This window comes from Carassius gibelio, chromosome A24 (assembly GCF_023724105.1).
Source record: "Carassius gibelio isolate Cgi1373 ecotype wild population from Czech Republic chromosome A24, carGib1.2-hapl.c, whole genome shotgun sequence".
Lineage (NCBI taxonomy): Eukaryota > Metazoa > Chordata > Actinopteri > Cypriniformes > Cyprinidae > Carassius > Carassius gibelio.
In genome coordinates, this window is record NC_068394.1 from 21,379,570 (window position 1) to 21,523,748 (window position 144,179).

At 36.3% G+C, this 144,179-nt stretch overlaps 3 protein-coding genes and 2 long non-coding RNA genes across 18 annotated transcripts; 1 reads left to right on the top strand and 4 right to left on the bottom strand.

Moving 5' to 3' along the window:
- Nucleotides 1-6,445: 6,445 nt before the first annotated feature.
- Nucleotides 6,446-15,101, bottom strand: LOC127946070 (transcription factor AP-2-alpha-like). Of its 3 annotated transcripts, none has more exons than XM_052542380.1 (7): nt 14,975-15,101; nt 12,562-12,981; nt 11,590-11,641; nt 10,009-10,237; nt 9,723-9,841; nt 8,352-8,493; nt 6,446-7,812 (listed from the first exon to the last, which is right to left on the bottom strand). In XM_052542380.1, the coding sequence occupies exons 1-7, from the start codon at nt 15,023-15,025 to the stop codon at nt 7,524-7,526; spliced, it is 1,302 nt and encodes a 433-aa protein (XP_052398340.1). In that variant the 5' UTR covers nt 15,026-15,101; the 3' UTR covers nt 6,446-7,523. The 3 variants fall into 3 exon arrangements, with proteins under 3 accessions (XP_052398340.1, XP_052398339.1, XP_052398341.1); XM_052542379.1 differs by lacking the exon at nt 14,975-15,101 and adding an exon at nt 14,116-14,287; XM_052542381.1 differs by lacking the exon at nt 14,975-15,101 and adding an exon at nt 13,469-13,933.
- Nucleotides 15,102-20,003: 4,902 nt separating this feature from the next.
- LOC127946080 (uncharacterized) lies at nt 20,004-21,402 on the bottom strand. The gene is made up of 3 exons (XR_008151014.1): nt 21,346-21,402; nt 20,708-21,213; nt 20,004-20,577 (listed from the first exon to the last, which is right to left on the bottom strand). It is a non-coding gene; the product is annotated as an uncharacterized LOC127946080 (long non-coding RNA).
- A 2,058-nt stretch (nt 21,403-23,460) lies between these two features.
- Nucleotides 23,461-26,487, top strand: LOC127946078 (transmembrane protein 14C-like). 3 transcript variants are annotated; one of them, XM_052542393.1, is made up of 6 exons: nt 23,524-23,599; nt 23,962-24,032; nt 24,118-24,202; nt 25,397-25,498; nt 25,651-25,738; nt 26,305-26,487. In XM_052542393.1, the coding sequence occupies exons 3-6, from the start codon at nt 24,124-24,126 to the stop codon at nt 26,360-26,362; spliced, it is 327 nt and encodes a 108-aa protein (XP_052398353.1). In that variant the 5' UTR covers nt 23,524-23,599; nt 23,962-24,032; nt 24,118-24,123; the 3' UTR covers nt 26,363-26,487. The 3 variants fall into 3 exon arrangements, with proteins under 3 accessions (XP_052398352.1, XP_052398353.1, XP_052398354.1); XM_052542392.1 differs by lacking the exon at nt 23,962-24,032 and having other exon boundaries at nt 23,461-23,599; XM_052542394.1 differs by lacking the exon at nt 23,524-23,599 and having other exon boundaries at nt 23,964-24,022.
- A 20-nt stretch (nt 26,488-26,507) lies between these two features.
- mak (male germ cell-associated kinase) lies at nt 26,508-78,686 on the bottom strand. Of its 10 annotated transcripts, none has more exons than XM_052542368.1 (15): nt 78,510-78,684; nt 56,535-56,766; nt 43,625-43,679; nt 43,069-43,190; nt 40,491-40,573; nt 39,919-40,051; nt 39,215-39,386; nt 35,943-36,110; nt 34,057-34,305; nt 33,108-33,277; nt 31,981-32,123; nt 31,412-31,540; nt 28,224-28,343; nt 27,504-27,599; nt 26,508-27,135 (listed from the first exon to the last, which is right to left on the bottom strand). In XM_052542368.1, the coding sequence occupies exons 2-15, from the start codon at nt 56,633-56,635 to the stop codon at nt 26,975-26,977; spliced, it is 1,902 nt and encodes a 633-aa protein (XP_052398328.1). In that variant the 5' UTR covers nt 56,636-56,766; nt 78,510-78,684; the 3' UTR covers nt 26,508-26,974. The 10 variants fall into 10 exon arrangements, 9 of the variants coding, with proteins under 9 accessions (XP_052398328.1, XP_052398330.1, XP_052398332.1 ...); XM_052542370.1 differs by lacking the exon at nt 40,491-40,573 and adding an exon at nt 42,721-42,800; XM_052542372.1 differs by lacking the exon at nt 56,535-56,766 and having other exon boundaries at nt 78,510-78,685.
- Nucleotides 78,687-120,267: 41,581 nt separating this feature from the next.
- LOC127946293 (uncharacterized) lies at nt 120,268-126,868 on the bottom strand. Its single transcript, XR_008151061.1, has 2 exons — nt 126,529-126,868; nt 120,268-121,036 (listed from the first exon to the last, which is right to left on the bottom strand). It is a non-coding gene; the product is annotated as an uncharacterized LOC127946293 (long non-coding RNA).
- Nucleotides 126,869-144,179: the final 17,311 nt, after the last annotated feature.

Below are 144,179 nucleotides of genomic sequence, written 5' to 3' on the forward strand. Positions count from 1 at the left end.
ACGGTATGTTGCATCTGCTACATGACAATAGGGTACACCAGCAGGAATACAAAAAAAACACCAGCGGGAATACTTGAAACATGTCAACTCATTTACGCCGACATCACCTTATTGTGTCAGTATCTGGGAAAAGACGAAAAAAAGGAGAAACATACACGCAACAAACTATCCCCGCAGCATTTAGACACCGGTACACCATTATAGTTAACAGGGAATCCAAAGTGCACCCACACACCAGACCTGTTGGTTATTGGAGGATCTTCTATTTCTGGTCTGTTAAATGCATTAGACATTAGAAAATGCTAGTCGCGCCGCTTTCTACTCCTTTCCAAAGCGCTCGGGCAGAAGCGCTCATGAGGCGTCTCTCTTTGCTAAGCAACAATGACATGCTCTCTCCATGAGACGCGGAAATTTCAGCAAAGGATAAATGGATTTGCAGCTCTAAAAATCGCTTGCAGTAGCTCTGCTACTAAATTTATTTCAAAATTGCAATCCATATACAACTATGATCAGCTGTTCCTTCATCTTGGCTGAGCTTTCAACGTTGTTACGGGAAAGGATGAAGCTGATTGGTTAGTTCTTGTCACATGACCCGCGGTGCGCTTGCGGCATTCTGAAAAGTTGAGATGTTTTTACATTTTGGTGCATCTAAAACGTACCGAACCGAACCGAACCGTGACATCAGTGTATCGTATCGAACCGATCCGTGAATTTTGTAAACCGTTACACCCCTAATATATATATATATATATATATATATATATATATATATATATATAGACACACACACACTGGCCACTTTATTAGGTACACCTGTTGCTTGGTAACACAAATTACTAGTTAGCCAATCACATGGCAGCAACTCAATGCATTTAGGCATCTAGATGTCTGTGGCGTTTCCACCGAAATTACCCGAACATTTGTACCAGGAACTTTTTTTCCCGGGAACTATATTTTCCCTCCAGACCTGCTGCTCTCTGCGTTTCCACCGCGGTCTAAAGTACCGGGAAGTTTAGGGAAATAGACTGGTGACGTAGGTCCGTGCGCGTTTTGGACTTGCATCCTTGGTAATTCGGACTTTGCGCATTCAACTCAGGAGTGTGATGTCCTGCGAATCTGGTAATTCTGCAGACAGCAGCATACTTGATAAGGTCAGGCAGCTCGCCTTGACTACTGCAATTTTTCTCACTGTACATTAACAATAAAACGAAATATGATATCAGATACCACTGCCTCCTTTCGTTTTCATTTACACATAATAACAGCTGAAATGTTCTTAGTTCAGAGATATGTGTATATATACAGCCACTGAAATTAAAAATTATATAAATTTGCCTTTTTTTATTTTCATTTTAACATATAGATAAAATGAATACAGACCAAAGATTACCTGTTAGATTTACCCAAAACATAATTATATTTTATGTTTAACCACTAAAGAGACATCAGAGCCAGCAGCACATATCAGAAGGTCTAGTCAAGTTGAGAGTGCTCTAGGCGGATACATGAGGACTGAGCTCCCTCTGATCACGTGGAGCTCACGTCTCTGAGATCGGCAAAACACATTTTTAAATAGGCTCTGTCTTTATAAATAAACCACAGATTTGAGTTTTAAACAACTACATTCTCGTCTTAAATAATTGTAAAATTACATTTCATGACACAATAACAGTAATATTTAGAAATTTTTGATCCAAATAAATGGTGGTTGAACTCAACCAATCAGGATGTTTAGCATCCGCAGAAAGTTACGGAACTTTAAAAAAGTACTACTTTGCCAGCAGGGACTTTCTGAGGGGCATTTTTAAGGCATTAAGGCAGTTCAGAAAACAAAAGGGGGTCCAACCCGGTACAAGCAAGGTGTACCTAATAAAGTGGCCAGTGACTGTGCATATATATATACAAGTAGTACTAGTAATTTGTAGTAGTAATTACATGCAGGTAAATGAAAGTACAATGTAACAACACACATTTAACTAGCCAGTTAAGACACCTAACATAAAGTACCTTTAATAATTATTATTATTATCATAAGAATAATAAAACATAAAAATATAAATAAAAAATCAACAAACTTGTGGATCAGACTTAATGCAGGGCTACAAATGTTATATAAGTCGAAATAAACTGTGTAGAATGTGAAGCAACCAGATCATATTTTTAATTCTGACCTTTCAACGTTAATGCTTCTTGTCTGAAAGTTGTCTTTTGTTTATTTGGTACAGTTACTGGACATTTTAGTTAGTTAGTTAGTTAGTTAGTTAGTTAGTTAGTTAGTTAGTTAGTTAGTTAATTAGTTTATTTTGTTTTGTTTTGTCAGAGATGTATCTTATTTATGTCCATTGACTGTCCACATTTCGAATTCTGAAGAGCAATTTTGCCTGTCGGATGCCAGTTTGAAGTCAAGTATTTATTTATTTATTTATTTATTTATTTATTTATTTATTTATTTATTTATTTATTTATTTTTCGGAGCGTAAAATGATTTGTTTATAATATGTTAAATATTCAGTTTTAATAACTAAATATGTTGTTATATAACATTTAAGTGTCAGATCAAGTAGCCAATGATCAAGGTGCGGATAGAAGTTGGAAATATCACAAGATTTGTTTTTTATATATAATTTCACTGTAATCGACGCAATGAGGCATCACTTCGAGAAGGGTTATAAATTGGGATAAGCAACGCTATGAATAAAATTCTAACCAACAAGGAAATTACCAAAACAAACATACATAGACTGTAGGTCCCTTCATACGCAGAGAAGCGTGAAGAGGTTTGTTAAATGTTCACATTACTGGCGAGGTTCTGAGGTTTGATAAAAAGAGACAGCCCTCAAAAGCAGTTGATTGAAATGGCGTGTGCCTGGCTGACGGGAGCCAGAGTGGGACAAAGCCCAGCAAAAGCACGGCCACTCCAGCAATTATTCCTGCACTCTGAATTTGGATTAGTGCAATGGAAAGAAGCATATGTTTGGCCCGCGGCGACACTCCCCCCGGCTAGCTTCAGAGAATGAGGAGAGAGAGGGAGGCAGAAACTAGAATATCAACTATTTGGAGGAAAAGGGCGAAACATAACACAGTAGTGGACTCTTTATTTTGGGGTGCACACGAATGTGTGAAGAACTCGGATGTACGAGGTCAGGGTATAGTTTTATTAAGATTTTAATGCCAGAAAAACTGAATTAAATAGACACTGAATTGATGAGTTTAGATACACGGTTAGCATAATCAAACATTCAACTTGTTCCGTCGTTATAGCTATCTGTTTTTTTTTCTCCGTTTGTGCTTTTCATTTTTCCATTCATTTTACGTACTTTCATATTCAATTTTCCAAAGAAAATGTATTTTCTAGTTTCTCTTTTTGTTCTAGTGTTTTTTTTTTTTTGTTTTTTTAGAAAGTCCAGGAATTAAAAGAATCTTGGTATATCAAATAAAAAGAAGCACATAGTCAATTGAGTGAACGCAACCCATATTTTTAAAGATATTTTATATTTCTGTTCTGTAAGTAGTGCTGTACGCCCCTTGGTAAACGTGTAAAGTGTTAACAATCAAGCAACTTAGCTCTGACTGAGTGTGTGTGTGTGTGTGTGTGTGAGAGAGAGAGAGAGAGAGAAAGATTCATAAAATAAATTGTATTATTATTATCGTTATTATATTATTATTATTTTATCTTTTGTACGTGTATACTAAGATTTGGCTATATTATATCATTTACTGTCAACGCAATTCTGAATTGAATTTACTTGAGAAAGAGAGAGAGAGATACTTCATTCTATATCCAAATGCAAAATCCCTGTACTCATAAAAGAGTCCACTTATTTAGATTAATTTGTTTATTCAAAGGCACTTAATGTTGTCTATTCGATTACCTTATATTTAAGTAATCATGATTCGAGGGAGTTTCTGACCTATTTTGACATTAAGGGGGCCCGCTCTATTTAGTCAGGAGGGTTTGAGTTGAGTGGGTGATGAAGTTACGAGTCCAACACAATTAACTATTTTACGCTCCACTGAAAGCTTCATTGAAAAAGAATCAGTTCATTCTATTGGGGATGTGTGTCACTTGTCCCGAACTATGCGGTTTTTCCTTCCTACAACATTCCTAAGCGTCAGGATTTAGATAAGCAGTAAATGACAATATAGGCTATATAATAATAATAATAATAATAATAATAATAATAATAATAATAATAATAATAATAAAACTTAGCCTAACCGCAATCAAATAAACATTTTGGAACTAGCGCTATTTGTTTCCATTTGATTCATCATTCATCATACTTCCATAAGAGGTAACAATTTTATATGTCGCTTTGCAACCTCCAATTAATAAATGTTTATTAAAACAAAGAAAACATATTACTATAGTTTATTATTCCTTAAAATATGTCAATATATTCAGATATATTACATTTCAACTTTCGCTTTATAAGTTGTTTCCTCTCAACAACAGAGGATATGATGATATCTGAATAAATGTTTACCGATTGGCTTTCAAATCATGCTCTTAAGAACAATCTAAATTGCTTCCTACCGGTTTTTTTTTTTCTTTTCTTTTTTTAGGAAGATGCAGAGAACCAATCTAGCATTTGCACTGATCAGTACGCAATACTTCTTTACGGGAGCTGTCAAGTGCATAGGTCAAAGGCCAAAATATTTTCCAGTATCAATACTGCCAAACAAAATGTAAGTTGTGATAACTAAAAAAGCTATCAATAAATATGGCAAATTAAATCTAATCAAGGCTTTTCTGTAAGTTATAAATAAACAATTACATACATATTTAAAAAGTAGCCCAAGGTGAACTCATGTAGGCTTATGAGATTGCCCGCTATGTGTCAATATATGGAGCTCCTCATATACCATTTAACTCTGATTTTTAGATATTTTAATTTTGCTGCAATTCTGTTAAACAATTTCAACATTGATGTGAATAAAAGTGATATGATGTTTTTATTTTATTTTTTATTTTTTTATAAAATGGCATAACGCTAATGCTCGTGTGTTATAGCCTACATAAATGCTTTCATGCGTTAAAAAAATCGTTTGGCCTCTAATATGTTTAATCAATGACATTATCGTTAATGACATATGCACGTGAAGGAATTCCTAATTCCGATGAATACGATTTAACATGATTGTGATTTCCCTTAAAATTCATAATTATGCCCGTTTTTTCTGCGCCTGAACAGAAGGAACAGCCGGGTACCCTTTCTGAGAGAGCTATTGTGCCCGAGGTTAGAATCCCACACAGAATCTGAGACGCAGCCTACAAAAACAGTCCTGACAGTCAATGCCACGCTTCACCTGCTGCTGCACTGTTCATTGCAATTATTCCAAGGACATGTCGTTAGGATCCATTCAAGGTTTTTTTTTTTTTTGTGTGTTTTTTTTTTTTTTTACAATTGCATCTGAGTCCAACAAACTAAGCACTGAAAGAAGAAGAAGAAAAAAAGATGATGATTATTATATATTTTTTTATTTTTTATTTTTTTTAATACATGGCCAATATTGTGCAGGCATCTCTTTTGCAGCGCCATGACAGACGTCTGCTGGCTGCTGTACCATAATTCAGCAAATCAAGCAAGCTCCAATGGAGATTGATTTCCAGGCGAATGTTATTAATAAACAATCAAACTCTGTTTGAATCCGAGTTATGCAATGTATAAAATAACCATACGTGTTCCTGCATGACATTATCTGCAGGGGTACCCAATGAATAGACGAAATTGGAACAGTAATATTACGACATGCATGATGCTTTTCGTTTTAACGCTTAAGTGCCATGCCCACAATTTCGTTCAAACGAACCGTAAACTTATTTCAGCGAACTATGGATCTGCATTTTAATGACGGAAATATTTAGCATATAAATAGTAGTGTTTAGAAGTAATGTGACGTCTACAAATAAAGGCATGAAAATCTATATCTGACTGATTTAAAGAGCGCTCTTGCTCCAGGGATAAAACTACACACATTCACTTCAAACACAAAAGAGAATTAATTGTTTTCTGAGTCATTTGACTTGGCAAAAAGCTCCTTGCCATATTTCAGCGGACCTATACTTCGACCTAAGAGTTTATTATTATTATTATTACACTTGAGAGAAACAATGGTTTCAGTTGCGTATTGCATAGATCAATCGTCAAGGGAGAGTTAAACTCAATTACAGTAACTGCCAACTGCTGAATAAAAAAGGGGGGGGGGGGGGGGCGAGCGAGCGAGCGAGCGAAAGAGGAATACATCGCAACAAGCAGTGAATAAAAAAGGAACGAATAAAATGTTTATTTTATTTTATTTTATTTTATTTTATTTTATTTTATTTTATTGGCAACAAAGAACTACAATAGGCTACATTAACAGGCATGGGAGCTATTGCCAGTCCAGGTTTATATAATAAATATGAAACCGCCTCCAATTTAGACAGTGGCCACACAAGATATCAGATGGTCCCAAGTGTTGAATTTATTTAAAAAGGGGAAGAAAAAGAAGAAGAATTCGTAACACAATATCCATTTATTGCTCTTGTGGTGCGTTGAGGGAAGAACAAGAGGTGATTAGCACAACACATAAAAAGCTTGTATAAAAACAAGAAGATAGAAACACAAAAGCATCGCCGGGTCTTTGCAATGACATTTTCGATCTAAAACTGAATGGCATAAGGATAATATAAATAAATTGATGTTTGTTTCTTTTAAATTTGTTCATTTCCTTCAATGTGTCGCCTCGACATGCTACAAAAGGGCTAAATTGAAATATCCCAGAGAAGAATATGCCAAACTTCTGTTTTCTAAGAACCATAAAATCACATGAAGAACTAAGCGAATATTCAAACCCACTAAAACTGGAGGCACCAGATAAATAATAAAAAAAGACGTAGTTTGAACAGACGTACCATATTTACAATTCCCATTAAATTACACATAAATAAATATGTACATAGGTACATGAACACAGATTCCCTCATATAACCGTGAATCTTGTTGAATTTCAAGTTTCTCACTTGGTCAAGTGAAAAGTCAGTTCTTGAAGTCATGGCATGGAGCTGTAGATTTATTTCAAGTTCATTATTCACAATACTGATAAAAATAAAATAAAATCATCTTCCTTTTTCAGCTTCTTGTCACATGGATACAATCGTAAATGATTGTAAGATCATTTCGTACAATCGATTACAATCGTACCGAGGGGATGAACCACTGAATTCATACAAAGAGAGTTCATGAAAAGTCCTTCTGTGGCAGATCTATAATCCTTTCATTGGCATACTGCTTTATTTTTAAAGAAATGCCTTGTCCACGAATCCCAAATTGAACTGTATATAGCCTATATATATATAGCTATATATATATATATATATATATATATATATATATATATATATATATATATATATATATATATATATATATAGTTTCAAAATGTCAAGCTCTGGAGGTGCTGCGTTCACTGTTTCATCTTGATCACTAGTGTTTGCTATATATGTATTTTGTCATCAATTGGGATGTGGTAGTCGGACATCACTTTCTGTGCTTTTCGTCTTTGTCACCCCCCTTCGACCCCGTCTCATTGTGGCTGTTAGGATTGTTGTTCAGGTAGATTTTGTCCATGGCTTTAATGCCCTCCGTCAAATAGTTCTGCAGCGCCGTAAGGGCCGCGCACATGGCTGGAGTCCCGAATCCGTGAGAAATAAGACTGAAGTGGGTCAAGCAGCTCTGAATCCCAGGCTCAAGAATTGGCTGTGGACGTGAATTCCCCAGAGGTGAGCGGTCTTGAGAGAGCAGGTCCATGAACTCTTTGCAGATTTGTCTAGAAGGAGACAAAATACAGGATGTGTGTCAGGATAAAGCTAATTACACTTGAAGGTATTAAGGCAGAATTAAGACTGTGCTTCATTAACACAGTATTAAGACTGCTCCTTATGTCCCTTAATCAATGGCAGTGTCTATCAGAGTTACGAACATCTCAGTTGTATGTCAGTAATACGTCAAATGGAGACGTAGAATTTAATAAGAGTGATTATGATAGAATAATATATTTTAATTAAGAGTGGTGCATATGTTTCTAGTTTTTTTTTTCTTCATTCATTCATTCATTCACATTCATTCTTCAGTAAAAATACTTATTCGTTACTGGTTGCGAATAATGCACATATTGTATTTTACGAAGCCACTTATTTCCAAAATACAGACATTGACTACAGCCATATGGCACCTGTGTATCTAGAGGAAAGCAATTTTCAATGTGGTGTTAAATAGCCTATAACACGACAATTATCGAAAAACAAATTATGCTGTCATAAACAATTAAATTAGCGTTGACATCTCAATAAAATTTTTAGCACTTACTTCGTTGCCAATAACATGTTTTTTCTTTGGACTTGTTCATTTGGGTCGGAATGCTGTCGGTTCATGTATTCAGCTGCCGCCTTGGCTGGAAACTCAGTCTCGCATACATAACCAAAATCTCTGGCCAGATGCACAGCTTCACCTAGAAGAAAATGAGAGTCAGTATGTGTAGCATGTTACTGCAATATAATGTAGAGTAATCTACAATTTACCATTTTTCATAAGTGTTTTCTAATTAATGCCTCGGCCCTTGAGCAGGACATCAATTCTGACATCGTTCATGCATCAAAATGTGCCTCACCTTACTATAAATGACACATTGTCATTGATTTGTGATCCTTTTATCAATATTAGAAGGATGCTATGTATATAAATCTAAAAAGTAAACCTTCTTATAGGCTACGTTAGCCATGTAAAGTATTTTAGCTACTAGATATGTGTGTTTGCCTTTCTTCTTCTTCCTCTTTCTTCTTCTTCTCCTCCTCCTTTCTTTCTTTCTTTCTTTCTTTGTTTATTTCTTTTTTTCTGTCTTTGGTTTTAATTTCCTGAAACAGTTGGATTTTTACTGCGAGCCTTCCTTTCATAAACCCAGAATCCAGAAGAACGTATGCGCCTATCACCATCAAAGCTCAACGCTACTAAACTGCTTTCCATAAAATGGAGTAGGTCATAAAAAATAACAGCACTTCAGAAGCCAGTGTCCTCCGACTAAATCAGCGCATGCTTGCTTGTCCACCACCCCGCCCCCTCACCCTTATCTCGCAGGAATCATACATTTCTTCATGCTCATTACCATACAAGACTAAATTTCAATGAAGCGCGATGAATATTACATTCAGTCTTCAGCGGCAATGATTAACAGGAACCAATGAACCGTCTCCAGCTTTCACCTTTAAAATCCATGGCACACCAAATACCACTGCACGAAATAATCACCTTCAACTTTGCAAGTAAAATGGATTTATTCAACAGCAATGGTATCTTCGCTGTGCAAGATAATTAACTAATTTATATTTTATAATAGCCTTTCATCCTGCAGGTCAACTGCCTCAAGCAGGCAAGGATAAAATCCACACATAATAATAATAATAATAATAATAATAATAATAATAATAATAATAATAATAATAATAATAATAACTTGTCATACTGATTACGGTTGTTGTGCCATATATCCAGCGATTGTACAGTTTGTTTTCAAAATTGTGTCTCTGGAATCCGTTCTCTTTTATTTTATCCTTCAGCTTTGTTGCTTGTAAGACAAACTTTCTCCTTTTCACGGATGAATGTAATCTGATTTAGAATGGCTCTCATGTGACGGCGAATAAACACCTGTTTTATTAAAAAAAAAATATTTATCAGGAAACTTACCTTCGACCAGTGATGTCAAGAGTGTAACATTAGCAGCTTTGCGCCTTCCTGCTGGTAGATTTAATCCGATTTTATCTAGTTTTTCTCTTAAAGATCTTCCGCCATTCTTAGATTTGGCCCTTTGAAGTAAATTACAAAAATTGTATTAAATGTTATTACACGTGCTGTAATTATGTTATAATTTATTATCTTACTGCTATTTATGATATATGCTATACATGCTATATATTTACATATCACTTGATAATATATAACTACTTATGCATGCAATAGATGTCCTGCTCACCTTCTCAAGACCCCGCCAAGCAGGGAAGCATTAAGGCACTCAGGCGGAGAAAGCCTTCTCTGCACCTCCGCTACTGTGACTTTGTATTTTGACGTTGAGCTAAGAAGAGACAGACGACCCGGAACCGAACAGAATACTTCGTTTGGGTTTATCACACCTCCAAAAAGCCCATCTTTATTTATTGGTATGGCAGATATATTGCTGTTGTTCTTGGATATTGAAACAGGACCTTAAAAAAGAAAAAAGAAAAAAATTATTTGCTATGCAGCAGGCAACTTTTGAGTAAGATTATGCGTTTATATGCACATCATCTCGCACGCCTATGTGGAATCAAAGGTAGATACCACAGCAATAGGTTTTCATTCAGCTCATGAATGTACTGCTGCAATATGCCCCAAGTAATGAAGTGGCCCAGGCATCAGAATATTTCATATTATCGAAATGGTGACTCCACACTAAGCTCGGAGAATATTACAGCTCAACAAGCATGGCATAGCCTCAAATTTTCCACTAAACTGTTCAGTGTATCTGTTATTTGTTGGAATTCATAAAACAGAAACTGATAAACGGAGAGAGAGAGAGAGAGAGAGAGAGAGAGAGAGAGAGGCATAATCCACGGAAATTTTGTAAACATATGTATTTTTACTATTGCATTTTTACAATTATTTAAATTGTAGCCTAATAATAATAATAATAATAATAATAATAATAATAATAATAGGCCTAATGCATTTTACTTCAATACTTCCGGAAAATAAAACTGCGCATTATTTCTTATTATTACAAGCTAGTTCTAATCTCTAAACAGTCGGTAATAGCCACACAACCACATGAATTACACCCACAAATCCTAAATCATCAGACTCACACAAGAGCGCTTACAAATAAGTGTTCAGGCCTATCTGGCAGCAGCACCCGTTGTTTCTTTATGTGCTAACCGGAAACAAAAGCACAGGCATTAGCCTACTGGATGGATCGCTAGTGACATTAATTGCTCAGGGGAGACTAATAGAGACAAGAAGAGTTAAACGAACTGTATGCGCAACGTGCATTTTTATGGATTTATACATGGTGCATGAAATTTAACGTCAAAGCTGTGAAGAAAATCAAATCTAACCACAGCGCACGTAAATATGAGAAAATAATTCGATCTCAACACACTCATTCTCATGCAGCCTTGACCATCTGCGGTTCGAAACGAAACAAAGAGACACGTAATTGCAAAATAATGACATATACTGAAATGTACACAGTAGGCATATGTTTAATTTACTTCAACAAATGTTTTTCATAGTAAACTAAGTCTCTACGCGCCTTTCTCATATCATCTTTGAATGAAACATTCAGCATATTTTAAATTTAGTCACAGACTAAGCTAAGTCATGTACCGTCACACATATAATACACAAATAGGCTAACATACATATAATATACGAACGTTTGGTTAAAATGATTTGTTGGTGCAGGCTTTCTTAAGGCCTAAAAATTAACCTGATCTGTCTCATAGCAAGCACGGATAGACTTTACGAGCGGAGAGCTGCTAGTGGAAGCACGTACGGTATTTGGGAGGAAATTGCTTACCTTTCTTGATTACAGTTTGGTCTGGGATGTGAATTCCTTGATCTTCAACATGCTGTAAAGATCAAAAAGCATATTAATAATGATCAAAGAGAAAAAAAAATCTTAATTTTTGGAAGCGAAATTAAATGCAATTCAAAGAGAAAATGCACAAAACTTTAAATAGTGGGCTATTTTTATTCATCAATGACCCATATTAATTACGTCTGTACTGTTTAAACTATCTGTTTAAAATAACAAAAGCTTAAATTATATTTTTATATCATAAAATATAATAATAGTAAATATGTTTATTTGAGTTGTATCTACACAGAAAATAAACAAGGGGAACGTATAAAGCATGCAGTTATGGTGGGACAGAGAATTTTGTCCAGACTCGATTCGTCAGATCCCTTCAGCAGGCACAATGCATCGAATCACTGATGAAAAAGGGGTCAGCCAAGAATCACATCCTAAAATGACAGATATTTCGGAGGGGGGTGGTGGGGGGGGGGGGGGGGGGGGGGGTTCTTTATATTATTGTTTAATTATTATTGTTAGTACTCGTCTGTCGTTTAAAACAGAATTTTACATAAAATAGGCTTCATGGTCCCCCTAAATTGTTTTACTTACAAAACATGCTACGTTTATCATAAGCCATCAAGGCAAAAAATATCGAACATAACTGATATTTGCATGCAAATAGGCCTATACGTGTAAATAGTAGGCTATATTTACGCACGGCAATTTAAAAACTTCCACATTTTTACTAACTTTACCAATGTATCAATTCATTCTGTTGTGTATTAATATAATATATTAAATAAAATAATAACTTAAAGAAGAATGATATAATTCTTATAGCCTAATTTTTAAATATATGACACGATATTGGACTGTCCGAGATTCTTCCAAGAACAGTGCCAGCAGTAAATCCGAATAATGGCGTTGGAGTATGACGGTTATATGTTATAAGATTTAAGCTTTTCTCTTTACCTGAACATCTTCTAAAGAGTGAGGTATTCCGTGGATAGGGATTGAATCAGTGAGTCCAGTCTCAATGCCGTGACCAGAAGGAAGTAGCACTTCTCTGCGGTACTCTCTGCACAACTGATGGGGTAACCCGCGGTGCTGGTGCAGCAGGCTGTTCTCCTGACTCTGCCGCTGGCCTGGCCAGCCCGGGTGCTGTGTCTGAGGCTGGGCGTGCAGAGAATTGATGGAGTACGGGTCATTAACGTGAGAGTAAGGGTCTTGAGACTGCGGGTAGATGGGCTGGTAGGGTGGCGGAAAGTATGGAGGCTGGAAGTCTGAGTTAGGCGTGTGAGAGAGCGGAGGAGCGCTGGTGTACGGAGACTGGCCCACGCTGCCTAGTTGGGGTAAACGGGTTGTGCCATTGCTGGTCCCGTCATGGCGATCCTTGGGAGAAAGAAAGATACAGTGCTTTTTTAGTCCTGTTATATACATACACAAACACATATTTATACACACACATTATATATATTTCATTTCTTTTTGCATTATTATTATTATTATTTTATTTTATACCGAACATACCTTTGATTTGGTCAAGAACAAAAATATTTAAAAAACGACAACACTACATTGAAATTAGAATAATAGCAATAGCCTATAGAATAAGCGAATGTTTTATACTATATTTAAATGTACATCGATTGTTTGGTATTCATTCAGCAATTAAAGATCCTACCAAGAGTCAGATAAAAATAATCAGAGCTCACATTAAGTAAGAAGTCTTTGTAGTAGCATTTGATGCTAACCGCTTGCATGATTGAACAAACAAAACGACTAGATAAAAAAAAATAATGATACTAAATAAAAAACAAACAATCGGAGAGTAAATGTGGAGCGCAGTCTTCAAATTTTACTCCCGACAGTCACTCACCATCGCGGAAAAACTGTGCACTAACATCATAGAGAATTTCCGAGGGCTTCAAAAGACAAGAATTTCAGAGGGACAAGACGAAAATGAACGTGCAAATTAAATAAAGCCAATGATAAATTGAAGGGCGAGGTGGCGGTGGCCCAGCGTTCAAATAAATTATTAATCCATCAGAATCTGGGTAAATTCCCACTGTTCTTCATCTGCTCTTTAGATGCAAAGATTTTCTCAAAAGTTTCTTAGATCCCCATGGCGTCTCCAGGCTCTGTCAGTGAAATGTTCCCTCGCTTGAGCTCATGTTAGCACAGATCTTCCTCTTCCTCTGCACTCTTAAAAGTTTAGATATTCATGACTTAATATTACACGAATACTTAATAAGAGAAGAATGGTCGTAAATCGAGCGTGAAGGGAGGAAGCAACTCAAGGCAGACTGCACTAAATGACGTCCATTGAATGGGGAATCAGTATATCTAATCAGAGATGAGGAGAGAGTGAGTGGGTGAGAGAGGGAGAGAGAGACAAAAGAGGGACATTCTTCTGCGTCTGACGAATCAGAGAGGGGTGTACATTTTAAAAAAGGTTCGAGGGTAAGCAAAAGTGAAAGAAAACAGAACGAGGGGGGAGAACACAAGGAAGGAAACAATGTGCACCTTTGATTCTGGTGAAAATCCAGCAAACGCTGAGGGCATCTGGGCTGGCACATCTTTACTGTTCACTGGATGCCCGTCTACCTCATTGTTTTTCACATTAGTCTTCGTCTGTTCCTGCTTCATGGCCCACTAACCATCCCTCACCACGAATTTAACCGCGGTCAAGACACAGCAACACACGCCGATGCAACTTAACTCACCATCAGAACAAATATTCAACCAACTTTACGTGTGTATACTCATCCTACACACTTCCCTCTAAGCTTTCATATCATGCGCGATTATTATGGAACGGAAAGTAATTACGTATTACAATTAATGCAAGTTTGTGCGTAGAGAATAATGAACTGGCGTATGATTCTCCGGAAACGAGCGAAAACACGTTTTACTGGCTTCACCACTATTTAAATATATTACTGCATTCACCAAACAAATCATGTCAAATATGAGGGGAGAGACAAGTAGCTAAGAACTTAAAAAATAATTTGACAAATAGGCCTACGTTTATTTTAAAAACAAATTATCCACTCTAATTAATGTGTTTGATTATTACCTTTATTACATTTCGATACCAACTGTTGAAGCTTATTTTTTTGTTGTTTTTTTCGTAGGCCTACATAAATTCTACATGCATTTAATACGTGATACGTGTTTTTATTATTAATGTGTTGAAAATTACATGTTTTCTGGATCATGCAGTATTGTAGTATGTTATTTATCACTTGTTCCTGTGTTAAATGAAATGGTAGGCTACACACAGCAAGAAAAAAATAAATACAAATAAAAGCTTAAATGCCGTTCAGAATTATGGTAAATATCATGCAATAATTTGTATTAAAAGCCTGGTTAACCCGCTTACCTCGCAGTCTTCATATTTAATATTATCAGTTAATTTCCAAAGCATTTTCATTGGTTGTGGATAGAGTGATGTTTGCCTTCGCTTGAGTTTGACACAGTGCACAAAGCTCGAGCTGCGCGCGCTCAGATCTCCCTCTAATGGTGGGAGAGAAAGACTCGAGCTCTACTGTAAAAACCTCATTAGCATATCAAGAGACCAAAGCCAATGAATATACACAGGTAGAAACTGTAACAGGAATTCCTTTGCTGAGTTTCATTTTTATTTCAAAAGGGAACTGTAAATACAGGGGTTAATATCAGAGGTGAAGAAGGACTTCACCTTTTCATTTGAATTATTCATCCAATTGTTCCATTCAGAGCGGAATTAATAGGCCAAGAATAGTATGAACAATTAAAAATATTTCTCTTTTTTATATTTCTTTATATATATAAACCACATTGATTCCAGTCTTACAGCTTTAAACTGTTGTTTTAGTCCTATAGTGAGACTGGGCCTGTGAAATACTCTCAATAGTGTTATGCAAAAAAAGTCGATTCTTCAGTAGGTATACATCTATTTAGTGTCTGTATCGGCACAATTTGATAAATGTAAATAATTAACACAACAACATGGCTTGTTAAATGTGAATGAGGGCAGGAGACAGGTCGCCGAGTCTACAGTAAGGCGTTGTCTCTCCCTTATCTTCATTACCATTTTTGGTGGGGTGAGTCCAGTTGTCATTAATGAGAAGCCTAAAGAAACTAAGACACAATGACGATTAAGACAGGCAGTGAAACGCGCAATAGAAATGGATGGGTGTGCTGCATTGTTGTTCGCTGCTTATTGATTGGGGGTCCGCATCATTGAAATCGCACGAAAGAAAGGCAGAACTAGTCTTCATTCTTAGCACTATTTGTCAATTTTCCATGTGGGAAAATTGTCCATTCACAATAGTCGTATCTAAATGAACACTGTCTGTCAGTTTAGGCTACGGTTTTGTATTCGAAAAAAATAAATAATTGATGATTTTCATATTTTCTTTTTTGTTCAGTTTATTGTTTTATAATGCCATAATGGGCCAAATCGAATTGACAAAAATTACACATTGTGTCTTATTGTTGCATTATTGCAAAGTATATAGAGAAAATAATAAATAAAGTATTTCCCGTTTATGTTACTATAGGACAAAGTGTTATGTAGGCATGTACAAAATAGCCAAATTGGAAAAATGTCGGAAATGAATGTAAAAAAATAAAAAAAAACATAAAAGATAAATAAATTCCACCAGTGAGCAAAATTAAATAAACTGTCTGCGTATCCAATATCTAACAATATATTTGTACTTTCTCACCAGCCACCCAGAGAGTGCTTTATTTAAAATAAAATTGATCATGAGATTTATTGTTATTATTATTATTATTATTGGTGTTGTATTTCACCGCGGTCTCGCCTTTGCATAGCCTACTCTTACCGTCTCAAACTCAAAACTACCTTCGTGAACTACAGGTTTTGTGTGAAGCATTTTATTTGCATTGGTTAACGACTAATACTGTCCGGAAAAAAGTTCTCAACAGCAACCGAGTATAAGATTACTCACTAAAATACAAAAGTAAAAACGTGCACATTCATCACCCTAATTTGCCTTATAAAGAACTTACCTGCCAGTCTCCCATTTTGCCCATTAATGCCATTCTTGTGTCTTCTTTCTGAATGTGGTAAAAAAAAAAAAAAAAAAAAAAAAAAAAATCCATTTACCTGAACAAAATCTACTCACCTGCCAAAAAAAGAGCCTCACTGGGCATGCGCTCTACTATATTGGCACGAGTAAGGAAACAATAAAAGATAAAAGCAGTCCTGAGATTCCTGCTGCACATTAGCATGAGAAGAAAGCAGCTTTTTTTTAACCTCCTGTTTTAAGTGTCAACATGTTAAAACTGAATATTATGCAGTCAACATGCACAAAAAGTACAACAAGTGTGTTTGCACCTTGTGTTTTTGGATAATAGACCTACTGCACAGTTACATTCGTTGTCCTTAAAATAAAAGGTGTTTTATCATTTTAAACTTATAAAAGGTAGCACTGTAGTAATATATTTTTACTGTAGATTTTATTTTACTCATTCAAGACATCGGTTAGTTCTTGATTAATATCAGTGTTGACAAGTCTACTGACTAATTTAATAATTGTATTATTTATTTTTTTTTTTACACCAAGCATTACATGTGAGTGACAATTTCTAGGTTAGAAAATAGTGTTATGTATAGTCACTTCTTCTGAATCACCTGAAGTTCTCCGGCGCCCTCTTTTGGAAAACAGTAGATAGGCCACCCACTTGTAGGCTAGTAAGTCAGCAGGAGTCAGACCTTAGTATGCAACGTTTCAACCTGTCGCTTTAATATTTTAATAAAAGGCCAGTTATCGGCATTTTTCTCTTATGTTTACAAGGGAGCCTCAAAATAGCTCTAATTTGATATAAATTAATTATTATGAACCCACTTTTAACTGGGATTTAAAGGTATTGGAAACACAATTCAATAAAACATTAAACTTCATATTTACAGTATGTTTCTCGTTTGGTCATCTGGCGCCATCTAATGGTATTTTTTTAAACTGCAACTGCATTACGATTTACTTTATTAATGTGGATTGCAGTTGTGGTACTGTATGAGGAAGGACCTTAGCCCTTTTATGTTTGTTATGGTGATTGACAGGCTAACTATGATGTTCGTGGATGATATTGTGATTTGAAGTGAGAGTAGAGAACAAGAGGTGAAGGTACAAGACAGAGGACAAATGGAAGAGATGGCAGCATAGTGGCAAAGTTACAAGGAGCTGAAGTGGTGAAGGTGAATAAATTTAAATACTTGGGATCAGATCTCTAATTTAAATACTTGGGATCAGATCTCTAAAAGTAATGGAGAGTGCGGTAGAGAAGTAAACAAGAAGGGTTAAGTTAAGTGTAAGTGAAGGGGAAAATTTGCAAGATGGTACTGAAACCAGTTGTTGTGTGTTTGGAGATGGTGGATGTAGCACAGATAAAGATGCTGCAATTTTCTTTGGGGGAGACAAGAATGGACAGGATCAGAAATGAACATATTAAAGGGACAGTGAAGGTAGGACAGTTTGTAGACAAAGTTATAGAGAAAAGATTAAGATGTTTTGGGCATGTGCATAGTATGATATATGATACATAGATGCAGGGTATTTTGGAAGAAGAGTGTTGAAGATGGAGCCACCGGGCAGGAGGAGAAGAGGAAGACCAAAGAGGAGATTTTTGGATGTGGTGATGGAGGACATTGGGGTGGTTGGTGTGACTGAGGAAGACAGAGAAAAATGAAGACAGATGATCCGTTGTAAGATGACCTCTTATCAGGAGAGGCTGAAAGAAGAAGAATTTGGATTAAAAAAGACAAAACAAGAATAGGTCATGTTTATTTACTTTTATTTTTAAAGTACCTTGTTGGATACTTGTTTAAAACTATATATATATATATATATATATATATATATATATATATATATATATATATATATATATATATATATATAATGAATATGATTTGAAATATTAATTTAGATTTGTTTGTATAAAAACCTAATATAATATTAAAATATAAATATCATGTATTTTATATTCAATAAAATGATTGAATATTTACACATTTCTGAACAATAACATTTTCTTTTCTTTTTTTTTTTTCTTATTAGCTAGTAAAACTACACTCTAAAAACTGATGGGTTGAAAACAACCCAATTTGGGTTATTTTGGGAACCCAGCGCTGGGTCAAAAAGGGACGAACCCAATTATATTGGGTATAATATGTCACAGTTTGCCTAATTTTGCTATACTCACATAAATGTATTCTAGTGTCCTGTACCTACTAGTAAAATTACACCTGGTGTCTGGATAGTTTTTGGTCTGACTGTGCATTATTCATGTTAAAACTACATTCAGTCAAGAGCAGTGAGTGTTTTTTCTTTCATTTTCTTGGATTAACATGACAGCAGCTATAGCTAAATTAGACATAACTGTGCATTAATTCATGTTAAAACTACATTCAGTCAAGAGCAGTGAGTGTTTTTTCTTTCATTTTCTTGGATTAACATGACAGTAGCTATAGCTAAATTAGACATAACTGTGCAATAATTCATGTTAAAACTACATTCAGTCAAGAGCAGTGAGTGTTTTTTCTTTCATTTTCTTGGATTAACATGACAGCAGCTATAGCTAAATTAGACGTAACTGTGCAATAATTCATGTTAAAACTACATTCAGTCAAGAGCAGTGAGTGTTTTTTCTTTCATTTTCTTGGATTAACAATGCAGCAGCTGTAACTAAATTAGGCGCGGTCACTTTAAGAGACAATGAACGCATCCAAAATATATATTTTTTTCCTCAACTGTTTACTAGCATACTTTCCAAGGCGGGTATTTTGACATATTTTGTATGTATGTCGGCACAAAAGCAAAAAGAAGCAAATTTGGTGTGCAAGCGTTTTGAGAGACGCCTCTCTCTGCGTGAGCCCTGAACACCAAAACACCGCGTTACAGAACTTTTTGTTTGTTCAAATTGCGATTTGTATTTGTCCGTTCAGGTGCAGGAGGGACTTCGAGGAGAACTCAGAAGAGAGCTCGGTTCAATTCTTACGCCGTGATACGCAGCTCTCTCTCTTGCGCTCAGAACACATAATGCGAGTAACCAGCTACTGTTAAGCTTTTCCGCGTCTTGTGTTTGGATACTTTAATGTTCATGTAATGCTTGAGGAGGCAGCGTTTGTGAGCTCAGCATCACTTTGCCGCCGTTACTGGAGAAACCTTTACCTCTTCCGCTCTTAGCACCTCCTGCTGGCAGAAAATGAACTTGCGGAGTGCCGCCATGAATTGAATGTAAAGCTGTGGGAAAATGAATCCAAATTGAGCTAGGCATTAAACCTACAAATCTTGTTCATTTTAAAAATCACTTTTACACACAAATAACAACTATCAAAAGGTAAATATTTATTAAAAACGAGAAAAGTCAAAAAGTAACATGCATGTAAGAAGAAATGCAGAAAAGTATGGCATTAATAGCTACAGATTTCATAAATAAAGCATTGAACATTTGTTGAATATAACTTTTAAAATCAAATTGGACTTTGTTCAATTTTATATATTGTATAAAAATATACGAAAACACTATTATACAATAAATGTACAATTAGTTAAGTTCTTTACCAAATATTCTGGCATGACAGTACACAAATAAACCACAACATTAACATTGATATTATAACATTTAACAGACATTTGAGTGTGAAAGAATGTGAGCATGTGTATAAATGGCAGCGTGTAAACTCTTCTACTAAACAACACAGAACACGCATTTAACATTGTTTTTACAAATTATACACTTACAATTGGTTTTATAGTCCATGAATACAGATCATGCATCACTGTCAACTTTCATGATCTCTTTAGCATAACTGATGTAGCCATGAAGAAGCCCCATCAGCACATGTGATATCATCTACATCATTCAGGGCAGCATCCTCCTTTAAAACCACTGTTGCATCAGTTTAGGGGAAAGGACGTATTTTCTTTGAACAGCATTCATCCCAGTCACCACCTGTTCTTCATCAGTGGCCTAAAAAGAGAAAAACATTTGAAAAACTTGGCAGCACTAGTGTGAGGGCAGGTGAAATTGTTTGAATAAATGTATAGCTTTCAGAAAGCTACTTTACTGAAACATTAAAACAGTCATGACATTCACATACCTCACAAATGTTCATGTACGTGGAGGGCTGCACTTCTAAGGATTAGTTTCTAAGTTCTAAGGAAAAAAAATGGTCATAATTTACTCTCTCCATGTTGTTCAAGACTCAACACAAATACAAACACAAATAAATATTTAATATTCTCTTAATTTTTGTCCTCCATTGCTAGTTTGGGAGACCAATATTTTATTTTGAAAACCAATATTTTATTTTGCTATCATATAATTTCAGATTTATTCATATATAAATATCAGAATGAATTACTTCTACAATAACTCTGTATTTATGAGGCTTGAAAATACTGATTATCTAGACTATAAATGGATTAACAAAATTATGAGAAAATGAAAAAATGTATTATTTTTTGTTGTAAGTCTTAATAAGTCTCATAGGTTTGAAATGACATGAGGGCAAATAAATAATTTTTTGTGTGAACTTTTCCTTTAAGAGGGAAGACCAAGAATGATGACTCTCCAAATCAGACAACTCCAAAGTTGGTTTGAGTTCTGCAATGAAAAACACAGACATCAATGGTTTTAATGAAATGAGCACGTAATCACACTGTTGTTGCATCAAAGTGTGAAGTAAATAGGCAGGAGACAAAAGAAATTGATTTGATTTTTCTAATGATAACTTACATCTCAAAAGAGTGATGCTCTCCTATGTCTCTGACTTTCAACATCTACAAAAAAAAAAAAAAACCTTATTTTACTCTTAGCAAAAAAAAAAAGAACTGATAACATGATATTATGAAGTTTACTTGCCTTAAACTATCTTTCCCTCTCTTCCAAAGAAGCTGAGAAAATCGCCTCCTCACACAAGCAGACTTCTGTGTCCTTAACTCCAAAGTAAGTTTGAGTTCTGCAAAGAAAAAAGGGACATCAATAGTTAAAATATGAACATGTAATCATACTGTTGTTGCATCAAAATGTGAAGTAAACAGTCAGGGAACAATAGAAACATTAATTTTCTAAAAGATAACTCACATTAGTCTAAAAAATATTAAGTTATGTTGTCTCTGGATTTCAATATCTACAAAATACTTGCCTTAAACCTGTCTGTCCCTCTCTTTGGACTTGTTTTTCTGTAAAGTCGCTTACAAATATTGGTAGTCGTGGGTAGCGTTTTTTTGGGCTTGTTTCTAAAGTGTAGTTGCTTATTTGGGCTTATTCCCAGCTCCATAATAATTTATCAAGCAGATATTTTCTATATGTTATTTAAACGTAGGAGTTTTTCTCCACCCACATCCTGCTTCTAACTGGCTCTGATCCAGACAAGTAGAGAGAAAACATCCCTGGGGGGTGCCAGTACTGATAGTGAGGGTTCTGGATGTTAGTTTCCCCAACCTCACTAGCTGTTGCCTGTCTGTCAGGAAGTTGGTAATCCACTGACAGAAGGTGGGCACAGAGACCTGGGTCAGTTTGTCTGAGAGAAGATCGGGCATGATGGTATTGAAGGCCCAACTGAAGTCCAAAAATAAAATCCTTGTGATCCAGTGATTTAGTTTTTTTGGGTGGTGGACCAGGATGATGGCCATAAAAGATCTAACCTCAAATAAATGTTTTATATGTATTATAATTGATTATTTATATTTAACAACATAACTTTTTATATAAAGCATTATGCATTCATTATAATGCCTTAAGAATACCCTTATAAAGTGTTATAAAAATTGGCTCATAGAAGGTGTTATCCATTATTCATTTAAATTAAATGTATTAATTTAACAAACACTTTTATTCAAAGAGAAGAAGAGGAATACAACAAGCAATTCATCATAAAGAGGCAAATAAACACAGGAACTGCTCGTAATGCAATAACATGGGCCCCTTCGGGACTGGCATGCTGCTGCATTCTGAATCATTTGATGAAGTTTGATTGCACATGATAGAAGTCCAGCCAGAAGAGCATTGCAATATAGTCTAGCCTAGAAATGATAATGGCCAAGAAGTTGTGCAGTATGTTCAAGTAAAATCTGAGCCAGGAGACTTTTCTGAAGGGCATTTGAATGTCTGTGTGGGTTTCCTCCATGTACTCTAGTCCCCCCACAATCCAGAGATGCATTATAGGTTGAATTGGAGACACTAAATTGTCAGCAGGTGTAAATGTGTGTACGTCTGTGTGTGAGCTCTGTGAATGACTGGCCATCTGTCTAGTGTGTTTTTCCCTCTTGCGCCAGGGGAAGTCACTGGGATAGCCTTCAGCATCCCCATGATGCTGCAGACTGCAGAGGATAAGGAGTTTGTAGAATGGATGGATAGTTAACAAATAGGCCTAAACTGAGTTAACTTTTTAAGTTTTTGAATGGCAAATCTATGTTAAAAACGACTTCAAATCTAGACAAAGTGTCTTGAAGTTAAACTATTTGCAATGCAAAACAAAATAATTAACAGCAGGGTCACACACACACACACACACACGCACACACACACACGCACACACACACACACACACACATATATAATATATATATATATATATATTTTTTTTTTTCAAAAAGCAATTAAATAAAAAGTTAAATTCTTCCAAAAATCGGTTTGCACTTATAAAAATGTATTTAAAAAATGTATTCTTACAGAAAAAGAAACATCCTCAAATCCTCAAAACTGCCATAAGTTTTTGTAATATATATATATATATATATATATATATATATATATATATATATATATATATATATATATATATATATATATATCACACACACACGCCAGTCATTCAGAAGAGTTAAAGTAAACTTCATTTCCCATAAGTCAACTAGAAACATTTCGAAACGATTAGGCTACGTCAGGTGCGTAAGCTAGCGTTCATTTCACGATTAAGCAGTACACAAGTCGACCGTTTTTGGATCACGAGAACTTCACCTCAGCGAAAACAGATTCTCAGGCAGCGGTATTATTTAATATTTTTATTGCAACAATGTGATGAATGTAGAATATACTTTTGAGAGTAACACCAGTCTATGTTTTTTTATACAGCAGAAATGCAATTTATGACCCGAGTTATGCAAAGATCTGATAACAGCTAGAGTTTCAACAGCGCATTTTGTGTGTGTTTGAAAATATGGTTTATGGAGACACAATGTCTATTGCAAAATGTGTTTAATGGCATTGGTATAACAACGTAAACATTGTTTATGAGGAGGACACACAAACAAACATGCTAAACGGTGTTTGCCAGTAGGTTTGTGTAAGGTTACTTATGTTTGTATGTCATCCTCATAAACAATATCCTAATATTATGCTGTCACACAGTTCGTACGAAATAAAAACCATCGCACCTCTGGAGAGTCCCCGTATACCAGAAACATTATGTGTATGTTTGTGTAAGTTTCATTCAGACTGTCTGTTCCTGTCTGCAAACTTTGAAGCTGTGAATGTTTGACATTTTTATGTAACTTGTGTGTTGAGGTGTTGATGATGGCAGTGGACTGGGCTGGATATGGATACGCAGCACTAGTAGCATCTGGAGGAGTCATAGGATATGTCAAAGCAGGTAATAACAAAGCTCAAGAGATTATAATTTATAGAGTTTACATTATTAAGAGCCCAGGCTTGTTTGCTGGCCATTGCTTGTCAAACTGGGAAATTAGATAAAACATTTATCAGCTAAACCAGTTGGATCTCATCCCACAGTCGACTGGGAGAGGGTGTGGTCTATGGGTCTAACCTCAGTTTAACCTCAAAAAATTCGGTTCATCGTTTTATACGTGTCTATGTTGTTCACAGAGCATATGCAACTCCTCACAAAAGATTCAAAATTAAACTACAACCAAATTACAATTGCCATATCTGTAATACTGCATCATCAGATACTTTTCTTCATACGTTTTGGGAGTGTCCTGTTGTCAATAATCTGTGGACACATGTAAACTTTGTTTTATCGTCTTTACTACAAACTGATTACATGGCTAAGCCTAGTTTATGTCTTCTTGATGATTCTGGCTTCTGTATAAGCTCAATACAAAAAAAAAAAAAAAAAAAAGAATGCTGCTTGCTGGTTTTACAGCAGTAAAAAAAAGATAATACAGAACTGGTTTACACCACACATGTGTGGGAAAACGTATTGGATCCATAGTCTTCTCAAAATAGTTGCCTGTGAATGTACAAAAGCACAAATTAATAAGGCCAAACCTAGTACAATGGATGTTTGGCAGTGTTTTTTTACACTAAAATACAGGATTATATAAAAGTATATATATATATATATATATATATATATATATATATATATATATATATATATATTCTCCCACTGGAATATGTAAATTGATTACGTCTGTTGTTGTTTTTGCATTTTATTCTGAATGTTTGTAATGAGGTTATTTGTTATATGTAAAACATAAGTTTAAGATTACATCCCACACATGCACCACCTTTATCCCATTTTTAACAAAAACAGTTTTGCAATCATTTATTTTCACACAGATTTTGTTGGTTCCTCTATATTCAGTGAAAATGTCACAATTTGGAACCAAAAACCTGTGCATGATCTTTAAAGGTCTTCAGTTCTGTTGTACAATTGCTATTTTTTGTTTTACAAGTTTTAAGTGGATTATTACAAACATCTAAATGTTTTAAACACTCTTTATTTTGCACTCTGAATTCCTTTTGACACTTTATACAATTTATATCATTCATCAACACAGTGTTTTTGTATATTTTATGTTTTATTTATTTTGTCTTGCAGGCAGTGTTCCGTCCCTAGCAGCTGGGCTGCTCTTTGGTGGTTTGGCTGGTTTTGGTGCTTACCAGACATCACAAGATCCCAAAAATATTTGGGTTTCTTTAGGTGTGCATTTATTTTATTTTTTTCATGCATTGTGCAATTATTATATTTGTTGCAGTTGAAAAGTGATCAGCAGTATTAATGTTTGTTTTATAAAATTAGGTGACAGTGATTTTGAATTACACTACGTGTCATCAATATTTTTCCTCTCTCAGCTGCATCTGGGACACTTGCTGCTATCATGGGAAAAAGATTCTATAACTCGCACAAAATCATTCCAGCTGGTCTTATCGCTGGAGCGAGGTACCTACCACACATCACACTTCATTTGTCTAATACAGGTTTTCCCTTTTTCCTGCACGATAGAGCTCTCGACTGTTAGTAAAATATTTTCACTTATTAACAACTAATAAAAAAGATAAACAGGTCACATACCCATGCAGACTGCAGCAAAAAAAGAGATTAAAGTGAAGAGAAACAGAAATATTAAAATTCTGTTCCTGGACTTCTGACCACTTTATACTAAATCTCACTTAGCCTCTCACACTCCAAAAATTTTAGCATGTCATTTATAACACAAAAAGTACCATAAATATTACCAACTTTGACTTGCTTGCTTCCATGAAACAAAAGGGTTAGAACTTTAAATTAACTTTGATGCAGCTTTTCTATAATACCATGACTGTCAAGCTCCAAAAAATACCATAAGTAGTATTATAAAAGTTGCCTGTGTGCCTTGTCAATACATATTTTGTCTTCTTAAGTCATTCAACAGCTTTGAGTAAGGAACGGACCAAAATTTGTCATTTCTGATGACTATTAAGAAGTTTTATTTTTGCCTGACCTATTCCTTTAATTTTTTCTTGCAGTGTCCTGATGCTGGCAAAACTCGGAGCCAGAATGCTACAGAAACCTCAGCAATCGTAATACCCAAACAGAAATCATGGTCTGCTTTCATTCAAACATAATTTTCTTTGAACAACATGTCATTATAGTTCATTGTCATATTGTTGTCAGGTGAATATCTGAATTAAAGACTTCTGTTGAAAACATGCCCATTTTATGCATATAATACACTAACAAAACATTATTTATTAATTTGAGTTCAGCCCGACCCAATCACTGTTATCTCCATTATATGTGTTCATGTGTTAATTCTGAGTAATGTTTACAGAAAAAAAAAAGAAAACAAGAATATATTTAAAAACTGCATACTATAAAAAATGTCAATAGGGTTACAAAAAAATACATACAATATATGGAATATAGATCTAACCATTTCATTGAAAATAGAGATTACAGGCATTGGATGCATAAACTAAACAAGACAGATTTAAAGATCGACAAATTGTTAGGTTTGTAAAAGTCCATTGTACAGATTCTTGTTTTTAATTGAACAATTAAGGAGCCGTGGGCTTAAGTGTTGTGGATCTATCCTATATACTCCTCTTAGAAACAAAATAAGTGTTTATACAATATTCACGAGTGTTGAAACAGGCCTTAGACCTCACGGCAGCCGTAGCTCGCATGATATATATATTAGCGATGGCTTCCATATTTTGCAGCCCAGTCGACCCGCCCATGCACTGGCTGAACTGGTGGAGCACGAGTAATGAGATTGGTAGAGTTTTTGCCCAGAGCCGAGTAACTTGTTCCTTTATGATGGGTTCGATCAGCTCTCCTCTTCCATCCTTCATAATCTGAGAAGCAAGAAAGAGCATTTCACACTTGTGCAAAATCAGCAAAGCCAGAGTTAAGGGCTCCTTCTGACAGGATCATGGTAATGAAGAGGCCAAAAATTTACATTTGCCAACGGGAAGAACTGTGACAACAGCCATTATACACTGACTGACTCATATATGATGCTGCAAATGACAGTCATTTCAATGTATGTATTCAATGAAGTCTATAATAGCATTAAGTATCAGTTATGGTATCAGTTATATAAATTCACTGTACAAACAATAACAAAATAAAAGTAAAAATGAACCTGGAAGGTGTAACAACGTTAATTTTGGACCCTGGAAAGAAGTGCTGACCAAAAACTTAAACTGTTCAGAGATTTTACCTTCAGAGATCTCACTGACTGAAACTGTAGAGGAAGGTTTGGACTTTGAAGGTTTAGCTTTGCCAGTTTTTGAGTCAGCAGTGGCAGAGAGATCAACTAAGAGCAGATATAAAGATGAGAGAGAGACACAGACAGACAGAGACGGAGTGAATGAATGAATGAATGTAGAAAGAAACAGCAGATTTTAGAGGTCTAGCAACAGATGTGTAGAACACTTTTTTTTTTTTTTTATAACTAAGAACAAGAACAAACAAACAAACAAAAGCTTATATGGGGAGTAAAAATTTTGGGTCACCAAATGGATTTCAAATCCCAAACACAGCACTATTTGAGGCAATGTTGCTATGTCAGACTTGTCACATTTTTAAAATGTAGAATTGGGGGAGGGAGGCTGTTTTCATCTTAAATAATAATGTGCCTCCTCCTACCATTGTTTTGGGAATTTTCTGGTTGGTCGGGCTGCTCAATCAAACAGAGCAACGTTTTGATAATGCCTTTGTGTTTCCATTTGTCAGGGAAACAAACATACATATTATAATAAACAAAGAATATATTTTAACTTTACAAAAATTACACACTTCACCTTTAAATTTAATATCAGTATTGCAAAGCCAACATACATGCAGCATAAAAAATATGAATCTATAATGCTGTTCTAAAAAAAACAAAGAAAGGCAAAAGTTAATTATTTGAGGATGAATTCTAAAACCAAACTCTTACGTGCATGCTGGTGTCCAAGAGGGGCGAGCTGAATCCTTTGTCCTACAGTTCCCACTTCCTTCTTCTGGAAAGAAGGTATATATCCTCCAGAAAGATTGTATGTGGTTGTAACAATATTTCCTGTGAGGAGAGGCCACAACTTAAGAGTCAAGAAAGAGAACATAACCAGCTAAAGAAACAAATCAAACAAGTTTTTTTATTATCTACATTTTTGCTAAATATACCCACTCAATTCTTCTAAAAAAAAAAATGAATTTTTATAGTTTATTTAATGTTTATAGACATAGAAACTCAGTACTGTGTGTAATGCATAAAACAGACATGTATCATTTGTTGTTTTTAACTACCCTACACAGTAAACACTGCTTTTTCTAAATTCCATTTTAATTCTACTTTATTAATTTCAATTTTGAATTGCAATGCTGCATCCTGTTTGCCGTCAGTTCAAATTCAGTAAATGGATGAGTTTAATGCAATGTGGCTGCTCAATACAACGCCTAATTTAGTTACCCTAGAATGCATAAAGGAGAACAAATTGACTAAAAATAATAACATTTCTTAATTCGGCATGTACAAAAAATAAATAAAACAAAATAAATAAATAAAAATGTTATGACCCTCATCAATATAATTTTATTAATAAAAAAACAACAATTTAATAAAATAAAGTACAATGTGGTTAAAGGGTTAGTTCACCCAAAAATGAAAATTAGCCTGTGTTTTAATTGCCCTAAAAGCATCCTAGTTGACTTTCTTCTTTCAGACGAATCCACAAAATGGCACCGGTGAGCTTGCATACTTACTTCCGGTCTTGTGACGCTCGCAATTACTGTAAGGGAAACTTGGATACGAAACTTGGCTAGATGTATATAATTAATGATTTTCAAATTTAACAGCGGATAGTGGTATATCAAAGACATGGGGAAACATCATCCCTACATTTTTGCGTACCTCTGTGTGGAAATTCATCAAGATACAACACTTTATTCTTCTGTTGATTATCTGGATCAGCGTCAGGTTAGTCAGTCCACAGGGATTTCTTCTTTCAAACTCAAACCACTCAAATATGCAATACTTTACATTTTCGAAGAGCTGATTTCGTTCCGACTGTTATGTAAGGTCAAGGTTTCTAACTGTCAAACGAGAGCCACAGACATTTCTGATAAAGCATGTTTTATTAACTGTTTTTGATAATTTATAACTGTAACTGTACAATTAAATGTAATGCAATTATGGTAGGTTTGCACTAATTAAAAGATCACTGTTTGCATTCATGTGTGTTTTTAACAATGTTTATTTGTTTTGTGAAAGATCTGCAGCATAAATCATTATCCGTCTATGAGCAGCGCAATTATTTTGTTATTCTTTTGCATTAATTATCAGAAAAAAACTGATATTAAAATTAGTCATGTATTAGTTAACTGTGTCAAATAATAAAATATGTTGTGAAAATAATGATGAAACAAACTGATGCATGTGCACAATTGAGAAATGGATACTTATGAAGATAAATCGCAGTCCATGTCTCACGAGGTAAATATTTAATAAAAAAAAATCGATGTGATACAAACATTTTCGAGAAATAAGTAGTTTGTACATTTACATAATTGATAAGATGAAAATACATTATGTAGCTGTGTATACACGCCATGAGTTCAACTTTTAATTTCATGAACAGTAGGGAACATCAGTGTATTTCATTCATTCTCCGGACCCAAACACACACACGTTTCAAATCCGCTGGCTCAGTTAACATTTATAGTATAGTAATAATAGCAGTGTATATCTTATTTAAATTTGAAGTGATATTATAAATCCTGTAAACATATAGAAGGTAATATTTGGATTTCTCCGGGTGTCTGCACTGACATTTAGCACAACCGGAAATATCTATGCGCACACACTCGCAAGACCGAGATGGAGGAGATATGCAACTACCCCATTGGAGTTACCGTATTTTTCGCCTATAAGTCGCACATAAGTATAAGTCGCATCAGTCCAAAAATACGTCATGATGAGGAAAAAACATATATAAGCCGCACTGGACTAAGTCGCATTTATTTAGCACCAAGAACCAAGAGAAAACATTACCGTCTACAGCCACGAGAGGGCGTTCTATGTTTTCAGGGGTAGACTACAAGAGCACTGAGCAGCATAGAGCCCCCTTTTGCAGCTGCAGACTGTAATGTTTTCTATTGGTTCATTTCTCTCGGTTCATTTCGAATTAATTTAGATAAATAAGTCACACCTGACTATCACAGGACCAGGCAAACTATGAAAAAAAGTGCGACTTATAGTCCGGAAAATACGGTATATAAAAAAAATTGTCCTGGCCCCTCCAAGCCTTTCAATGGGGGCTAGCAGGTGTTGGTTGTCAACAGTGACATGATGTCAGAAATAACAGACGTGAAATAAAGACGTGAAATTAAAGTGAGTGCATCTGTAACAGACCTGTTAAATGTGGAGATTTGTTTTTGATATCATCAGCAGGTGAGCTATTTTCTCACTTCTGCTGACTGTGGTATGCAGAAGATGTTCAGGCCAATGATGTAGGACGTATGCATCATGCACGCGCCTCTGAGAAACGCAGGAACAAAGGAGAAAGAGTTTCCTTACTTTAGCAAAGGAAAACCCATCTCCTCTTGGCTTATATCAAAATCCTCCGACATTTCTTTCGTCACTAATCATCCAATGTCGGTGTCTTGCGTCATCCGCAAGAACGGCTTCCGTGTATGACAGTCAGCAAAGTAAAAAAAAAAAAAAGGTGTTTAAATATGTATATTTATCTTACAAAAATGCATGGATTCACTACCAGGAGGCCTTTATTCACCCCCCCAGTGCTTTGTGAGGGATGTTTTATTAGGATGTGTGCACTTTATATCACGTCGTCTGAAGTTTTTACAACCAACACCCACTTACCTCCATTGCAAGGCTTGGAGGGGCCAGGATTTTTTTTTTTAAATAACTCCGATTAGATTCGTCTGAAAGAAAAAAAAAGTCACATACACATAGAATGCTTTGAGGGTGAGTAAAACACAGTCTAATTTTCATTCTTGGGTGAATTAACCTTTTAATTTTAACCACCTTAATGCATTTGTATAAGGTTATCCATTTATTTATTTATTTGTATTCTGTGGTTGCACATTAATTTGAGAAGTTAGTCTCAGCTTTAATTCATTTGTGCTCACCTGGGCCGATTCTAGACACTGGTGCTACTCCAATGGGTGCAAGAGGTTTGTTCAATGGAGCTGAGGTGTCCCACAAGTCTTGTTGAGATTCCTTGTTGCTCAGATATGGCGTGTTCTTGCTTATTAGCCCTAAGATTGATATAATAATGTAAAGTCTAATTTATGAAAAATAGTCTAATGGGGTGTTTACATATACATCGATTTGCTGCATTAAAGGAACATTTGTTTAGAAGACGTGTTTTTAATGGGTTCTGAAAAATCTTTATGCAAATAAGCAGTGATGTAATGTGGCATCTATCAATGAGATCTAAACATGTGATGTGTGTTTTGTGAGATACTCATCTCAAGCCATTCCAAATGATCTGTACCTGTGTACATGCAGGGATATTACTTACAAAATGTGTAGAAAGCCATGTAAGGAATTGTCAGCCATTTGAGCCATTTTGATTTATGCACTGGTAATCATTCATCTTATTTTTGATATAATGTATTGTGCACCACTGCAATTCAGAATAATAAATAAAAAATAAATGAAAACAAGAAAAGACTAAATTAAACTTAGATCTTGCCTGGCAGGTATCTGGACTGGCGAAGGTAATGTTGTCTGGCTGAAGAGGTGCTCTGGTGACTAAAGTCTGGCTGGTTCAGTCTGCTGGTGTTTGGTAATTTGGTTACAGTGCTAAATGTATAAAGGGGTTTCTGGTCCTTGGTCCTGCAAAGTTTTTCATAACATAAATAAGGAAAGAGTGAAATCTCAAATGGAATAATTGAAACTGAACGTACAATAGAGAAACACAAAAGCCCTGTTATCAAACTTAGTCAGCACCCATGATACTAGACAGGTTTCGCAGGCACGCTCCCAACACAAAAGGCTGCTAAAAAGATAGGCAGCAATATAACACAGCTTTCTAGACTAGACAAGTCCTCAGCACAGATCCTTATGACCAGCCATGAACAAATCATGCTAGAATGAGTTGGGACCAAAGTTTTTTAACAAGAAGGATGTTCTTTGTGCATATGGCCATTGATAAGCCATTCATCTGCTACTAGCTAAATAGCAGCTCTACCATCATGTTCAGACTACAACTCTCCATTTCCCCTAATGCCAGTGTGATGTATGCTGATATTATACATAAACACATTGATGCAAAATTTACTGAATAACATAAATCTAGCAACTTCCTTAAATCACAGAATTTTTGTTAATTTGGCCATGGAAGAAATGGTCCCAAGGATATTTCCTCCGTTTCTGTCACAGGATGGAGTTTGGGTTCCCTGCCACTGTAACATTTGGCTTGCTTAGTGGGGTTTAAAATATACTTAATATTCATATTACAGATTTGATGGCACTGACACTATTAGATGAGAACAAAAACTATATGACACTATTGTCTTCTTTAAAAATACTTTTGAGCTGAATCAAATTTGTTCATAAGAGACAAATTATGTAGCACTTTCTGTTATTGAACTGAACTGAATCAACATTGAACTGACTCGAGCTAAATAACGACACTGTCTTCAGTTTAACTACTTATCTTAATTTCAAATAGTTCAATTTCACTTTGGATGCTTTGTTAGAAGGTAAGTAGACAGTAAGTCTGCTCACTAGGTTTCAGAATAGTGTGCTCACTGAAATGTGCTACAAATTAAATAAGTGTCAAAACTGTTTATGTTAAACTGAATGTAGTCATCATACTGTGTAGCAGTTTTCTCCTCCTCTGGGCCTTTGCTGGGTTTTTTAGAGAGAGAAGCTGCAGAATCAGAACAGTCAGACTCATCCCAGCTGTCTGAGGGTTTCATGTTGGTCTGTCCCCACCTTCTTCGTCCATTCTTCAGCCCAATCAAATTGTTCTCAGCCCCGACCACCTCATGTTAGGAACACAAAGAATCAAGCAGGCTCACATATAACAACTTTTTACGTAGGATTCAATTAAAAGTAACTAAGAATGTAATATGGTTTAACGCAATTATCAAATTACAAAGACTCCATTGTAATTATAAAAATAGGTGTCAGAGTGATTCAGTTTGCATCAAATGCTGCTCCACACAAATTCCATCTCTGCAAGTGCTATGAGTTTAGGTCACTTATAATATGCATTTGAAAATGTAATATAAATAAATAAATAAATAAATGTATGCATTTAGCAGACAGACGCTTTTATCCAAAGCTATTAACAGTGCATTCAGGCTATAAATTTTTACATATCATGTGTCCCCAGGGATTTGAACCCCCAACCTTGCGCTTGATAAGCAAATGCTCTACCAGTTGAGCTAAAACTAAACATAATAAATTACGTGTATTATTATGAAATACTTCATATTTTTACTTCATAAATTCTTCATAAATACTTCATAAATTTTAGTCACTAGCAATCTGCATGTGTGGCGAAATGTTGGTTTTAGGCCCTTTGTACATTTATATTTACTGTAAAAGAATTCACTGTTCATATTTACAAAGAGATAAACTAGGTGAAATCATTGTTCATGATAATAAAAACTTTGCCAAAGATGCAGTAAAACAAAATATAAAGTTAATAACAAAATACAAACTTTAAGATTTTGTTATATCATGTGGCATAAAAATATGGGAATCTCAAGTTTTTTAAAGGTAATTACAACATTCATTTGAGAAGGAGGTTTTGTACCTTTTGTGTGTATGGAGCGAGAGGGTCTGTCTGAGAAAGAGACTGGGGCAGAAGAATCTGCTGCAGTGGCTGATGGGAGTTTCTGCTTTGGCCTTTAGTCTGTGATGGCAGCACTTGTTCTGAGACAGACTGCAGCTCTGATCTGGGTTCACTAGGCAGAGTCATCTTTATCTGAGCCTTCCGTACATCAGGAGTCATGGGTAGGGGGCCAAGAACTTGTCCTACTTGAAAGTATGGGTATCTGAGTGCCTAATAAGATATTTATAAACAATTACTTATGCAAACATAAAATATAGATGTCAAAAATGAACTCAATTGAAATAACACAAAAAGGGACGAAAGGGTCATGTTTGTTGTGGAAATGAACTAAACAATTATTAGTACATTAGCATTACTATAATAATTCAACATCATTGATTGCTATATACATAACAATTACAATCTGTACTGGAGTCCACATGAACAATATTCCACTGTTTCATGAAACAGAGTTTAGAAAATGTCTCCGTCACTTAATTAAACATGGTGCCTTGAGGTCCCTGAGACCATGTGTTGATGCTATGGAAAAATCCTCTGTTGTGATAACTGTATGAAGCCTATACAGAATTAAAGGGGGGTTGAAATGCTATTTCATGCATACTGAGTTTTTTACACTGTTAAAGAGTTGGATTCCCATGCTAAACATGGACAAAGTTTCAAAAATTAAGTTGTACGTTTGAAGGAGTATTTTTGTTCCCAAAATACTCCTTCCGGTTTGTCACAATTTTCGGAAAGTTTTTTTCGAGTATGACGTTAGATGGAGCGGAATTTCCTTATATGGGTCCTGAGGGAACTTCTGCCGGAAGAGCGCGCGCTCCCATATAGCGAGGCTGAGCACAGACATTTCACAGAGCGATTCACTGATCAGAGCGAGAGCGTCGTGAAAAGTCACAAAAGAAGTGTGTTTTTGGTTGCCAGGGCAAGACAACCCTGCACAGATTACCAAAAAAAAAACAGCATTAAGGGACCAGTGGATGGAGTTTATTTTTACAGAGCATCAACGGAGTTGTGCAAGTGTTTTTGTTTGTTCCCTGCATTTCGAAGATGCTTGTTTTACAAACAAGGCCCAGTTTGACGACGGATTTGCGTATCGTTTATTTCTTAAGGATGATGCAATCCCAACGAAAAAGGGTCACGATCGTGTGTTGGAACCGCAAGCGGTGAGTAAAACTGCTTAAAATATCTCTGCCGGATATTGAGTGAAAACGAGCATTTCACCCCCCCTTTAAGTAAATTTATTGGCAGACTGCACTAGCACCACCCACTGAGGTGTTGCTTTACTGATGCCTCAGAAGAATGTGCTTATACTATCATAGACATATTTGCTATGAAGGAAACCAAGCAAAATGAGGATTATAGCCACTTATGCAGCATCTTTTTCCCCACTCAGGGAACCAAGGTTACATATGAAACATGCTGTAACCACATCTTGTATATTGCTAGGATTTTTTTTATAATGGAATTAGGGCTGTAGCTATCTAATATTTTAGTAATCGAGTATTCTACAAAAAATTCCATCGATTAATTGAGTAATCGGATAAATGTGTTTTGTAAAACTTGTAAACTCCACTGCAGACAGATGAATAGTTTGAATAGTGAAGATAAATCATCTGTGCACACATGTCCTTATGGGTTGTCAGTCAAGTGACACCTCAGTGGGTGATATCTGACAATAATTTGGCATGATTCTATAGTCTTCGGATAATGGTCAACTTGGAGGGTGTCGAAGTGAAAATATGAAAGCGGACGCCTTTCACACCAACCAAAAGAACAAATGTCAGACCTCAAACTGAATTCTTTCTACACCAAAACTTAATTTTTTATCAAACAATACAATTTATATATACCTTTGCAGCAGAGGGTCTTTTCTTTGGGTCCCACTGGAGAAGATCTCTCATGAGGTCTAAAGCCTCATTGGTGGCATTGGGGATCAGAGTTTTCAGTGGTGTAGGAACACACTGGGGGAAGCGGAAGTTCATTGCAGCAGCAAGCTGATAACCCTCTGGCCAGTCTGACTGCAGGGGAAAATAACTTGTACTATCAAACACATTTTACCTATGATACTAAATAAATACTGTAAAAGATAAGAACCAAATCAAGACTATTCATTATTAAAGTTACATGTAGCTCACCCTCATATATGAACAATGCCTGGAGTAGAGAAGTGCTCACAATATTGATAATATAATGAAATATTGATGAACTCCTGACAATGCATTTATCGATAGAGCTGCTTCCGTATAGATCTTCATATGTCAGGATTTAAGGCCATACAGTGTTGTTGAGAAATACGAATTGCTCTCGAAACTGTAAGGCCTGCTACATAATGCCCATATGTCAGTTTTTTGCTCCACTCGTTACTTTATCTTAATACAATACAAGTTATAAATGATTCAGTTTATTCCAAACTACATTGGTTTGTGAATCAGTTTGAATGATTCGTTCAGTTCCCTGCAGCATGCGCTGAGCCGTCTGAAGCGTTTCACTCAGAGTTGTAACAAAAAAATGTAAGAACATCAAGAGCGTTGAAGACGTGGCTTTGGATCTACATTCAATTGAAAGCAAATCTGCAAAGGCTATTGTTTGCTAGCGATGGAGATCTTTTTTTTAGATCTAATAATGATTAATAATAATTTTACATTTAAATTTTATAATAATAATTTAAATAATTTTAAATAATAATTTAAATAATTTTAAATAATAATTTAAATAATTTTAAATAATAATTTAAATAATAATTTAAATTTTTATTATTAATTATTATTATTTTTTTTTTTTTGTGCTGTCTACGTTTCAACAGGTATAAATTAGTGGTATCATGTACTGTAATCGAAAGTAGCCTATGACATTACCAGTTTGTTGTAATGTATTTAATGTGTAACTTATAGATTAAATACAATCTATAATTTTTAAATTAAATAAGCGGTCACAGAGTATGAAATGAATACCCTCTATAACTACGTTAGCTCTGTTCCAGGAGAAATGCCTTTGCCTAGACACAATTAATATTTATATTTCCACAGTATTTATGCTTGCAGAAATATACATTTATTTACATTTTGCAGAACAGACAGAAGAAGATCCGTCAATGTGCATTTGGTTCGTTATGTTCAGATGTTTGGAAACTTAGCTTAGTCATGTGAAGAGTTTTAATTCTTCTCCGTGTGAGAGGTTATTTAGACATATATAATACATAATTAATATACTTTAAAGTATAATGTAATTCAGTGATGCAATTCAGAAATTTCATTAGGTGTTTTAAGAATCTAGATCTTTCAGAAATCATTCTAATATATTGATTTATTACCAGTGCTGGAAACAGTTTTGCTGCTTAATATTTTTTGGAACCTGTGACATTTTGTTTAGGATTCTTTGATGAATAGAAAGCTAAAAAGAACATCATTGATAGTAAATCAACATACTGGAACGCTAAGCAAAAAAAAAAAAAAAAAAAAAAAAGAATACTACTACTACTAATATTATATATATATAGGGCTGTCACTTTTGTGAAAAAATAATTTGAACGGACATTGAATATCATGCAATGTATTTGAATATATTCCTCTATATAGTCCTCTACTGGATAAGATGGCAAAGAATAAAATAAAAAACAAACTGTCTAATCATAGACTGTAAAAAATGCGCTACACATGGCATTTTAAAAACTGGATATTTTATTTATAGTTCGATTACGCATATTTCACGTCATGTTCGAATGCATATTCGAATATCGAATAAAAAGTGACAGACCTAATATATATATAAATATATTTAGATATATAGATACAATTTATGTTTTATATATATATATATATATATATATATATATATATATATATATATATATATATAAAACATAAATTGTATCTATATATCTAAATAAAAATAGACTATAGATACACATTATATGACCTGCATGACGAGCAAAAGGTACTTGGAAGTCTTGTAAATAAATCGACAAAAAACATTTGCATGAGGTGGAACAGTGTGCATGACATGTTGGAGTGATTCATAGAACAACAGCCCACAATTTGCACTGCATTACTCTCAACCTAGGTGTGGAAAAATGCCAAAGATATGTGGACATTAACAGAGGCAGAAATAACAATGTGCTAAAGATGAAATAAATGCACTGAAGCCAGTTAATATTAAAACTTAAAATGAACGGACAGGGGGTCTGGAATGGAGTCATCACATATTTAATTAAATTATAAATAAATGATAAGAAAATTAACTTAATGTAAATTATTTCAGCTAGTTACATTATAATACAAATATACAGTATGTATAATGGTAAATGTGTTTTTCTATTTTATAAATTTATTACTGTGGTCTACATAATTTGGGCTACATGAGTTCTATAAAAGTTATTAATTAGAATGTCAAAGCCTAAATCCTGTTGCGAATCTGACAAATCTGACCCCAACCTGCCAGAAAAAAAAAATGTGGACTCTTTTTTGAGGACTTATTTTAAGATGCATTTTCCACTAAAAGACAACATTCTCTTCTGTCACTGCATAATCAGTCAAAGGATGAAGTCAGGAAATACAAAGACACAGAGCCTATTACATAGGATCCACAAATCTGGTGAAAGGAGCATTGTTTTCCTATTACTATCCAACTTGACAAGATGCATTCGGTACAAGTGTAGGAGTAAAGAGGGTGTTCTCCACTGCTAGAGCATGTTAATCAGTTCATGCTTTTTGGTATTTGTAGTATTGTTTAGTCGTGAGCCTTATGTAACACTTCAGCATTTGAGAATATTTGACACTAGACTAATTTTGGGAGTAACCTTAAATGCAGAATGAAGGGCTAATCTAAGTAGTTTTTTTTTTCTTCAGTTATCACAATTGTTTTAACATTATTCAATGCACAATAAACATTACTGTTAATCTTACTGTTACTAATAAACCTAGAAAAACTCATTCAAAATTGACCTGTATCACAAAGTTGTTGGTGTTTCAAAGTTCTACAAGTCAGTTTCTACAGGCCCAAAATGTAATACCTCACAAACAATTTTTTTTTCCAGTCTCCTGAATAGACACTACCTTGGGCTGTTGATCACTTGACCACTACAAATTTCCTAAAACAGGTTGTTCATCTTCACATTTGATCATACCTTCTTTACTGTACCAAGAACCTGGCAGATCTTGAAGATCTCATCCACCTCACTGTTGCCAGGAAACAGAGGTCGAAGCGTGTAGAGTTCAGCTATGATACAACCTACTGCCCAGATGTCTATTGGTGAGCTATACACTGGCGACCTCAATAACACCTCTGGAGCTCGATACCTTAACACAAACACATAAGACAGAACTTTGAAATGCTCACATTTCAGACAGTAGGGAATACCATGGCCAGTTAGACACTAGCACATTCACTCTGTTCTTAAAGTATCAAAGCTGATCAATATATAATATATAGTATACTAAAAATTAACTCATTTTGCAGAAATCCCACTTATGACTTTTCATTGAAACATAATATACCTGACAGAAGAATTGGTACCAGAGAAAAGTGATTAATGGTACTACTACTTTTGGCATGTATACGTGTTTCTTTTACTAGAAAATAATCGGTAGATCTGTATTATAAAATTACACAATGCTATCTGCCCTCCCCTAATACTATGGCCATGTCTCAGTACACAATTTACCTAGTTCCACAGTAGTAGAATAGTTTTATGTTTTGCTGTTTTTTTTTCTGTGCATTTGTCAGTTTGTGAAAATGCACATTTTCACCAAAAATAAATACAATAAAAAATAAATAAATAAATAGTAATAATAATAATAATAATTCCAGTGACAGTTTTTATACTCTTACCATCTTGTTGAAACATAGTCTGTATAAGGAGGTCGAGAGCGGATCTCCCGAGCCAATCCAAAATCAGCAATTTTCACCAGCTCTGGACCCATACATAGCAAATTTTCCGGTTTCATATCCCGGTGAAAAAATCCTACAAGATTGAGCCAAAGAGATACTGATGTCAACATTTACATAAGAACGCCTCTATGTTTATTGCTTCCACCTAATGCAAATGCAGAGATATGGAGCCTATATAACACCATTAAACCTAAATAAACATTAAAAAGTTTAGTTTGTAACAAATATACTTGGATTGTGTACACAAAATTAACACCTGTATATATATAATTTTGTATTTAAAAATTTGACTTCATAAGCTAAACCACCTTGTGTGATGGACAATAATGTTCATTCCCTTCCTTGACTGTGGGTGTAAGATAACCTATAAACATAAAACCTAAAAAATAACCTCATAAACATGTCACATATCACTATTATAAATGTAATAGCGAACTAAATAAAGTTTGTAATGTTGTTATAAAGCTTCTTAACACTTTAGTGAAAAACAAATGAGTGTAAGAAAATCTTACCATGCTTGTGCACAAATGCCAAACCAGAGAGAACTTGAAACATGATGTTCCTTATTTCATTCTCAGTAAACATCTTATTTTCCCTGATGCCAGAGAATTTCACAAAAAAGACACAGAAGAGAAAATAAAAGAGAAACAGAGACAGAGGATAAGAAAAGTACAGCCCTACAAGATGTGTGAGACTGAGTGCTTTTTCTCATTGATTAAAGCTCTTAAAAAGGTGCTATAAGTTAAAAAAGCTACCGCTGAAGAAACATTAGCTTCTTTGAAGGGATCATATCATGGAAAAATAAATTGGATTTATTTTAAGTGGTCATTGTACCATGAAAACATACTTCAACTTGCAGGACTCAAAACACCATTCTTAGTACAAAAAAATAATAAAAATAAACAAAAAAAATTAAAATAAAAACATTTGGGTTATTTCGAGTCAAATCAACCAAATTTCAGAAACTTCCCAGGCTCAAATATTTGATAACACACAAATAAATAAATAAATAAATAAATAAATAACAAATAATAAACAAAACCTAAACATTACAATATATCATCATATATATTTAGAGAGTAGTTTAGTTTTAAATCTCAGGTGAAATTTTTAATTTTGTAATAGTGAACTACTTGGTAAATATTAGTGGTGGGCCATTATCGGTGTTAATGTGCTGCGTTAATGGGAGACTCTTATCGGGCGATAAAAAAAATATCGCCGTTAATCTATTCTCAAAGTTGGGTTGGGAGCTGGGTCTATACTAAGCAAGCTGTGATGACTTTCACCTTGATATTTTAGCGTGGATGTATACCTAACCAATTGCACTGTAGGGGGCGAGAACGAGTCTTCGAAACTGTGTGTATGACTACTGTGATATTACCACATCAAACGTGACGTGCTAACATGGATGCAGCTGAAGCCTTCCCAATGGAAACCTCAACAAGACTCACGCCTGTTTAACACATATTCCGTCTGCAGTGTGTATGCTGTCCATGTGGTTGTCGTATGTGGTGCAGCATGGACTCGATGTGCTTTCACACAGGACGCGTTTGCAGTCCGCTACTCAGTACGTAAACAATCATAGAACGGAGTATGTGTTAAACAGCAGAAGGTTGTTTGCACCTTGTGCAATGTGGAATTAGTTTACTGCTTTCTCAAGCAGTTTGTAATGCATTTTGGAAACAGGAGATGAGCCCCTGATCTAATGCACCACCTAGCTTGATAAACCCCTTCTCAAAGACTTACTTTTTGTCAATGTTTTATTTGGGTAGCATACATATTCTGAATGCCTTCAGCAGAATTCAAATGACCCATTTTAATCTAGATTAATCTAGATTAATTTCAAGATCACAGTGAGATTAATCTAGATTAAAAAATTAATCTATGCCCACCACTAGTAAATATACACCCATGACATTTAATAATTTTTCTAATATTAATATTTTTTTCCCCTAATTTTTGTATTTGTTTGTACAAGAACAAAATCTAAATAAATATATTACCAATATTTTAAAAACATTATGTAAAATGTGATCAAAGGTTGTCAAAATGTTGTTTCTGGATGCGAATAGCACCTGTTCTTCCAAATATTTTTTCTGATAAATATCAACAGTAAGGCTAATTCACACCCCATCAACAGCACCAACCAATGGCAAATATCACCAGATTAAATTACGTCACTTCTCAGACATTCCATGACTCAAATGAATGGCAACTGAACATGAACATGAACAATTGCCAACCAGCAACAGATGCCAAAGGGGTATGCGACAAATACAGACAAAAGTGTCAGACATAGATTAGCATTTGTCGTGCAAGGTGAATTATCCTTTAGAAAGGAGTAACTAAAATTGAAAGATTTTATAAATTTTTTTTATAAGATCCCTAATTATTTTGCCTACCGTGAGGCACTGATATGGAAGGCTCGAAGACACTAACATAATCAGTGAACTTCAGAGGGGAAAAATATTTTAATAAACATGATATGAACCCTTTAACTGCTCATAATACAATGGGTCTGAAGGGAAGACATGGGAATTTCAGGTTTTTTGGGATTTAAACATTTTGGCAGCAGCTGAGATACTCACACATCCTGTCACCACACAGATACAAGAACAACTGAGTCTTCAGCAAAAATAGTCCCAAGATTCAGTCTGTAGTAGGCCCTGAGACATTTGATACAGGACTCAGACTCAGTTGTTCTAGTTTGTTGGACACAAATATGACAGCCCTGTGACCTACCATGTTTATGAATAAATGATAGTCCCTGCAATATCTGAAAGCTTATATTCCTGACGACTGACTCTGGGAACAATTTGGTTCTGGAGACAGAGAATCAGCACAGCTGTCAAAAAGTGCCATTTATCAAGCACAGAGACAACCATTTCAAAATGTTTTAACCAAGGTTAAGTTTGACTTCAAGGGATAGTTGGAAATGTTTTGAGTTTCTTTCTTGTGGTTAAACAAAGAGTTTCAGGTCACCATTGGCTTCCATAGATAGTATTGAACTATTCATTTCCTTTGTATATTATGCATCATGGGGCCTTAATAAATATGAAATAGCAGATGGAATATGGAATTTCTTCATACCTGTCTTTCATGAGCTGGTAGAGGTTTTCTTTCATGTATTCAAAGACAAAGTACAAGTGGTCATTCTCTCGTATCACCTCCTTTAACTTCACCACATTAGCATGATTCAGTTTCTTCAGTGACTGAAACATAAAAATGAAGAATACCAGTAGAAACACTATGAACCCCCAGATTTTACAGTTGTGCCTGTGTCCTTTTACACCGTATCTTAACCAGCTGCGACAACAATATTTGACACGCAAAACATTCTATTTCGGCAACATCACGGCTGGGAGCAAGAATAATAAAAAATAAAAAACTATGTACCCAATGACAAATCATAGTTTGAAAGTAAGGAAATGAAGCAAAGAAGAACGGCCAAACTGTGAATGGTGTACAAACAAGTGGATGTCATGACAAAGACTGTATCTGTAAATATGTACATATTTTTATTAATTTAATAATGTTGTCGCATTGTGGTTAGAGCACAGTGTAAATCCTAAATGTCTGATGACAATTTTTTTTTTTTAGTTTTTAAGGAATTAATGAAAGCTTCAATCATCCTCTGAGATCATACCTTGACCTCCCTTAAATTCATGCACTCCTCCCAAGAGTAGAACTTCCTCTTCATTCTGTGAGAAACACAATGATCATTATATCTCCATGGTTTCATTGCCAACAAACTGCTCAAATAAACCAGTCAATCATCAGAATCTACCTCCATGTTATAGAACAATGCTAATATTAATATTACTTACATAGTTAACTTTAATATAGCACTATGAATCAGTCTTACAGTCTCACAGTTGATTCAACAATCATAATTTAATCACAATAAACACAATATCAGCATCATCACTGATCACAGAATTCTCCATGTGGCATTTGTGTGGTAAAATATTCCTGTTAATTAAGTGTGTGCAATATGACGATTTTTGATCGTGGACAATAAAAATGTCTCCATGATCTGCTTTTGAAGAAATATCGTAGTATCATGCTACAGCACACATTCTATCAGCTGCAGTTCTGGCGCCTCCGTCATATACTGTACAACGACACGTGTATTCACAGCAGTTTATGTGCTTTCACATGTTTCATTCGTGCGCTGGTCTGACTTGTGAATTTTCTGAGCACCTCATACTACCAAAGTGCATGCGCTAAAGCCTGTCAAACAGCATCTGATTATTGAACTAAGTTATCTTTTGCGCTAATACCGTCAAAACACTCAAGGTTTACATGTAGACTCAGTTGGTTATGTCTAAAATGAAAGTAAACAGTTGAGAGAAAAACATATAAGTGTCTGTATATTAGATGTGTGACGGTCTTAAAGGGTTACTCCATCCAAAAATAATTACCCCCATGTCGTTCCAAACGGGAACACAATTTAATATATTTTGGATGAAAACCCGTAGGCTTGAGACTGTCCCATAGACTGCCAAATAAATAAGAATGTCAAGGTCCAGGAAAGTATGAACAGCATCATCAAAATAGTCCATCTGTCATCAGTGATTCAACCCTAACATTATGAAGCAACGACAGTACTTCTTGTACACAAAGAAATAAAAAATAATGACTTTAACAATTCCTCTCCTCTGTCTCTCCAAATCAGCGTAGCACCATTTTGGCAAATCAAATAGCACTCAGATTTGCCAAAATGGTGCTATACTGATTTGGAGAGACAAAGAAGAGAGCAACTGTTGAATTAAGTTGTTATTTTTGTTTTCTTTGTGTAAAAAATATTCTCATCACTTCATAATGTTACAGCAGGCCTATTAAACATGCAGCCTACTGTCATTACTGTTAAGGGATAGATCACCCTAAAATTTCATTTCTGTCATTATTTACTCACGGTCACGTTGTCCCAAAGCTGTATTAATTTCTTTCTTGTGCTGAACACAAAAGAAGATATTTTGAAGAATGTGTGTAACCAAACAGATGATCATAGCAAAAAATAGTATCAAAATCACTTTGGACCAGGAACTGTTTGGTTTTCCACATTCCTCAAAATAGCATTTATGTTCAGAAGAAAAAGAAACCCATTCAGGTTTAAAACCACTTCTAAGTGAGTAAATGGTGATATAAAAATAAAACACTATGACACAATTGACAATTTTTATTTTTGGCTGAACTGTTCCTTTAACGTTAATAAAACAACAAAACACAAAAAGAAAAACCACTCACTGCTCTTGACTGAATAAAGTTAATACAGTTGCTTTAAAAATCATACACCTATTGTACCTGAAAATAAATCACCTTTTTATTTTGTGTAGTTGTAATGTTTTTTTTTTTTTTTTTGTCATTCTTTTATCTTTGTTTTTAAAAAATAAGAACAACATTTTTTATCTCCACCCTCTTTGGCCTAAATATCTGCCATTCTTTTCTTTTTTTTTTTACCTTGAAAGGCTTTGTCTTTGTAATAGGGAAATTAGTTTGGCTGTAATACTCAGACAACTTGCAAAATAGTAAAACCAACATGACAAAGAATTTTGATAAAATCATGAATCGTGATATGTCTAAAATAAATTGTGATATATTTTGTTTCCATATCGCCCACCCCTACTGTTAATTATTAGGCATATTATAATTATTAACTATTATTAAGCATTTATAGACATGAACTGAACTCTATTGGGGTTAGAAAACACGTTTCAGGACCTACTCATTGTCGAAAGCATACTCTAGATTTAATACTCTAGATTTAATACTGTCACATGGAATTGATGTTGATAGTGTTGAAATTATGCAGCCAAGTGATGATCTCAGATCCTTATTTAGTTTTGTGCAAACTTCATATAGCCAAAATTGACAATTCTACTTCTTGTTACAAGTATGGTAGAACCATCACTTCTACCAAAACAGACTGCTTTTTAAGTTATCTTCCTGATGTATCCGAATTCCTTAGCATATCCAAAACCTCAGAACAACTTGATGATGTAACAGAAACTATGGACTCTCTCTTTTCTAGCATTTTAAATACAGTTGCTCCTTTATGAAGGTTAAGGAAACCAGTATGACACCATGGTATAATGAGCACACTCGCACCCTAAAGAGAGCAGACCGAAAATGGAGCGCAGCTGGAGGAAAACAAAACTAGAGGTATTTCGTATTGCTTGGCAGGAAAGTAACCTATCCTACAGAAAAGCATTAAAAACTGCTAGATCCGATTACTTTTCTTCTCTTTTAGAAGAAAACAAACATAACCCCAGGTATTTATTCAATACAGTGGCTAAATTAACAAAAAAATAAAGCCTCAACAAGTGTTGACATTTCCCAACATCACAGCAGTAATGACTTTATGAGCTACTTTACTTCTAAAATCGATACTATTAGAGATAAAATTGTAACCATTCAGCCACCAGCTACAGTATCCCATCAGACTATAGACCCCCTGAGGAACAGTTTAGGGCTGAAACGATTCCTCGAGTAACTCGATTACAAAAAATAATCGAGGCAAATTCCTCTGCCTCGAAGCTTCTTTTAATTTATTTTAAATCTCACATCAGGTTCTTTCGCAATTATTTTTTTACAGCGTCTGCTGTCTCACTAAATAAGGATATGAACACATGAACAACATCTCCAGAACTGCTCTGACAATCACTTCATGAGCATTTGACTTTTTGATTTGAGTAAAACTAACGTCACATCACATACACAGAACTGTAAAGGAACGTCAACCCGTCAAAATAAAAGTCCGGTTTAGATTAAAGTCAAGTATTTGCCAGAGATGTATTACTATTGTTCAGCAGAACGTACTAAGCCAACTACTCTTTTAAAGAAAAAAAAATAATAATAGTTTTTTCAATAATTAAAAGATCAATTAAATTAACGTTTTATGTGTTTAATGTGCATCTCAGAAAATGCTTTATTTAAAACCCCAATGGAATGGCACTTAAATGCAATTAATTCATCTGTCAACTTTACTGTCAAGTACAGACAGAGAAACAATGGGTACTAATTAAATGTTTATTTTTGATGTATGCATTGCATTCTATGCATTTATTATTTTAGCATATTAGCCCGGTCCTGTCAACACTGCACTGGCTCCCTATCAAACATCGTATAGATTTTAAAATATTGCTTATTACTTACAAAGCCCTGAATGGTTTAGCACCTCAGTATTTGAATGAGCTCCTTTTATATTATAATCCTCTACGTCCGCTACATTCTCAAAACTCAGGCAATTTGATAATACCTAGAATATCAAAATCAACTGCGGGCGGCAGATCCTTTTCCTATTTGGTGCCTAAACTCTGGAATAACCTACCTAACATTGTTCGGGAGGCAGATACACTCTTGCAGTTTAAATCTAGATTAAAGACCCATCTTTTTAACCTGGCTTACACATAACATACTAATATGCTTTTAATATCCAAATCCATTAAAGGATTTTAGGCTGCATTAATTAGGTAAACCAGAACCGGGAACACTTCCCATAACACCCGATGCACTTGCTACATCATTAGAAGAATGGCATCTACGCTAATATTAGTCTGTTTCTCTCTTATTTCGAGGTCACCGTAGCCACCAGATCCAGTCTGTATCCAGATCAGAGGGTAACTGCAGTCACCCAGATCCAGTACGTATCCAGACCAGATGTTGGATCAGCACCTAGAAAGGACTTCTACATCCCTGAAAGACAGCGGAGACCAGGACAACTAGAGCCCCAGATACAGATCCCCTGTAAAGACCTTGTCTCAGACGACCACCAGGACAAGACCACAAGAAACAGATGATTCTTCTGCACAATCTCACTTTGCTGCAGCCTGGAATTGAACTGCTGGTTTCCTCTGGTCAGAGGAGAACTGGCCCCCCAACTGAGCCTGGTTTCTCCCAAGGTTTTTTTCTCCATTCTGTCACCGATGGAGTTTCGGTTCCTTTCCGCCGTCCCCTCTGGCGTGCTTCATTGGGGTCACTTCATCTACAGCAATATCATTGACTTGATTGCAAATAATTGCACAGACAGTATTTAAACTGAACAGATATGACATCACTAACTTCAATGATGAACTGTCTTTAACTGTCATTTTGCATTATTGATACACTGTTTTCCTAATGAATGTTGTTCAGTTGCTTTGACGCAATGTATTTTGTTTAAAGAGCTATATAAATAAAGGTGACTTGACTTGACTATTATGTATAGTTATATGGTGCAAATGCGCTTTGCAGGGCTGTGGCCTGCGGGACACAGGACAGAAAGGCTATCCTAATAACTTGTTAATTAATTCCTACGACTTATTAATTTGTGAAACCTGTCCATGTTTCATTAATTTTGTTCCCTAAGTAACCCATGATTCAACTGAAATAAGGGAAAAAATTAATCGATTTAATTCTTAATTCATGGATTTAAAAAAAATGATTAAAAGTGATTAAAAGTGAAAGATAATAAAATAAACCTGTACAATTAGAGTGTTAGAGGGTGAGGATTTAGGAAAAGAAACAATGCCTAAAATGTTATTGAATTTGTGGAAATTCGTGACCAACTGGCAAACCAGAACAAAGCCACATAAATGAAAGCTATAGCCTCGAATGGCACCCCAGAGACATGGTCGCAATCTAACATTTTCCAGTTAACCTATTATTCATCTAATAAACAAAGCTTTTATACGACACTTGTCACAATCAGAGCTTACAATTTGTAAATAAATAATTGCTGGAATCAAAACAGCAATTAATAGGCGCTGTGACTGTTTGTTTGCTTTATTTTACAAGAGCACAAATCTTCTGTGTTTATTGTAAGTGTGCACAAATGAAAGTAAACACTTCTGTGTAATTTTTTTTTTTTTAATGTCTCAGCTGTTTCGATCGTGCCAGAGCCTGGTGCACATGTATTCCAGCAATTCAAACTTACATCGCAGTCTGTTCATTATCAAAATAAAAACCAAATAAAAACTAAACATGTAAAAGGTTACACTAGTCAGTTTAAATAGAACGTAGTATACTGGTTCACTCTGCTGTTATGCGAAGGACGTTTTTGCTCATATGAAGAGGATGATCTTTTATGTTGATATGCAAATGTGTGTAAAGTACATGCCTAGGTTACATTATAAATAATAGTTTAACATTCAAATACATTGTGAATATGGAAATATTTGGATTTGTGCCAAATGAGACATGAGCAATTACCTCCAAATAAATTTAGCCAAACCCGCGCTCGCTTGTCTTCGTCTGCACGCTTTGTCACTATCTAATGGACTGCATGCTGGATTTTTTTAAACAAATAGGCCTACCGGAATGCAAAACTTCTAAGTCTGACATTTTCCAGAACAGAATCCAGCAGGATCAAATTAAGTACTGGTCATAATAATCACATAAAAAGATGTGAACAACAGTGTGTTTTGCTGCAGCGCTGATGGAAGCTGTTCACTTATTGTGCAGCACAGCCACACGCAGTTATGTTTGGGATAATTTTATTTTAAAATGCCATAATGTCAGTTGAAAACATTGCAATTGTGTTTTGAAAAAGAACAACGAGCACCACAAAACCATTTAAAGAGGCGCGTTCAGCGGTCTCCGTGTGGGATAGAAGACTGAAATGATCTTAATCATATCTATTCATTTTATAATAATGCTACTAGAATTTTATTAAGACAAAAACCCCTTTTAATTCAAGTGAGAAAGCGTTATGTGTGTGTGTGTGTGTGTGTGTGTGTGTGTGTGTGTGTGTCTGCGTGTGTGCGTGTGTGGCTTTTGCACATCATGTCATGCCGGTGACTGTGCCACTGCAATATACGCATTTTGCAGTATTAAGGTTAACGATTAATCGATTAATTGATTGTTAATTTAAACGACATTCTGACATCCCTAGTTTCTATACTTGAGCAGCCCTCGTCTTTTCCTACATTTACATTTGCATTTAACCATTTATAATTTTGCAGACACTTTTATCCAAAGCGACTTACAAATGAGCACAAAAGAAGCAAACAAACGAACAAAAGAGCAACAATATGTAAAGGTTGGTACACACCAAGCAGACTTCAAAGAACTAGCAGTAACAAAAGCCAACAGTGTTGTCACCTCGAGTTGGCAACGTCGGGCCAAAAAGGTGCGCTCAACACACCGCACAGACTGCAGCCGACAGCAAACTAACTAACTAGAGTTGTCCATATCTGCAGCTATTAATAGTATGTATCCGTCATTCAATTTGTGTCAGATACTAATGTCAAGTGTTTGAGTAAGATAGATACTCTTAGGGTAAAACATACAAACCCAAAAGGCTGAAAAATATTAGGCACTTCAGGAGGAAAAACACAAGCACAATTACTGTAAACCATACCACTGACATGGTTTTCATTACTAAACAGAGTAAGAGTCTTCTTTCCCTTAAAGGCAATCTGCTAATCTCTCTTCAGAATAGGTACATTACATCTAATATTCTCCTGAAGTTGTTCCCATTTTCTTTGCATAATCTGATTTCTAAGTAGAAAAAAATCATCTTCAACGAGAAAAATTATGTTTTGCACTAGTAATTTATCCGATGTGAAGGGAGTGAGGTGAGATGTGAGGTGCTTGATGTGTCAGTGAGAATAAAAAGAGGCTTTAGTGGCAGAGGAAGTTATAACATTTTGATAAAAGTTTCAAAAGTTAAATGACATGCAACTGTGAATGTGTTATGGGTGGCATGGTTCAACTTTTTCATGGTTTGGTTTGTTTCGCGGTTTTAGAGTAACAGTTTCGGTACAGTTCGGTATGTGCTGTTTATGGAAAAACTATACTTTCTAATAAAAACAAAAAATGAATATTCTATCCAACTACAAGCAACAGCACAAACTAATACAAAAGAGTAAAGATACAAAAAATAAAAAAACAATGATTTTCAGTTTTTTTAGGGAGGTCTAGCATTAGTTTTTAGGTACAGAAATTGAATAAAGTAATTAAATGTAAAACAGCATTGCATATTAGACTATGTTTTAAAGATTATTCTTTAGTGAGTGATTTCTTTGTTGTTGCTGTTCGATTAATATAAATGTCACTTTAAGAGAATACACTGATACAGTAGGCCTACGTTCAGCCGGCTAGGTCTGCTTCACCAAGACGGGCATTTTGACATAATTTTTATGTGAATTTATCCATTTAAACACAATACTTCAGAGAGAGCTTAATTTTTGCATGCGTTCTGAGGCGCACTTCGGATAAGCACACTCACAAATTTTCCCACTGCACGTGCGAGCTCGCCTCCTCTGGCTCTTAAAGGCCATGTTGCAGGTTAAACACCACTTTCGATTAATGGGTACATAAATCACTCAAGATATGTATATCATTTTTAAAATGTCTCAAAAATGGTCTTAAATACCTATTTTTTAAGTTTTTGGTTGTAGCGATATTAAGCTCAAGATCAGCTGAGAAGGAAGGAGAACGGAGTCGCCGTTTCTGAGGCTCGTGGGAATATTTATTAGCTCAAAAAGAAAACAAAACTCGTGCCACATGCGCATCAATCACGTTCACTGAACACTATTCTGGGTTACGGTCTCTCCCGCACGTCTGCTGCTTCCTCCCACGAGTCCTCAGCTCTCTCTGTCTCTGCCGGTTCGCGGGAGACTTAAATGCCGATTCCCCACGCCAATCACTGCAACGAGAAGCAGGTGTTACTTGTTTCTCACTTGAGCCACTTACCACCGCTCGTCTCCTCACTCTCTCTCCCGTCGCAGACCTCGCTGAACCACGCCTCCGCCGCCACATACCCCCACCGCCCGACTCAGGCCGGGGAGCCATCCGGCCTGCAGCCCCCCATTCCTGGAGAGGAAGTCGGCCACAGCCATCTGCGCCCCCGGCCTGTGAATCACCTTGAACTTAAACGGCTGCAGAGCCAGATACCAACGAGTGATTCGCGCGTTGGTATCCTTCATGCGGTGGAGCCACTGGAGGGGCGCATGGTCCGAGCAGAGGGTGAACTCCCGCCCCAGGAGGTAATAGCGAAGGGTGAGAACCGCCCACCTGATGGCCAAACACTCCTTTTCTATGGTGCTGTACTTAGTCTCTCTCTTTGAGAGCTTTCGACTAATGTACAGCACCGGCCGGTCCACCCCCTCCACCTCCTGGGACAGGACTGCGCCCAGCCCCCTGTCCGACGCGTCAGTCTGCAAAAAAAAGGGGACAGAAAAATTAGGAGAGTGCAGGAGCGGTCAGCCACACAGGGCACCCTTAACCCGGGTGAAAGCCTGTTGGCACCGCTCCGTCCACTGGACCGTATCTGGTACCCCCTTTTTAGTGAGGTCAGTCAGCGGGCTGGTGAGGTCCGAATAGTCAGGGATAAACCTCCTGTAATATCCCGCCAGCCCCAGGAACTGCCTCACCTCCTTTTTGGTCTTGGGCCTGGGGCAGGCTGCAATCGCTGCCGTCTTGTCAATTTGGGGACGCACCTGCCCGTGACCCAAGTGGAAGCCCAGATACCTTACCTCCACCCGCCCAACTGCGCACTTCTTCGGATTGGCCGTTAGCCCCGCCCGTCTCAGCGCCCCAAGTACGGCCCTCACATGCTCCATATGCCGCTGCCAGTCTCCACTATAGATGATAATATCATCCAGATAGGCCGCGGCATATGCAGCATATGTGGGACTCCTCGATTACTCCCATCCCTAGCATAGCTTCTAATTCCGCCTGAACTACCTTTTTTTTGTGTTCAGGTAATCTATATGGCCGGCTGCGAACCACCACGCCCGGCTCGGTCTCAATATGTTGCTGAATCAAATTAGTACGACCCGGCAGAGGCGAAAACACGTCGGCAAATTCGGACTGCAACCGCCCGATGTCAGTGAGCTGCGAGGGCGAGAGGTGATCCCCCCCTGGGGCCAGGGCGAGGGATTTCTCTTTGACAAACGCTTCTGGCCCGAGATCCTCCTCTCCGCTCACTGCCGTCGCTAACAGCACTGACGCCTCCGCACTCCATTTTTTGAGGAGGTTGAGGTGGTAAATTTGGCGCGCGTTGCCCCGATCCGTTCGTACTACTTCATAATTGAGATCCCCTATCCGCTGTGTGACCTCAAAGGGTCCTAGGAGAAGGAACAGACTTTGGGGTAGGGGAAGAGAGAAATGTAGGGGAAGAGAGAGAGAGAGAGATAGCTGGAAGGGGTTCGCCGACCCCGGAACAAGCCGCCAGCTGGTCCTCCGCCAGTTGGATGGCCAGATCCAGCGACGCCGGCCGGTGGCTCTGGACCCACTGAGCAGTCTTTTTCGGGAGACGGGAGACGAACTGCTCCAGTACCACCGTGTTGATGATACTCTCGGCGTCGCTTCCTCCGGCCAACAGCCATTTGCGGCATGAGTCCCGGAGCTGCTGGGCCAGGACAAAGGGCCGGCCCGCTTCGGCCAGGTCCAGCGACCGGAAGCGCTGACGATGCGGCTCGGGGCTGAGGCCGACCCTTTGGAGAATAGCTCTTTTTAGGTCGGCATACACCATGAGGTTCGGGACGGGCAGTTGTTGGGCCGCCTTCTGGGCCTCTCCTGACAGCAGTGGGATCAGCCGGACCGGCCAGCTGTCTGATGGCCACCCACATGCCTCGGCCGTCCTCTCAAACAAGTCCAGGAACGCCTCCGGATCGTCGGTTGGCGCCATCTTCGTGAGAGGCATGTGGGCAGCGGGGCCGGCACTGGGGCTTGCCGGCCGCGTCCGAACCTCACGGTCCAGCAAGCTCCGGAACAGCTCGCGGTCCTCCTGCTGGGCCTGCATCATCGCCTGGAAACGGCGATCGTGGTCGGCCCGCAAGTCCAGCAGGGCCTGGTGGTGTTCTTGGTGGAGGCCTGCAAGCGACGTGATGATCTCCGCAAACGGCGATCCCGATGTTCCTGGCGGAGTCTGCATTGCGGGGTGATTCTCCTTCCCTCCCGGGTTTCGGCACCAGTGTAGCGATATTAAGCTCAAGATCAGCTGAGAAGGAAGGAGAACTGAGTCGGCGTTCTGAGGCTCGTGGGAATATTTATTAGCTCAAAAAGAAAACAAAACTCGCGCCACATGCGCATCAATCACGTTCACTGAACACTATTCTGGGTTACGGTCTCTCCCGCACGTCTGCTGCTTCCTCCCACGAGTCCTCAGCTCTCTCTGTCTCTGCCGGTTCGCGGGCGGCTTAAATGCCGATTCCCCACGCCAATCACTGCAACGGTGTTACTTGTTTCTCACTTGAGCCACTTACCACCGCTTGTCTCCTCACTCTCTCTCCCGTCGCAGACCTCGCTGAACCACGCCTCCGCCGCCACATAGGTATTAACGGTTTTTTTACGCAACTCGGTGATGACGTCATGTTGGGGAGAGGTCGAGGAAAGGTAGCCTCAGTCTAGTTTGATGCAGCGTTCCAGGCAACCCGTAACCCGTGTTTTTCCAACCTTAAACCCATGAAAGTGCACTGGAACGGCAATCAAATCCGTGACTTACCACCCGTGAACTCGTGTCTCATACTAGATCGATGCACTCTGAGTTCCGAGGTCACACAGCACGCGAAACAACGATGACAGCCCATACGAATAATACTGCCTACGGATGCAGTGTTTATGCAAGTAGTACACGTTGAAAAAACGATTTACAATAAAATAAATAATCTAGTTACAATTACTTGCGCTCAGAAAGTTTGGCGTAACTTGCCTGGAATGGTACAAAGTCGTTAGTAGTGGTATGAAATAGTGATTACGAGCTCAAAAACCTGCCTGGAACGCAGCATCAGAACTATAGCGACTGACTGGGATGAGGAAGAGGTGGCGAGAGCAAACATGTATGATGCCGCAGCTGTGTAATTTCGATCGAGCCAGACGTGAGAGGGCAAATGAGGAATTGTCAAGAACTGATGTCCGTCAAAGCCTGTAATGCATGGTCCGAGGAGAATGAGTGGAGAGTTGGTGAAGTGTCCTGGTGAGTTGCTATCATTTAGCATCGCAGCAATGAGCACTGGAGCTAGTTTACGAGCAGCAGTGCACAATAACGACACACACACACACACACACACACACACACACATATATATATATATATAAAATTTTATTTATATATTACTGTCATTGAATAGCACCGAGTGAAAAATCAACATTTTCTTTATATCTAGTGTCAGTGATCATCACGTTAGTTCAGATAAGTACCGGTAACCTTTGTCATAGTGTCATAGAACTGATAAACTTTGTCTTTGTCATTTAGAAATAGAAGGAATCATGCTAGCTATATGGACGTTTCTAAGCGTTTATCTCGTCCTCCGGTAAAAATGTTGTTGCAAACGTTGCCGCGTGTGTGTCGCTGTGTTTGGCAGGTGCTTGTGTTGGTGCCGTCCCATGTAAACTGCGTTAGAAAGCTTGTGCTGTAGGGAAGTGAGTGCCTTTGGGTCACTATCTCTCTCTCTATCTGTCTGTCTATCTATCTATATACTGTATCTAGTCTATCTATCTATCTATCTATCTATCTATCTATATATATATATATCTATATATATATATATATATATATATATATATATATATATATATATATATATATATATATATATATGTATTTATATATATATATATGTATTTATCTATTTATCTATAATCTGTGTTCTGCGCTATCTGAATACTCTCGTCTCTCTAGTCACTCTCAATGCTCTCAAGGCGGCTTTGATAAATTCTCTCCCCAACGTGACGTGATGCAATGCATTTTGGGGGAAAGGAGACCGCTGTAAGATAGTACCTATTTTTTTTGTATTATATTCCGTTTTGTGATACCCAACAACATAAAATCGATGGATAACAGTTTAAATGTTTATTACCAACAAGAAAATTGCACATATTCGTTAAAAAATTTACTTTGCAACACGGCCTTTAAATGTTTAAACTGACAAAGCTTAAATGAGTTTAAACACATTAACGTGTGATGTTCAGGTCTCATCTGTGCGCATGCACTATCAGCACCCGGGTGAAGATGGAATAAATGACTGCTCATTTTCCAGCATACAGCATATTGGCATTGAACAAAAGTGAATGGTTTGACCAGAATTGTTTTTTTCCATCGCTATTGTTGTAATGTCTGGGAAGCCAGAATGCACATTCATAAACAGAAACATATATTTGCTGAACCGTTTGCTTTACGTGATATTTATAGTAAACCATATTAGAGATGCTTTCCCAGCGTGTGCCGAACCGCGTGTGGTGAACCGAACGTTTTTTTTTTTTTTTTTTTGTGAACCGTGCCATCCCTAGAATGTGTTATAAGTTAATGTAATTAAAACACAGATGTATGCTTAATTACCTATGATATCCAACAACCATTCAGTTTGGTGTCTGAAAAGCAGTTTAAGGTATTAATTAGCAGTTTAATAAGTTTTTTTTTTTTTTTTAGACTGCATGATTATTTTAACTGCTAAGCATTATAAAGCTTATATGAGTTTGTGCAGTATAATCAGGAATTATTCTGCCTTGGAAGCCTAAGTTTCTTTAGAAAGTGTGAAGTCAAAGTGACAATTAGCCTAAGGCATTGATGGATTGAGAAGCAAGAAAGATGCTTTTGGTTTTGAACAAAGCCTAATGGTTTGACGCACCTCTTGATGGCCACTAGCTCTCCAGACTCATTGCTTTTCCCCATCAGAACACTGCCGTAGGTCCCATCACCCAGTTGCTTGAGTGTTGTATAACGGTTCATCTTTACTCTCACCCAGAGAAACGGTACTGACAGATGGACGTCTCTCCCCTCAGATCACCTGATCATATCTGTCCTGTAAATGAGCTTAATGGAAGTGAAACGGTGAACACCACTCCATCCCAATGTTGGCACTGAAAACAAATACAGAAAATAGAACACAATGCAATGTAACAGTCCTCTATCATGTTGCTTAAGTCAAATTTAATTGACATTAATCAATGCTTCAAAATATTACTGATGGCAAATTAACTTGAAGAACAATTATACATGTAAGTAATTAGAAAATACATGCGCACAGTTTGCATATAGTTTATTAATTGAGTTTACAAATAACTTCTCCATGGACCTTTTTTAAACAGAGTCCATGAAACTGAAGTTTTGACCAACTTTACTTCTGCATTAAGCAAGTAATGACATTTTGATTACAGATTCCAAAGTCCAAAAAAACTAATAAATCGCTAAATACAAAATGAATGAACTGTTAACAATAAGATCAGCAACGAATAGTTAAATTCTAACAAAAATATTTTGAAATGGAGTACAAAATGTTAGGGATGCACAATCATGATTTTTCATGGATTTCTTTTTCAAGATGTTTATTTGGTATTTAATAGGCCAAAATAGCTTTTAGTTATTGAAAACATTAACTGTAACCATCTGAAAACCATCTAACTGCACAGTAGCCTACATTCAATACAAACATAGATGGTACAGATATCAGCATTTAGCTTTTGTTTTTGAATTGGGTTGAAACTACATAGAACTGGCCTTAAATTAAAAGATTAACTGTAACCTTGTGAAATTAAAGGAAATAACTGCATAGTTCTACAGTCCAAACAACACAATCAACACACATTCAATAAGATGTTTCTTAATCAGCATTCAGTATTTGTTTTAGTTTTTAAATTTGGTAAAAAATAAATAAAAGTATGCTATATAAATACATTATTCCAAAATGTTCAAAACAATTAATGTTGGTGCAAATAAAACAAAGATGCAAAATGTTTCATTCATCCAATTAAAAAAAAATAAGGTAATGATTCACATCTATATTTTTTTACTTGAGCCGATGAAAAATAAATAACTATTCTCTCAAGTAAAAAAAAATATATAGATGTGTTCGCTTCCTGCTATCTGTGCCTCAGATGTGTAGCTCTGCACTTTCAGTGCTAAACGGCTGCCCGTGTCCTGCGCACAGATTTCGAAATACTTCCTCACAAATTACATGATAGTGAATGATTACAATGTAGTCTGTGCACACGGGTGCACTTCCGGGAAAATCGGCCCCCCAAAAAAAATAGCAAAAACCGGTTCCGATTGATGGACGGTCAACCGGTATATCCCTACAAAATGTAACACAACAGGACAGCTATCAATTTAGTCAATTAATGAGATCTTTAAAAGTTAATACTATACAGGGGATGTTCAGATTAACTGTTTTGTTACAAGTGATGAGTAAATAAGAAGTAAAAAAAAAATGCTATGTGGAAATATCTCCATGCAAACTGGGTGAACCTCACGTAAATTGTGTATAAATTATGTGTTATATTCCTTGTATGAAGCAACGAGGAGGCATTCGAAAATCAAGATTCTTTATTTAACCAAATTAAATAGCAGAATGGTACCGCACATGCAGTAGCAGCTGGAATGCTCCCTCAGTCTTCGATATTCAACTAAACATATATCATGAACCTCTATTTCCACCTACTGGCCAATATGCACAAAAGAACACAACATATCCCCCCATCACTTAAAGCAACCTACCTACCCCTATATTTAGGAACAACAACAAAAAAAGGAACACAACCACAAAGTTACTAAAGCATTCACTTGTTATATAACACTTGTAACCAGATCAAAGAACAAAATTAATCTTCACAAGATTTATTAGACGTAGCATTCATATAAAATCAATCGTAAGCTGACTTAATAAATTACGCATCCATCATAATCATGCAATGCAAGGTGACTTAGTGACATAGTCTTCCAGCCAACTTGGAGGTCGTCTCAACCGGAAAGACACCCTTTGAAGAGCTTCAGGAGTTTGGATCTCTGGAGGAGGAGACGAAGAAAGATGCTGAAATGACAAGTCCACATCACCTGTGTCAATTGCCTCCGAAATAGGTGTAACAGAACGAGCCAGGTGAGAAGCATGCCAGTTCTTTCCGTCAGATAACAGATAAGTACACGCACCCAATTTACGTACAATTTGACAAGGGTTGGTAAACTTTGGATGTGCTTTCGGAACATGAGTTGGAATACGCACCCAGTCCCCCACTTTAAAATCTGGAGTGCGAACTGCACGTCTGGAGTCAGTGTATGCTTTAATTTTCTTTCGCTTTAAAGAATCTCACTAAAGCAGCGCCGGAGCATCCTGACTTGTGGTGGGAGGAGGAAGAACATTGAGACGCGTTCGCATCTTTCTGCCATGAAGCAGCTCAAACGGGGAAAGTCCAGTAGCAGAATGGGGAGCAGCACAATACACTTGGAGAAATTCCAAGACTGTAGATTTCCACGGCTTCGCTTCCAGAACAGCAGACTGAATACAGCTTTTCAACACACGATGGAAACGTTCTACAGCTCCATTGGCATCAGGATGGTACAACGAAGTACGTATGTGCTGAATGTCTCTCTTTTCCAGCAATTTTGCTAACTCTACTGATGTGAATTGGGTCCCATTATGGGGGTGAAAGCGACTTCATGCCATTTACTGTGATAGTCGATCAAATGTCAGCGCATAATGGCAGTCCCACTCAGCGGTTTCAAATGAACCCACCACATCAATAGCTATCTTTTCCAATGGTACAGACGGAAAACGCACTGGCTGCAGTGGCGCAGCGAAGGTGTTAGCAGTTTTGTCAGAAGAAAGACACATTTGACAGGCTTGGATATGCTAACCAAACAATCAATGCCAGTCCAACAGTACAGTTCACGAAGCCGCTGTTTAGTGTGCACAATACCCTGGTGACCTTCATGAGCTAACTTCACCAATGTGTGCCGTAGCGCAACAGGTACAACAAGACGTGACCTTCTGAACACATAATCTTGCTGAACACTCAGTTCATCACATAGTTGAAAGTAGGGACGTAGAATAATATCCACAGAAGTTGAAGAAGGCCAACCATGAGCTATTTGTGCGCGTAATGCACTCAGTTCAGAGCATGACACAGAAGCAGATGCATACTCAGCTGGCGACAAAGCAGACATCGCAAGAGACAGAAACGCTATAAAGGTTCAGCTTCCAAACAGTCTTCTTCCGAAGCAGGCAACAGCAGGTGAGAAAGACAGTCGGCCTTTTTATTCAGAGCCCTAGGCCTGTAAATCATGTCACAATTGAAGCACAGTAACCGCGCTGCCCAGCGTGCAATGCGCATCCTGGTGCGTTCCTTTGGATGAGAGAAGCACAGTTAAGGCTTGGTGGTCCATGCGCAGGAAGAATTTGTGGCCCCACAAGTAAGTTCACCACTTTTCAACGGCCCAAACACAAGCAAGTGCTTCCTTTTCAATGGTCGAGTTCTTGCGTTCAGCTGCTGACAAGGTCTGCAATGCAAAAACGAAATTAAGTTTCGTTTTATCCTCATGAACTTGAGCAAGAACAGCGCCCAGAACGTAGTTAAAGGCATCTGTAGATACCACTGTAGGCAAATTTGGATCGAATAATGAAAGTGCAGGGCTATGGATGAGCAATTCCTTTACAGCATTAAAGCATTGCTGTGCGTCTTCAGACAAGACGAAATCTGAGGTAATCAGATAGGTAATTGGCCACATTCAGAAGTCCTCATAAAACTGTCGCCAACATTTTCTGAAAAGCGGAGGGTGCTGAAACAAGGCCAAACGGGCCCCGACAAAATCTGAAAAGTCCTTTGTGAGTAATGAAGGAGGTCAGATCACGGCTCTCATGTAACGGTAACTGAAAGTAAGCACTTGCCAAATCGATAGTGGAAAATACAGTCGCGCCTCTTAACAAAGACAACATTTCTTCGATGTGTGGTAGAGGGTAGCGATCCATAACTACAGCCTTGTTGGGCTCTCGCAGGTCCACAAACATACGAATAGCCCTGACTTTCGGGGAGACCCACGGCAAAACATCCACTCTCTCAATTACGCCCAACTCAAGATGGCAACGAATTTCTTCAATGACTGTGTCTCGAACAGACAAAGGTGAGCGGTGGAATTTCTGGAGCACAGGAGTCACATCAGACCAAATTTTTACCTTGTGCACAAAACCTTTTGCGCATCCCATATCGCAGATATCGAAGCAGACAAATCGCAAGACCGGAGCTGACGTGCGCTCTGGCAAAATTGAATTGCCTTTCGAAACGAAGATGCAGCCCATTGATCGGATCCATTCTAAGCAGAGCTGTGCCAGATTCAACCACGAAGAACGATGTGGAGCAGGTGATGTCATCCTTAGAGACAGTCACAGGTAAGCATCCAAGTACAGGAATCACGCACTGAGCGAGCTGTCACTTTTAGTTTGAAAATTGATTGCACAATCGATCTGACCAACCAAAAAAAGTTTCGGAAATGAAAATAGGGAATCGGTTTTAACCAAATATGCACACATCTAAAAAAAAAAAAAAAAAAAAAAAAGAATTAAACAATTATAAAATATATATAAGTGCAGTATGCGTTGCGAAAGCTAGACAGAAAATACCAGCAATTTTACGAGCCTTTAAGACCTCTTATGCTGCATTGCGTTAACACCAAATGTGAATAGAGCGTCTGGCGCAAATGATTTCAATGCATTAACGCGCGTCTGGAGATCTCGTGGCATGGTAGACGTGAATTCGCCTCATTCGCGCATCTAGTTACAGGAGATTCTGAGTTATGAAAAGGACGGTTGCCAGCTGACAGCGACCGGCTTTTGTGGTGGAAAATTGGCAGTAATACCCCCACCTTGCGCAGCTGTACTTGAGTGTCCCTGGGACATCAGTGCGGTCGGAGCGCATCTTCTCAACAGCTGGACATACAGTGAATAAAAAACGCTCTGCTCTGGACCCCGAGAATGTTGATCGACTTGTTTTCCTGTCCAATAAATTTGTAATGGTGTCGGTTACGTTCAATAAAAAAAAAAACACACATGGCCTGTTCTCAAGTCCATTTAAAGTTAAATTTTTTTAACAGTTGTTTGAAATGGATTTAATCATTATTTAAAATAATCTTGGAGATTTCTGAATTGCCTAAATCATAAATGCAGCCGGGTTGAAGCCTGCACTGATGTTTTTCTTTTGTTATGGCAGCTGTCCCCTCTGCACATATATTTTTAGCTGTTTGCGGTTTGTTATTCTGCATGAAACTTCATGCCAATAAATAAGAAATATTGCTGACTTTTACATGGAAAATCGATTTTACAGTCGATTCAATAAACATGTCTTAAAAATCTAAAATGATTTTTTCACAAAAGTGACAGCCCTAGTCCCGAGCAACAGACTTGTGAATAATGTCCCATTTTTTTACAGTTATTACACTGTGCTGATGCAGCAGGACAACTACGGTCCTTCACAAGTTGTTTCCTTGATCCACATCGATAACATTCATGGGACGACGAAACAGGTACCGTAAATGGTGGCTTTGAAGAACGCACTGTGGATGCTGGCTTTGAAGGTGGTCTCTGACGGTGGCGTGCACCTGCAGGTGGAGTATTTGCATGTATCACTCGCACAGGAACTGAGCGATTACTCGATAATAATTTGGCTTGTTCACCAGCAACTTCTGTTTGAGTTGCAATAGTAATTAGAGCCCTGCACTGGCCTCAAATCTAGGCCCGAGCCCGGCCCTGGCCTGAGACGCTCAGGCCCTAGCCCGACCCGTGTCCGACAGCTCATCAGAATTATCAGCCCGAGTCATACACGAGCCCTTGTTTTTATTTATTTATTTTATTACACAGCGGGAGCCTGCCCTATTTGCAGCAATTAAAATAGATCCGTTTTGTTTTATATTTCTTTTCATTTCTTTATCAAATTTAGAAAAATGTTTGGAGCATTTTCTTTTAAAATGACGATTAACGTTAATCAGCCGAGCCGCTCAAATCAACGCTAATACTTTACTTGGCTACAATAAAATTAAGAGATATAAAACACTTCAAGCATATCACACAGACAGTTAGTTTAATAAATGTTTATTTATTAAACCACAGTGAGTAAAATGAAAAATGTTGAAATACAGAGGCAGGCTCGCAACAGCGCTCGCAAACGAAATGAGAAATAGCCTACAATCTAAACAAATTAAATTAAATTAATTAAAAACCAACCTGCAGATTATTTTACCTCAAAAATGCACCACAGAACATGTCTATTCTTTTTAGAGCCCGACCGATATGGATTTTTGGGGGCCAATGCCGATGCCGATATTAACTCGAAAAGAGCCGATTTATAAGCCGATATTTTGATTTTGAAAATAAACTGGATATTAGACCCATTTCCTATATACTGGACTTACACAACATTCAATAGCAAAATATCTGCCTGTTCTATGTATGTGGGCTGTATAAACCATTTTCCAGAAGAGATTATGTAAAAAAAAAAAAGCCTTAGATTATAGTCTCAATGACTAAACAATTGCACATCAAAAGTATATATTTTTTAATGATCAAAAAACAGTCTGGTTTTAAACATTTAACACTTTTACTTTCTTCCAGTTGAAGCTGGTTTTAACAGTCTGTGTGTTCTGTAAATAAATTATAATACTAAAGTTAAAGTATTGGCAGAAGTAGTCCCACACTTTGCTGCTACAGCATTCACCTTTTTCAGCCATCTGTAGGGCAGAAAGAGACAGAGAAAGAATAAGCATGTGTATTAATAATATCACCATGTATCATTACTCGTGTCATCATTAGAATTAGAATTATATTAAACAGGAATCTCCTACATAGGCAAAAATTTGAAATATATATATTTTTTTTTTATTTGTCAAGCAATATGTATTACCTATTACCTACTTCTATTTAACAATATTACAACATTTTCCTGTTATGTCTTTAAAGCTGCTTTAAAACAATCTGTAAAAAAATACATATAAAATTAAATTTTAAAAAAAGTGCTTGTTCAGCTCACATTTATTTACATGTCCCCTCTGGTTAATCATTTCTGACGCACCTACTCGAAGTTGAATGGTTAACGTTAGTGTCATGAACACACCGCTGTCAATTTTGAGAAGAACCACCTTCAAACAAGTTAATAGCAAGCATTTAAGGGGCCTGCTAAAAAGGAAGCTATATTAGCGTTAGAATAACATAGGGCTGTAGCTATCGAATATTTTATCGAATTCCATCGATTAATCAAGTAATCGGATAAAATGTGTTTTTGCTTAATTAAAGTGCAATATTAATTATGCAAGAGAAAAAATTAACAACTAAGTTTCCTTTTTTAGAAAAATGTTTTTATTTTTATTTTTTAAATGCATAGAATTAAATGCATACATGAAAAATAAACATTTAGTTATTACCCATTGTTTCTGTCTGTACTTGTACTTGCACATTAAACACATAAAACATTAATTTTATTTATCTTTTAATTATTGAAAATTTACTTAACTTTTTGGTAAACAAAGGGGATTTACTATATAAAAAAAAAAATAAAACATGGAAGAAATGTTGTGTAATTAAAACTTTAAAAAAAAGTTTTCAATAACATTCAATAACATAACAGCTGTTGTTTTTTCGAGGCACGCTGTACATAACTTCTAGTCATTGCCCCCCTGCCACAGTTTCCCGGTAATTATGTGGGAAACACTGCAGATATATTTAGAATAAGTTAAACGCTAACGTTATAGTTTGACCTCTTATTAACGTTCACACTCTTCCACTGATAAACATGGTAGTAGCTCTGTGGCTAATCTAATATAGCAATGCATTAGCGGCTGTAAGTGATATTACAGAATATTTATAAGTGATAATGATAGGACCGTTAGCTAGAACTACCACATCATTGTATATACAGTGTATGAGCTAAGTCATTTCACATGACGAACGACAGACTCACCGTCAAAACAGAAAAAAAAATTCCGTGACTGGCTTGGCTTATCGCTTTCTTCGCTAGTGGATTTCTGGCGCTGTTCTCAACTCTGGAGCTGCAGAGCTCGCTCTGGTGGGCAAACTATGCAACACTCACAACATGAGTGAAGCATGAGACTCTGTTTCTCATGTTTCATCGGCCGTTATAAACGCCGATGCCGATTTAAATGCAATAAGCTCATATCGGCCGATAATATCGGCCAGCCGATATATCGGTCGGGCTCTAATTCTTTTTTCCATTTTCCAACAGGTAAACGAAAATAAAGTCCAGTCAAATGAAAAGTTAGAACAGTCTCTTACGGAGCATCGTGGAGAAAAAGAATAGCATCCAGAGTGGAAGGTTTTAACCCCGTCCTCCTCTCTTCCCGCTGCACTGAAGACACGTTCGCTGCTGCTGCTGGCGGGACACTAAACACAGAGCGAGCCAGTCTTGACAGTCGCGGTAGCAGGGTCTCGTGCTGTTTCCAGCATAGCAGCACATCTCATCCATCCCCTTCCATGTTGTGATTGAGGGGCATGTATTGCTGTACTTCATCGTCTTCATCCTCGTCCTGCTCCACAATGTTTTCATACTCGGCCAGCGCTCTCTTCTTTGCTCCGTGGCCCGCAGCAACAGGTGCAGACACAGAAATGCCCGCCGCTACATGAATCATCATTTTATAATTATTAGTTGGCCAATTCGTTTATGATTAATACATTAATGTAGAGGCCTATAATATCTACTACTACAATAAGTGGATATAAGTGAAGTATAATCGTGGGTCGCGCTGGCGAAAATACGTGCGTGAGACGGTCATGTCAGTATGTCAGTGTAATTATAACGGATTGAATTATCAAATTATGAAAGTTATGAGGTTATGAAATGTCTTTGTATGTTTTTCTATCGTCGACGTCAACTTCAATTCTTTTTTATTTTTTATTAATGCATAAAAATATAAATAGAAAGATAACCCAAAAAGGCCCGAGGCCCGGCCCGCATGTGATCTATAGCGTGAAAATTGGCCCGAAGCCCGGCCCTAGGGGCATAAATAAAACGGGGCCCGTCGGGTTCAGGCTGAAATGCAGGGCTTTAATAGTAACGGCTCTTTCAAGAGTCAATTCAGATTCCAAAAGCAATCTCTCACGAATGCGATGACTGGACACATTCTCCACCAGCTGATCAAGCAACATGTCAATCCAGAGTAGTTGCAAAGTCACAAGTAGCCGCTAAGTCCCTTAGAGCAGCTATGTACTGAAGTATGGTTTCTCCTGGTACCTGAATATATTTCCTGAAAGCATGACGCTCAGCCACTATGTTCCGTCGAGGAGCAAAGTGCGCTTCCATGGTCACGATTGCATCCTCCATCAAATCACCTTGATTCGGCAAGGTATAGAGCAACCTTTGGCGTTCAGTCCCGAGACAATGTAGAAGCAGTGCTCGTTTTCGTTCGACCGGCCATGCATCTCCAGAAGCACCAACAACGAGCAAATAATTCTGGAACATCCCAGCCACGTGTCAAGCAGAATAGTTGGTTCTCCGGGATATGGTAAAAATGGCGTGGGAAAAGTAGAAATAGCTGCCATCCTCAAGTAAAAAAAAAAAAACCTCATCGCCAATTGTTATATCCCTTGTATGAAGCAACGAGGAGGCATTCAAAAATCAAGATTCTTTATTCAACCAAATTATATAGCAGAATGGTACCGCACACGTAGTAGCAGGTGGAATGTTTCTGACTCCCTCAGTCTTCGATATTCAACTAAACCATATATCATGAACCTCTATTTCCACCTACTGGCCAATATGCACAGAAGAACACAACATTATGTAATTAAAATCAAAAGAAGAGATGACATTAAAGGAAAATGCCACCATTTTTCCATATTCTAGTGTTGTCATGATACCAAAATTATTGTTTCGATACTGATACCTAGTCAAGAATTGCGATTTCGATACTTTTTCAATTTACTTTTCCTGAAAAGGGAAAATACATTCTCAAATATCATTGCTGTGCTTTATTTTAAAACCGGGACAACATCCTAATCATATAACACACTCATAAATGAACATATGAACAGCAGATATATTAAACATTTGAACAAAATATGAAATATAAAAATATAAAAAATAAATTAGAGAAATGACATTCAAGGTAAAGAAAGAATAAATTTAGCAGCATTATCTCAGTTATCCTAAGAAACATAAGAGAAATAAATGTATCTTGATTCTGAACTTTGAATAAAAATATGAACAGCAATTATATTAAACAATGTTTCTGAACTCAGAAGATTAAATGTCAAAAGATAAATAATATCAATTTAAGCAATGGCATTCAAGTAAAACAAAACAAAACAAAAAAAAATTATTTAGCAGCAATATCTCAGATATTGTAACTTATCCTGTCAGTTGTGCAACTTTTTCTTTCAGAGGAGAAAACTCAGCCAGTGAGCTTTAATGAGTGTCATTTTTTTCTGCCAGTCGTGGACCGGCGGCCACTGTATCACTCGTGCTCGCACATGCAGCCTAGAGATGCGCGGGTGGTGAGTGAATGAACAGTGCTCTCTTCCACCCTCAAATCCCATGGCTGAAGTGCCCTTGCAAACCCCCAGTTGCTCCCCGGGAGCTGGATATAGCTTGCCCACTGCTCCGGGTATATGTTCACGGTGTGTTCCCTACTCACTTCTGTGTATGCATTTGGATGAGTTAAATGCAGAGCAACAATTCCGAGTATTGGTTACCATTACTTGGCACAATGTCATGACTTCCACTTTATATTTATAATTTTTTTTATCTGCTTAGAAAATCACCACGTTTTATTTTGTGTCACCATACTTTAGGGATGTGCGACATGACGATTTTTGATCGTGGACAATAAAAATGTCTTCACGATCTGCTTTTGAAGAAATATCGTAGTATCGTGCTACAGCACACATTCTATCAGATGCAGTTCTGGCGCCTTCATCATATACTGTACAATGCCACACGCATTCACAGCAGTGTTAACTCAACGGAGGACTTACTCTGTCATTATTTGCTTGTGCTTTTATATGTTTCATTCGCGCGCTGGTATGACCTGTGCTATTTCTGAACGCCACATGTACACACGAAGCGCACGCTAAAGCCTGTCAAACAGTGCCTGGTTACTGAACTAAAATATATTTTGCACTAATGCTGTCAAAACACAAAAGGTTTACATGTAGACTAGGGGTGCTCTGATCACGATCGGCTGATCGTTATGCGCATTTCGTCAGTAAAGCCGGTTATCTAATCAGCGGTTAATTCCATCAGGTGCGTGATTTCACATAGAGCAGCTGTTACTACACAGAACCGTTGTTAATAGAGAAGATGCGCAAATCCACTTCATTTTCAGCGTTTTTTGGCGCATCTTCTCAGTTAACAACGGCTCTGTGTAGTAACAGCTGCTCTATGTGAAATCACGCACCTGATGTCATTATTTACTCACTGTCACATTGTCCCAAACCCGTATTCATTTATTTCTTATGCTGAACACAAAATAATTTATTTTAAAGAATGTGGGTAACCAAACAGTTGCAGGTTTAAAACCCATTTTGATTGAGTAAATGGTGGTATAAAATATAAAACACTATGACAGAATTGACAGACAGCTTTGGGTGAACTATTTATTTACTGTTTATAAAACAACAAAACACAAAGAAAAAAAGATCACTCACTGCTCTTGACTGAAGAAATTTAATACAGTTGTTTTAGGAATCAGTTTAACTGTTAACTGACAAGCTACAAAAATCCACATTCATTATCACCACTGATTTGTGCAGCTTGTCAGTTAACAAAGGCTCTGTGGAAGTAAAAGCTGCTCTATGGGAAATCATGCACCTGATGGAAATTACAGTTGATTAGAGAACTGGCTTTTGAAAATACACCCCTATTTATTTTTATATTTGTTCATTCAATTTCTTGAATGCTCCTGCTAGGGTTGTCACTTTTGAGAAAAATCAAATTCGAACGGATATCGAATTTCATGCAATGTATTTGAATATACCGCGCGCCTTTATTGGAAATAACGAACATGAGCGTGCAAAAGACGCGATATGTGAACGACCCCTAATGGAGATTCAATCACAAATGTTTAACAGTGAGTCATAAACAGGACTATCTGTATTATTATTTGTTTTACTTAATGTTTGAAACAGCAGGTTATCACCTTGAATATCCATTTATATGAAGTGCCACTATGCATATTAGGGATGGGCATTTTCCGCAAATATCACATTCGAATATTTGAGCTCACAGTTTAAGTTTGAAATCAAGCAAAAACAAAACAAAAATGAAGTTTAATGAGACAGACCTTATTTTTCAGCAACATTTATTGTTTCCGTCATTTTGAACAAGCTTGCACATAATAAGCTTGAACATTGCACATCGTGTTTTGTAGCTGAAAACCTTTAACAATGCTTGCAAACAAACAAAAGTACAGATTAAAAGCAAAAAAAAAAAAGAAAAGTGAACAAAGAATAAACGTAAGGCAGCCTGCAGCAATTAGGCTGTTGTAGAAAGTAGGCTACACTTAACTTTGAAACTTTGAAACTGTCAGCAAATCTTTTTTGCTTTTTTTCTATTGTTTTACATGTTCTTGTTAAGAAATACGGGCATGTAAACATGATCGGGGGAAGTCGGCTACTTAGTCTGTTAACAATAAGGCCGACCGTGGAGAAAACGCGCTCTGACGGCACAGACGTGTGCGAGACTCACAAATAACTAGGGCTGTCAACTTTAGTCATTTAGTTGCATAATTTTTTACTTTTTTTTTTCACCAATAAAGAAATTTTCATTGATTTACTCCTTGATATTGATTCCTTTATTGGCAGTTATATATTACTGTATTCTAAATATAATTTGCCTATGTTTTATCCCAAACTTTAAATGCTTTAATTTAGGCTATTTTATAACAGCGCCAGACTTGGAGTTGGTTAGGTGTGCAGGCCACACCCTGCAGCTGTGTGTAAATGGTGGTGGACGAAGTACACAAATCAAGTACTTGAGTAAACATACAGATACATATAATAAAATATTACTCCAGTAAGAGTAAAAGTACTCCTTTTTCAATTTTACTCAAGTGAAACTACAAAAGTACTTGATTTTTTATGTACTTAAATAAAAAAGTACTGAAAAATAGATGTTTTGAATTTTATATAGGCTACTTAATTTAATTTTATATTGGCACATATTTTTTATAATCCTACTGCTCAAAATGCCTGGGATTTTTTCCAAAATAACTACTATATGGAGTCAAGATATATTTTTGTTGATGATATGGACTACGCTGATGAGAGTGAGGTTAACTGTGAAGCTTACACTCTGATGTACCTGAGAGAAAACAGAGATGACCATCTGATCTTCACCAGTAAGAACAAAGTATTTTAAAGTTTGTTGTTTTACAGAACATCAAAGTTACAGTACAGACCAAAAGTTTGGACACACCTTCTCATTCAAAGAGTTTTCTTTATTTTCATGACTATGAAAGTTGTAGAGTCACACTGAAGGCATCAAGGGCTATTTGAGCAAGAAAGAGAGTGATGGGGTGCTGCGCCAGATGACCTGGCCTCCACAGTCACCGGACCTTAACCTAATCGAGATGGTTAAGGGGAGAGCTGGACCACAGACAGAAGGCAAAAGGGCCAACAAGTGCTAAGCATCTCTCGGGGAACTCCTTCAAGACTGTTGGAAGACCATTTCAGGTGACGACCTCTTGAAGCTCATCAAGAGAATGCCAAGAGTGTGCAAAGCAGTAATCAAAGGTGGCTACTTTGAAGAACCTAGAACATGACATATTTTCAGTTGTTTCACACTTTTTTTGTTATGTATATAATTCCATATATAATTCCACATGTGTTAATTCATAGTGTTGATGATGCCTTCAGTGTGAATCTACAATTTTCATAGTCATGAAGATAAAGAAAACTCTTTGAATGAGAAGGTGTGTCCAAACTTTTGGTCTGTACTGTATATATGACATGATAATAAGGCCTGAAGTTAGGAAGAACATTACGGAAAATATAATTGTATTTTCATAATTATTTGTTTTCCTTCTCAAACCTTGCCTGTGGTTTAAAAACACCACTGGCCAAACGGGGTGCATCTCTTCCCACTTTGATAATTACTGTAGTTACCATGTTCTTAACATCACATCCTTTCTTTTCTACCCAGATGTAATATATATATAGGGGGTTGAATAAAAATATTTGGACATTATTTATAAAAATTACCTCAACTTAGCACCAACAAGCTTGCTAGCTAGACAGATCAGCTAACAATCTTTACTTATTTTCAGTATGGTTATGAATAAACATTCATGTCTGTTTACTTGTCTAGTTAATAAAAACAATATAACGTTACTGTTGATAAACAATATAAAAACAGACGTCACAAAGGACATTTTAATAAAACTGTTAACATTACGGCAGCTGGGAATTTGAACGTGCATGAGTTATTGTGTTTAATCTGTGTTATTTTAAGGTTGTGTTTTTTATTTTTATTTTTTTTACCCAAAATTGATGTGTCTGCATCGTCTACACTCGAGCATTTCAGTGGGCTTAAATAGATCACTCTTTACAACGGATTTAGTTCCCAAAAAACTGACAATTTTGACCTAAATATGATTTTCAGTTACAATAATTAATCCAAAATTTCGACATTAATAACTTACTTTTAGCAACATCAGATGCACGCGCGCTCACAAGATCTCCCAGTTCTTACTTCTGGAGACTCGCACTAAACGGTTCATTTGAATCAGTGAGTGGTCGACTCCAGAACAGCTGCAATCCATAGACAGTAGGCTGCAATCGGATCATTCTAGTTCGTAAACGAATCGTTTGGTACGATTTGCGATCCGATTTAAAAGTATATTTTGAAAAGACTCAGTTCGTTCATGATGAATCAGACACCGCTTCTGCGTGTCGGAGCACGTGATATATTATAGGGAGTAACAATATGTTTTATGAAATGTAGTGAAGTTAAAAGTACGATTTTATGCTTTGGAATGTAGTGAAGTAAAAGTAAAAGTTACTCAAAATAAAACTACTCCAGTAAAGTACAGATACTTGAAAAATATACTTAAGTACAGAAACGAAGTAAAGCTAATCCGTTACTGTCCACCACTGGTAAATGCTGCCTTTTTTTTGTAGCGTGTGGTGTGGTCAGGTGCACGATTGTGACCGTCTCTATAGACCTAGGACAGAGCTCCTCACTTTGCAGTAGAAAAAAAATCACTTAATTTTCAAAGAATTGTATTATTATAGTTTTATGTATTATTGATGTTTTATAAATGCTCTATGACAATTGTTTAATAAATGTTAAATCAAAATGTAAAACATCGCGTTTTTTTTTTTTTTAGTCGACTGATCATTGCGCAGGACAGGACTTCGGTCGACTAAGCATTTCTTTGGTTGACTACAGCCCTACAAATAACGGTGTGCTAAGCGAATAAGTTTTGTGAAGCGCTTCGTGTTTTCGTTTCACCACTGAATGGGATCCTCATCTGGTGGAATACATGGCTCCAGCAAGAACTGTTCCCACTCGTCTCGGCTGGACTCTCTGTAATCATCGCTGAAGAACTGGCTCAGCCTTTTCCGACGAGTGGGCATTGCTCTTCATCATTGGTGACAGCGGCTGCATCCGCACCACTCGCATCAAGGCAAGTGTTCTGATAATGTTAAAAAAAACATTTTTTTTTTTACTTCTCTCATGTTTTCATTGAAAATCTGAGATGTTTGTGCCGAGGGTCTAGGGCAGACACAAGAAAAGGAGTTTTCACTGCATTCTCCAAGTTAGCAGTGTTTATTCGTTGCTTGAGAGATGACGCAACAATGTTCTTGAATTCGGTCACTCTCTGTGATTCCCCACGGCATATTTGAAGTACTGTAGAAGACCGCAGTTCTTAGGGGCAGTTCACATATCGCGTCTTTTGCGTGCTCAAGTTCGTTATTTCCAATGTAGTAATGCTCATAATGGAAGCGACGCGGTGCGACGCGCCCGTCTTTTCCAGGCGCGTCTGCACTGCATCGAGTTAAAAACATCTCAACTTTTCAGAATTTTCTTTTCAGAACTTTTCACCGCAGGTCATGTGACAAGAAATAAACATTCAGCTTAATCCTTTCCCGTAACAACGTTGAAAGCTCATCCAAGATGAAGGAACAGCTGGTCATAGCTGTATGGATTGCCATTTTGAAATAAATTTAGTAGCAGAGCTACTGAAAGCGATTATTTGTGCTGCAAATCCATTTATCCTTTGCTGAAATTTCCGTGTCTTCATGGAGAGAGCGCGTCATTGTTGATTAGCAACGGCAGACACATCAGGAGTGCTTCTGCCCGAGCGCTTTGGAGAAGGAGAAAGCGGCGCGCCTAGCGTTTTCCACGCGTTTTTAGGCGCGATATGTGAATGGCCCCTTAATCATTCATTAATAATTTTTTGCTTGCATACATCTTCAAATATGCCATGGAGAATCACAGAAAGTGACCAAATTAGGTTTTTTTATTTTGAACGTTTTTTTTTTTTTTTTTTTTTTTTTTTGCGAAATTCGAATATAATTTTTATTTATCAAATAATTAGAGCAGACCGAATATTCGATTGTTCGACTATCCGTGCACACCCATAATGCATATCCCACAACATTAGGCTAAATGAAAAAAAAAAAAAAAACGATTCAGAACAGGCACAAACAATAACGTGACCACTTAAACAGCAGCAGGAGTAAGGCATATAGCCTAGCCTAATTCATTTCTTAATTTTGTTTGCAAGAAACACCAGTCTATCAACTTGATCTGGACTAAGTGCGGCTATCTTTTTGTTTACAATGTTCCCCGCAGTGGAGAACACATGTTCGGGAGTGCACAGACGTGCCTGGCTAGCTATTATTCGCTTGATTTGGTCATGGGCCTATGCTACAATACGTCTAGAATGCCCTCAACTGGATAAGATGGCAAAGAATAAAATAAAAAACAAACGGTATATTCATAGACTGTAAAAAACATGGCTACACATGGCATTTTAAAAAATGGATATTTTATTTATAGTTCGATTATGGATATTTCACGTCATGTTCGAATGCATATTCGAATATCGAATAAAAAGTGACAGCCCTAGCTCCTGCTAAATGCACCTATTGTACCTTACAATTAAGCACTGTTTTTTATTATATTGTGTGTAGTTGTAATGTGTATCTTTATCATCCTTTTCTCTTTGTTATTAAAAAAACAAATAATGCACATTTTTATCTTCGCCCTCTTTGGCCAAAATATCTGCCTTTATAATAGTGAAATTAGTTTGGCTGTAATGCAATTTATTCCAAAATAGTAAAAACAACATGACAAGGATGTCCTAAGGAATGAATGGTGCTAAGAAAATCATTACTGCGGATAATATGTGTCCCGGGAATTGTTCCCAGATCGTTAGATTTTGATTCATTCACACTGACAGTGATTTCCCGGAATATGTGCGTGCGTTCACACACAAACCATAAAGGTCCAGTAATAAAACGCGACATGAGGACACATTTATCATCGATATATACAGTATTGTTCAAAATAATAGCAGTACAATGTGACTAACCAGAATAATCAAGGTTTTTAGTATATTTTTTATTGCTACGTGGCAAACAAGTTACCAGTAGGTTCAGTAGATTGTCAGAAAACAAACAAGACCCAGCATTCATGATATGCACGCTCTTAAGGCTGTGCAATTGGGCAATTAGTTGAAAGGGGTGTGTTCAAAAAAATAGCAGTGTCTACCTTTGACTGTACAAACTCAAAACTATTTTGTACAAACATTTTTTTTTTTTTCTGGGATTTAGCAATCCTGTGAATCACTAAACTAATATTTAGTTGTGACCACAGTTTTTTAAAACTGCTTGACATCTGTGTGGCATGGAGTCAACCAACTTGTGGCACCTCTCAGCTGTTATTCCACTCCATGATTCTTTAACAACATTCCACAATTCATTCACATTTCTTGGTTTTGCTTCAGAAACAGCATTTTTGATATCACCCCACAAGTTCTCAATTGGATTAAGGTCTGGAGATTGGGCTGGCCACTCCATAACATTAATTTTGTTGGTTTGGAATCAAGACTTTGCCCGTTTACTAGTGTGTTTTGGGTCATTGTCTTGTTGAAACAACCATTTCAAGGGCATGTCCTCTTCAGCATAGGGCAACATGACCTCTTCAAGTATTTTAACATATGCAAACTGATCCATGATCCCTGGTATGCGATAAATAGGCCCAACACCATAGTAGGAGAAACATGCCCATATCATGATGCTTGCACCTCCATGCTTCACTGTCTTCACTGTGTACTGTGGCTTGAATTCAGAGTTTGGGGGTCGTCTCACAAACTGCCTGTGGCCCTTGGACCCAAAAAGAAAAATTTTACTCTCATCAGTCCACAAAATGTTCCTCCATTTCTCTTTAGGCCAGTTGATGTGTTCTTTGGCAAATTGTAACCTCTTCTGCACATGCCTTTTTTTTAACAGAGGGACTTTGCGGGGGATTCTTGAAAATAGATTAGCTTCACACAGACGTCTTCTAACTGTCACAGTACTTACAGGTAACTCCAGACTGTCTTTGATCATCCTGGAGGTGATCATTGGCTGAGCCTTTGCCATTCTGGTTATTCTTCTATCCATTTTGATGGTTGTCTTCCGTTTTCTTCCACGTCTCTCTGGTTTTGCTCTCCATTTTAAGGCATTGGAGATCATTTTAGCTGAACAGCCTATCATTTTTTGCACCTCTTTATAGGTTTTCCCCTCTCTAATCAACTTTTTAATCAAAGTACGCTGTTCTTCTGAACAATGTCTTGAACGACCCATTTTCCTCAGCTTTCAAATGCATGTTCAACAAGTGTTGGCTTCATCCTTAAATAGGGGCCACCTGATTCACACCTGTTTCTTCACAAAATTGATGACCTCAGTGATTGAATGCCACACTGCTATTTTTTTGAACACACCCCTTTCAACTAATTCAACTAATTGCCCAATTGCACAGCCTTAAGAGCGTGCATATCATGAATGCTGGGTCTTGTTTGTTTTCTGAGAATCTACTGAACCTACTGGTAACTTGTTTGCCACGTAGTAATAAAAAAATATACGAAAAACCTTGATTATTCTGGTTAGTCACATTGTACTGCTATTATTTTGAACAATACTGTATTGTGCACCCCTAGTTCTAAAAACCAAAAAGAGGTTTTAGTTTCCTTACCCAAAACGTAAGTGTCTTGCTCTTATTCATGTTCTTAAAAGACTTATTCCTTTGGTTTCAAAGACCAGGCTTAAGCCTAGTCCCAGACTACAAATAACAATGCATGACTGAGCTGTTTTAATTGGAAGAAACTTGCATTGACATATCTTAAAATGTATCGGTGTCAATGTTTTGTCTAAAGAGTCATAGCAGAAACGTTTATAAAAGGTAATTAATTAATTAAACCTGTAGCTCAACTGGTAGAGCACTGCGCTAGCAAACAAGCAAGCGCAAAGTTGGGGGTTCGATTCCCCGGGAACACATGATATGTAAAAATTGATAGCCTGAATGCACTGTAAGTCGCTTTGGATAAAAGCATCTGCTAAATGCATAAATTAAATTTAATTTTAAATTTTTTAATTTAAATTTAATTTTTACATTTAATTAATTGTCCTAATTGAAGTATGGCCTAAACCTGGCTTAGTCTAAGCCCGGACTGTGAAACCAGGCTCATGAGATTTCACTTTCATCAAAGATCATCACATATAAGGAGACTTTTAAGGTGCCTGTAAGGAGACATGTTCGGTTCACTTTGTTTTGTCATGGCCACGACATAATAACTTGTGGGAACATGATAATATGTCTTAGCCACAAGATATTAATTTGAGGGAACATCATATTAACTCATGGGCACGAGATATTATGTTGTGGCCACGAGATCATTTTGTCGAGGTAACGACATTCTTATGTCGTGGCCTTAAGATGCTATGTTGAGGGAACAACATATTTTTCGCGTGGCTATGGGTTTAATGTAAACAAACTTGCATGACAATAGCAACCCGCAAGTATCAGAGATGAATTCATTAATATTTTATTTTGAATTTAGAAATTATATTATTTATTATAGAAATCATTACATTATAAAATTATTATATTAGCCATAGGCCTTGGCTATCGGACTGTATTACGTGTGATATTCAACATTCAAACTTATCATGAATAAATGTTACGTATAGTGCATAATATAAAATAGGCCTACAAGAAAAAAAAAAATCCATCCTACAGTCTTGTAAGTCCATTAACTGATAATTTTTCTCCATAATATTTGTCTATTATTATTATTAGCTTAATATTATTGGTTATATTTTTATATTTGTTTATATTCATTTTGCCCCTTCATTTCGATCTATTTACTTAACGTTCTGAATACTTTTGTAAATAATAGCCTACTGTAAATGCTCGACATGCCAATAAAGCTTAGTTAATGTTGACTGGAATTTTTGCTGGAATGCAGTTTCATTTAAAAAAAAAAAAAAAAAAGATCTGTTTATTTCGGCTAATTAATGGCCCATAATTATATTGTAGTATTTCTTTGAGAAATTAATCATTCAGTAGTTTCATTTGTAAATGAAAACACAACATGCTCATTTACCATCACACAGTGGCATAAATACAATCATAAAGTCAAAACTTTATTGGCACACTTGTCAGGCGTTTATTTATAAAATATATGGTAGGCTAGCAAATACTAGCATTATTATACAAAACGTTAACTATGTAAAGCGATACACAAATTGAACGGGGAAATAAGCAAATATATAGCAATAAATATAAATATATAACCCTAATAAGTTAATGTAATAATAATAACAATAATAATAATAATGTACAAATATTAAATGTTTAATGTCAATAAAAATGTTTTATCTATTTTTGATAATCCCGGGTTTCTATGGTCACGCAGGTTTGTTTACGTATTAAACTCGTGGCCACGAGAAAAATATGTTGTTCCTCAACATAAGGAGTTGTGGCAACGAGAAATGGATGTCATTCCCTCAACATAGCGTCCTGACGCCATGACATAAGGATGTCATTACCTCGACAATATGATCTCGTGGCTAAGACATAATATCATGTTCCCATGAGTTAATATGACGTTCCCTCAAATTAATATATCGGGCCACGACATACTATCACGTTCCCGCGAGTTATGTCGTGGCGACGACAAAACTAAATTAACCGACCATGTCTCCTTACGGCCACCGTAGACTTTTGACCAGCGCAGGGCAACACTTACAACAACACTTTAGGTTCAGGGTAAAGATTATGTCACACAATTAAATCCAATATATCTAAATATATATAAAAAGCACACATAAAACACACATCTATCACCACTGCACTACTTTAAATACCAACACATTATTATGCACAAATTATTGTGACCAAGCGTGAATAGCATACCATATGGGAAAAATAAAGGTTCACAAAACAGATCTGTCAGTAATCTGGTTTAAGAAGCATTAGTGGATCTACAGATGACACATGGAGTTAAGATGCTGCTCAAGGTCACTCAATAAACTGAACACGTGTGAATTAATATGGGGGCAGAAAGTCAACCTATATAAAAGCATAAACTGTTAATAGAAACATGAATTTACAAGTGTCTCGAGACTGCACTTAACCTTAAACATTAACAGTATTTTCTGACAACCCTCATGAGTATTTATTAGTATTGCAACACAAAGACGTTGAATAAGACATTAGAGTTAAGTCATTTTTAATTATCTATCATTATTAATCTGAAATGTGTTTTCATTTAAATCTCATGGGTTGACTATAAATGTTTTTCTCATTCACATGATCTTCTGCGTAGTTTTGCTCCGCAAACTCACCCGTTGTGATGGCACTCCTCCCTTATAGTCGTTGTCTGTGTCTAGATATGATAGATGTGTTTAAGAGAGATACTACGTGAGTTTATCTCTCTTGCAAAGAGGAGTGATCTAACCTCACCCTGGCAACCGACACTCGCTACAGCTAGCAACACACGGCAAGCCGCAGCCGGAAGTGAGTATTCTTCTTCTTCTTGAAATTTTATTGGCGGTTGACAAACAACAAAATGGTGCATTTCCGCCACCAACTGGTATGGAGTGGGGATCAAAATGACAATCCCTTTCCCCCCCATTTATACATAAGGAATATAAAAAATTTAACTACAGCATTATAGCATGCATTCCTTTATTGAAATTATTTATATTGTAAAATAACTCTCAGTGTAAATTGCATTTTTCTTTTCTAAATTTTGCATTATGCTCCTTCTTTTAATTTTTGATAGTACATTATATGTTCCACTGTTTCTTCTTGTCCACAAGAGTCGCACCTTCCCGTATCATGTTTACCCATTTTAAAAGGTGTATTATTTAATCTTGTGTGTCCAAATCTCAGCCTCGATATTACTCTCTCTCTCCTGTTTTTCCCTGCACTTTTCATCTCTCCCACTTTCCTTTGAATTCTGTAAACCACCTACCTTATTTTCTCCTTATCCCATAGTTTTGTACACCTTTCCTTCAGTCTTTTCTTAATAATACTCTTGATTTCATTCTTAGATTAACACGTAATTTAATGTTGTTGTTTTTAACTGCTTCTCTTGCTTCTTTATATGCAATTTCATTTCCTTGAAATGCAAGCACCCATTCAAACACCAATGTAATCCCCATCATTTGAATTCTACATAACGTTTGCATTATTTTGTTTGGTTCTTCTGTTTTACATATGACAAACTGGCTTTCATCTCTCAAAATCTTAGCCGTATCCACTTCAGCTTTTTCTTCAGCTCTCTAGACAATGCTATTGTACTTAGACTAACATGTTCATCTTCCTTTCAAAATTTAAGAATTACTTTATATTCCTCTCTTTATATTCCTCTTTATATCTTTTTTACGTACAACCATGTTATCTTCATCTGATCTGATCCTTCGAATCCCCTTTTAATAGGTTGGCTATCTACCCAGATCCCTTCATTTCACCCACTCTTTCTCTTTTCTTGTCCTTTCCTACTACTTATTAGATTCCAGTCATCTGACTCCATTTCATCTTTATCAACTACCCCAGAAATCATCTCAATCCAGACAAAACTTTTTTTTTCAATTGCCGTATACTCCAAACCCAATGCCTGCATCAGACAACGGGTGTTCTCTTCAACTTTGCGTGCACGTCACCAAATCAAGGGTCACATATATGTGCGAAGGTTCATGGGGCTTGTTGTTATTTTTTTAACCCCTTCGGTTCTGCTGATGACTCTGAATTTATATTCACATTATTTATGCAGCATAACAGCAGGGTCTCTCTTAAAATTAATCAAATTTTATGTATTTTTATGCAGCCAGTGTATCTAACCAATGTTGGGTAATGTTACATTTATTACATTTTGTAATGTAGGTAATTAAATGTCCCCTTGTGTTTATACCAGGGGCCCATTCTTCGTACCATGCTTAAGACATCTGAGATGATTTGAAAGATGCCAGATCTTCTCATCAAGGCAACTAATCCCTGGCTAATTTGGTTCTTCAGACAGAATTTTTTTATTATTTTGTAATTATTTTAATTATTTATTCCTCGTAAAAGGATGCAATCTAATCCTGTTTACATTAAATAAGCCTGCTCCCGAACAGGTTATGGACCTGTTGCGATGACAACAAGTCCATGATGAGCTTCGAAGAACAAAAATAATCCAAGAATAACCAAATCATCAACAATCAAATCCAGCTAACTAAGTTAGTGACGTACAAAGAACAGGCCCCTGGGGTGTGCAAACCTGTTAAACACACCTGAGTACTATATATTCTATACTTTCTGTCATGATGATTTATGACTTTGACCTTTGACCTTTTGACAGGTTGAACTTCCGGTAACCTTATGATGGATGGGCGAAACTTTCCGAAATGAGTTCAAGGGTTAACCTATGACCCTTCCCCACGCATCGATCATGCGGTTTTAACAGAAAGTTTTACCGTATTGACCTAGTTAGTTCTAAATCATGGTTTTGACGGCTAGTTTTAACGGTGTATGAAAGACTCCCCACGTATCGATCATGTGGTTTTGACAGAAAGTTTTACCCTAATTGACCTAATTAGTTCTAAATTATATTTTTTTGAAGGCTAGTTTTAACGGTATAGGAAAGACTCCCCCCGCATCGATCATGTGGTTTTGACAGAAGCTGTTTGAAGTCTGTTCCAGTTAGCTTGTTTGAAGTTTGTGTCAGTTAGCTTGTTTGAACTTTGTGCCAGTTAGCTTGTTTGAACTTTATCACAGTTATATGGTTATGTGTGTGTGTTGTGCTGCTCTCAGGGCAGGAGTACTCTATATTCATATTACTGTTATTTTACTAAACTATGTGCTGCCCTCAGGGCAGAATTACTCAATATTCTTATTAATATTATTTTACTAAACTATGAGCTGCTCTCAGGGCAGGAGTACTCTATATTCATATTACTATTATTTTACTAAACTATGAGCTGCTCTCAGGGCAGAAATACTCAGTATTCATATAACTATTATTTTACTAAACTATGTGCTGCTTTCAGGGCAGGAGTACTCTATATTCATATAACTGTTATTTTACTAAACTGTGTGCTGCCCTCAGGGCAGAAGTACTCAATATTCATATTACTATTATTTTACTCAACTATGTGCTGCTCTCGGGGCAGGAGTACTCAATATTCATATTACTGTTATTTACTAAACTATGTGCTGCTCTCAGGGCAGGAGTACTCTATATTCATATTACTATTATTTTACTAAACTATGTGCTGCCCTCAGGGCAGAATTACTCAATATTCTTATTAATATTATTTTACTAAACTATGAGCTGCTCTCAGGGCAGGAGTACTCAATATTCATATTACTGTTATTTTACTAAACTATGTGCTGCTCTCAGGGCAGAAGTACTCAGTATTCATATAACTAGTATTTTACTAAACTATGTGCTGCTTTCAGGGCAGGAGTACTATATATTCATATTACTGTTATTTTACTAAATGTAACCCCTCTCTCCCGGGTCCTCTCTGACGCTCCTCGCACTCGCGACGAGCAGGGCTCGAACCCGGGCCTGCGGCATGGGAGGCGGACGCACTAACAAGGAGGCTAAATGGCTACAGCCACTAGCGTCTGTTGCTAGTGCATCTCTTGAGATCGGGGAGTGAGGTTTACCTGTGCAGCACTACTCGCTGGCCTCCGTTACATAAACTATGAGCTGCTCTCAGGGCAGGAGTACTCAATATTCATATTACTGTTATTTTTACTGTTCTATGAGCTGCTCTCAGGGTAGGAATACTCAATATTCATATTACTATTATTTTAATTATCTATGCACTGCTCTAAGGCCAGGAGTACTCAATATTCACATTACTGTTATTTGAATAATCTATGCCCTGCTCTCAGGGCACGAATACTAATTATTTATATTACTATTATTTTAATAATCTATGCGCTGCTCTCAGGGCAGGAGTACTCAATATTCATATTATTTTTTCTTTTACTAAACTATATGCAGCTCTCAGGGCAGGAGTTCTCAATATTCATATTACTGTTATTTTTATTGTATTATATCCTGCTCTCAAGGCGGGATTGTTTAATATTCATAAAACTATTATTTTACTAAACTATGTGCTGGACTCAGGGCCCATACATTTGTTTTTATTACAGCTGTGACTGTGTCATGTCGTTTGTCTTCTCTTTGTAGAATAACATTCTTGGAAAAGGCAGAAGTCTTCAGTGGTCCCTTCTTGGAGAAAGGACATTTCTGGACTTTCTTTGTAAGCTCCTCTAGTTTTATTTGAGAATCTTGCTGATATTTGTGCCCATATTATTGCTGATATAAGTGCCCATATTATTTTCCCCTCAAATATAATTTTTCATGAATTGCAATTTAGCTGTTTGTAAATGTATAAAGGTCTGCAAAGGTTTACAGATCAAATTGCACAACAAATCAAGTTTTGTCTCTGAAAAGTAAGAAAACTTCCGAACTACTGTGCTGAAATGAGTTTCAGAAACTCCAATCTCATGTTATGTTACCAGTTACCTGTTAGGTTTGTTTGCATAATGCCAGCCTATGGACGTCATCGACTGTCCTTCAAACGTCTACTACTCTAATCTGCCCTCAATCACTGTAGTTGTAGCTGAGGCCAAACAGAGTACAGTAGGCTGTAGAAATGGCAGGGTTTAAGGATGTATTATGTGTCATTAAGAAATTGTCAATTTTCAGGGAGTTGAAATGTGATTTTTATGATTTTACTAGTAATTATGTTTGCTTACATTGCTAAATTTCAGATGCTGGACATTTGGCATTCATGTGCGTTCGCGAATGTGAACATGCAAACGGTATAGGCCTAATGCAAGATTTGCAATGCATTTGGATTATGTCACAATTTATGCATCCACATTTTGAAAACAAGTGAAAATACAATTTGCAATTCCATTTGAAAATAGTCCGGAAAATCCTTCCATAATAAACCTCTATAAATTAAGTTTATCCGAATCAGAAATCAGAAAGAGCTTTATTGCCAAGTATGCTTGCGCATACAAGGAATTTGTTTTAGTGACATAGGCTTCCAGTACACAGAGACATCAACACACAGACAAAAAAGAAATGTAGGCAAATAAATAAGTGTATAAACAATTGTGCTATAAATTATAATGGAATAGGATTGAATAAGATGCAGGGATGTACTAGGATGGAGGGGTAACAAATAAATATAAGGATAATATATAAGCATAAGTGGAGAACATTTAACTGTTCATGAGGTAGATTGCCTGGGGGAAGAAACTATTCTTGTGCCTTGCTGTTCTGGTATTTGCGGCTCTGAGGCGCCGGCCAGATGGCAAAAGTTCAAAGATGGGGTGACTTGGATGTGAGGGATCCAGAGTGATTTTCTGAGCCCTTTTCCTCACTCTGGATGTATACAGTTCTTGAAGGGTGGGCAGAGGAGCACCAATAATCCTTTCGGTATTCCGAACAGTTCTGTGTAGTCTTCTGTCTGATTTTGTTGCTGAACCAAACCAGACTGTTATTGAAATACACAGTACAGATTCAATGACGGCTGAGTAGAACTGTTTCAGCAGCTCCTGTGGCAGGTTAAACTTCCTCAGCTGGCGAAGGAAGTACAACCTTTGTTGGGCCTTTTTCACAATGTGAATGTCCCACTTCAGGTCCTGAGAGATGGTGATTCCCAGGAATATGAATGACTCCACTGCAGCCACTGTGCTGTTTATTATGGTGAGTGGGGAAAGTGCAGGGGGGATTCTCCTAAAGTCCACAATCATCTCCACTGTTTTGAGCGTGTTCAGCTCCAGGTTGTTAAGACTGCACCAGACAGCCAGCTGCTCAACCTCTTGTCTGTAAGCAGACTCATCACCGTCCTGGATGAGGCCGATGACTGTAGTGTCGTCTGCAATCTTCAGGAGGCTTGACAGAGGGGTCTTTAGAGGTGCAGTCATTGGTGTACAGGGAGAAGAGCAGAGGGGAGAGAACACATCCCTGAGGGGCACCAGTGTTGGTGGAGCAGCTGTTTTACATGAATTTCCCCAGTCTCACTAACTGTTGCCTATCTGTCAGAAAGCTGGCGATCCACTGACAGATAGAGCTAGGAACAGAGAGCTGGGTCAGTTTGGTCTGGAGAGTTGTTGGGATGATGGTGTTGAAAGCCGAACTAAAGTCCACAAACAGGATCCTCACATAAGTCCCTGTTTTGTCCAGATGTTGCAGGATGAAGTGTAATCGACGTTGTTGAGACGTTGTTGCTGATGCTGCTCTTGTTAAATTTCAGCCTCTGGATCTGATTCTGGACCATAAATATACGCCGAATCTGACTGTTAGCCATGGTTTGTTTTGGATGTTTTTTTCCTCACGGTAATGTCACAGCTTCCAAACGCTCTCAACGCAAAAGCCTACTCGTGCTCGTGATTCTTTAGCTCCGCCCACACGTCACGCCTCCAGCCAGGGAAAAATCGGTACAGACTATCTTTCTCTTATAAATATAATAAAACTAAAGACTTTTTGGAGTTATGAAGGATGCAGTACTACTCTATAGGTCCTCAAGATTAACAGGATATTGAGTGAAAACGAGCATTTCACCCCCCCCCCCCCCCCATGACATATTATAGCATTATACACTTTAGATTACATAACAAGCAATGTTTGTGGTTTTCCTGCATGTTTTTGACCAACATGTCGCTAGGCGTGCCGTCACACTTGTGTTGTGCATGCACCGATTTAGATTTTTTTTTTCTTTTCTTTTTTTGTGGATTAAGTCATTATTTCTAAAAAGTTCCTCATTACGAGAAAAGCTCTCATTATTAGAATATAATGATACATTTTCTCATTATTACGAGGAAGTTTCTCAATATAACTATAGCCTACTAGTCATTATTATGAGAAAGTTTCTCATTATTATGACTTACAGAACACCTATGGACAATGAACAATTCTTGGATGCTTTTAAAATGCGGTGGAGGTGAAAGTTGGATGCTTTGTTGCCTGATAATTAAATGTGAAAGAGACTGAGACGTGTTTGTTGAGCCTGCCGGGTTCAAAGAAAAACTTTGTGGTTGGTTAGCACCACCGGCGTAAAGAAAACCCACTTATTGACCTGGAGGTAGACAGTGGGAGGAAATTTAGATAGAAACAGAAGAGAGTATAGTGGACTTGGCTATTTGAAAATAACCTTCTCAGCATTTTCCGCTGAGGGGAAGGTTGAGTCCTCACAGTGACGGCAGGGTGGTGTCGGTACGGTGTACATTTTATGGCAACCTCAGACCTCAGTCATCAAATAAAAGGGCGTCATGCCTCAGACTAAAAGGCTACAGTCATCGGACAAAACGGCATCGCGCCTCTGACTGAAAAGCTTCAGGTCTCAGGAAAAATTACGTCAGGTGTCAAGTCTCATACAATTAATGTTAGGCATCAGACGAAACGGACTCAGACAAAAAGTCATCAGACGAAACAGACTCAGGTGGAGTATCGCGTTGCCCTGCCCCATGTGACGTCACACGCACGCCGTTCACAGGAAGTGGTATATAATGGTTGATTGATGGCAAAAGGAGGTAAGCAGCGTCTGATATTTTATATTTTAACAGTTTTATTCAAATGTTACACTAATTAAGTTATATAGGGAAGAGAACATGCTTTTCGAGAGTCTTGTGTGGACGTTTAAAAAGTTAGTTAGCCATTTTGCAACTAGCAAAACATGTAGTAAAATCACCTTTACGAAAAATAACCATGGTTTTACTATCAAAAAAAAAAAAAAAAACTTGGTCAATATAGTTAAATCATGGCATCCACAGATTAACCATGGTTTTGCTACACTAACCATAGTTTAACCATGGTGTTACTGTTTATAGTAAAACTGTGGTTATACAAATGGTACGTTAATCATTACACAAAAAAAAACGTTACTACACTTTTACTATAATAAAACCATGGTCACTTTACGTCTGGGTAAAGCGAATTCTCTCAAGCTATTAGATTGAAATCTTGGTCTAATTATAACATACCTGTATGAGTCTAACACTAGTTGTTGAATTAAATGATTTAGTAAAAACAATGGTTCTGTCTTATAATTAAATATATATTTGTTTGTTTCAGTCAATCAAGATATCGCTGACATTTTCTGGGATTATTAGGGCCCGAGCACCGAAGGTGTGAGGACCCTATTGTATCTGCTTCGTTTATTATTATTAGGGCCCGAGCACCGAGGTGCGAGGACCCTCTTGACAATGACAATTTGACAATGACAATTTATTTATATAGCACAATTAACTACAACTTCTGTCGACCAATGTGCTTTCCATTAGGTCATTAAAAACAGAGAAAAACACACAATGAACAAACAAACAAACAAACAAAAAATATATATATAAAATTGAACAGATATCTCATCAGCCAAATGCTTTTGAAAATAAAAATGTCTTTAGCCTGGACTTAAAAATATTAAGAGAAGAGGCTTGTCTAATGGACAATGGCAAGGCGTTCCAAAGCCTGGGGGCAGCAATACAGAAAGCACGGTCTCCCCTGCACTTAAGCCTCGACTTTGGAGTAAACAATAGATCCTGGTTGGAAGACCGAAGGGATCTAGTGGGTTTATACTCGGTCAGCAACTCCCTGAGATAAAGTGGAGCCAAACCATTCATGGATTTAAAGATGAGGAGCAACATCTTAAAATCAATTCTAAAACAAACAGGCAGCCAATGTAGTGAGCATAAAATAGGAGTGATATGCTCCCTCCTTTTGACGCCACACAAGAGTCTAGCCGCAGCATTCTGAACAAGCTGCAAGCGGGATAAAGCTGTCTGGCTAATTCCAAAGTAAAGTGAGTTACAGTAGTCCAGCCTTGATGAAATAAAAACGTGAATTACTTTTTCAAAATCTTTAAAAGAAAGAAAAGGCTTAGCTTTAGAAAGCTGACGCAGCTGAAAAAAGCCAGATTTGACAACTGAATTTATTTGTCGGTCAAACTTTAAGCCATCATCAAAAATGAAGCCAAGGTTTTTTACCCATGATTTTAAACATGGAGTCATCCCTCCCAAATCAATTTTTGGGGAATTTGAAAATTCAGATGGACCAAAAAATATAATTTCTGTTTTCTTTTCATTGAAAATTAAAAAATTTAAGGAAAGCCAAGTCTTTACATCTGCCAAACATGCCATAAGAGACTCAAGACCCACAGAGTTTCGTTTGACAGGCAGATAAACCTGAGTGTCATCCGCATAACAGTGAAATGACAAACCATGTTTTCTAAAAATTGAGCCAAGTGGGAGCATATAGAGGGAAAAAAGCAAAGGTGCCAAAATAGAACCCTGAGGAACCCCACAGGGCAAAAAAGCATTACTCGAGTAATGTTCACCCATCTTGACTGAAAAACTCCTATTTGAACAGCATGATCGACTGTATCGAAAGCAGCCGTCAAATCCAGGACTGCAAAATCACCTGAATCACATGAAATCAAAATATCATTAAGAACCCTCAAGAGTGCAGTCTCGGTAGAATGGCATTTACAAAAACCTGACTGAAATGTTTCAAACATTGAATTGTCAGATAAAAAATGTTGTAACTGTGAAAACACAATTTTTTCCAGAATCTTTGAGATAAAAGGCAGATGAGAAATGGGCCTAAAATTTGTTAAAACTGATGAATCCAGATTCTGTTTTTTAAGCAGTGGGTAAACCACTGCATGCTTTAAACAGTCAGGCATAATGGCAGATTCTAAACTGCGATTAACGATGAACAAAAGATATGGAGCGATGTCAATAAAAACTTGCTTAAGTAAAAAAGGAGGAATAATATCCAAGGACGAGCCCGAGGGCTTTAGGTGCTCAACTATTTCCAGCAAATCTGGAAGAGAGATTAGTTTAAACTGACTAAAAAATGTTTTTGCGATGGAGGAATTAGATGGATTACAAAATGAGGGAGTTCTCCCCAGCCGGAGATCCCTAATTTTACCATCAAAAAATAATAAAAATTCTTCACATGAAAGAGAAGAATCCCCAGAAAAACGACAGGCCGACGGATTAAGAGTAGCATTAATAATGTTAAAAAGAGTCTTTGGTCTAGAACAGTTTTTGTTAATAATATCTGACAAATGTCGACATTTTGCTTTTTTCACTGCTTTCTGATATTTAAAAAGAGAGTCCTTTAAAATCTCAAAGGAAACATGAAGCCTGTCCTTTTTCCACTTTCGTTCTGCTCTTCTACAACAACGTCTGAGAGAACGAATAGAATCATCAATCCATTCCATCCATTCCAATTCCTTAGGATTATTAGGGCCCGAGCACCGAGGTGCGAGGACCCTCTTGTATCTGCTTTGTTTATTATTATTATTATTAGGGCCCGAGCACCGATGGTGTGAGGACCCTCTTGGAATTGCTCCGTTTATTATTATTATTAGGGCCCGAGCACCGATGGTGTGAGGACCCTATTGGAATTGCTCCGTTTATTATTAGGGCCCGAGCACCGAGGTGCGAGGACCCTCTTGTATCTGCTTTGTTTTTTATTATTAGGGCCCGAGCACCGATGGTGTGAGGACCCTATTGTATCTGCTCTGTTTATTATTATTAGGGCCCGAGCACCGATGGTGTGAGGACCCTCTTGGAATTGCTCCGTTTATTAGGGCCCGAGCACCGATGGTGTGAGGACCCTCTTGGAATTGCTCCGTTTATTATTATTATTATTAGGGCCCGAGCACCGATGGTGTGAGGACCCTCTTGGAATTGCTCCGTTTATTATTATTATTATTAGGGCCCGAGCACCGATGGTGTGAGGACCCTATTGGAATTGCTCCGTTTATTAGGGCTCAAGCCTGGAGGGCGAGAGCCCTATTGTTTTCCTTAGGATTATTTGTTATTATTATTATTAGGGCTCAAGCCCGAAGGGGCGAAGAGCCCTATTGTTCTTCTAAGGATTATTCTTGTTAGGGCTCAAGCCCGAAGGGGCGAAGAGCCCTATTGTTCTTCTAAGGATTATTAGGGCCCGAGCCAATGGGCGCAGGGCCCTATTGTTCCCCTAAGGATTATTAGGGCTCAAGCCCGAAGGGGCGAAGAGCCCTATTGTTCTTCTAAGGATTATTAGGGCTCAAGCCCGAAGGGGCGAAGAGCCCTATTGTTCTTCTAAGGATTATTCTTGTTATTATTATTATTATTATTTTTATTTTTTATTAAACCTTCCGGGGGTTTTTGGGGGCCTTAACATGCTCAAAAACTCTTGAAAATTGGCACACACATTGGAATCTGCGGCCATCAGGACGCCGCAGAGGCTGGGACCCGGGCGTGGCACAGGGGCTCTACAGCGCCCCCTGGAACACAGTCAGAAATCTTGAACCATAGCTCACACACACTTGCATGTATTTATATGAAACTCAGTAGACTTATAGATCTCATTGAGCTGAACAACTTTCACACTTTATGTCATAGGCTCCGCCCAACAGGAAATCAGCTATTCAGGGCTGTTTAAAAAAAGCATGCTCTGGAATTTGAAATACTCCTCTGAGGTTTTCAACCCGTTCGCCACGAAACTCGGTGAACATGATCTCAAGACATTGAGGATGAAAAATTGCGAGGGGATTTTTGATATCTCGAACGGTTTGCCCGTGGCGAGGCGTGGAACTTATGGCGAGAAATGAGAAACAGGAAATGTCTAATAACATCCACATACATTTCCTGAATTTGATCAAACTTCATGGGTTTGTTCGTTGTATGATACCGATTGTATATATGTGACTATTAAGAGTCAACGTCATAGCGCCACCAACTGGCAGCAGGAAGTGTGTCATTTTCCAAATGCTTTGAATTCAGCATCTTATTTTTACTCGATTTGCTTAAAACTTCATCAGAATAATGACAAAACACGGCCGATGAAAATCTGTTGTGGGGATATTGATATCTGATATAGTGTTGCCATGGCAACGTGTCAAACTTGAATATTCTGTTATGGTGATTTTGAGGCAGATAACAACCTCAGATTTACATGAAACTCAAAACACATATCAGTATTAGTGATAGCTAGACAATGGCAAAAGCTTTTAAAAGGGCGTGAATGAGGCACTCTATAGCGCCACCTTTTGTCAAAAGTGGGGGGGTTAGTTTTAGCTACAGACACCAAACTTGGTACATAAATTGTTCTTATCAAGACGGACAACTTTCTAATTCACAGTTATCAGCTACGACCAACAGGAAGTCGGCTATTTTGATTTTAATGTGTATTTTTTGAGATTTTACAGTTGTGAATTAATGAATACTCCTCACAGGGGAAGTACACTATACACACCAAACTTTGTCTACATGAAGAAAAAACATCGAGGAACTTAAATTGCGAACAGATTTTGGTTAACGGTTTTGTCGTGGTGATTTTTTGAAATGACAGTAAAAAAGGGAAACATTAATTGTCTTGTATTTTTAAATTGCAGCTTCCAAACACTTCAAAGCATTTTTTCATACAGATATCAAATCATTCTGAGGAAATATGCATAGTTTCACGACTTTACAACACTGTATGGGTAAAAGAAAATGTGAAAACTGTCAGACTTCTCAACTGACATGATCTCACTCTGGCCACTCTGTCTGTGTGAGGAAAGGGAGGGGGAGAGGGAGGGGGAGTGTGAGGGGGTTGGTGACTGTGAATTTTTGGTGACTGACAGTGTGTGTGGACTGTAGGGAGGGGCTGTCTGGCAGAGAGAGAGAGAGAGAGAGAGAGACCTAATCATCCCTTTAATAATCAGGAAAAAAATATCTGTATTTTAAATTGTTATTGTTTTTGTTGTTGCTAATGGTGGCGTTTTTTTCCTTTCATTACAGGTTAAGAAATCTCTTAGGCCTTATCCTTTTCTGGCAGTTTTAGGGATTTAAAAACATCCTAAGAATCCTTATTTATGCTGCAAATAATAATTTAAAACTCATTTGATACTGACCTATGACAAACTGTGACGTGACATGACATTTATTAATCTCATGGATGTAACAGTAAAACTCTTAAACTGACAGATAAAGCTGCAATGCAAGCAAAACTATTTCACAAATGCTTATAGGTTATTAAAATCATTACAAAACACTAATAAATTATTTAAGGATTTGGTAACACTGTAAAATAATGTCTAATTTGTTAACATTAGTAAATGCATTGGTAACACTTTATAATAATGGCACTCATTAGCTAAGCATTAGTAAATAGTTCATGATTATAAAGCCTTTTCGCTTAATAATAGTCATTATAAAGCAGTAATAAATCTATAAATAAATTGTTCTTGGTTTAAAAGCACATATATTACAAAGGAGATTAAAGTCTCAGTTGTCTCATAAAATAAATAAATAAATAAACACAACCCAGTTTGATTCAGAATTCAGAAATATTTATTTCAAGATGCAATAAAAGGAAACTGTACACTTAAATAGCTTTTGAGCGATTCTTGAAGGACTAGCATCACCACTTCTTGTACGATGGTTTGAGGAATATATCTTCCAGATAGTACCGCCGCTCCCTATATGCAGAGTATGCAGTATTCGCAGGGCACCAAATCCCAGAAGGGGCACCATCCCAGTTGCTCAAAAAAAAAAAAAAAAAAAGAAAAAAAACATGCGCCATTCTCCCATCCGCGCTCGTGACAGATCACACCACATGTTTGCGGCTGAATGTTTGTAATTGATGGATGGACATCTATGCCTGGGTATAGGACATCAGCAATCCGGCACAGAGAAAAGAAAACTAAAGAAAGAAAAAAAAAAAACAGGCATAAAGCTGTCTTGACATTGGACATTCGAGAGTCTCAAATTTAGGGACGGTCTCTAAAGTTACATGTGATATTGTTATACACTTTTCTAACGTCAGTAGCATTTGAAGAGAATGACTTTCAAAAACAACTGTAATTGTTCATCTAGGTGACAGCTATAATGCACAATTAATTTGAATGTTTGATATTTATTACAACAAACTGTAAGTCATATGTAAATTATGCTACTATTTCACATGGGCTCAAATGCAAATTTGAAGCTCAATAGCATTTGAGAAGAAAGACTTGCAGTCACAAAACAATTGTAATGTGTTCATATAGGTGATGGCTATAATGCACACCTTATAAATTTTTTATAAATATAAAAATAATGTGTTACTAAAGTTATATATATTGTTCTGTGTATGTGATTTCAAAGTCTAGATTGGTCGGATTAACCCTTTAACTGCCACATCCCTTAAAATTGTATTGTCAGAGGGTTACTGTAAATGCTTATGCCCGCTGGGCACAGTTTTCCTGATGCCACCGGGGTAGCGTTGCATTGATGGCTTGAGCCCGACATCGCTGCTTGCAGCTATATTTCTTATTATTTTTTTTATTTTTTATTTAACCTTCCGGGGGTTTTTAGGGGCCTTAACATGCTCAAAAACTCTTGAAAATTGGCACACACATTGGAATCTGCGGCCATCAGGACGCCGCAGAGGCTGGGACCCGGGCGTGGCACAGGGACTCTACAGCGCCCCCTGGAACACCTTCAGAAATCTTGAACCATAGCTCACACAGACTTGCATGTATTTATATGAAACTCGGTACACTTATAGATCTCATTGAGCCGAACAACTTTCACACTTTATGTCATAGGCTCCGCCCAACAGGAAGTCAGCTATTCAGGGCTGTTTAAAAAAAGCATGCTCTGGAATTTGAAATACTCCTCTGAGGTTTTCAACCCGTTCGCCACGAAACTCGGTGAACATGATCTCAAGACATTGGGGACGAAAAATTGCGAGGGGATTTTTGATATCTTGAACGGTTTGCCCGTAGCGAGGCGTGGAAATTATGGCGAGAAATGAGAAACAGGAAATGTCTAATAACATCCACATACATTTCCTGAATTTTATCAAACTTCATTGGTTTGTTCGTTGTATGATACCGATCGTATATATGTGACTATTAAGAGTCAACGTTATAGCGCCACCAACTGGCAGCAGGAAGTGAGTCATTTTCAAAATGTTTTGAATTCAGCATCTTATTTTTACTCGATTTACTTAAAACTTCATCAGAATAATGACAAAACACGGCCGATGTAAATCTGTTGTGGGGATATTGATATCTGATATGGCGTTGCCATGGCAACGTGTCAAACTTGAATGTTCTGTTATGATGAGTTTGAGGCAGACACCAACCTCAGATTTACATGAAACTAAAAACACATATCAGTATTAGTGATAGCTAGACAATGGGAAAAGCTTTTAAAAGGGCGTGAAGGAGGCATGCTATAGCGCCACCTTTTGTCAAAAGTGGGGGGTTTAGTTTTAGCTACAGACACCAAACTTGGTACATAAATTGTTCTTATCAAGACGGACAACTTTCTAATTCACAGTCATCAGCTACGACCAACAGGAAGTCGGCTATTTTGATTTGAATATTTAAATTGAGCTCTGATTTAATGCATTCTCCTCAGAGGAAATGTTCACTATACTCACCAAACTTTGTCTACATGTTGAAAAAACATTGAGGAACTTAAATTGCGAACGGATTTTGGTTAGCTTGAACCGTTTTGTCGTGGTGATTTTTTGAAATGACAGTAAAAAGGGAATCATTAATTGTCTTGTATTTTTAAATTGCAGCTTCCAAACACTTAAAAAAAAATTCATACAGAGATCAAATCATTCTGAGGACATATGCATAGTTTCATGACCTTACAACACTGGATGATTAAAAGAAAATAAAAAAAAACTGTCAGACATCTCAACTCACTCTGTCCCTCTGTTTGAGCAATGTATGTGTGCTGACTGAGTGCATGTGTGTGTGTGAGTGTGTGTGTGTGAGTGGGGGATGGGCATGAGCTGAGTGGCAGACACAATGAGAGAGAGAGAGAGAGACTTAATCATCTCTTTAATCACCAGAAAAAAAATGTATTTTAAATTGTTATTTTTTGTTGCTGTTGCTAATATTGCTGTTTTCATTACAGCTTAAGAAATCTCTTAGGCCTTATCCTTTTCTGACAGTTTCAGGAATTAAAAACAAAATTCTAAAAATACTTATTTGTGCTGCAAATAATAATTTCAACTCATTTGATACTGACCTATTCCATCCTGTGACATGACATGTATCTACATTTTTAAAATCTCATGGATGTAACAGTAAAACTGTTCAGTTCACAGATCAAGACTAAGCTTCTTTCACAAATGCTTATAAGTCATTAAAGGATTTAATAACACTGTAAAATAATGTCTAATTTGTTAACATTAGTAAATGCATTGGTAACACTTTATAATAACTGCACTCATTAGTAAATAGTCAGTTTATGCTTTATAAAGCCTTGTCCCAATATTAATAGTCAGTAGTAAGCAGTTTATAAATACAGCTATAAATAGCTTGTTCTTGGTTTATAAGCACATTTATTAAAAAGGAGAGTAATCTTTTCAGTTATCTTCCTATGAAAAATAAAAAAAATAAAAATAAACAAACAACAACACAGATTGATACAGAACTCAGAAATTTTATTGTGGATTTATGATAAAATCAGCATGTAAAAATGAATTCATACTCCTCCGAGAAGACATAAGTAGTTCACACCAAACTTTTTCAACATGATGCTAATATACTGAAGATGTTAAATTGCGAATGGGTTTAGGATACCTTAAATGGTGTGGCCATAGCGATTTATTAAAGTAACATAAAAAAATACAATAGTTATTTTACGATATCTTTAAAATTTTTCATTTCAACTCTTCATAATTTTTTATATATGTAGAAGTCATCATTTGAAGGAAGCACAGTAAGTTTCATAGCTTTATCATTTTCAAGAGCCAGCATAAAATTAAAACTATCATAACTTATAAATCAAGCTTGCAATTCTTAGTACCAATAATGGCCACCAGATGGAGCTATAGGATTACTTTTAAATAATTATTGTAGAAACGAGTATAATTTAAATCATTTATAGAAATCTTTCAAAGAAAAATAATATGAATTTTATGTATTTACTGATAAAATGACCCTCACTTAATTAGAATAACAAGTGAAGTATTGTGAACTGTATATTAAGAAATAATTCTTTATAGGCTTTATGGACAGATAAGTTTTGAGTGACTCTTGAAGGTTCAGCCCCACATCCTCTTTTACCACTGTTTAAAGAATTTATCTTACAGAACAGGTGCAAATGAATTTTGGATAGCTTGAATGGTTTTGTCGTGGTGATTTATTGAAATAACAGTAAAAAAGTAACCAGTAAATGTCTTTTTATTTTTTTAAAGTGCAGCTTCTAAACACTTCAAAAAAATGTACACATAGAAGACAAGTCATTCTGAGGAAATATGAATAGTTTCATGACTATACAACACTATATGGATGATAGAAAATTAAAAAACTATCAAACATCTGATGTAACTCTGTCCCTCTGTCTCTGTGGGTAATGTGTGTGTGTGTGTGTGTGTAAGTGAATTAGGTGTGAAACTATCAGGGAGCATTTAGTCTCCAGCGCCAACATTTTACAGAACTGCCACTTTCCTGGAGTCTCCAGAATTACTCTGTGTCAGGTTCTGAGAGATCTAAGATTCAAAAAAATGATTTAATTAGAATACCATGAAGTATTGTGAAATACTATATATTAAGACTTTATATATAGGCTTTATGAACAGATTAGAGTGACTCGTGAAGGACCAGCACCACCTCCTCTTGTCCGATGGTTTGAGGAATATATCTTCCAGAATCCGGGATTAAGATTTAGGAGCTCTTTTTTATTCCACCTCCTTTCCTGAAAGTCTGTCTTGCAGAATTGACTAAAAATTAATCTTCACATTAATTCCTAATTATTTTGCAATTATTTTTGTCAGTTCTTCTTGACCTGTTTTTTTCTTCTTCTTTTCTGACCTCATGACCCAGTCAGCATTTTTTGTACAATGGCCAAGTCTTAACTTATCAATTTCTGTATTGCATTTGTGTTTGATATTTCTCACAGGCTTTACAGAGTTAAAACTCTTTTTTTAGCGCATTTCATCTGTAAAAGAAAACATGCCCAATAATTCTGCACACATGAATATAAGGAGTTTTTCTCTTCCAGCTTTCCTGGATTATTGTATAGCACTCATAAATGATTAAATAAAAAATAATGGTAGTTATTAAGATTGATATGGTTTGGAATTGGTAAAATGTGCTTGGAAAAAAATCACAATAAAACAATGTTTTAATGTTTAAGTTTGGAATATTAACTGACATGAATGCTATATAAATATTGTTCATGTTAACATAATGTTTAGAAATGAAATATTATTGTAAAGTGTCACTAAAGTTATATATATTGTTCTGTGAATGTGATTTTAAATTCTTGATGATTCGGATTAACCCTTTAACTGCCATATCCTTTAAAACCTCACTGCCAGAGGGATATTGTGAATGCATGTGCCCGCTGGGCACAGTTTACCTGATGCCACCGGGGGTGGCGATGGCATTGGTGGCTTGAGCCCGCCATCGCTGCTTGCAGCTATATTTCTTATTATTTTTTTTATTTTTTTTAACCTTCCGGGGGTTTTTGGGGGCCTTAACATACTCAAAAACTCTTGAAAATTGGCATACACATTGGAACCTGCGGCCATCAGGTCGCCGCAGAGACTGGAACCCGGGCGTGGCATAGGAGCTCTACAGCGCCCCCTGGAACACCGTCAGAAATCCTGAACCATAGCTCACACATACTTACATGTATTTATATGAAACTCAGTACACTTATAGATCTCACTGAGCCGAACAACTTTCACACTCTATGTCATAGGCTCCGCCCAACAGGAAGTCAGCTATTCAGGGCTGTTTAAAAAAAGCATGCTCTGGAATTTGAAATACTCCTCTGAGGTTTTCCACCCGTTCGCCACAAAACTTGGTGAACATGATCTCAAGACATTGAGGATGACAAATTGCGAGGGGATTTTTGATATCTCGAACGGTTCGCCCGTGGTGAAGCGTTGAAATTAGGGCACAAAATTTGAAACAGGAAGTGCCTAATAACATCTGCGTACATTTCCTGAGTTTCATCAAACTTCATCGGTTTGTTTATTGTAATATGTTACTCGCATATATGTAACTATAAGGTGTCAAAGTTACAGCGCCACCAACTGGAAGCAGGAAGTGTGTCATTTTCAAAATTCTTTTAATTCAGCGTCTTATTTTTACTCGATTTGCTTCAAACTTCATCAGAATAATGACAAAATACAGCTGATGTAAATCTGTTGTGGGTATACTGATATCTAATATAGTGTTGCCATGGCAACGTGTCAAACTTGAATATTCTGTTATGGTGATTTTGAGGCAGACAACAAGCTCAGATTTACATTAAACTCAGAACACATATCCGTATTAATGATATCTAGACAATGGCATAAGCTTTTAAAAGGACGTGATAGAGGCACTCTATAGCGCCACCTTTTGTCAAAAGTGGGGGGGTTAGTTTTAGCTACAGACACCAAACTTGGTACATAAATTGTTCTTATCAAGACGGACAATTTTCTAATTCACAGTCATAAGCTACGACCAACAGGAAGTCAGCTATTTTGATTTGAATATGTATTTTTGGCAAATTCGGCTGTGAATTAATGCATACTCCTCACAGGGGAAGTGCACTATACACACCAAACTTTGTCTACATGTTGAAAAAACATTGAGGAACTTAAATTGCGAATGGATTTTGGATAGCTTAAACGGTTTTGCCGTGGTGATTTTTTGAAATAACAGTAAAAAGGGAAACATTAATTGTCTGGTATTTTTAAATTGCAGCTTCCAAACATTTCAAAACCATTTTTCATTTAGAGAACATGCGATTCTGAGGAAATATGCATAGTTTCACAACTTTACAACACTGTAAGATTAAAATAAAATTATAAAACTGTCAGACATCTGATCTCACTCTCTGGCATTGTCTCTGTGTGAGGGAAAGGGGGGGGGGGTGCTTGAGGACCTGTCTGACAGAGAGAGAGAGAGATAGGGAGAGAGAGAGAGAGAGTTAACATCTCTTTAATCACCAGAAAAAAAACTGTAATTGTGTGTTGTTGATTTTTTTCATCATTACAGCTTAAGAAATCTCTCTATCATTTTCTATCATTTTTAGGGACGAAAAAAACCTAGTACAATTTGTAATCTTGCTGATTTAACAGTAAAACAGTTCAGCTCACAGATAAAGACTAAGCTGTAATGCAGGCAAACATATTTTACAAATGCTTATAGATCAATAAAATTGTTAAAAATGCTTTTTCACAAAGTACATAATAATAAGGCACGTTGATATTCTGATGACATTTTTTTCCAAGTACATTTTACCAATTTCAAATCACATCAATCTTAATAAATACTATAGATCTGGTATTTCATGATTTATGAGTGATATATATAATTGTCCTCGATGGCTGGAAGTGAAATACTCATATTCAGGAGTGCTGAATTTTTAGGGATGTCTTCTTGTCATGCATTGGTCATTGAGCTCATTGTAGCGATGCTTCAGGTGTTGAAATAGATTTGTTATAGATTATACAGGTTCACTGTTTGAAGAGTGTATACAGTATGTGTATGTGGTGCAGACGCAGTAGCGAGAGCATGTTATTGTTACGCAAAAACACATTAAAATAATGTGCGAGCATGAATCTCTCCGCTTGCATGCACATTTCCTTTACTTTGACAAAAAACGCGTCCTCTGATACATGCTGCTTTTGCTCGGAGAGCGTGCGCGCACTTAAAACTCATTTCCTCTGCTCAAACTGTGTCCTGTGCACTCACAACTCTCTCTATGCTCATGCGCTAGATATTCATTCTTTTCACACCTTTCTACTTCTAACCTTTTCTGTTCACATCTTTTACCATGTGCAGTGTGAATGCTCTGATCCATTAACATGGGCTCTGAAAAAAATATGCATTACAGATAGAGCTTGTGAACCTGGCCTTGCATAGGTATATGCACAGTCTGTCCTGTTCTCCTGCTCCATTTAGGAACGCTTCATTCGGACTGGTTCAGATAGCAACACCAAACTTGCAGTGTGTAATACCTATCATGGCCACCACCAGATGGAGCTATAGGATTACTTTTAAATAATTGTTTTAGAAACGTCTATAAAGCATTTAAATCATTTATAAAAATCTTTCAAAGTAAAACAATATGTATTTTAAAAAGCTAATGAATTTTACTGGTAATATAGTTTTATATAATAATTTCAGAAATGTTTATAGATCAATAAAAGTATTTTTAAAAATGGTTATAGATCATGAAAAGTGCGAATAAGCTCTCTTTGGTTTACATTAGTTAATGCATTAACTAACATGAACTAACAATGAACAATCTATTTTTCAGATAATTTATTAATCTTTTTTATGTTAGTTATTCCTATCATTAAAAATATTATTATTTATGTTTTTTCACAGTACATAAACTAATTTTAAAATAAAAATGTAATAAAAAAAATATTATTAATAATGTATTAAAATATTTTAACTAAGCTTTAATTAACATTTATATAAACACTTATATTGAAAGAGACTGAAATTGAAGTAATTTTTACTTTTAAAAACCGCTTGTAAGACACAGTTAACAAATGCAGTGAGCAGATGAAAGGACAGAACAACAAAGATATATAGTGCCCCCTATTGGCAACAGGAAGTGTCATATTTTACACTGCGACAAACTACTCCTAGAAATTTTTTGACATTAATGTCTTTTTCGTGGTCAGTCTATCTTGAGTTTTTGTTAAGGGTCGTGTCCATGGCGCCATGACAAAATTGATGTCTCGCCATAGGAAGAGAAGTTGTTGTAACTCAGGCATAAAATATTCGATCTTCCCCAAACTTCAAATGTTTGATAAGAGTCTTGGCCTGAACACATCTGAAGGAAAATATTCCATTATAATGATAGCGCCACCTGCTGGCAAAAAGAAGATTGGCACATATAAATGACTTTGACATATTCCACTTATATTTACGACTTTAAATGCATATTTCTCGCCGTTCGCTTTTTTTACTAAAGCCGCTTGCTGGCGGTGAGCCCGGGTGCGAGGGCCCGATCATCGCTGCTTGCAGCTTTAATTCTTATTATTTTTTTTATTTTTTATTTAACCTTCCGGGGGTTTTTAGGGGCCTTAACATGCTCAAAAACTCTTGAAAATTGGCACACACATTGGAATCTGCGGCCATCAGGACGCCGCAGAGGCTGGGACCCGGGCGTGGCACAGGGACTCTACAGCGCCCCCTGGAACACCTTCAAAAATCTTGAACCATAGCTCACACAGACTTGCATGTATTTATATGAAACTCGGTACACTTATAGATCTCATTGAGCCGAACAACTTTCACACTTTATGTCATAGGCTCCGCCCAACAGGAAGTCAGCTATTCAGGGCTGTTTAAAAAAAGCATGATCTGGAATTTGAAATACTCCTCTGAGGTTTTCAACCCGTTCGCCACGAAACTCGGTGAACATGATCTCAAGACATTGGGGACGAAAAATTGCGAGGGGATTTTTGATATCTTGAACGGTTTGCCCGTAGCGAGGCGTGGAAATTATGGCGAGAAATGAGAAACAGGAAATGTCTAATAACATCCACATACATTTCCTGAATTTTATCAAACTTCATTGGTTTGTTCGTTGTATGATACCGATCGTATATATGTGACTATTAAGAGTCAACGTTATAGCGCCACCAACTGGCAGCAGGAAGTGAGTCATTTTCAAAATGTTTTGAATTCAGCATCTTATTTTTACTCGATTTACTTAAAACTTCATCAGAATAATGACAAAACACGGCCGATGTAAATCTGTTGTGGGGATATTGATATCTGATATGGCGTTGCCATGGCAACGTGTCAAACTTGAATGTTCTGTTATGATGAGTTTGAGGCAGACACCAACCTCAGATTTACATGAAACTAAAAACACATATCAGTATTAGTGATAGCTAGACAATGGGAAAAGCTTTTAAAAGGGCGTGAAGGAGGCATGCTATAGCGCCACCTTTTGTCAAAAGTGGGGGGTTTAGTTTTAGCTACAGACACCAAACTTGGTACATAAATTGTTCTTATCAAGACGGACAACTTTCTAATTCACAGTCATCAGCTACGACCAACAGGAAGTCGGCTATTTTGATTTGAATATTTAAATTGAGCTCTGATTTAATGCATTCTCCTCAGAGGAAATGTTCACTATACTCACCAAACTTTGTCTACATGTTGAAAAAACATTGAGGAACTTAAATTGCGAACGGATTTTGGTTAGCTTGAACGGTTTTGTCGTGGTGATTTTTTGAAATGACAGTAAAAAGGGAATCATTAATTGTCTTGTATTTTTAAATTGCAGCTTCCAAACACTTAAAAAAAATTCATACAGAGATCAAATCATTCTGAGGACATATGCATAGTTTCATGACTTTACAACACTGTATGATTAAAAGAAAATTAAAAAACTGTCAGACATCTCCACTCACTCTGTCCCTCTGTTTGAGGAATGTATGTGTGCTGACTGAGTGTGTGTGTGTGTGTGTCTGTGAGTGGGGGATGGGCATGAGCTGAGTGGCAGACACAATGAGAGACAGAAAGAGAGAGAGAGAGAAAGAGAGAGAGAGACTTAATCATCTCTTTAATCACCAGAAAAAAAATGTATTTTAAATTGTTATTTTTTGTTGCTGTTGCTAACATTGCTGTTTTCATTACAGCTTAAGAAATCTCTTAGGCCTTATCCTTTTCTGACAGTTTCAGGAATTAAAAACAAAATTCTAAAAATACTTATTTGTGCTGCAAATAATAATTTCAAACTCATTTGATACTGACCTATTCCATCCTGTGACATGACATTTATCTTAATTTACATAATCTCATGGATGTAACAGTAAAACTGTTCAGCTCACAGATGAAGACTAAGCTGTAATGTAAGCAGAACTTTCACAAATGCTTATAAGTCATTAAAGGATTTTATAACACTGTAAAATAATGTCTAATTTGTTAACATTAGTAAATGCATTGGTAACACTTTATAATAACTGCACTCAATAGTCATTAATAAGCAGCTTATAAATACAGCTATAAATAGCTTGATCTTGGTTTATAAGCACATTTATTAAAAAGGAGAGTAAAGGGTCAGTTATCCTCCTATGAAAAATAAAAAAATGAAAATAAACAAACAACAACACAGATTGATACAGAACTCAGAAATTTTATTGTGGATTTATGATCAAATCAGCCTGTAAATGAACCATAATCCTCCAAGAAGACACAAGTAGTTCACACCAAACTTTTTCAACATGATGCCAATATACTGAAGATGTTAAATTGCGAATGGGTTTAAGATACCTTAAATGGTGTGGCCATACCGATTTATTAAAGTAACATAAAAAAATACAATAGTTATTTTACTATATCTTTAACATTCTTCATTCCAACTCTTCATAATTTTTTATATACGTAGAAGTCATCATTTGAAGGAAGCACAGTAAGTTTCATAGCTTTATCATGTCCAGGAGCCACCATAAAATTAAAACTATCATAACATATACAGTATTGTTCAAAATAATAGCAGTACAATGTGACTAACCAGAATAATCAAGGTTTTTAGTATATTTTTTATTGCTACGTGGCAAACAAGTTACCAGTAGGTTCAGTAGATTGTCAGAAAACAAACAAGACCCAGCATTCATGATATGCACACTCTTAAGGCTGTGCAATTGGGCAATTAGTTGAATGGGGTGTGTTCAAAAAAATAGCAGTGTCTACCTTTGACTGTACAAACTCAAAACTATTTTGTACAAACATTTTTTTTTCTGGGATTTAGCAATCCTGTGAATCACTAAACTAATATTTAGTTGTATGACCACAGTTTTTTAAAACTGCTTGACATCTGTGTGGCATGGAGTCAACCAACTTGTGGCACCTCTCAGCTGTTATTCCACTCCATGATTCTTTAACAACATTCCACAATTCATTCACATTTCTTGGTTTTGCTTCAGAAACAGCATTTTTGATATCACCCCACAAGTTCTCAATTGGATTAAGGTCTGGAGATTGGGCTGGCCACTCCATAACATTAATTTTGTTGGTTTGGAACCAAGACTTTGCCCGTTTACTAGTGTTTTTGGGTCATTGTCTTGTTGAAACAACCATTTCAAGGGCATGTCCTCTTCAGCATAGGGCAACATGACCTCTTCAAGTATTTTAACATATGCAAACTGATCCATGATCCCTGGTATGCGATAAATAGGCCCAACACCATAGTAGGAGAAACATGCCCATATCATGATGCTTGCACCTCCATGCTTCACTGTCTTCACTGTGTACTGTGGCTTGAATTCAGAGTTTGGGGGTCGTCTCACAAACTGCCTGTGGCCCTTGGACCCAAAAAGAACAATTTTACTCTCATCAGTCCACAAAATGTTCCTCCATTTCTCTTTAGGCCAGTTGATGTGTTCTTTGGCAAATTGTAACCTCTTCTGCACATGCCTTTTTTTTAACAGAGGGACTTTGCGGGGGATTCTTGAAAATAGATTAGCTTCACACAGACGTCTTCTAACTGTCACAGTACTTACAGGTAACTCCAGACTGTCTTTGATCATCCTGGAGGTGATCATTGGCTGAGCCTTTGCCATTCTGGTTATTCTTCTATCCATTTTGATGGTTGTCTTCCGTTTTCTTCCACGTCTCTCTGGTTTTGCTCTCCATTTTAAGGCATTGGAGATCATTTTAGCTGAACAGCCTATCATTTTTTGCACCTCTTTATAGGTTTTCCCCTCTCTAATCAACTTTTTAATCAAAGTACGCTGTTCTTCTGAACAATGTCTTAAACGACCCATTTTCCTCAGCTTTCAAATGCATGTTCAACAAGTGTTGGCTTCATCCTTAAATAGGGGCCACCTGATTAACACCTTTTTCTTCACAAAATTGATGACCTCAGTGATTGAATGCCACACTGCTATTTTTTTGAACACACCCCTTTCAACTAATTCAACTAATTGCCCAATTGCACAGCCTTAAGAGCGTGCATATCATGAATGCTGGGTCTCATTTGTTTTCTGAGAATCTACTGAACCTACTGGTAACTTGTTTGCCACGTAGCAATAAAAAAATATACGAAAAACCTTGATTATTCTGGTTAGTCACATTGTACTGCTATTATTTTGAACAATACTGTAAATCAAGCTTGCAATTCTTAGTACCAATAATGGCCACCAGATGGAGCTATAGGATTACTTTTAAATAATTATTGTAGAAACGAATATGATTTAAATCATTTATAGAAATCTTTCAAAGAAAAATATGTATTTTACTGATAAAATGACCCTCACTTAATTAGAATAATATGCTGAAGTTTTGTAAAATACTGTGTATTAAGAATAATTATTTATAGGCTTTAAGGACAGGTAAGTTTGGAGTGACTCTTGAAGGATCAGCACCACATCCTCTTTTACCACTGTTTAAAGAATGTATCTTACAGAACAGGTGCGAATGAATTTTGGATAGCTTGAATGGTTTTGTCATGGTGATTTTTTGAAATAACAGTAAAAAAGGAACCAGTAAATGTCTTTTATTTTTTTAAGTGCAGCTTCTAAACACTTCAACAAAATGTACACATAGAAGACAAGTCATGCTGAGGAAATATGCATAGTTTCATGACTATACAACACTATATGGATGAGAGAAAATTAAAAAACTACCATACATCTGATGTCACTCTGTCCCTCTGTCACTGTGGGTAATGTGTGTGTGTGTGTGTTTGTGTGTTAAGTGTGAGTGTGTTAAGTGTGTGTGCTGAGTTTGTGTGAATGTGTGAGAGAGGGGATGGGCTTGGTGTCAGAGAGAGAGAGAGAGAGAGAGAGAGAGGGAGGGAGACTTAACCATCTCTTTAATCACCAGCAGAAAAAAAATAAGCAATTTTGTGTTGTTGTTGTTGTTGTTTTTTCATCATTACAGCTTAAGAAATATCTTAGGCCTCAACATCAACTGTTGCTGCCTCATATAGCCTTCTCCCAAAATTAATAGTCATTAGTAAGCATTTTATAAATACAGCTATAATTAAATTGTTCATGGTTTATATGCACATTTATTTTGAGGAGATTAAATGCTGTAATCTTCCTAAAAAATAAAATAAAATAAACAAACACAGAACTCAGAAACACTTATTTCTAGATGCAATAAAAGAAAACTGTACACTATATATATATATATATATATATATATATATATATATACAATTGTATAAGTTTATATTTAATTTTTTTTTTATCAAGTCAAAAATAACAGAAAATAACAATGTCAATAAAAAAACGCAATAATATTAGAATAGCACAACATATTGTGGAATACTATATTAAGACTTTATATATAGGCTTTATGAACAGATAGGTTTTGAGAGATTCTTGAAGTACTAGCATCACCTCCTCTTGTACGACGGTTTGAGGAATATATCTTCCAGATAGTACCGCCGCTCCCTATATGCAGAATACGCAGTCTTCGTAGGGCACCAACTCCCAGAGGGGGCACCATCCCAGTAGCTAAAAAAAAAAAAAAAACATGCGCCATTCTCCCATCCGCGCTCGCGACCGCTCGGACATTTGCGGATGAATGTTCGTAATTGATGGATGGACATCTATGCCCGGGTAAAAGACATCAGCAATCCGGCACAGAGAAAAGAAAAATAAAGTAAAAAACAAAACAAAAACAGGCATAAAGTTGGCTTGACATTGGACATTCGAGAGTCTCAAATTTAGGGACCTTCTCTAAAGTTACATGTGATATTGTTATACACTTTTCTAACGTCAGTAGCATTTGAAGAGAATGACTCACAGTCATAAAACAACTGTAATTGTCCATCTAGGTGACAGCTATAATGCACAATTAAATTGAATGTTTGATATTTATTAAAACAAACTGTAAGTCATATGTAAATTATGCTACTTTTTCACATGGGCTCAAACGCAAATTTGAAGCTCAATAGCATTTGAGGAAAAAGACTTGCAGTCATAAAACAATTGTAATGTGTTCATTTAGGTGTCAGCTACGATGCACACCTTATACATTTTTTATATATATTAAAATAAAGTGTTACTAAAGTTATATATATTGTTCTGTGTATGTGATTTCAAAGTCTAGATGGGTCGGATTAACCCTTTAACTGCCATTTCCCTTAAAATTTGATTGCCAGAGGGTTACTGTAAATGCTTATGCCCGCTGGGCACAGTTTTCCCGGTGCCACCGGGGTGGCGTTGCACTGATGGCTTGAGCCCGCCATCGCTGCTTGCAGCTATATTTTGTTATTATTAGGGCTCAAGCCTGGAGGGCGAGAGCCCTATTGTTTTCCTTAGGATTATTAGGGCTCAAGCCTGGAGGGCGAGAGCCCTATTGTTTTCCTTAGGATTATTTGTTATTATTAGGGCTCAAGCCCGAAGGGGCGAAGAGCCCTATTGTTCTTCTAAGGATTATTCTTCTTCTTCTTATTATTATTTTTTTTATTTTTTATTAAACCTTCCGGGGGTTTTTGGAGGCCTTAACATGCTCAAAAACTCTTGAAAATTGGCACACACATTGGAATCTGCGGCCATCAGGACGCCACAGAGACTGGGCCCCGGGCGTGGCACAGGGACTCTACAGCGCCCCCTGGAACACAGTCAGAAATCTTGAACCATAGCTCACACACACTTTCATGTATTTATATGAAACTCAGTACACTTATAGATCTCATTGAGCCGAGCAACTTTCGCACTCTATGTCATAGGCTCCGCCCAACAGGAAGTCAGCTATTTAGGGCTGTTTATAAAAAGCATGCTCTGGAATTTGATATACTTGTCATAGGTCTTTTACTTGATTGCCACCAAACTCGGTCAACATGATCTCAAGACATTGGGGATGGAAAATTGCGAGGGGATTTTTGATATCTCGAACGGTTTGCCCGTGGCGAGGCGTTGAAATTATGGCGAGATATGAGAAACAGGAAATGTCTAATAACATCCACATACATTTCCTGAATTTGATCAAACTTCATTGGTTTGTTCGTTGTATGATACTGATCGTATATATGTGACTATTAAGAGTCAACATTATAGCGCCACCAACTGGCAGCAGGAAGTGTGCCATTTTCCAAATGCTTTGAATTCAGCATCTTATTTTTACTCTATTTACTTAAAACTTCATCAGAATAATGACAAAACACGGCCGATGTAAATCTGTTGTGGGGATATTGATATCTGATATAGTGTTGCCATGGCAACGTGTCAAACTTGAATGTTCTGTTATGGTGAGTTTGAGGCAGACAACAAGCTCAGATTTACATAAAACTCAAAACACATATCAGTATTAGTGATAGCTAGACAATGGCAAAAGCTTTTAAAAGGGCGTGAAGGAGGCACTCTATAGCGCCACCTTTTGTCAAAAGTGGGGGGGTTAGTTTTAGCTACAGACACCAAACTTGGTACATAAATTGTTATTTTCAAGACGGACAACTTTCTAATTCACAGTCATCAGCTACGACCAACAGGAAGTCGGCTATTTTGATTTGAATATTTAAATTGAGCTCTGATTTAATGCATACTCCTCACAGGGGAAGTACACTATACACACCAAACTTTGTCTACATGAAGAAAAACCATTGAGGAACTTAAATTGCGAACGGATTTTGGTTAGCTTGAACGGTTTTGTCGTGGTGAATTTTTGAAATGACAGTAAAAAGGGAAACATTAATTGCCTTGTATGTTTAAATTGCAGCTTCCAAACACTTCAAAGCATTTTTTTATACAAAGATCAAATCATTTTGAGGAAATATGCATAGTTTCACGACTTTACAACACTGTATGGATAAAAGAAAATTAAAAAACTGTCAGACTTCTCAACTGACATGATCTCACTCTGGCCACCCTGTCTGTGTGAGGGAAGGGAGGGGGAGAGGGAGGGGGAGTGTGAGGGGGTTGGTGACTGTGACAGTGTGTGTGGACTGTAGGGAGGGGCTGTCTGGCAGAGAGAGAGACAGAGAGACCTAATCATCCCTTTAATAATCAGGAAAAAAAAAATCTGTATTTTAAATTGTTATTGTTTTTGTTGTTGCTAATGGTGGTGTTTTTTCCTTTCATTACAGGTTAAGAAATCTCTTAGGCCTTATCCTTTTCTGACAGTTTTAGGGATTTAAAAACATCCTAAGAACCCTAATTTGTGCTGCAAATAATAATTTCAAACTCATTTGATACTGACCTATGACAACCTGTGACGTGACATGACATTTATTAATCTCATGGATGTAACAGTAAAACTCTTCAACTGACAGATAAAGCTGTAATGCAAGCAAAACTATTTCACAAATGCTTATAGGTCATTAAAATCATTACAAAACACTAATACATTATTTAAGGATTTGGTAACACTGTAAAATAATGTCTAATTTGTTAACATTATGCAGTATAACATAGTATGCAGTCTTCGTAGGGCACCAACTCCCAGAGGGGGCACCATCCCAGTTGCTCAAAAAAAAAAAAAAAAAAAAAAAAACATGCGTCATTCTCCCATCCGCGCTCGCGACCGCTCACACCTCATGTTTGCGGCTGAATGTTCGTAATTGATGGATGGACATCTATGCCTGGGTATAGGACATCAGCAATCCGGCACAGAGAAAAGAAAACTAAAGAAAATAAAACAGGCATAAAGTTGTCTTGACATTGGACTTTCTAGAGTCTCAAATTTAGGGAAGGTCTCTAAAGTTACATGTGATATTGTTATACACTTTTCTAACGTCAGTAGCATTTGAAGAGAATGACTTACAGTCATAAAAACAACTGTAATTGTTCATCTAGGTGACAGCTATAATGCACAATTACATTGAATGTTTGATATTTATTACAACAAACTGTAAGTCATATGTAAATTATGCAACTTTTTCACATGGGCTCAAATGCAAATTTGAAGCTCAATAGCATTTGAGAAGAAAGACTTGCAGTCACAAAGCAATTGTAATGTGTTCATATAGGTGTCAGCTACAATGCACACCTTATACATTTTTTATAAATATTAAAATAAAGTGTTACTAAAGTTATATATATTGTTCTGTGTATGTGATTTCAAAGTCTAGATTGGTCGGATTAACCCTTTAACTGCCGCATCCCTTAAAACTGATTGTCAGAGGGTTACTGTAAATGCTTATGCCCGCTGGGCACAGTTATCCTGATGCCACCGGGGTGGCGTTGCACTGATGGCTTGAGCCCGACATCGCTGCTTGCAGCTATATTTATTATTATTTTTCTTCAAGGTTTCGGGGGCTTTTGGGGCCCTTAACATGCTTAAAAAGTCTTGAAAATTGGCACACACATTGGAACCTGCGGCCATTAGGGCTGGGCAGAGACTGATACACGGGCGTGGCACAGGGGCTCTACAGCGCCCCCTGGAATACTGAGGGCCATATATCATACATACTTGCACGTAGACACACGAAACTCGGTACACATGTAGATCTCATCAAACCAAACAACTTTTGTACTGCATGTCATAGGCTCCGCCCAACAGGAAGTTGGATATTTAGGGTTTAGTATTCATATTTTTCGTCAAAGTTGTGGGGGCTTTTGGGGTCCTTAACATACTCAAAAACTCTTGAAAATTTGCGCCCACTTTGGAATCTGTGGCCTTTAGGAGCCTGCAGAGGCTGGGACCCGGGCGTGGCACAGGGGCTCTACAGCGCCCCCTGGATCACAGTCAGAAATGTTGATGTATAGCTCATACATACTTGCACATATTCATATGAAACTCAGTACACATATAGATCTCATCGTGCCGAACAACTTTCATATTGCATGTCATAGGCTCCGCCCATCAGGAAGTCAGCTATTTAGAGTTATGTAAAAAGCGCATGCTCTGGAATTTGAAATACTTGTCATAGGTTTTTTTGCCGATTGCCACCAAATTCGGTCAACATGATCTCAAGACATTGGGGATGAAAAATTGCCAGGAGATTTTTGATATCTCGAACGGTTTGCTCGTGGTGAGGTGTTGAAATTATGGCGAGAAATGAGAAACAGGAAGTGTCTAATACCATCCACATACATTTCCTGATTTTAATCAAACTTCATCAGATTATTCGTTGTATGATGTCGATCGCATATATGTGACTATTAGGAGTCAAAGTTATAGCGCCACCAACTGGCAGCAGGAAGTGTGTCATTTTCAAAATGCTTTGAATTCAGCATCTTATTTTTACTCGATTTGCTTCAAACTTCATCAGAATAATGTTAAAACACAGCCGATATAAATCTGCTGGGGGGATATTGATATCTAAAAATATTGTTGCCGTGGCAACATGTCAAACTGCAATACTTCTCAGGTGATTTTGAGGCTTATAACATGCTTAGAATTTCATCAAACTCAGAACACATATCAGTATTTATGATAACTAGACACTGGCAAAAGTTCATAAGAGGGCGTGGAAGAGGCACTCTATAGCGCCACCTTTTGTCAAAAGTGGGGGGGTTAGTTTTAGCTACAGACACCAAACTCGGTACAAAAATTGTTCTCATCAAGACGGACAACTTTCTAATTCACAGTCATTAGCTACGATCAACAGGAAGTCAGCTATTTTGATTTGAATGTGGATTTTTTTTTACATTTAACTGTGAATTAATGCATACTGCTCAAAGGAGAGTAACACTATACACACCAAACTTTGTCTACATGATGCCAAAACATTTTAAACAACTTAAATTGCCAATGGATTTTGGATAGCTTGAACGGTTTTGTAGTGGTGATTTTTTTAAATGACAGTAAAAATGGAATTATTAATTTTCCTGCATTTTTAAATTCCAAACACTTCAAAACCTTTTTTCTTACAGAAAAAAAGTCATTCTGAGTAAATATGGATAGTTTCACGACTTTACAACACTGTATGGATAACAGAAAATTAAAAAACTGTCAGACATCTCATCTCACTCTGTCCCTCTGTTTGAGTGTGTGTGCTTAGACTTCCATTGTCTGAGAGAAATTGCGCCCCTACAGGTGCAATTACCGGAGTTTTAGTTTCTCTTTTAAATCGGTTAAAATACAAATAAATACTTGGATTTAATTCACAATGACAAGCTAAACCAACATATATGATTATTATCAGGTCAGGGCTCATTAATAACTGATGTGTGGTCAGTGATACGTGAGAAACACGAGAGATGAATCACCGCCCTGAGCAGGAGCGTGTGGAATGACGAGCTCAGAAAAAAACAAGTTTATTCTTGTTTTATAGCTATTAAAAATAAAGCATTGCAGCGATATCACACAATTCAGCAATTAGAACACACCAAGAGCTAAATTAAGATGTTTTTGAACTGTTTGTTTTAAAATGAAATATTTGCGGCTGCCCATCTGAAATCACTGCCTCCGATCAGCGCGTACAGTGTCACAAGTTCAAAACTAACGAATTTATTCTTGTTTAAGAGCTTTTTAAAATAAAATATTGCCATAAATGAACCCAATACACCCATTATAACAATACAAGAACTAAATGCAGGTGTTTGTGACCCGTTTAAGTGTGCAAGACTGAAAGCGCGACTGGCAGAATAACATATATCTCTTGAGCTGCAGGATTCTGCCTTTCGTCGTAAGAACGAACACATCATGGACAAGATTATTTCAAAATACATAATAGCTTGGCTAATATTAACGAAAACAGCAACATGAACATAAACTGTTGAGAAATAAATCTGAAGTGGATCTACTGGATTTTAATATTAAGTGACCGCATATACCAGCTGCTTCTGTCTTCAATTTTAATCTATATAAAAAAGGAAACTCATTCATCTATTATTAAATATTAACAGGTTTTATTCAAGCTGTTTAGAATGATTGCAGTAAGCTAATTTTTTTAAATGTAAATCCCCCCCAAAAATATAATAAATAAAAAACATTGGAAAACAATAAATGTTGTACTTTTTTATACATTTTGTATAATTTCATAGTTTATGCATTATAGTTATAAAAACAAATACATTTTGCCAAATACATAGTAATTTTAGGCCTTATCCTTTTCTGACAGTTTTAGGGATTTTTAAAAATCCTAAAAAACCTTATTTGTGCTGCAAATAATAATTTAAAACTCAAAAAGTAAATAGTCAGTTCATGCTTTAAAGTCTTGTCCCAATATTAATAGTCAGTAGTAAGCAGTTTATAAATACAGCTATAAAAAGCTTGTTCTTGGTTTATAAGCACATTTATTAAAAAGGAGAGTAAAGGGTCAGTTATCTTCCTATGAAAAATAAAAAAATAAAAATAAACAAACAACAACACAGATTGATACAGAACTCAGAAATTTTATTGTGGATATATGATAAAATCAGCCTGTAAATTAATTCATACTCCTCCAAGAAGACACAAGAAGTTCACACCAAACTTTTTTAACATGAAGCCAATATACTGAAGATGTTAAATTGCAAATGGGTTTAGGATACCTTAAATGGTGTGGCCATAGCGAATTATTAAAGTAAAAAAAAAAAAAAGTACAACAGTTATTTTACTATATCTTTAAAATTTTTCATTCCAACTCTTCATAATTTTTTATATACGTAGAAGTCATCATTTGAAGGAAGCACAGTAAGTTTCATAGCTTTATTATTTTCAAGAGCCAGCATAAAATTTAAACTATCATAATTTATAAATCAAGCTTGCAATTCTTAGTACCAATAATGGCCACCAGATGGAGCTATAGGATTACTTTTAAATAATTATTGTAGAAACAAGTATGATTTAAATCATTTATAGAAATCTTTCAAAGAAAAATAATATGAATTTTATGTATTTTACTGATAAAATTACCCTCACTTAATTAGAATAACAAGCTGAAGTATTGTGAACTGTATATTAAGAATAATTCTTTATAGGCTTTATGGACAGATACGTTTTGAGTGACTCTGGAAGGTTCAGCATCACATCCTCTTTTACCACTGTTTAAAGAATTAATCTTACAGAACAGATGCGAATGAATTTTGGATAGCTTGAATGGTTTTGTCGTGGTGATTTTTTGAAATAGCAGTGAAAAAGTAACCAGTTAATGTCTTTTATTTTTTAAAGTGCAGCTTCTAAACACTTCAAAAAAATGTACACATAGAAGACAAGTCATTCTGAGGAAATATGCATAGTTTCATGACTATACAACGCTATATGGATGATAGAAAATTAAAAAACTATCATACATCTGATGTCACTCTGTCCCTCTGTCACTGTGGGTAATGTGTGTGTGTGTGTTAAGTGAATTAGGTGTGAAACTATCAGGGAGCATTTAGTCTCCAGCGCCAACATTTTACAGAACTGACACTTTCCTGGAGTCTCAGAATTACAATGTGTCAGGTTCTGAGAGATCTAAGATTCCAAAAAATTATTTAATTAGAATACCATGAAGTATTGTGAAATACTATATATTAAGACTTTATATATAGGCTTTATGAACAGATTAGAGTGACTCGTGAAGGACCAGCACCTCCTCCTCTTGTCCGATGGTTTGAGGAATATATCTTCCAGAATCCGGGATTGAGATTTAGGAGCTCATTTTTATTCCACCTCCTTTCCTGAAAGTCTGCCTTGCAGAATTGACAAAAAATTAATCTTCACATTAATTCCTAATTATCTTTGCAATTCTTTTTGTCAGTTCTTCTTGACCTGTTTTTTTCTTCTTCTTTTCTGACCTCATGACCCAGTCAGCATTTTTTGTACAATTGTCAAGTCTTAACTTATCCATTTCTGTATTGCATTTGTGTTTGATATTTATCATGGGTATTTCATAATTTTCGACTTTACAGTTTGAGTTAAAACTCTATTTTAGCGCATTTCATCTGTAAAAGAAAACATGCCTAACAATTCTACACACATGAATATAAGGAGCTTTTCTCTTCTAGCTGTCCTGGACTATTGTATAGCACTCATAAATGATTAAATAAAAAATAATGGTAGTTATTAAGATTGATATGGTTTGGAATTGTTAAAATGTGCTTGGAAAAAAATCACAATAAAACAATGTTTTAATGTTTAAGTTTGGAATATTAACTGACATGAATGAATGCTATATAAATATTGTTCATGTTAACATAATGTTTATAAATGAAATCTTATTGTAAAGTGTTACTAAAGTTATATATATTGTTCTGTGAATGTGATTCTAAAGTCTAGATGATTCGGATTAACCCTTTAACTGCCGTATCCTGTAAAACCTCACTGCCAGAGGGATATTGTGAATGCATGTGCCCGCTGGGCACAGTTTACCTGATGCCACCGGGGTGGCGATGGCATTGGTGGCTTGAGCCCGCCATCGCTGCTTGCAGCTATATTTATTATTATTATTATTATTTTTTTCCAACGTCTCGGGGGCTTTTGGGGCCCTTAACGTGCTTAAAAAGTCTTGAAAATTGGCACACAGATTGGAACCTGCGGCCATTAGGGCCGGGCAGAGACTGATACACGGGCGTGGCACAGGGGCTCTACAGCGCCCCCTGGAATATGGAGGGCCATATATCATACATTCTTGCTCGTAGACGTATGAAACTCGGTACACATATAAATCTCATCAATCCAAACAACTTTTGTATTGCATATCATAGGCTCCGCCCAACAGGAAGTTGGCTATTTAGGGTTTAGTATTCAAATTTTTCGTCAAAGTTGTGGGGGCTTTTGGGGTCCTTAACATACTCAAAAACTCTTGAAAATTTGCGCACACTTTGGAATCTGTGGCCTTTAGGAGCCTGCAGAGGCTGGGACCCGGGCGTGGCACAGGGGCTCTACGGCGCCCCCTGGAACACAGTCAGAAATGTTGATGTATAGCTCACACATACTCGCACATATTCATATGAAACTCAGTACACATATAGATCTCATCGTGCCAAACAACTTTCGTATTGCATGTCATAGGCTCCGCCCATCAGGAAGTCAGCTATTTAGAGTTATGTAAAAAGCGCATGCTCTGGAATTTGAAATACTTGTCATAGGTTTTTTTCTCGATTGCCGCCAAACTCGGTCAACATGATCTCAAGACACTGGGGATGAAAAATTGCCAGGGGATTTTTGATATCTCAAACGGTTTGCTCGTGGCGAGGCGTTGAAATTATGGCGAGAAATGAGAAACAGGAAGTGTCTAATACCATCCACATACATTTCCTGATTTTAATCAAACTTCATCAGATTATTCGTTGTATGATGTCGATCGCATATATGTGACTATTAGGAGTCAAAGTTATAGCGCCACCAACTGGCAGAAGGAAGTGTGTCATTTTCAAAATGATTTGAATTCAGCATCTTATTATTACTCGATTTGCTTCAAACTTCATCAGAATAATGTTAAAACACAGCTGATATAAATCTGCAAGGGGGATATTGATATCTAAAAAATTGTTGGCGTGGCAACATGTCAAACTGGAATACTTCTCAGGTGATTTTGAGGCAAATAACATACTTAGAATTTCACTAAACTCTGAACACACATCAGTATTTCTGATAGGAACTTAAATTGTGAATGGATTTTGGATAGCTTGAATGGTTTTGCCGTGGTGATTTTTTTAAATGACCTTACAAAGGGAATCATTATTGTATTTTTAAATTGCAGCTTCCAAACACGTCAAATAATTTTTTCATACAGATGAAAAAGTCATTCTGAGTAAATATGGATAGTTTCACGACTTTACAACACTGTATGGATAACAGAAAATTAAAAAACTGTCAGACATCTCATCTCACTCTGTCCCTCTGTTTTAGTATATGTGCTTCAGACTTCCATTGTCTGAGAGAAATAGCGCCCCTACAGGTTCAATTCCCGGACTTTTACTTTCACTTTTAAATCGGTTAAAAATACAAATAAATACTTAGATTTAATTCACACTGACAAGCTAAACCAACATATCTGATTATTACCGGTTCAGGGCTCATGGATAAATTATTTCTGGCCAGAGATACGTGAGAAATAGGAGAGATGAATCACCGCTGTGATCACGAGCGTCTGGAGTAAAGAGCTCAGAAAAAACAAATTTATTCCTGTTTTAAAGCTTTTAAAAATAAATTATTACAGCGATATCACACAATCAACCAATTAGAACACACCAAGAGCTAAATTCAGATGTTTTTGAACTGTTTGTGTGAAAATGAAATATTTGTGGCTGCCTATCTGAAATCACGCCTCCGATCAGCGCGTACAGTGTCGAGCTCAAAACAAACGAATTTATTCTTGTTTATGAGCTTTTTTAAATAAAATATTACCACAAATGCACACAATAAACCCATTGTAACACAACAAGAGCTAAATGCAGGTGTTTGTGACCCGTTTAAGTGTGAAAGACTATTTGAAAGCGCGACTGGCAGAATAACATATATCTCTTGAGCTGCAGGATTCTGGCTTTCGTCGTACGAACGAACACATAACGGACAAGATTATTTCAAAATACATAATAGCTTGGAAAATATAAACGAAAACAGCCACGTAAACATAAACTGTTGAGAAATAAATCTGAAGTGGATCTACTGGATTTTAATATTAAGTGACCGCATATACCAGCTGCTTCTGTCTTCAATTTAAATCTATATAAAAAATTAAATTCATTCATCTTGGCTGCTTTTTTAATGTGTGTACGTATTTATTTATTATTTTGCTCTAACAAGAATTAATCTATATTTAATTAAATCAATTACATTTTATTTTACATTTGATTTGTCCATTTCTGCATCTAAACGCCTAAAAACATGCTCTATTATACTATTGTTAGTCATTTCTTTATCGTCCAATTTATCTGGTGTACACACTTTTATTTTCATAATAAACTTGTTTGTTAGATTATACACAGTTACAGTGGTCTATAATAAATATTGACAGGTTTTATTCAAGCTGTTTAGAATGATTGCAGTAGGCAAATTTTTTGAAATGTAAATAAAAAAATAATAAAAATAAATAAATAAAAAACATTGGAAAACAATAACTGTTGTACATTTTTATACATTTTGTATAATTTCATAGTTTATGCATTATAGTTATAAAAACAAATAAATTTAGCCACTCACATAGAAATCTTATAGGCCTTATCCTTTTCTGACAGTTTTAGGGATTTTTAAAAATCCTAAAAAACCTTATTTGTGCTGCAAATCATAATTTCAAACTCAAAAAGTAAATATTCAGTTCATGCTTTATAAAGCCTTGTCCCAATATTAATAGTCAGTAGTAAGCAGTTTATAAATACAGCTATAAAAAGCTTGTTCTTGGTTTATAAGCACATTTATTAAAAAGGAGAGTAAAGGATCAGTTATCTTCCTATGAAAAATAAAAAGATAAAAATAAACAAACAACAACACAGATTGATACAGAACTCAGAAATTGTATTGTGGATTTATGATCAAATCAGCCTGTAAATTAATTCATACTCCTCCAAGAAGACACAAGTAGTTCACACCAAACTTTTTTAACATGAAGCTAATATACTGAAGATGTTATATTGCGAATGGGTTTAGGATACCTTAAATGGTGTGGCCATAGCGATTTATTAAAGTAAAATAAAAAAAATACAATCGTTATTTTACTATATCTTTAAAATTTTTCATTCCAACTCTTCATAATTTTTTTATATACGTAGAAGTCATCATTTGAAGGAAGCACAGTAAGTTTCATAGCTTTATCATTTTCAAGAGCCAGCATAAAATTAAAACTATCATAACTTATAAATCAAGCTTGCAATTCTTAGTACCAATAGTGGCCACCAGATGGAGCTATAGGATTACTTTTAAATAATTATTGTAGAAACGAGTATGATTTAAATCATTTATAGAAATCTTTCAAAGAAAAATAATATGTATTTTATGTATTTTACTGATAAAATGACCCTCACTTAATTAGAATAACAGGCTGAAGTATTGTGAACTGTATATTAAGAATAATTCTTTATAGGCTTTATGGACAGATAGGTTTTGAGTGACTCTTGAAGGTTCAGCACCACATCCTCTTTTACCACTGTTTAAAGAATTAATCTTACAGAACAGCTGTGAATGAATTTTGGATAGCTTGAATGGTTTTGTCGTGGTGATTTTTTAAAATAATAGTAAAAAAGTAAACCAGTAAATGTCTTTTTATTTTTTTAAAGTGCAGCTTCTAAACACTTCAAAAAAATGTACACATAGAAGACCAGTCATTCTGAGGCATATTTCCTCAGAATGACTGGTCTCATGACCATAGTTTCATGACTATACAACACTATATGGATGATAGAAAATTAAAAAACTATCATACATCTGATGTCACTCAGTCCCACTGTCACTGTGGGTAATGTGTGTGTGTGTTAAGTGAATTAGGTGTGAAACTATCAGGGTGCATTTAGTCTCCAGCGCCAACATTTTACAGAACTGCCACTTTCCTGGAGTCTCCAGAATTACTCGGTGTCAGGCTCTGAGAGACTTAAGATTCCAAAAAATGATTTAATTAGAATACCATGAAGTATTGTGAAATACTATATATTAAGACTTTATATATAGGCTTTATGAACAGATTAGAGTGACTCGTGAAGGACCAGCACCACCTCCTCTTGTCCGATGGTTTGAGGAATATATTTTCCTGAATCCGGGATTAAGATTTAGGAGCTCAATTTTATTCCACCTCCTTTCCTGAAAGTCTGTCTTGCAGAATTGACTAAAAATTAATCTTCACATTAATTCCTAATTATTTTGCAATTCTTTTTGTCAGTTCTTCTTGACCTGCTTTTTTCTTCTTCTTTTCTGACCTCATGACCCAGTCAGCATTTTTTGTACAATGGTCAAGTCTTAACTTATCCATTTCTGTATTGCATTTGTGTTTGATATTTCTCATGGGTATTTCATAATTTTCGACTTTACAGTTTGAGTTAAAACTCTATTTTAGCGCATTTCATCTGTAAAAGAAAACAAGCCTAATAATTCTGCACACATGAATAAAAGGAGTTTTTCTCTTTCAGCTTTCCTGGACTATTGTATAGCACTCATAAATGATTAAATAAAAATAATGGTAGTTATTAAGATTGATATGGTTTGGAATTGGTAAAATATACTTGGAAAAAAATCACAATAAAACTATGTTTTCATGTTTAAGTTTGGAATATTAACTGACATGAATGAATGCTATATAAATATTGTTCATGTTAACATAATGTTTATAAATGAAATCTTATTGTACAGTGTTACTAAAGTTATATATATATATATATATATATATATATATTGTTCTGTGAATGTGATTTTAAAGTCTAGATGATTCGGATTAACCCTTTAACTGCCGTATCCTTTAAAACCTCACTGCCAGAGGGATATTGTGAATGCATGTGCCCGCTGGGCACACTTTACCTGATGCCACGGGGGGGTTATGGCATTGGTGGCTTGAGCCCGCCATCGCTGCTTGCAGCTATATTTATTATTTATTATTATTATTTTTCTTCAAGGCTTCGGGGGCTTTTGGGGCCCTTAACATGCTTAAAAAGTCTTGAAAATTGGCACACACATTGGAACCTGCGGCCATTAGGGCCGGGCAGAGACTGATACACGGGTGTGGCACAGGGGCTCTACAGCGCCCCCTGGAATATGGAGGGCCATATATCATACATACTTGCATGTAGACGTACGAAACTCGGTACACATATAGAACTCATCAATACAAACAACTTTCGTATTGCATGTCATAGGCTCCGCCCAACAGGAAGTTGGCTATTTGGGGTTTATTATTCATATTTGTCGTCAAAGTTGTGGGGGCTTTTGGGGTCCTTAACATACTCAAAAACTCTTGAAAATTTGCACACACTTTGCAATCTGTGGCCTTTAGGAGCCTGCAGAGGCTGGGGCCCGGGCGTGGCACAGGGGCTCTACGGCGCCCCCTGGATCACAGTCAGAAATGTTGATGTATAGCTCACACATACTTGTACATATTCATATGAAACTCAGTACACATATAGATCTCATCGTGCCGAACAACTTTCGTATTGCTTGTCATAGGCTCCACCCAACAGGAAGTCAGCTATTTAGAGTTATGTAAAAAGCGCATGCTCTGGAATTTGAAATACTTGTCATAGGTTTTTTTGCCGATTGCCACCAAACTCGGTCAACGTGATCTCAAGACATTGGGGATGAAAAATTGCCAGGGGATTTTTGATATCTCAAACGGTTTGCTCGTGGCGAGGCGCTGAAATTATGGCGAGAAATGAGAAACAGGAAGTGTCTAATACCATCCACATACATTTCCTGATTTTAATCAAACTTCATCAGATTATTCATTGTATGAGGTCGATCGCATATATGTGACTATTAGGAGTCAAAGTTATAGCGCCACCAACTGGCAGCAGGAAGTGTGTCATTTTCAAAATGCTTTGATTTCAGCAACTTATTTTTACTCGATTAGCTTCAAACTTCATCAGAATAATGTTAAAACACAGCCGATATAAATCTGCTGGGGGGATATTGATATCTAAAAATATTGTTGCCGTGGCAACATGTCAAACTGGACTACTTCTCAGGTGATTTTGAGGCATATAACATGCTTAGAATTTCATCAAACTCAGAACACATATCAGTATTTATGATAACTAGACACTGGCAAAAGTTCATAAGAGGGCGTGGAAGAGGCACTCTATAGCGCCACCTTTTGTCAAAAGTGGGGGGGTTAGTTTTAGCTACAGACACCAAACTCGGTACAAAAATTTTTCTTATCAAGACGGACAACTTTCTAATTCACAGTCATCAGCTACGACCAACAGGAAGTCGGCTATTTTGATTTGAATGTGGATTGTTTTTTACATTTAGCTGTGAATTAATGCATACTGCTCAGAGGAGAGTAACACTATACACACCAAACTTGGTGTACATGTTGAAAAAACATTGAGGAACTTAAATTGTGAATGGGTTTTGGATAGCTTGGATGGTTTTGTCGTGGTGATTTTTTTAAATGACAATAAAGATGGAATTATTAATTTTCCTGCATTTTTAAATTCCAAACACTTCAAAACCTTTTTTCATACAGAAAAAAAGTCATTCTGAGTAAATATGCATAGTTTCATGACTTTACAACACTGTATGGATAACAGAAAATTAAAAAACTGTCAGGCATCTCATATCACTCTGTCCCTCTGTTTGAGTGAGTGTGCTTAGACTTCCATTGTCTGAGAGAAATAGCGCCCCTACAGGTGCAGTTACCGGACTTAAAAAGGGAGGAGACTGTCTTTTGGTTTCACTTTTAAATCGGTTAAAATACAAATAAATACTTGGATTTAATTCACACTGACAAGCTAAACCAACATATATGATTATTATCAGGTCAGGGCTCATCAATAATGGATGTGTGGTCAGTGATATGTGAGAAACACGAGAGATGAATCACCGCTCTGAGCAGGAGCGTGTGGAATGACGAGCTCAGAAAAAAACGAGTTTATTCTTGTTTTATAGCTATTAAAAATAAATTATTGCAGCGATATCACACAATACACCAATTAGAACACACCAAGAGCTAAATTAAGATGTTTTTGAACTGTTTGTGTGAAAATGAAATATTCGCGGCTGCCTATCTGAAATCACTGCCTCCGATCAGCCCGCACAGTGTCACAAGTTCAAAACTAACGAATTTATTCTTGTTTAAGAGCTTTTTAAAATAAATTATTGCCATAAATGCACACAATACATCCATTATAACATAACACGAGCTAAATATAGGTGTTTGTGACCCGTTTAAGTGCGCAAGACTATTTGAAAGCGCGACTGGCAGAATAACATTGATCTCTCGAGCTGCAGGATTCTGCCTTTCGTCGTAAGAACGAACACATCACGGACAAGATTATTTCAAAATACATAATAGCTTGGCTAATATAAACGAAAACAGCCACGTGAACATAAACTGTTGAGAAATAAATCTGAAGTGGATCTACTGGATTTTAATATTAAGTGACCGCATATACCAGCTGCTTCTGTCTTCAATTTTAATCTATATAAAAAATTAAACTCATTCATCTTGGCTGCTTTTTTAATGTGTGTACGTATTTATTTATTATTTTGCTCTAACAAGACTTAATCTATATTTAATTAAATCAAATACATTTTATTTTAAATTTGATTTGTCCATTTCTGCATCTAAACGCCTAAAAACCTAAAACATGCTCTATTATACTATTGTTAGCAATTTCTTTATCGTCCAATTTATCTGGTGTACACACTTTTATTTTCATAATTAACTTGTTTCTTAGATTATATACAGTTACAGTGGTCTATAATAAATATTAACAGGTTTTATTCAAGCTGTTTAGAATGATTGCCGTAGGCTAATTTTTTTAAATGTAAATCCAAAAATAAATGAATAAATAAATAAAAAATAAAAAAACATTGGAAAAGAATAACTGTTGTACTTTTTTATACATTTTGTATAATTTCATAGTTTATGTATTAAAAATCATTTAAGGGGTTTTATAACACTGTAAAATAATGTCTAATTTGTTAAAATTAGCAAATGCATTGAAAACACTTTATAATAACTGCACTCATTAGTAAATAGTCAGTTCATGCTTCATAAAGCCTTGTCCCAATATTAATAGTCAGTAGTAAGCAGTTTATAAATACAGCTATAAATAGCTCATTTATTAAAAAGGAGAGTAAAGAGTCAGTTATCTTCCTATGAAAAATAAAAAAAATAAAAATAAACAAACAACAACACAGATTGATACAGAACTCAGAAATGTTATTGTGTATTTATGATAAAATCAGCTGTAAATGAATTCATACTCCTCCAAGAAGACACAAGTAGTTCACACCAAACTTTTTTAACATGAAGCCATACACTGAAGATGTTAAATTTCGAATGGGTTTAGGATACCTTAAATGGTGTGGCCATAGAGATTTATTAAAGTAACATAAAAAAATACAATAGTTATTTTACTATATCTTTAAAATTTTTAATTCCAACTCTTCATAATTTTTTTATACGTAGAAGTCATCATTTGAAGGAAGCACAGTAAGTTTCATAGCTTTATCATTTTCAAGAGCCAGCATAAAATTAAAACTATCATAACATATAAATCAAGCTTGCAATTCACCAGATGGAGCTATATGATCACTTTTAAATAATTATTGTAGAAACAAGTATGATTTAAATCATTTATAGAAATCTTTCAAAGAAAAATAATATGAATTTTATGTATTTTACTGATAAAATGACCCTCACTTTATTAGAATAACAAGCTGAAGTATTGTGAACTGTAAATTAAGAAATAATTCTTTACAGGCTTTATGGACAGATACGTTTTGAGTGACTCTTGAAGGATCAGCACCACATCCTCTTTTACCAATGTTTAAAGAATGTATCTTACAGAACAGGTGCGGATGAATTTTGAATGGCTTGAATGGTTTTGTCGTGGTGATTTTTTTAAATAACAGTAAAAAAGTAACCAGTAAATGTCTTTTATTTTTTTAAGTGCAGCTTCTAAACACTTCAAAAAAATTTACACATAGAAGACAAGTCATTCTGAGGAAATATGCAAAGTTTCATGACTATACAACACTATATGGATGATAGAAAATTAAAAAACTATCATACATCTGATGTCACTCTGTCCCTCTGTCACTGTGGGTAATGTGTGTGTGTGTGTGTGTGTGTGTGTGTGTGTGTGTGTGTGTGGGTGTGTTAAGTGAATTAGGTGTGAAACTATCAGGGAGCATTTAGTCTCCAGTGCCAACATTTTACAGAACTGCCACTTTCCTGGAGTCTCAGAATTACAATGTTTCAGGTTCTGAGAAATCAAAGATTCCAAAAAATGATTTAATTAGAATACCATGAAGTATTGTGAAATACTATATATTAAGACTTTATATATAGGCTTTATGAACAGATTAGAGTGACTCGTGAAGGACCAGCACCACCTCCTCGTGTCCGATGGTTTGAGGAATATATTTTCCTGAATCTGGGATTAAGATTTAGGAGCTCATTTTTATTCCACCTCCTTTCCTGAAAGTCTGTCTTGCAGAATTGACTAAAAATTAATCTTCACATTAATTTCTAATTATTTTGCAATTATTTTTATCAGTTCTTCTTGACCTGTTTTTTTTTTTTTTTTCTTCTTTTCTGACCTCATGACCCAGTCAGCATTTTTGTACAATGGTCAAGTCTTAACTTATCCATTTCTGTATTGATTTTGTGTTTGATATTTCTCATGGGTTTTTTATAATTTTCGACTTTGAGTTAAAACAGTTTGAGTTAAAACTCTTTTTTAGCGCATTTCATCTGTAAAAGAAAACATGCCTAATAATTCTGCACATGAATATAAGGAGTTTTTCTCTTCCAGCTTTCCTGGACTATTGTATAGCACTCATAAATGATTAAATAAAAAATAATGGTAGTTATTAAGATTGATATGGTTTGGAATGGGTAAATTGTGCTTGGAAAAAAATCACAATAAAACAATATTTTAATGTTTAAGTGTGGAATATTAACTGACATGAATGAATGCTATATAAATATTGTTCATGTTAACATAATGTTTATAAATGAAATCTTATTGTAAAGTGTTACTAAATATATATATATATATATATATATATATATATATATATATATATATATATATATATATATATATATATATATATATATATATATATATATATATATATATAGTGTTCTGTGAATGTGATTTTAAAGTCTAGATGATTCAGATTAACCCTTTAACTGCCGTATCCTTTAAAACCTCACTGCCAGAGGGATATTGTGAATGCATGTGCCCACTGGGCACAGTTTACCTGATGCCACCGGGGTGGCGATGGCATTGGTGGCTTGAGCCCGCCATCGCTGCTTGCAGCTATATTTATTATTAGGGCTCAAGCCTGGAGGGCGAGAGCCCTATTGTTTTCCTTAGGATTATTTGTTATTATTATTATTATTATTTATTCTTCTAATTTTTTTCCAAGGTTTCGGGGGCTTTTGGGGTCCTTAACATGCTTAAAAAGTCTTGAAAATTGGCACACACATTGGAACCTGCGGCCATTAGGGCCGGGCAGAGACTGATACACGGGCGTGGCACAGGGGCTCTACAGCGCCCCCTGGAATACCGAGGGCCATATATCATACATACTTGCACGTAGACACACGAAACTCGGTAAACATGTAGATCTCATCAAACCAAACAACTTTCGTACTGCATGTCATAGGCTCCGCCCAACAGGAAGTTGGCTATTTACAGTTTAGTATTCATATTTTTCGTCAAAGTTGTGGGGGCTTTTGGGGTCCTTAACATACTCAAAAACTCTTGAAAATTTGCACACACATTGGAATCTGTGGCCTTTAGGAGCCTGCAAAAGCTGGGACCCGGGCATGGCACAGGGGCTCTACGGCGCCCCCTGGATCACAGTCAGAAATGTTGATGTATAGCTCACACATACTTGCCAATATTCATATGAAACTCAGTACACATATAGATCTCATCGTGCCGAACAACTTTCATATTGAATATCATAGGCTCCGCCCAACAGGAAGTCAGCTATTTAGAGTTATGTAAAAAGCGCATGCTCTGGAATTTGAAATACTTGTCATAAGTTTTTTACTCAATTGCCGCCAAACTCGGTCAACATGATCTCAAGACATTGGGGATGAAAAATTGCCAGGGGATTTTTGATATCTCGAACGGTTTGCTCGTGGCGAGGCTTTGAAATTATGGCGAGAAATGAGGAACAGGAAGTGTCTAATACTATCCACATACATTTCCTAATTTTAATCAAACTTCATCAGATTATTCATTGTATGATGTCGATCGCATATATGTGACTATTAGGAGTCAAAGTTATAGCGCCACCAACTGGCAGCAGGAAGTGTGTCATTTTCAAAATGCTTTGAATTCAGCATCTTATTTTTACTCGATTTGCTTCAAACTTCATCAGAATAATGTTAAAACACAGCCGATATAAATCTGCAAGGGGGATATTGATACCTAAAAATATTGTTGCCGTGGCAACATGTCAAACTGGAATACTTCTCAGGTGATTTTGAGGCATATAACATACTTAGAATTTCATCAAACTCAGAACACATATCAGTATTAGTGACAGCTAGACACTGGCACAATTTCATAAGAGGGCGTGGAAGAGGCACTCTATAGCGCCACCTTTTGTCAAAAGTGGGGGGGTTAGTTTTAGCTACAGACACCAAACTCAGTACAAAAATTGTTCTTATCAAGACGGACAACTTTCTAATTCACAGTCATCAGCTACGACCAACAGGAAGTCGGCTATTTTGATTTGAATGTGGATTGTTTTTTACATTTAGCTGTGAATTAATGCATACTGCTAAGAGAAGAGTAACACTATACACACCAAACTTTGTCTACATGTTGAAAAAACATTGAGGAACTTAAATTGTGAATGGGTTTTGGATAGCTTGGATGGTTTTGTCGTGGTGATTTTTTTTAAATGACAGTAAAGATGGAATTATTAATTTTCCTGCATTTTTAAATTCCAAACACTTCAAAACCTTTTTTCATACAGAAAAAAAGTTATTCTGAGTAAATATGCATAGTTTCATGACTTTACAACACTGTATGGATAACAGAAAATTAAAAAACTGTCAGACATCTCATCTCACTCTGTCCATCTGTTTGAGTGTGTGTGCTTAGACTTCCATTGTCTGAGAGAAATAGCGCCCCTACAGGTGCAGTTACCGGACTAAAAAAGGGAGGAGACTGTCTTTTGGTTTCACTTTTAAATCGGTTAAAATACAAATAAATACTTGGATTTAATTCACACTGACAAGCTAAACCAACATATATGATTATTATCAGGTCAGGGCTCATTAATAATTGATGTGTGGTCAGTGATACGTGTTTGAGAGATGAATCACTGCTCTGAGCACCAGCGTGTGGAATGGTGAGCTCAGAAAAAACGAGTTTATTCTTGTTTTATAGCTATTAAAAATAAAGTATTGCAGCGATATCACACAATTCAGCAATTAGAGCACACCAAGAGCTAAATTAAGATGTTTTTGAACTGTTTGTGTGAAAATGAAATATTCGCGGCTGCCTATCTGAAATCACTGCCTCCGATCAGCGCGCACAGTGTCACAATTTCAAAACTAACGAATTTATTCTTGTTTAAGAGCTTTTTAAAATAAATTATTGCCATAAATGCACACAATACATCCATTATAACACAACACGAGCTAAATGCAGGTGGTTGTGACCCGTTTATGTGTGCAAGACTGTTTGAAAGCGCGACTGGCAGAATAACATTGATCTCTCGAGCTGCAGGATTCTGCCTTTCGTCGTAAGAACGAACACATCACGGACAAGATTATTTCAAAATACATAATAGCTTGGCTAATATAAACGAAAACAGCCACGTGAACATAAACTGTTGAGAAATAAATCTGAAGTGGATCTACTGGATTTTAATATTAAGTGACCGCATATACCAGCTGCTTCTGTCTTCAATTTTAATCTATATAAAAAATTAAACTCATTCATCTTGGCTGCTTTTTTAATGTGTGTACGTATTTATTTATTATTTTGCTCTAACAAGACTTAATCTATATTTAATTAAATCAATTACATTTTATTTTACATTTGATTTTTCCGTTTCTGCATCTAAACGCCTAAAAACCTAAAACATGCTCTATTATACTATTGTTAGCAATTTCTTTATCGTTCAATTTATCTGGTGTACACGCTTTTATTTTCATAATAAACTTGTTTGTTAGATTATACACAGTTATAGTGGTCTATAATAAATATTGACAGGTTTTATTCAAGCTGTTTAGAATGAATGCAGTAGGCTAATTTTTTAAAATGTAAATCCAAAAAAAAAAAAAAAAAAAAAACATTGGGAAAGAATAACTTGTACTTTTTTATACATTTTGTATAGTTTCATAGTTTATGCATTATAGTTATAAAAACAAACAAATTTAGCCACTCACATAGAAATCTTGGGCCTTATCCTTTTCTGACAGTTTTAGGGATTTTTAAAAATCCTAAAAAACCTTATTTGTGCTGCATATAATAATTTCAAACTAATTTGATACTGACCTCTGACATCCTGGGACATGATATTTATTTGAATTTACATAATCTCATGGATGTAACAGTAAATCTGTTCAGCTCACAGATCAAGACTAAGCTGTAATACAAGCAGAACTTTCACAAATGCTTGTAGGCCAATAAAATCATTACAAAACACTTACAAATCATTTAAGGGATTTGATAACACTGTAAAATAATATTTAATTTGTTAACATTAGCAAATGCATTGATAACACTTTATAATAACTTCACTCATTTGTAAATAGTCAGTTCATGCTTCATAAAGCCTTGTCCCAATATTAATAGTCAGTAGTAAGCAGTTTATAAATACAGCTATAAATAGCTTGTTCTTGGTTTATAAGCACATTTATTAAAAAGGAGAGTAAAGTGTCAATTATCTTCCTATGAAAAATGAAAATAAACAAACAACAACACAGATTGATACAGAACTCAGAAATGTTATTGTGGATTTATGATAAACTCAGCCTGTAAATGAATTCATTCTCCTCCAAGAAGACACAAGTAGTTCACACCAAACTTTTTTAACATGAAGCCAATATACTGAAGATGTTAAATTGCGAATGGGTTTAGGATACCTTAAATGGTGTGGCCATAGCGATTTATTAAAGTAACATAAAAAATACAATAGTTATTTTACTATATCTTTAAAATTTTTAATTCCAACTCTTCATAATTTTTTATATACGTAGAAGTCATCATTTGAAGGAAGCACAGTAAGTTTCATAGCTTTATCATTTTCAAGAGCCAGCATAAAATTAAAACTATCATAACATATAAATCAAGCTTGCAATTCTTAGTACCAATAATGGCCACCAGATGGAGCTATAGGATTACTTTTAAATAATTATTGTAGAAACAAGTATGATTTAAATCATTTATAGAAATCTTTCAAAGAAAGATAATATGAATTTTATGTATTTTACTGATAAAATGACCCTCACTTAATTAGAATAACAAGCTGAAGTATTGTGAACTGTATATTAAGAATAATTCTTTATAGGCTTTATGGACAGATACGTTTTGAGTGACTCTTGAAGGATCAGCACCACATCCTCTTTTACCACTGTTTAAAGAATGTATCTTACAGAACAGGTGCGGATGAATTTTGAATGGCTTGAATGGTTTTGTCGTGGTGATTTTTTGAAATAACAGTAAAAAAGTAACCAGTAAATGTCTTTTATTTTTTTAAGTGCAGCTTCTAAACGCTTCAAAAAAATGTACACATAGAAGACAAGTCATTCTGAGGAAATATGCATGGTTTCATGACTATACAACACTATATGGATGATAGAAAATTAAAAAACTATCATACATCTGATGTCACTCTGTCCCTCTGTCACTGTGGGTAATGTGTGTTTGTGTGTGTGTTAAGTGAATTAGGTGTGAAACTATCAGGGAGCATTTAGTCTCCAGTGCCAACATTTTACAGAACTGCCACTTTCCTGGAGTCTCAGAATTACAATGTGTCAGGTTCTGAGAAATCAAAGATTCCAAAAAATGATTTAATTAGAATACCATGAAGTATTGTGAAATACTATATATTAAGACTTTATATATAGGCTTTATGAACAGATTGGAGTGACTCGTGAAGGACCAGCACCACCTCCTCTTGTCCGATGGTTTGAGGAATATATCTTCCAGAATCCGGGATTAAGATTTAGGAGCTCATTTTTATTCCACCTCCTTTCCTGAAAGTCTGTCTTGCAGAATTTACTAAAAATTAATCTTCACATTAATTCCTAATTATTTTGCAATTATTTTTGTCAGTTCTTCTTGACCTGTTTTTTTTTCTTCTTCTTTTCTGACCTCATGACCCAGTCAGCATTTTTGTACAATGGTCACGTCTTAACTTATCTATTTCTGTATTGCATTTGTGTTTGATATTTCTCATGGGTATTTCATAATTTTCGACTTTGAGTTAAAACAGTTTGAGTTAAAACTCTTTTTTAGCGCATTTCATCTGTAAAAGAAAACATGCCTAATAATTATGCACATGAATATAAGGAGTTTTTCTCTTCCAGCTTTCCTGGACTATTGTATAGCACTCATAAATGATTAAATAAAAAATAATGGTAGTTATTAAGATTGATATGGTTTGGAATTGGTAAAATGTGCTTGGAAAAAAAATCACAATAAAACAATGTTTTAATGTTTAAGTTTGGAATATTAACTGACATGAATGAATGCTATATAAATATTGTTCATGTTAACATAATGTTTATAAATGAAATCTTATTGTAAAGTGTTACTAAATATATACATATATAAATATATATATATATATATATACATATATATATATATATATATATATATATATACATATATATATATATATATATATATATATATATATATATATATATATATATATATATATATATATATTGTTCTGTGAATGTGATTTTAAAGTCTAGATGATTCGGATTAACCCTTTAACCGCCATATCCTTTAAAACCTCACTGCCAGAGGGATATTGTGAATGCATGTGCCCGCTGGCCACAGTTTACCTGATGCCACCGGGGTGGCGATGGCATTGGTGGCTTGAGCCCGCCATCGCTGCTTGCAGCTATATTTATTATTATTATTTTTATTTTTTATTAAACCTTCCGGGGTGTTTTGGGGGCCTTAACATGCTCAAAAACTCTTGAAAATTGGCACACACATTGGAATCTGCGGCCATCAGGACGCCGCAGAGGCTGGGACCCGGGCGTGGCACAGGGGCTCTACAGCGCCCCCTGGAAGACAGTCAGAATTCTTGAACCATAGCTCACACACACTTGCATGTATTTATATCAAACTCGGTACACTTATAGATCTCATTGAGCCGAACAACTTTCACACTTTATGTCATAGGCTCCGCCCAACAGGAAGTCAGCTATTCAGGGCTGTTTAAAAAAAGCATGCTCTGGAATTTGAAATACTCCTCTGAGGTTTTCAACCCGTTCGCCACGAAACTCGGTGAACATGATCTCAAGACATTGAGGATGAAAAATTGCGAGGGGATTTTTGATATCTCGAACGGTTTGCCCGTGGCGAGGCATGGAACTTATGGCGAGAAATGAGAAACAGGAAATGTCTAATAACATCCACATACATTTCCTGAATTTGATCAAACTTCATGGGTTTGTTCGTTGTATGATACCGATTGTATATATGTGACTATTAAGAGTCAACGTTATAGCGCCACCAACTGGCAGCAGGAAGTGTGTCATTTTCCAAATGCTTTGAATTCAGCATCTTATTTTTACTCGATTTACTTAAAACTTCATCAGAATAATGACAAAACACGGCCGATGTAAATCTGTTGTGGGGATATTGATATCTGATATAGTGTTGCCATGGCAACGTGTCAAACTTGAATGTTCTGTTATGGTGAGTTTGAGGCAGACAACAAGCTCAGATTTACATGAAACTCAAAACACATATCAGTATTCTTGATAGCTAGACAATGGCAAAAGCTTTTAAAAGGGTGTGAAGGAGGCACTCTATAGCGCCACCTTTTGTCAAAAGTGGGGGGGTTAGTTTCAGCTACAGACACCAAACTTGGTACATAAATTGTTCTTTTCAAGACGGACAACTTTCTAATTCACAGTCATCAGCTACGATCAACAGGAAGTCGGCTATTTTGATTTGAATGTGTATTTTTGAGATTTTACAGTTGTGAATTAATGAATACTCCTCACAGGGGAAGTACACTATACACACCAAACGTTGTCTACATGAAGAAAAAACATCGAGGAACTTAAATTGCGAACAGATTTTGGTTAGCTTGAACGGTTTTGTCGTGGTGATTTTTTGAAATGACAGTAAAAAGTGAAACATTAATCGTCTTGTATTTTTAAATTGCAGCTTCCAAACCTTTAAAAAACATTTTTAATTTAGAAAACCAGTGATTCTGAGGAAATATGCATAGTTTCATGACTTTACAGCACTGTATGATTAAAAGAAAATTAAAAAACTGTCAGACATCTGATCTCACTCTGTCACTCTGTGTGCTGACTCTGTGTGTGTGTGTGAGTGTGAGTGGGGGAGGGGTGTGAGCTGAGTGGCAGACAGACAGAGAGAGAGAGAGAGAGAGAGAGAGAGACTTAAACATCTCTTTAATCACCAGAAAAAAAACTGTATTTTAAATAGTAATTTTTTTGTTGTTGTTGCTAATTGTGCTGTTATCATTACATCTTAAGAAATATCTTAGGCCTTATCCTTTTCTGACAGTTTCAGGGATTAAAAAAAATCCTAAAAAACCTTATTTGTGCTGCAAATAATAATTTCAAACTCATTTGATACTGACCTCTGTCACCCTGTGACATGACATTTATTTGAATTTACATAATCTCAAGGATGTAACAGTAAAACTGTTCAGCTCACAGATGAAGACTAAGCTTTAATGCAAGCAGAACTATTTCACAAATGCTTATAGGTTAATGAAATCATAACAAAACACTTTTAAATTATTTAAGGATTTGGTAACACTTTAAAATAATGTCTCAATTGTTAACATTAGTAAATGCATTGGTAACACTTCATAATAGCTGCAATTCTTAGCTAAGCATTAGTAAATAGTCAGTTCATGCTTTATATAGCCTTCTCCCAAAATTAATATTTTAGTAAGCATTTTATAAATACAGCTATAATTAAATTGTTCATGGTTTATATGCACATTTATTTTGAGGAGATTAAAGGCTGTAATCTCCCTAAAAAAATGTAAAATAAAAAATAAAATAAATAAAATAAACAAACACAGAACTCATAAATATTTATTTCAAGATGCAATAAAAGAAAACTGTACACTTGAATTTATATATATATATAAATATATATATATATATATATATATATATATATATATATATATATACACACACACAATTGCATAAGTTTATATTTAAAAATGTTTAGCAAGTGTACAGCTAATAATAATAATAATGCATTTTATTTAGTTTTAGCTACAGACACCAAACTCGGTACTTAAATTGTTCTTATCAAGACGGACAACTTTCTAATTCACAGTCATAAGCTACGATCAACAGGAAGTCAGCTATTTTGATTTGAATGTGTATTTTTGAGATTTTACAGTTGTGAATTAATGCATACTCCTCACATGGGAAGTACACTATACACACCAAACTTTGACTACATGAAGAAACAACATCGAGGAACTTAAATTGCGAACGGATTTTGGTTAGCTTGAACGGTTTTGACGTGGTGATTTTTTGAAATGACAGTAAGAAGGGAAACATTAATTGTATTGTATGTCTAAATTGCAGCTTCCAAACACTTCAAGGCATGTTTTCATACAGAGATCAAATCATTATGAGGAAATATGCATAGTTTCATGACTTTACAACACTGTATGGATAAAAGAAAAGAAAAAACTGTCAGACTTCTCAACTGACATGATCTCACTCTGGCCACTCCGTCTGTGTGAGGAAAGGGAGGGGGAGAGGGAGGGGGAGTGTGAGTGTGAGGGGGTTGGTGACTGTGAATCTTTGGTGACTGACAGTGTGTGTGGATTGTAGGGAGGGGCTGTCTGGCAGAGAGAGAGAGAGAGAGAGAGAGAGAGAGACCTAATCATTCCTTTAATAATCAGGAAAAAAAATCTATATTTTAAATTGTTATTGTTTTTGTTGTTGCTAATGGTGGTGTTTTTTTCCTTTCATTACAGGTTAAGAAATCTCTTAGGCCTTATCCTTTTCTGACAGTTTTTGGGATTTAAAAACATCCTAAGAAGCCTTATTTGTGCTGCAAATTATAATTTCAAACTCATTTGATACTGACCTATGACAACCTGTGACATGACATGACATTTATTAATCTCATGGATGTAACAGTAAAACTCTTCAACTGACAGATTAAGCTGCAATGCAAGCAAAACTATTTCACAAATGCTTATAGGTCATTAAAATCATTACAAAACACTAATAAATTATTAAAGGGTTTGGTAACACTGTATAATAATGTCTAATTTGTTAACATTAGTAAATGCATTGGTAACACTTTATAATAACTGCACTCATTAGCTAAGCATTAGTAAATAGTTCATGATTATAAAGCCTTTTCCCTTAATAATAGTCATTATTAAGCAGGAATACATCTCTAATTACATTGTTCTTGGTTTAAAAGCACATATATTACAAAGGAGATTAAAGTTTCAGTTGTCTTATAAAATAAATCAATAAACACAACCCAGTTTGATTCAGAATTCAGAAATATTTATTTCAAGATGCAATAAAAGGAAACTGTACACTTGAAAAGGTTTTGAGCGATTCTTGAAGGACTAGCATCACCTTCACTTGTACGATGGTTTGAGGAATATATCTTCCAGATAGTACCGCCGCTCCCTATATGCAGAGTATGCAGTCTTCGTAGAGCACCAACTCCCAGAGGGGGCACCAGTTGCTCAAAAAAAACAAAACAAATATGCGCCATTCTCCCATCCGCGTTCGCGACCACTCAATAGCATTTGAGAAGAAAGACTTGTAGTCACAAAACAATTGTAATGTGTTCATATAGGTGTCAGCTACAATGCACACCTTATACATTTTTTATACATTTTAAAATAAAGTGTTACTAAAGTTATATATATTGTTCTGTGTATGTGATTTCAAAGTCTAGATTGGTCGGATTAACCCTTTAACTGCCACATCCCTTAAAACTTGATTGTCAGAGGGTTACTGTAAATGCTTATGCCCGCTGGGCACAGTTTTCCCGATGCCACCAGGGTGGCGTTGCACTGATGGCTTGAGCCCGACATCGCTGCTTGCAGCTATATTTATTATTATTTTTCTTCAAGGTTTCGGGGGCTTTTGGGGTCCTTAACATGCTCGAAAACTCTTGAAAATTGGCACACAGATTGAAACCTGCGGCCATTAGGGCCGGGCAGAGACTGATACACGGGCGTGGCACAGGGGCTCTACAGCGCCCCCTGGAATACTGAGGGCCATATATCATTCATACTTGCACGTAGACACATGAAACTCGGTACACATGTAGATCTCATTAAACCAAACAACTTTCTTACTGCATGTCATAGGCTCCGCCCAACAGGAAGTTGGCTATTTAAGGTTTAGTATTCATATTTTTCGTCAAAGTTGTGGGGGCTTTTGAGGTCCCTAACATACTCAAAAACTCTTGAAAATTTGCACACACTTTGGAATCTTTGCCCTTTAGGAGCCTGCAGAGGCTGTGACCCGGGCGTCCCACAAGGGCTCTACAGCGCCCCCTGGAACACAGTCAGAAATGTTGATGTATAGCTCACACATACTTGCACATATTCATATGAAACTCAGTACACATATAGATCTCATTGTGCCGAACAATTTTCGTATTGCATGTCATTGGGCTCCGCCCAACAGGAAGTCAGCTATTTAGAGTTATGTAAAAAGCGCATGCTCTGGAATTTGATATACTTGTCATAGGATTTTTACCCGATTGCCACCAAACTCGGTCAACATGATCTCAAGACATTGGGGATGGAAAATTGCCAGGGGATTTTTGATATCTCGAATGGCTTGCTCGTGGCGAGGCGTTGAAATTATGGCGAGAAATGAGAAACAGGAAGTGTCTAATACCATCCACATACATTTCCTGATTTTAATCAAACTTCATCAGATTAATCGTTGTATGATGTCGATCGCATATATGTGACTATTAGGAGTCAAAGTTATAGCGCCACCAACTGGCAGCAGGAAGTGTGTCATTTTCAAAATGCTTTGAATTCAGCATCTTAATTTTACTCGATTTGCTTCAAACTTCATCAGAATAATGTTAAAACACAGCCGAAATGAATCTGCTGGGGGTATATTGATATCTAAAAATATTGTTGCCGTGGCAACATGTCAAACTGGAATACTTCTCAGGTGATTTTGAGGCATATAACAGGCTTAGAATTTCATCAAACTCAGAACACATATCAGTATTAGTGACAGCTAGACACTGGCAAAAGTTCATAAGAGGGCGTGGAAGAGGCACTCTATAGCACCACCTTTTGTCAAAAGTGGGGGGGTTAGTTTTAGCTACAGACACCAAACTCGGTACATAAATTGTTCTTATCAAGACGGACAACTTTCTAATTCACAGTCATCAGCTACGACCAACAGGAAGTCGGCTATTTTGATTTGAATGTGGATTTTTTTTACATTTAGCTGTGAATAAATGCATACTGCTCAGCGGAGAGTAACACTATACACACCAAACTTTGTCTACATGATGCCAAAACATTGAGGAACTTAATTTGCCAAAGGATTTTGGATAGCTTGAACGGTTTTGACGTCGTGATTTTTTTAAATGACAGTAAAAAGGGAATTATTAATTGTCCTGCATTTTTAAATTCCAAACACTTCAAAACCTTTTTTCATACAGAAAAAAAGTCATTCTGAGTAAATATGGATAGTTTCACGACTTTACAACACTGTATGGGTAACAGAAAATTAAAAAAATGTCAGACATCTCATCTCACTCTGTCCCTCTGTTTGAGTATTATGTGCTGAGACTTACAGTGTCTGAGAGAAAATGCGCCCCTACAGGTGCAATTCCTGAAAGGGAAATTCGACTGAAAGGGAGGAGACTCTCTTTTAGTTTCATTTTTAAATCGGTTAAAATACAAATAAATACTTAGATTTAATTCACACCGACAAGCTAAACCAACATATATGATTATTACCGGGTCAGGGCTCATTAAAAATTGATGTGTGGTCAGTGATACGTGAGAAACACGAGAGATGAATCACCGCTCTGAGCAGGAGCGTGTGGAATGATGAGCTCAGAAAAAAACGAGTTTATTCTTGTTTTATAGCTTTTAAAATTAAAATATTAAAGCGATATCACACAATTCACCAATTAGAACACACCAGGAGCTAAATTCAGATGTTTTTGAACTGTTTGTGTGAAAATGAAATATTTGCAGCTGCCTATCTGAAATCACCGCCTCCGATCAGCGCGTACAGAGTTGAAAACAAACGAATTTATTCTTGTTTAAGAGCTTTTTCAAATAAAATATTGCCATAAATGCACACAATACACCCATTATAACACAAGAGCTAAATGCAGGTGTTTGTGACCCGTTTAAGTGTACAAGACTATTTGAAAGCGCGACTGGCACAATATCTCTCGAGCTGCAGGATTCTGCCTTTCGTCGTACGAACGAACACATCACGGACAAGATTATTTCAAAATACATAATAGCTTGGCAAATATAAACGAAAACAGCCACGTGGACATAAACTGTTGAGAAATAAATCTGAAGTAGATCTACTGGATTTGAATATTAAGTGACGCATATATACCAGCTGCTTCTGTCTTCAATTTTAATCTACATATAAAAAAGGAAACTCATTCATCTTGGCTGCTTTTTAATGTGTGTACGTATTTATTTATTTATTATTTTGCTCTAACAAGAATTAATCTATATTTAATTAAATCAATTACATTTTATTTTACATTTGATTTGTCCATTTCTGCATCTAAACGCCTAAAAACCTAAAACATGCTCTATTATACTATTATTAGCAATTTCTTTATCGTCCAATTTATCTGGTGTACACACTTTCATTTTCACAATAAATTTGCTTGTTAGATTTTACACAGTTACAGTGGTCTATAATAAATATTAACAGGTTTTATTCAAGCTGTTTAGAATTATTGCAGTAGGCTAATTTTTTTAAATGTAAATCCAAAAAAATAAATAAATAAAAAACATTGGAAAACAATAACTGTTGTACTTTTTCATACATTTTGTATAATTTCATAGTTTATGCATTATAGTTATAAAAACAAATAAATTTAGCCACTCACATAGAAATCTTAGGCCTTATCCTTTTCTGACAGTTTTAGGGATTTTTTAAAATACAAAAAAACCTTATTTGTGCTGCAAATAATAATTTCAAACTCATTTGATACTGACCTCTGACATCCTGTGACATGATATTTATTTGAATTTACATAATCTCATGGATGTAACAGTAAATCTGTTCAGCTCACAGATCAAGACTAAGCTGTAATGCAAGCAGAACTTTCACAAATGCTTGTAGGTCAATAAAATCATTACTAAACAAAAATCATTTAAGGATTTGATAACACTGTAAAATAATGTCTAATTTGTTAACATTAGCAAATGCATTAATAACACTTTGTAACAACTGCACTCATTAGTAAATAGTCAGTTCATGCTTTATAAAGCCTTGTCCCAACATTAATAGTCATTAGTAAGCAGTTTATAAATACAGCTATAAATAGTTTGGTTTATAAGCACATTTATTAAAAAGGAGAGTAAAGGGTCGGTTATCTTCCTATGAAAAATAAAAAAATAAAAATAAACAAACAACAACACAGATTGATACAGAACTCAGAAATTTTATTGTGGATTTATGATAAAATCAGCCTGTAAATGAATTCATACTCCTCCAAGAAGACACAATTAGTTCACACCAAACTTTTTTAACATGAAGCCAATATACTGAAGATGTTAAATTGCGAATGGGTTTAGGATTCCTTAAATGGTGTGGCCATAGCGATTTATTAAAGTAACATAAAAAAATACAATATTTATTTTACTATATGTTTAAAATTTTTAATTCCAACTCTTCACAATTTTTATATACGTAGAAGTCATCATTTGAAGGAAGCACAGTAAGTTTCATAGCTTTATCATTTTCAAGAGCCAGCATAAAATTAAAACTATCATAACTTATAAATCAAGCTTGCAATTCTTAGTACCAATAATGGCCACCAGATGGAGCTATAGGATTACTTTTAAATAATTATTGTAGAAACAAGTATGATTTAAATCATTTATAGAAATCTTTCAAAGAAAAATAATATGAATTTTATGTATTTTACTGATAAAATGACCCTCACTTAATTAGAATAACAAGCTGAAGTATTGTGAACTGAATATTAAGAATTATTCTTAATAGGCTTTATGGACAGATACGTTTTGAGTGACTCTTGAAGGTTCAGCACCACATCCTCTTTTACCACTGTTTAAAGAATTTATCTTACAGAACAGGTGCGAATGAATATTGGATAGCTTGAATGGTTTTGTCGTGGTGATTTTTTTAAATAAAAGTAAAAAAGTAACCAGTAAATGTCTTTTATTTTTTTAAAGTGCAGCTTTTAAACACTTCAAAAATATGTACACATAGAAGACAAGTCATTCTGAGGAAATATGCATAGTTTCATGACTATACAACACTATATGGATGATAGAAAATTAAAAAACTATCATACATCTGATGTCACTGTGGGTAATGTGTGTGTGTGTGTGTGTGTGTGTGTGTGTTTGTGTGTGTGTTAAGTGAATTAGGTGTGAAACTATCAGGGAGAATTTAGTCTCCAGCGCCAACATTTTACAGAACTGCCACTTTCCTGGAGTCTCGGAATTACAATGTGTCAGGTTCTGAGAGATCTAAGATTCCAAAAAATGATTTAATTAGAATACCATGAAGTATTGTGAAATACTATATATTAAGACTTTATATATAGGCTTTATGAACAGATTAGAGTGACTCGTGAAGGACCAGCATCACCTCCTCTTGTCCGATGGTTTGAGGAACATATCTTCCAGAATCCGGGATTAAGATTTAGGAGCTCATTTTTATTCCACCTCCTTTCCTGAAAGTCTGTCTTGCAGAATTGACTAAAAATTAATCTTCACAATTTTTTGTACAATGGTCAAGTCTTAACTTATCCATTTCTGTATTGCATTTGTGTTTGATATTTCTCATGGGCTTTACAGTTTGAGTTAAAACTCTTTTTTAGCGCATTTCATCTGTAAAAGAAAACATGCCCAATAATTCTGCACACATGAATATAAGGAGTTTTTCTCTTCCAAATAATGGTAGTTATTAAGATTGATATGGTTTGGAATTGGTAAAATGTGCTTGGAAAAAAATCACAATAAAACAATGTTTTAATGTTTAAGTTTGGAATATTAAGTGACATGAATGAATGCTATATAAATATTGTTCATGTTAACATAATGTTTATAAATGAAATCTTATTGTAAAGTGTTACTCAAGTTATATATATATATATATATATATATATATATATATATATATATATATATATATATATATATATATATATATATATTGTTCTGTGAATGTGATTTTAAAGTCTAGATGATTCGGATTAACCCTTTAACTGCCATATCCTTTAAAACCTCACTGCCAGAGGGATATTGTGAATGCATGTGCCCGCTGGGCACAGTTTACCTGATGCCACCGGGGTGGTGATGGCATTGGTGGCTTGAGCCCGCCATCGCTGCTTGCAGCTATATTTGAAGAGTTCAGATGCAAAAACCTCTAAATGCCATCTGAAATTTTCATCTAAAATTAGGATTTTTATCAAGGTCCTATGCTTGGGTTGAGTCATTTTACTTTAATTGTGATGTGCAGGTCCTTTTCCAGGCTAGTAAAGTGAAATAACTGAATATAAATATAGGAGCCTGATAAAAATCCTAATTTTAGATGAAAATTTCAGATGGCATTTAGAGGTTTTTGCATCTGAACTCTTCGTTTATTATTATTATTCCGCTTCTCCAAAATGAATCGCATTTTTGAGGGCCTAAACATGCTCAAAAAGTCACCAAATTTTGCACACACCTCCGAACTGGCGAAAATTTACGTCTGATATGGGTTTCAGAAGTGGGCGTGGTAAAATGGCTCGACAGCGCCACCTATGCACGTTCAGCGGTGTGCGCCTCGAGCTACATTTCACGTACATGTATGAAAATCGGTACACACATATAACACATCAATACCTACAAAAAAGACTCTTGGAGCATAATTCTAAACCCAACAGGAAGTCGGTTATTTTTAATATTATTAGCAAATTTTGTGTCATTTTTGCCATTTCCATGCATTGTATTTTAACGAACTCCTCCTAGAGATTTCTTCAAATCAACTCCAAATTTGGTATGCCTAATCTAAAGGCCTTTGCGATGTTAAATTGCGAAGATTTTGAGTTTTCGTTGAAGGGCGTGTCCGTGGCGGCCTGGCGAATTTCGATGACTCGCCATGAAAAATGAAGTTGCTATAACTCAGACATACAATATCCAATCCGCCTCAAACTTCACATGGTTGATAAGACTCTGGATCAGAATAGATTGACATGCCCATATGCAGTTATAGTCATAGCGCCACCTATTGGCAACAGGAAGTGTCATATTTTATGCTGCGAAGAACTACTCCTAGAAATTGTATGACATCAATGTATTTTTTGTGGTCAGTCTAATCTAAAGGCCTGTGCGATGTTAAGTTGTGAAGATCTTGAGTTTTCGTTAAAAGGCGTGTCCATGGCGCCGTCACGAAGTTCGATGTCTCGCCATGGGAATAAAAGATGTTATAACTCAGGCATAAAATGTCCGATCTTCCCCAAACTGCACATGTGTGATAAGAGTCCTGGCCTGAACACATCTGAAGGCCAAAATTCCATCAGGTGTGGCAAAATGGCTCGATAGCGCCACCTATACACTTTCAACAGAGTGCGCCTCGAGCTATGTTTCACGTACATGTACAAAAATCGGTATACACATGTAACACAGCAATACCTACAAAAAAGTCTCTTGGCACAAAATCCGAATCCCAACAGGAAGTCGGTTATTTAGAATTTTCTCTGCAAAATTGGCGTTGTTTTTGCCATTTTCAGGGGTTGTACTTTAACGAACTCCTCCTAGAGATTTATTCAAATCAACAACAAACTTGGTCAGTGTAATCTTAAGCCCTTTGCGATGTTAAATTGCGAAGATCTTTAGATTTCGTTAAAGGGCGTGTCCATGGCGGCCTGACAAATTTCGATGTTTCGCCATGAAAAAGGAAGTTGCTGTAACTCAGACATACAATGTCCAATCTGCCCCAAACTTCACATGTTAGATAAAACTTCTGCCCTTAACAGATCTACATGCCCACATTCAGTTATAATCATAGCGCCACCTATTGGCAACAGGAAGTGACATGTTTTACGCTGCGACAAACTACTCCTATAATTTTTTTGAGATTAACATATATGTTGTGGTCAGTCTAATCTAAAGGCCTGTGCAATGTTAACTTTTGGAGATCTTGAGTTTTTGTTAAAGGGCGTTTCCATGGCGCCATGACAAAATTTGATGTCTTGCCACAGCAAGAGAAGTTGTTGTAACTCAAGCATAAAATGTTCAATCTTTCCCATACTTCACATGTTTGATAAGAGTCCTGGCCTGAACACATCTGAAGGCCAATATTCCATTATAATGATAGCGCCACCTGCTGGCAACGGTAAGATTGGCACATATATGGGATATACTTTGATATATTCCACTTATATTTTTGACATTAAATGCATTCTCTCACCGTTCACCTTTTTACTAAAGCAACTCGATGGTGGTGAGCCCGGGTGCGAGGGCCCGTTCATCGCTGCTTGCAGCTTTAATTAGGGCCCGAGCACCGATGGTGTGAGGACCCTCTTGGAATTGCTCCGTTTATTATTATTATTATTATTAGGGCTCAAGCCTGGAGGGCGAGAGCCCTATTGTTTTCCTTAGGATTATTATTTTTTTTTTTTTTTTTTTTTTTTATTCTTCTAATTTTTTTCTAAGGTTTCGGGGGCTTTTGGGGTCCTTAACATGCTCAAAAACTCTTGAAAATTGGCACACACCTTGGAACCTGCGGCCATTAGGGCCGGGCAGAGTCTGATACAAGGGCGTGGCACAGGGGCTCTACAGCGCCCCCTGTAGTACCGAGGGCCATATATCATGCATACTTGCACGTATACATATGAAACTTGGTACATATATATAACTCATCAAACCAAACAACTTTCACACTGCATGTCATAAGCTCCGCCCAACAGGAAGTTGGCTATTTAGGGTTTTATGAAAAACACATGCTCTGGAATTTGATATACTCCTCTGAGGAACTCCACCCGTTCACCTCAAAACTCGGTGAACACGATCTCAAGACATTCGGGATGCTAAATTGCGAAGAGATTTTTGATATCTCGAACGGTTTGCCCGTGGCGAGGCGTTGAAATTATGGCGAGAAATGAGAAACAGGAAATGTATAATAACATCCACATACATTTGCTGAATTTGATCAAACTTAATTGGTTTGTTCGTTGTATGATACCGATCGTATATATGTGACTTTTAGGAGTCAAAGTTATAGCGCCACCAACTGGCAGCAGGAAGTGAATCATTTTCAGAACGCTTTGAATTCAGCATTTTATTTTTACTTGATTTGCTTCAAACTTCATCAGAATAATGACAAAACACGGCCGAAGACAATCTGTCGTGGGGATATTTATATCTAATATAGTGTTGCCATGGCAACGTGTCAAACTTGAATGTTCTGTTCTGGTGATTTTTAGGCAGATAACTAGCTCAGATTTACATGAAACTCGAAACAGATATCAGTATTAAAGATAGCTAGACCATGGCAAAAGCTTTTAAAAGGGCGTGGAAGAGGCACTCTATAGCGCCACCTTTTGTCAAAAGTGGGGGGATTAGTTTTAGCTACAGACACCAAACTTGGTACATAAATTGTTCTTATCAAGACGGACAACTTTCTAATTCGCAGTCATAAGCTACGACCAACAGGAAGTTGGCTATTTTGACTTGAATATGGATTTTTGGGAATTTTCTTTTGTGAATTAATGCATACTCCTCCCAGGGGAAGTACACTATACACACCAAACTTTGTCTACATTAAGAAAAACCATTGAGGAACTTAAATTGCGAACGGATTTTGGTTAGCTTGAACGGTTTTGTCGTGGTGAATTTTTGAAATGACAGTAAAAAGGGAAACATTAATTGTCTTGTATGTTTAAATTGCAGCTTCCAAACACTTCAAAGCATTTTTTCATACAAAGATCAAATCATTCTGAGGAAATATGCATAGTTTCACGACTTTACAACACTGTATGGATAAAAGAAAATTAAAAAACTGTCAGACTTCTCAACTTACATGATCTAACTCTGGCCACCCTGTCTGTGTGAGGGAAGGGAGGGGGAGAGGGAGGGGGAGTGTGAGGGGGTTGGTGACTGTGACAGTGTGTGTGGACTGTAGGGAGGGGCTGTCTGGCAGAGAGAGAGAGAGAGAGACCTAATCAT

What these genes read in the sequence shown, in the direction of transcription:
- LOC127946070 (XM_052542379.1), bottom strand. Translation starts at nt 14,238, where the DNA reads ATGAAGCAGGAACAGACGAAGACTAATGTGAAAAACAATGAGGTAGAC. An exon ending in GATTTTCACCAGAATCAAAG is followed by an intron (nt 12,982 to 14,115) that starts GTGCACATTGTT and finishes CTTTCTCCCAAG; the next exon opens with GATCGCCATGACGGGACCAG. An exon ending in ACTCTTTAGAAGATGTTCAG is followed by an intron (nt 11,642 to 12,561) that starts GTAAAGAGAAAA and finishes TGATCTTTACAG; the next exon opens with CATGTTGAAGATCAAGGAAT.
- LOC127946078 (XM_052542392.1), top strand. Translation starts at nt 24,124, where the DNA reads ATGATGGCAGTGGACTGGGCTGGATATGGATACGCAGCACTAGTAGCA. An exon ending in CATAGGATATGTCAAAGCAG is followed by an intron (nt 24,203 to 25,396) that starts GTAATAACAAAG and finishes TTTGTCTTGCAG; the next exon opens with GCAGTGTTCCGTCCCTAGCA. An exon ending in AAATATTTGGGTTTCTTTAG is followed by an intron (nt 25,499 to 25,650) that starts GTGTGCATTTAT and finishes TTCCTCTCTCAG; the next exon opens with CTGCATCTGGGACACTTGCT.
- mak (XM_052542368.1), bottom strand. Translation starts at nt 56,635, where the DNA reads ATGAACCGTTATACAACACTCAAGCAACTGGGTGATGGGACCTACGGC. An exon ending in AAAGACCCTCTGCTGCAAAG is followed by an intron (nt 34,306 to 35,942) that starts GTATATATAAAT and finishes ATATCTTATTAG; the next exon opens with GCACTCAGATACCCATACTT. An exon ending in AGTCAGTGAGATCTCTGAAG is followed by an intron (nt 27,136 to 27,503) that starts GTAAAATCTCTG and finishes CTTGCTTCTCAG; the next exon opens with ATTATGAAGGATGGAAGAGG.